The sequence below is a fragment of the Cherax quadricarinatus genome, chromosome 3 (assembly GCF_038502225.1).
Source record: "Cherax quadricarinatus isolate ZL_2023a chromosome 3, ASM3850222v1, whole genome shotgun sequence".
NCBI classification, from domain to species: domain Eukaryota; kingdom Metazoa; phylum Arthropoda; class Malacostraca; order Decapoda; family Parastacidae; genus Cherax; species Cherax quadricarinatus.
Window position 1 is genome coordinate 15798730 of NC_091294.1, and position 144179 is coordinate 15942908.

The following is a 144179-nucleotide window of genomic DNA, read 5'->3' on the forward strand; positions in this document are numbered from 1 at the left end:
ACACACACAAGCGCACACACACACACACGCACGAGGGCGCGCACACACACACACACACGAGCGCGCGCGCACACACGAGCGCTCACACACACACGAGGGCGCACACACACACGAGCGCGCGCACACACACACGAGGGCGCGCACAAACACAAGAGCGCTCACACACACACGAGCGCGCGCGCACAGACACACGAGCGCGCGCACACACACACGAAGACGCACACACACACGAGTGCGCACACACACATGAGGGCGCACACACACACGAGCGCACGCGCACACACACACACACGAGGGCGCACACACACACACACACACGAGCGCCCACACACACGAGCGCGCACACACACACGAGTGCGCACACACACACGAGGGCGCGCACACACACGAGCGCACACACACACAGACACGAGGGCGCACACACACACACACAGACACGAGCGCGCGCACACACGAGCGCGCACACACACACGAGGGCGCGCACACACACAGGAGCGCGCGCACACACGAGCGCTCACACTTGACACACACACACAGACACGCGCTTCCACGCCTTGACACACAGCAGCCTTGCACACTGCGCACACACACGAGCGCGCACACACACACTGAGGCAGCACAAACACCACTGACGTGCACACACACACACGCACGCACGCACACAGGCAGGCACACACGGCCGCTGCACACACACTGCGTCGCACACACACGACCGCACACACACGGCGCACACACTGAGGCGCGCACACCTGCAGCAGCACACACACAGCACACACATGCACACACACACAGTGCGCACACACACTACAGACCGCGCACACACACAGCGCACACACAGACAGAGAGCGCACACACACACACAGACACAGCGCAGCACACAGGCACACACACGGGACGCTCACTACAGCTGCAGGCCTGACACACACACAGCGCACACACTGACGAGCACACACACACACGCACAAAGCGCACACACACACACACACACAGCAGCGCAGACACACCTGACGCACACAGTGCGCTCATGAGGGCGCACACACACACGACCTGCAGCACACACACACGCACGAGCGCACACACACACAGCGCACAGCGGCAGGCGCACACACACACACACAGGCTGGCGCACACACACCTGAGGCCACACACACACACAGCGCACAATGCGTGGCGCACACACAGCAGCCAGCACACACACGTAGGCGCACACACGAGCAGCACACACTGTGCACACACACCACACACACACACACAGTGCGCACACACACATGCTCACACACAGCGCACACACACACACACACACACACACACACACACAGACATTGCTTTAGCTCACACACACGAGCGCACACACACCTGCAGCTTTCACACACTCACAGCAGCACACACACACAGCGTCGCACACACAGTCCACACAGCTGCAAACACACGTACACACACGAGCACACGCACACACAGAGGCACACAGAACACGCACAGCACACACACAGCCACAGTCGCACACACTGCAGCACACACATGACGCACACACACACACACACACCGACACACACACACACAGGACACGCCCGCGCGCCCCGTTTGCACACACGGCAGCGCACACTACAGCAACGCACACACACACAGAGTAGCGCACAAACACTGGACGTGCACACACACACACACGCGCTGCACACACAGCTGCACACACTGATGCGACACACACGAGCGCACGACACACACCTGCGCACACACATGTCGCTGCACACCTACAGCCAGCGCACACACGACGCCCACACACCTGGCGCACACACACACAGTGCGCACACACGAGGGCGTGCACACACGCGCACACACACACAGACACGGGCGCACACACACACACACACACGGCAGCGACACACAGCGCACACAGCACACACACCTGACGCACACACAGGCAGTGCTGGCAGCACACACACACACGCGCACACACACAGCGACACACACACACAAAGCGCACACACACACACTGCACACGCGCGCACACACGAGCGCACACACTGGACGCGCACACACTGGCAAGCGCGAACACACATGCGCACACACAGCACAGCACACACACGCAGTGCGCACACACACATGAGCGCACACACACAGCGCACACATACACACGAGCGCACGTAGAGACGCGCGAAGACGCACACACACACGAGTGCGCACACACACATGAGTGCGCACACACACACAAGCGCACACACACACACACACACGAGGGCGCACACACACACACACACACACACACACGAGCGCGCGCGCACACACGAGCGCTCACACACACACGAGCGCGCGCACACACACACGAGCGCGCGCACACACTAGCGCGCGCACACACACACGAGGGCGCACACACACGAGGGCGCACACACACGAGCGCGCGCACACACGAGCGCGCACACACACACGAGCGCGTGCACACACACATGAGGGCGCACACACACACGAGCGCGCGCACACACGAGCGCGCGCACACACACACGAGGGCGCACACACACAAGCGCGCGCACACACGAGCGCGCGCACACACGAGCGCGCACACACACACGAGCGCGCGCACACACACACGAGCGAGCGCACACACGAGCACGCACCTAACTGGAATCCTCAATATCTGGCGTCAGAGCAAGTTACAAGCCCTCGTCGACTTTCCAACAGTCTGATATTAGCTGAGTGGACTGGCCAGGGGACTCTGCCACGCTATATTCACTCCCGTGCAACCCTCAACAGACGCTATTACATTGCATTGTACAGACCTCCTCAACGTCGATGTCATAAGTGTCAACGCTGGGGCCACATTGCCAGGAAATGGCCAGCTAAGTCACACTGGTGTGCAGTGTGTGCCAATGCTCATCCTTCTGATCGGTGTTATGCTATGATCAAACAGCAACAGACTGTTGTTAAACAATGTATCAATTGTAAGACCTCAGGAGTTACAGCAGCTCATGCTGACTGCAGTGTGAGGGCTGCCCACATCACAACCACCCGCACCTCACACTATACTCCCAATTGTGACATAAGAACATAAGAATGGAGGAACACTGCAGAAGGCCTACTGGCCCATACAAGGCAGGTCCTTATCAAAACCACCCCTACCCTAAACTACCAAAGAATTTACTCCCATGCCAATCAAACCCAGTCCTATATATTTGTCCAATCTCTTTTTAAAGCTGCCCAAGGTCCTAGCTTCTATCATCCTTATCAGAAAACCGTTCCACACATCCACAACTCTGAAAACCAGTACTTACTTATGTCCTTTCTAAATCAAAATTTATCCAACTTAAATCCATTATTTCTGGTTCTTACCTGGTTCGGCACCCTTAGTACTTTATTAATATCATCTTTGTTTATCCCAGTCATCCACTTATACACCTCGATGATATCTCCCCTCAGTCTACGTCTCTCCAGAGAGTGGAGATCCAATGCTCTAAGTCTATCTTCATACGGGAGATTCCTTATACAGTAAATCATTTTAATCATTCCTCTCTGTATGTTCTCCAATTGTAGATGAATGGTTCACAGAACCGACATGTTGATAAATGTTCTCCAATTTATCATGTTCTCCAATGAGTCTATATCCATCCTGTAGTAAGGGGACCAAAACTGAGCGGCATAATCTAAATGAGGCCTCACTAGTGATGTATAGAGCTGTAAAATAACTTTTGGAAAAACGAATGGAATATTACGAAATGTATCGTATGAACACGTGGGATTATGCTCACTGACTGATAAACAATGACACACTGACTGTAAATGGTGTGTCGGGCCGCTCGGACACGTTTTGGATGAATAATTATTAATGAGCTAAATGACCATCACCGAGCCAATTTTTTGACGAAAATATGTTACTATTTCCGAATATTGCGAAATCTGACGACTATGAAATCTGGGGGTCCACTGTATGTCTTCCATTTTATCAAATGATACCAAGAAACAGCCAATAAAACTATCATAGAAAACACCTCAAAGTCACTATTTTAAATCAAACACAAGGTCAGAGTTTTACTCTTCCCATCAAGCACCGTGTGGGCATGAGTTTTTTATATACGTACTATGCACACTCGCCACATGGACCCATTCTCTCATATCTAAGCCAAAATTTACTGCTCTCAGTTTCTTTGAGTGAGCTGAGCTCAAGATGTAGATATATGCGAGGGACCTTGGCATGAATAACACTGATCTACGTGACGAACAGTGAAAGGATTAACCCTTGATTGTTTCAGCCGTATATATACGTCTTATGAGCCAGTGTTTCAGACGTATACATACTTAATAATTCTAGCGGCTTCAAATCAAGCAGGAGAAAGCTGGTAGGCCCACATGTGAGAGAATGAGTTTGTGTGGTCAATGTGCACTGTATAAAAAAATCCTGCAGCACATAGTGCATAATGAGAAAAAAAAACTGACTGTGTTTTTGGATTAAAGCACTAACTTTGAGGTGTATTTTCGTATAGTATTCATGGTTGTATTCTCGTTTTCTTTGTCTCATTTGATAGAATGGAAAACATATTATAGAAATAGAGATGATTTTGATTAGTTTCATGATGAAAACAACTTTGAAATTGAGCTCAAAGAAGCATAAATGTTCGATTTTTACCAATGTTCAAGAGTAAGCAAATTACACCACACGTTCAATACATGTCAACTGGGAGTCTAATATTCTTTCACTAGTGCACTGATATTATTTATACCATTTTTACAATAATGCAGTAGTCTGCATAACAGTAAATCTTCTATATTTTGTGTGAATAAAAAATCAAAATAGAAAGCAAGAGTAATATGAGAGGGGCCTAGAGATGTGACTAATGAATAGAGGATATGTTATTTTAGTGCCAAGAATGTCTGCACTGTTTATTCTGGACCCTATTTTGAAACTGGCATCTTTTTTAATTTGCCTGAAATTGGCCAAATTGCCAATTTCTGACCACTTTATCGGGTAGTTGGAATCGGTAAATGGGCGGTTTCTTGTACTCAATTGATAGAAAAAATGGAGTTCTAAAGAAATAGCTATGAGTCTGGTTGACTGGAACAATGGAATTGGCCGAAAATAGGGCTCAAAGTCGACGAAATTGCCGATGTGTATATATCGCCGAGATCGCTAACTTCGCGGGAGCGTAATTCCGCAAGTTTTGGATCAAATTTCGTACTTTTGGTGTCATTACCATCGGGAAAAGATTTTCTATCATTTCATAAGATTTTTTTTTTCCAAAAATTTTTCGACATACAATGACAGTTTCAGAAAGGGGCTTGCGACAGTCAAAGGGTTAATAAACATCTCATATAAACTTTTCCTTAAGGAGAAAATAGTGGACAGATTTCTTTAATTACTGTTCAAAGGTTTGAATATACATACACTATAAGCGAGATAAATTACCTGAGGTGCCTGTACGCCACTCAAGATCCAGGTCTTCTCTCCGTGGTCGCTGGGAGTATGGGTAGGACCGGTATATTGCATCAAGAGATTTTTCTTTAACCTGAGAGATTATGTCACAATCCAGGACCTTAACTGGGGTCTCTCCACTCTCCATAGGACCATCAACTGCTCCCATGTATAAGTTGCACATAGATACGTATACAGTCATTTCTTTAAAATCAACACTGGCGAATAAGTTTTTCTTCTGATAATGAATATCTAGCTTCTGAGGTAACAGCATCAACAGGCCCTTTGTCCACTTGCTGCTTGATGGCACGGAACAACATGTAGAGTGGCTCTCCAGTACACTCCTTCAAGAATTTGTACAACAGAAATGTGAACCAGGAAGACAACATCTTCTCTGCCACACTCTCCGTTCTTCTAAAAGACGCCCCAGGCGTTCCAGATACCTCGAGTCTGAATACTGGCTCATGCCTGCCCTCGAACAATGGGGTTGAGCACATCACCTGGGGAGCACGTCAACAGACCTCCATCAGTGGCAATATAAACACAAATGCAGTATAATGTGATCCTTTATTGACTACGTTTCGCCCACACAGTGGGCTTTTTCAAGTCACAAACAGAACTAGTTCTGTTTGTGACTTGAAAAAGCCCACTGTGTGGGCGAAACGTAGTCAATAAAGGATCACATTATACTGCATTTGTGTTTATATTGCCATTGTGTCGGTATTTTATACCATTTATTTCCAGACCTCCATCAGGTCGGCTGTCAATAACAGCCAGGCTGAGTCAGCTGACAGTCAGCCAACGAGCTCAGCTGACCGGGACTTCACGTCTCCAGATGTTCCAAGTCTTGCTCCTGTGGTATACAACCTGATTTCGCGCATAAGGCTACTGGAAACACAACAATTTCTCCTGAAACAACAACTTGAGCAGCACAAGGGAATATGTGTAGAGTGTACCAATAACAAGAGTGTCACAATTTCCGAAAGCGAGTGTAAGGCTGCTGAACAAGGTGGTGGTGGTAGTGGTGGTGCCCTTAATTATAGTAATGACGAATCCAATAGTTGTGTTGATAACTACAGTGAGCATCATGATGCGGGCAGTGGTGTCTATGATGTTAGTAATAGTTATGAGCGAAATATAAGTGGTGGTGCAGAGTGTGATGAGGGCAGTGGTATCTATGATGTTAGTAATAGTTATGGTTTAGAAAGACACGTAAGCAAACACTATAACATATTTATTAGAAAACGTTTCGGTCCTGGGACCTTGATCACTTCTAACATACAGAGGTAGAAAGACATTATATATATAGGCGGAGAGTGAGATGTGACGCACGTGACCTGAGGAATGTCATAAGAACATAAGAATGGAGGAACACTGTAGAAGGCCTACTGGCCCATGCGAGGCAGGTCCTTATCAAAATAACCTCTGCCTATGATGAGGACGGGTAGACGATGAAATCATGTGACTCCTGTGTTGTTGGGTTGGTGCTGCTTAAGTATCATGTATGCCAATTTGTGTACGAATGGTATATAATACCGACAAGATGAGAGTAAGACACATGTGCAACATCTGGGTATCTTTATTGTAGACATAACCTTCACGACTATGACAACTACTACTGCAACTAACCCATCTCTTTGGGAAGGACCTACTTCCACTGGGGAATCCCGCCTACCAGTGAATTTGCCCTCGTCTCCTTCACCTGACGTTACTATATAAGCGCCAGGATTCTTTCTTCTGCTTCAGAATCTCCACGACTATGGTGCTGTTTGCACCTACTCTTAGGTTGAGGGACTGATTACCTCATCTTCTGTACATAGTTCTACTGTCTTCAAGTTATGTCCTAGAATTTGTATTGATAAAGCCACTGGATGGCGAAACGTCTACAATAAAGATACCCAGATGTTGCACATGTGTCTTACTCTCATGTATGCCAATGTTTTTGAAATTTTGTAGTTTCCAGTGTTGCGTTCTATAATGTCGGTGACGGCGATAAATATGTTATAGTGTTTGCTTACGTGTCTTTCTAAACCAACTTGTCGGTGTTTATTACCAAGGTTTATACCAGTAATAGTTATGAACGTAATATAGGTGGTAGTGCAGAGTGTGATGAGGGCAGTGGTGTCTATAATGTTAGTAATAGTGATGAGTGTAATATAAGTGGTGGTGCAGAGTGTGATGAGGTTAACCACATTGACATTAATGTTTAATACAATACTGTTGATAAATGTAATGAACACAATGTTGGTAGTGGCGCTGGTGATGACAGTTATAGTGATGCGTGTAATGTTAGTGGGGGAGGGAATGTGAGTGGTGGTGCAACCTATCATACATTCACACATGAACAGCGTCGTGCTCTGTGTAAACAAAGACTCCCACGAGGCCTTACAACTGGAAGTGCACTTAAAAAGCTCATGGACCAAGGTAACACTGCTGACATTGATAAGGTCTGCTATTTATATGAACAATTTTTGTGCAAGAATGGTATGTAATACGGACAAGATGAAATTAAGACACATGTGCAACATCTGGGTATCCTTTGTAGACGTTTCGCCATCCAGTGGCTTTATCAATACAAATTCCAGGACATAACTTGAAGACAGTAGGACTATATATAGAAGATGAGGTAATCAGTCCCTCAACCTTGGAGTACGTGCGAAGGGCACCGCAGTCGTGGAGAATCTCCACGACTGCGGTGCCCTTCGCACGTACTCCAAGGTTGAGGGACTGATTACCTCATCTTCTATATATAGTCCTACTGTCTTCAAGTTATGTCCTGGAATTTGTATTGATAAAGCCACTGGATGGCGAAACGTCTACAAAGGATACCCAGATGTTGCACATGTGTCTTAATTTCAACAAACCATACCCCGGCCGGGATTGAACCCGCGGTCAGAGAGTCTCAAAACTCCAGACCGTCGCGTTAGCCACTAGACCAGCTAGCCACAATAAGATTCGTCCAACTAGGTATATTTCTACACCATAGGAAGGTTAGCACAGGCACCACTGTGACCACTGTTAGCCACTAGCTGGTCTAGTGGCTAATGCGACGGGCTGGAGTTTTGAGACTCTCTGACCGCGGGTTCAATCCCGGCTGGGGTATGGTTTGTTTGCAATCGTGTCATTACGATTTCGTGAGTTAATTTCAACAATTTTTTCATTATGCTGAGAAACTCAACAAGATCCCACTACTACTATAATGGATCAAAACTCGTATAAACTTTCTATATTAAGCTGGAATATTGCATCACTTAGAAAAAGACTTCCTGACCTTCATCATAAAGTAACCACTGAACCCATTGATGTTGTGTGTCTACAAGAGTGCAGAGTCCCTGAAAAATCCCAACCCACTAAATTGCCATCATTTGTTGCATATAACCTCAAATCTACTAACTCTTGTGTTCTATATATTAAAAAATCACTTCCCCATCAACTTCTTGCACACAAGAAAACAGAGGGGCTACAGTATCACGGTGTTAGGATTTATATTGGGAACTCTGCTCTCAACATATTTAACTTGTACGCTCCTACTGATAAGTTTAATTACTTGGAGCTCCCAACTTGTACTCATTCTGAACCTACTCTCAACTTGTACTCATTCTGAACCTACTCTCATTATTGGCGATTATAATGCAAGACACAAAAGCATTGGAAACTCTCAGTTTGGTAATCGTAATGGTAATCAACTGTTGTCACTCTTAAACAGTCATGATAATGTGCAAATTGTAGGTGACCTTGAACCCACACATATCTATGGAGGTGTCCTTGATCTGTGCCTGGGCTTCAACATTACTTCTGCCAGCTGTGAATCTTCCATTGTAACAGATATATCATCAGATCATTTCCCTAGGCTAACCTCACTAGATATTGGTAATATTATCCTTCCTGGTGGGATATTTAAACGGAAACGTTTTAATGTTCCCCCTGATCAGTATGATGACTTTGTTGCACATGTGACTGACTGGTATAATTCCTATGAGTGTTCCTCTGTTGAGACATTTAACAATGACCTTGTGAGCAGTATTCAGAACTACTTAGAAAAGCCACTGAAACCTCATGGTAATCTAAACCCATCCAACTTCCATAATAATCATACCTCCTAAACTTCGAACATTGAAACGTACTGCTCGCAGACTAGGTCTAGCCTATAGAAACCATCGTACCCCTGGAATGCTGAGCCTCTTCCAAACTGCCCTTGCTGCTGCCAGAGAGCGTATGGCAGCTGCGGCAAACAGACTGGGAACAATTTGTCAATAGTCTCAATGCTCACACCCCACTTAGCCGGGCATGGAGGGACATAAATAGAATTAAGGGTAACAGAACTGGGCAGATCGCGCACCCTCATCCCTTGCATAGGGCGAATGAGTTAGTCAGTGCTTTGGCTGCTACATCTAGCTATGACAATCTTCCCAGTACCACACAGGCAAAATTAAATGACAAATATGATGCAAGGGAGAGACTTGTTTGCTTTATGCTCAGCAAGGAAGATGACTGCAACATTCCTTTCACTAACTTGATGCAGCACTAAGGGCAACTCCACGTCGCCTGGTGAGGATGGTATTACTTACAACATACTCAGATTGCTGTGTCGAGTACCAGGTAATCCATTACTTGAATTATATAACATGAGCTATGTAACTGGGAAGCTCCCTCAATCTTGGACCAACAGCCTCATCATTCCAATTCCTAAGCCCAATCAACAAAATGCATTTCGCCCAATATCTCTTACTAGCTGCTTGTGTAAAACATTTGAGAGGATGATTCTTAATCGTCTCATGTACAGAATCAAACAACTTTTGTCTCCCCGGTTGCATGGTTTCATGCATGGAAGGAGCGTGCATCATTGCATTATCACCTTTCTCACTCTGTACACTGACAGCTCATACACTACCTTCTTTGACCTTAAATCTGCTTTTGACGTAGACAACCGACATGTAATCATTAGTGAACTTGCCAGAATGGATGTTGGAGGATGGCTTCTCCGCTGGATTAAAGGCTACCTGTCCAACAGAAAGTCGTCTGTGTTGTTCCAGGGGCATAGAAGTATAACTAAGGACTTTGAATTAGGAACCCCACAGGGAGGTGTGCTCAGTCCCACACTATTCAGTATTCTAATTAATGCCTTACTTAATGCTATGCCTAGCCAGTCCCGTCATTATATGATTAGTTTTGCTGATGATATAATGATTCACACCACCGGATTCTCCAACACCCAAAACATCCTTAACCATATACTAGACTCGTGTCAGGACCTGGGGTTGATAATATTTACTGATAAAACAAAGATACTCAATAGGCGTCCTCCTAGACAGAGAGGCACAGTTCGTCAGATCCAATTGCATGATGGGTCTCTTCTAGAATATGTAAGCAGATACAGGTATCTAGGCTTTGAGGTTCCACTGCTTGGACCTGTTGTAACAAGACTTTGTCGCCAATACAGAGAAAGACTGAGAGCACTTAGAGTTGTGGCAAGGTTCCACATAGGTTTTCACCTATGGAGAGGGAGCATGGACACGGGGGTCGTCCCACAGTTACTAAAAACAACAGACATAGCCCCACTCCACAAAGGGGGCAGTAAAGCAACAGCAAAGAACTACAGACCGATAGCACTAACATCCCATATCATAAAAATCTTTGAAAGGGTCCTAAGAAGCAAGATCACCACCCATCTAGAAACCCATCAATTACACAACCCAGGGCAACATGGGTTTAGAACAGGTCGCTCCTGTCTGTCTCAACTATTGGATCACTACGACAAGGGCCTAGATGCACTAGAAGACAAAAATAATGCAGATGTAATATATACAGACTTTGCAAAAGCCTTCGACAAGTGTGACCATGGCGTAATAGCGCACAAAATGCGTGCTAAAGGAATAACAGGAAAAGTCGGTCGATGGATCTATAATTTCCTCACTAACAGAACACAGAGAGTAGTAGTCAACAGAGTAAAGTCCGAGGCAGCTACGGTGAAAAGCTCTGTTCCACAAGGCACAGTACTTGCTCCCATCTTGTTCCTCATCCTCATATCTGACATAGACAAGGATGTCAGCCACAGCACCGTGTCTTCCTTTGCAGATGACACAAGAATCTGCATGACAGTGTCTTCCATTGCAGACACTGCAAGGCTCCAGGCGGACATCAACCAAATCTTTCAGTGGGCTGCAGAAAACAATATGAAGTTTAACGATGAGAAATTTCAATTACTCAGATATGGCATACACGAGGAAATTAAATCATCAGAGTACAAAAACAAATTCTGGCCACAAAATAGAGCGAAACACCAACGTCAAAGACCTGCGAGTGATCATGTCGGAGGATCTCACCTTCAAGGACCATAACATTGTATCAATTGCATCTGCTAGAAAAATGACAGGATGGATAATGAGAACCTTCAAAACTAGGGATGCCAAGCCCATGATGACACTCTTCAGGTCACATGTTCTATCTAGGCTGGAATATTGCTGCACACTAACAGCACCTTTCAAGGCAGGTGAAATTGCTGACCTAGAAAATGTACAGAGAACCTTCACGACGCGCATAACAGAGATAAAACACCTCAATTACTGGGAGCGCTTGAGGTTCCTGAACCTGTATTCCCTGGAACGCAGGCGAGAGAGATACATGATTATATACACCTGGAAAATCCTAGAGGGACTAGTACCGAACTTGCACACGAAAATCACTCACTACGAAAGCAAAAGACTTGGCAAACGATGCAACATCCCCCCAATGAAAAGCAGGGGTGTCACTAGCACGTTAAGAGACCATACAATAAGTGTCAGGGGCCCGAGACTGTTCAACTGCCTCCCAGCATACATAAGGGGGATTACCAACAGACCCCTGGCAGTCTTCAAGCTGGCACTGGACAAGCACCTAAAGTCGGTACCTGACCAGCCGGGCTGTGGCTCGTACGTTGGTTTGCGTGCAGCCAACAGTAACAGCCTGGTTGATCAGGCTCTGATCCACCAGGAGGCCTGGTCACAGACCGGGCCATGGGGGCGTTGACCTCCGGAACTCTCTCCAGGTAAACAGGTATGGTGCTAATGTTAAAATAGTGAAAATGATGTATCTTGCTTATATTAGATCATTGGTTGATTATGCTGCGCCACTACTTGCTCTTGTGTCTGACTGGAAGCTTGGAGGGCTGGAAAAACTGCAGAACGAAGCAATGAGGATCATTTTAGGATGCCCTCGCACTGCCAAAATTTTAAATATGCAAAAAGAACTTAATATTCCAAGCATCAGACCATTAAAACCCCTGCACAGAAGCCCTCCAAACTTTCCTCAGCAGTGGTGAACACCCCTCCAGATGGATCGAAAAAACTGGAACCGACTTCCGCATGAATCAGATACATGATCTATGTCAAGTAAGGCAGCATCAACACTTCTCCGCTCCATGGAATATTTCCCCATTCCAAGCTACCATTCCTCCATTTCCCCCAAACTACTTCTTAAATCACAACCAAAGCTTCGCCTTGAAGTAAAACAAGATGCCTTAAACTGTATTGATAACCTAGTTACACAGTACACTCACAAATTATTTACGGTGATGGCTCTGTTCACCAATCCACTGGTGCAGCTGGTATTGCTGTTGTCGTACAGAGTGATGGCTCTTTTAAAGAAATTGGAGCACGCATCAATAACTGGGCCTCTACCCTTCAGACAGAACTGTTTTCATACTCCTTGCACTGAAATGCATCCATGTATAAGATTGACACTTTAATTGTAACTGATTCTCTGTCATCCATCAATGCTCTCAATTCATTAAGTATAAATTGTGGCATGCTTGTGTCAGAAGCCAGACACAGGTATGGTAAGATTGTGGACAGTGGAGTCAGAGTGCACATGCTGTGGATTCCATCTCACATTGGTCTTCAGATGCATGATAGAACTGATAAATTGGCTAAGCTGTATGCTTTCAAAGAGGAAGTAGATTACAATCTTGGGTTGTCAGTTAGCAGTTTGAGAACAATAATACGAAAAGAACTTCAAATGAGCTTTATTGACTTAAGACACAGGGAGATTGACACCAGTGAGTCCATCTATCATCATTCCATCATGCAGGAGGAGCCACATGTCTATGGTGCATCCAACAAAATAAGCAGACTCTTGGATGTCACTACTGCCCGGCTCCGGCTGGGTTACAAGTATCTATGGCAGGTTAAATCACCACCACCAGATGTAGACCAAACGAAATGTAAACTTTGCCAGATGGACTATTGTCACACCTTGCGTCATTACGCACTGGAGTGCAATAAAATTAATGAATTTAGAGACAACTCACTCAGAAATGTTCAAGAAATGGCAAAGTATTTTATCCACAGTTGTATACTACAGACCATTCTGGAGAAATACCCTGACTTTGCTAGCTGTAAATAATGCATTACTATGTGTGTGTGTGTGTGTGTGTGTGTGTGTGTGTGTGTGTGTGTGTACTCACCTAATTGTACTCACCTAATTGTGGTTGCAGCGGTCGATACTCAGCTCCTGGTCCCGCCTCTTCACTGAGTGCTACTAGGTCCTCTCTCTCCCTGCTCCATGAGCTTTATCATACCTCATCTTAAAGCTATGTATGGTTCCTGTCTCCACTACCTCACTTGCTAGGCTATTCCACTTCCTGACTACTCTATGACAGAAGAAATACTTCTTAACATCCCTTTGACTCATCTGGGTCTTCATCATCCAATTGTGACCCCTTATTTCTGTGTCCCCTCTCTGGAACATCCTGTCTCTGTCCACCTTGTCTATTCCACGAAGTATTTTGTATGTCGTTATCATGTCTCCCCTAACCCTCCTGTCCTCCAGTGTCGTCAGGCCGATTTCCCTTTACCTTTCATCGTATGGCATTCCCCTTAGCTCTAGAACTAACCTTGTCGCAAACCTTTCCACTTTCTCTAATTTCTTGACTTGCTTGATCAAGTGTGGGTTCCAAACAGGTGCTGCATACTCCAGTATACTCCAGCTCCGAGGGGGCCTCTCATATGTGATGTCATCACTGTCTGAACTACTCAGGGTGAACACAAGGTCCAGTTTTGCTGGTTCAACCTCCCCTCTCTCTCTCTGGTAGTGTCCCTGATGTGTTGATGCATGGAATTTTCCAGTACCAAATCCATCATCTTGGCTCTCTAAGTTTTGGGACCCCCATGAGGCTCCAGGTTTTCCCAGTCGATCTCCCTGTGGTTGAAATCACCCATAACCAGTAATTTTGCTCTGCACGATTGAGGTCTTCATGCCACCTCAGCCAGTGTGTTCACCATCGCTCTGTTGTCCTCATCATATTCCTCTCTTGGCCTCCTGCAGTTCTGTGGTGGGTTATACATCACTGCAATGACTACCTTATGTTTCCCAGATTGAATTGTACCTACTATATAGTCCCTTTCTCCAATCTCGTCCATGCCTTCCATTTCCTCAAAACTCCATTGGCTTTTTATGAGCAGTGCAACCCCTCCTCCCTCTCTGCTCCTTCTAACTTTCCTCAGGAACTGATATCCCGGTGGGAAGACTGCATCTGTTGTTGTCTCAGTGAGCTTCGTTTCTGTGACTGCTATGATGTCTGGGGACTTCTCGTTGATTCCTTCATGCCATTCCTCGTATTTATTTGCTATTCCTTCTGCGTTTGTGTACCACACCTTCAGCTTCTTGTCTGTCACGGTGGACCTGGGAGAATATTGGGGTTGGGGGAGCGGGAGCCCTGGGGGGCCTATGGGGGTTTGCGGTGTGGGTGGGGTTTGTGATGGGGGTTGAGGGCAGAGTGCCCATGGGGAGCTGCTGTAGGGGTGGGGTTTGTGATGGGGGGGTGGGGGCAGAGAGAACAGTGTGCCTGTTTTGGTTGAGATTATTCAATTGTGTTGAGGTTGTCACGGCGTGGGTGGGGGTTATGGTGGGGTGTGGGGTCAGAGTGCCCATAGGAGGCTGCTGTAGGGGTGAGGTTTGTGATGGGGGGTGGGGGCAGAGGGAACAGTGTGCGGGTTTTGGTTGAGATTATTCAGTTGCTTCGGGGTTGTTGTGGTTGGAGTCCTCCTTTGGGTGTCTCTGTAGGGTGTATTTGTCCTTCCACCCGAGTCTGAGTTCTGCTCGTCTTCATTGATGCATCCCATTCCTTCTTTCGTCTTTTTACCCTCTCTCTCAGTATAGTCCTTTCCTCCTGTGTTTTGTCGTGATCTAGGTACACTCTCTGGTACTCTGGTTTGTCCCTCAGTCATGCTTTCTCCTGCAGGATCCTAGTTCGAGCTGATTCTGCCTTGAAGGTTACTTTGACAGGCCATCTCCTTCTGCTCCCAAACCACCCAATTCTCCGAAAATTTGCCACCTGGGTCATGTCTCCCTCACCTATTGCTTTCATGATACCTTCAATTGCTTTCTTCTCCCCCTGGTTTCTTTCATCATAGGTTTCCCGTTTGACTTCTTGGAGCCCATAGACAAACACTGACCTCTCCCTCTCCTCCTCCCACTGTGTCTCTCTTTGCGTCCTCTGAGGTGTTTTAGCTCCTTCCATCGAAACGTTCCTGCCTTCAACCCCTGCCCTTGCTGCAGCCCCTATGCTCAGTGGACGGTCTTCCCTGCTCAGCTGTTCCCTGCCACTGTAGTTGACTGTTAGAGTCTCTACATATGTCATGTCTCCTTTGTTGTCTTCAGGCTTCTCATTTGGTCTTCCTGTACTCATCTTTTCCTGAATTCCTACAGCCCCCTTGTCTGTGACTGGTATAGATATTCCTGATGTCAGGTCTGTACTGTCATTTGTTTCTCTAGTCTGTTTCAGTTTTTTTAGCTCCTCTTCTAAGCACTTTATCTTATCTTCTGCTGCTAAGACTTGAGGATATCTGAAGAGAGTCCTGCTCTCTTCAGCTATCCTCTCCTCCATTACCCTGCCGAGCTCTGCTAGCTTCCTTCCCCACTCTTCCTCCATTTTTTTGAGCTCTAACTCCCAATCTTCCCTCCCAGGTCCCTCCCTCCTGGGTTCGACCACCAGACCCCTGGGTCTCCTCCATGTGTGTGTACTCACCTAGTTGAGGTTGCAGGGATCGAGTCCAAGCTCCTGGCCCCGCCTCTTCACTGGTCGCTACTAGGTCACTCTCCCTGAACCGTGAGCTTTATCATACCTCTGCTTGTGTGTGTGTGATAAGATAAGATAAGATAAGATTTCGTTCGGATTTTTAACCCCGGAGGGTTAGCCACCCAGGATAACCCAAGAAAGTCAGTGCGTCATCGAGGACTGTCTAACTTATTTCCATTGGGGTCCTTAATCTTGTCCCCCAGGATGCGACCCACACCAGTCGACTAACACCCAGGTACCTATTTGCTGCTAGGTGAACAGGACAACAGGTGTAAGGAAACGTGTCAAATGTTTCCACCCGCCGGGAATCGAACCCGGGCCCTCCGTGTGTGTGTGTGTGTGTGTGTGTGTGTGTGTGTGTGTGTGTGTGTGTGTGTGTATCTGTCTGTCTGTCTGTCTGTCTGTGTGTGCTTGTGTGTGTTTTTGCATGTGTATTTGTGTACTCATACATGTGTGAGTGCTTGTACCCGTGTGTGTATGTATACTCGTGTGTGTGTACTCACCTATTTGTGTGTGTGTGTGTGTGTGTGTGTGTGTGTGTGTGTGTGTGTGTGTGTGTGTGTGTGTGTGTGTGTGTGTGTGTATGTATGTGTGTGTGTGTGTGTGTGTGTGTGTGTGTGTGTGTGTGTGTGTGTGTGTGTGTCTGTGTGCGTGTGTGTCTGTGTGTGTATGTGTGTGTGTGTGTGTGTGTGAGACCCAACAATTAATATTTGCACCAGTAACTCATTACAGTTGTGACCGGGTGTGGACGTGTGAATTGCTCATTACTCCATAATTTGTTCATGATTGTAGCCATGTATAAACGTAAGTAAGTAAATTTACTTACATGATTCATTACCTTTGTAACTTGTTCACCTATCAAAACTTTGGGGCCCAGTCCCTGGACCCATTATGTACCTCTGTAATCTTTCAACTATGGAAATATAAACACATATGCAATATAATGTGATCCTTTATTGACAACGTTTCGCCCACACAGTGGGTTTTTTCAAGTCACAAACAGATCTACCTGGGGTGGAAGGCACGCGAGTATTTATAGTCGGACTATAAATACTCGCGTGCCTTCCACCCCAGGTAGATCTGTTTGTGACTTGAAAAATCCCACCGTGTGGGCGAAACGTTGTCAATAAAGGGTCACATTATACTGCATATGTGTTTATATTTCCATTGTGTCGGTATTTTATACCATTTATTTCCAATCTTCCAACTACCGCCCATCGGATGGGTATGGGGTGCATAATAAACATATTAAACTAACAAATTTCCCGAAGCACTGTGGATATTCGCCTCTATCTACTACTACTCAGACCAACTAGAATGTATCACTAATACTTGCACAAGGGATGAACATGGGGAATATATAATAGCTATATTCAAATCCAAATACCTACAAAAACCTCTCACATTGATAAACATCTACAGAGTTCCACAGTCAAACATTAGCCAATTTAGTCAAAACCTAGGAAGTATGATAACTGATGCACGCATGAACAAAGATCACTTACTACTCTCAGGTGACTTCAATATAAATCTCCTGCAAGACCAGGACCCACACGTTACTGAATTCACAAACACAATGAGTAACTGTATGTTACTACCAACAGTAACAAAACCTACAAGAGTTACAGAGACTAGTGTTTCCCTACTTGACCACATCTGGACCAACACCATATCCTCTTTAAAATCAGGCATAATTACAGATAATACCACAGACCACTACCCTACTTTCCTCATAACAACTCTTGGTAAACTACCCCAAGACACTACTAAAGTCACCTTCAGACTTCACAATGAGGCAGCCATTAATAACTTCACAACAGCAGTAGCAAACATTGATTGGCACACTGAGCTAGAAATCTATACAGATATTGACGAATGTATTAATAATTTTCTAAAAAAGACCCAATGCCTCTATAACAAGCACTGCCCTAAAAAAACTAAACAGATGACAGCTAAGAGACTGAACAGTCCCTGGCTAACACCCAGCATTCTCAAATCCATAAATACAAAACACCAATATGAAAAACAGTACAGAATGGGTCACATAACCAGAGACCAAACAAAACGTTACTCGTCAATCCTAACCAGCCTGATAAGAAAGGCAAAAAAATTGTATTATGAGAACAGATTATCCAACTTACGAGGTGATATAAAAAAGACCTGGAAAACCCTATCAGAAATTCTGGGAACAAAAAAGATATCACGAAATAGCGAAATAAAATTAGCAAAATCAGATGAACCCCAACTCCCACCAACAGAAACAGCAAACAGACTCAATGAATTCTTCTCCACTATAGGACAAAACCTTGCCAATAAATTCCCAAGCTCAGATACCCCACCAAATGACTACCTCACCGGCAACTACCCGAACACACTGTTCCTAGCTCCGACTAACCCATACGAAGTCTCCCTTATTATCAACGCACTAAAAAACAAGGCAGGAGATTTAAATACCTTACCACCCTTTATATACAAAAAACTGTCACAAGTGCTATCACCAATCATTGCAACACTCTTTAACAAATCCATAGAATCCTCCACCTTCCCTACAGTACTCAAAATAGCAAGGGTCACCCCGATCCACAAAGGAGGAGACCAAACAGAGTTGAATAACTATAGGCCAATATCCAACTTACACCCTCTCTCAAAAATCTTCGAAAAATTAATTCATAAACGAATCTACTCCTACCTTATCTCCCAAAACATACTCAACCCCTGCCAATTTGGATTCAGGCCTAATAAAAATACTAATGATGCTATTATACACATGCTAGAACATATCTACACTGCAATAGAGAAAAAAGAAGTCCCACTGGGGATCTTCATTGACTTACGTAAAGCTTTTGATACAGTTGACCATGACTTGCTCCACGTAAAATTGTCACACTATGGTATAAGAGGGCACTCCCTCAACTACCTCAAGTCATACCTCAGGAACAGAAGCCAATATGTGTACGCAAATGGAGCAAACTCTTCTGCGCAACCAATTACAGTTGGTGTCCCACAGGGAAGTGTCCTTGGCCCTCTTCTCTTTCTCCTATACATAAATGACCTTCCAAATGCTTCGCAATTACTCAAACCCACACTATTAGCAGATGACACTTATACGTCTTATACGTCTTCTCTCACCCGAGCCCAGTCACGCTAGCCAATACTGTAAATACCGAATTACAGAAAATATCTACCTGGATGAGGACTAACAAACTTACACTAAACATTGACAAAACCTACTTCATTCAGTTTGGTAACAGAGCTACAGATGTCCCTCTTAACATAATGATAAACGGATCACCTATCACAAAGCTAACAGAGGGAAAATTCTTAGGAATCCACCTTGATAATAGACTCAAATTTCATACACATATACAACAAATTTCTAAGAAAATTTCCAAGACTGTAGGCATACTATCGAAGATACGGTACTATGTTCCACAGTCAGCCCTCCTGGCCCTATATCACTCTCTTATTTACCCCTATCTCACCTATGGAATTTGTGCATGGGGCTCAACAACAATTAACCATCTCAGACCACTAATTACCCAACAAAAGGCTGCAGTTAGAATGATAACAAATTCTCACTACAGGCAGCACACTCCACCAATATTCAATACACTAAACCTACTCACCATACAAAACATCCATACTTATTACTGCACCTATTACATACATAGAACACTTAACTCTGATATTAACCCTCCCCTCAAACATCTCCTTGCCAACCTCAACAGAACACATGACCATAACACAAGGCACAGATCACTCTTTGATGTTCCTCGTGTCCATCTCACACTATGCAAAAACTCAATGCACATAAAAGGCCCTAAAATCTGGAATTCATTACCTGTAAATATAAAAGAAACACTACCTGTTTATAAATTCAAGTCTCTTCTCAAAGATCACTTACTCACCCAAAACCAAATAAATACTGAATAACTGAACCTTATAAATTGTATATCTTAAATGTTTCTCACAATTATATCACATAAATGTTAAACCTAAAACCTAAAACTTTATTATTTTTTTAATACACTACCTAACAGAATACTCCATACGACTGAATGTACAACAATGCAAGCAACCATATGACCTGTCTTTGTAATACTCACTTGTGCTTTATAGTTATCTGTTTACAATAATGTATTATCACTGATTTCATCATTGCTTAGTTAATTTTAAGCCAGCCCGAAATGCTATGCATAGTATAAGTGGCTTTGGCATGCTGCTCTTATCTGTATTTTTTTGTACCTCTGTATGTATGCTCAAATTGTAAATAAATAAATAAATAAATAAATAAATATCCAGGCAAAACCGCAGTGAGACAAAACCTTCGGTTTTCTACCAGCATAGTTGACCAACATTTCTCGAGAATCGTAGGTTGGGGTCATCTGTGGGTATGTGTTGAAGGACACGAAGACCAAATAAGTCCATCACTGCAACAGGCATTGAGGGTGAGGAAACAGAGAACTTCACACCACCAAGTGAGTACATCCTTCACTCGTGTATACCTAGGAATTTCTTACAAGAGCAGTAGTAATCGGAAATACGTCGTAAGAGCCACTTGTGAGCCTGGGTACTATCTCAGGGTGTCTGTGTCAACAGTACTTGCCAGGGGGCAGCTTAAAAGGGGGCAGTTTACACAGAAATTTCCATAATAATAATAATAATAATAATAATAATAATAATAATAATAATAATAATAATAATAATAATAATAATAATAATAATAATAATAATAATAATATCTTTATTTCTACAAGTACATGTAGAAGGTATACAGTCCTAGCTGACATCAATGACATACTACTATATAGAAAGCCGCTTGTTATGTAGAGCATTTTGGGCAAATTAAGTCAATTTTTGTCCCAAGCTGTGACCCACATCAGTCGACTAGCACCCAGGTACCTATTTTTTACTGATGGGTGAACATAGACAACTGGTGTAAGGAAACACTCCCAATGTTTCCACCCTTGCCACCAGGCCACGGCCACATTACCTTCACCACCACCTGGGTGTGTTCTGACAGTTTTCGGTTCTGTTTGTAATAATTAACATTTATGGCTCGTCTTGGGTGGATTGAGCTGTGAAACTCCGCTTCCTAGATGACTCACAGCTGAATTATCTGATAGCGCTGCTTTGGGATGCTGTGGTGGGAAGAGTTTATCACAGGATAATTCAGAGACGTGATGTGTCCTCCTAATTTCACACAGTTTGCATCCCTGATGCATGAGGCGGGGTTTAAAGATGCTTTAGTCTGAAATTATAGATGCTGTTGCATGTGCTTCAGTACTCCTTCATGATAAAGTTGATATGTTAGCCAAGAAGAGTACCCAGAAGGAGAATGTAGAATATAACTTTGGTGTATCTGTGTCTAGCATTAGGAACAATATTATGAGAGAAGTAAATAATGAAAATGATTGTTATAGGAATGCAGTTAGAAGCCTGAGTAGATCTATAACCCACTATGATAACATGAACGTAGATAAGTATGTTTATGGAGCAACGTGCAATGTGAACAGACTGACTGATGCTGTAGTGGCCAGGCTTAGGCTTGGTTACAAGTACTTCTGACAGTTTGGGAAACACACAGATTGTGGAAAATACTGTATATATTTTCCAGAAATTCAGTATTTATATGTAAATAGATGGCCATACTGTATTTAATAATATTTATGTCATAGAAAACGGAAAGCCTGCGTCTGCGCAGATATTGGGCCATGCGGACCTGCTGCGCAGTAGCTCCTGATTGAGTTGGCTTTTGCGCAGTTTACCTGTTTTCACTTGGATTCAAAATGGCGGAATGTACAGGACGGAGAATAAATACTGTCTGCATTGAGCTGGTTCGTGGTACCTTAAGTGGCGCTACGATGAACGTCCTTCTCCCTGGCATCATCAGGGATACATATGGTATTCCCAATGAGGAATTGTATGGCGTTGCTCTTAATGGTTTGACACGAATCTTCGTGAAATTTGTACGTGCCGGCTTCTACACAAGAATTGCCGAGCATTACCAGGAACAACGTGTGAGTGTGAATTCAGCAGTGGATGTCGTTTTACATGACGTCTCTAAGTACTTCACATGGGTGAAGGTATGAAATGTACCCTTCGAGGCTACGGCGTATGGACTACAGGAGTTTTTCAGCAGTTATGGGACAGTGCATTCTGCAACCATGGGAGTGTGGAGGGATGGTCCGTATGAAGGGCTGCCGGAGGGTTCTTACACCCTCAAAATGTCTTTAACAAGGCCTATACCATCCTATGTTACGATGACCGGTTATAGAACACAGGTTTTTGTGTACTATGCTGGTCAGAGGAAAACATGTCATTTGTGTAGCTCTTATGAGCACATGGCAGCCCAGTGTCCTAGGAGGCAGGCTCCTCGAGTTCTGGGGACTCCAATTGTAATACAGCAGCCGTGTGATTTGGTGCCTGGCTCTGGTGCTTCGGGAGGACGGAGGACTGACCTCTGGAGCGAGGAGGTCGAAAGGGAGGTGGCAGCGGTGCAGACGTGTGTCACTCTTCCAGGGGCGTCGGGGGAGACGAAGGTGACATCTGAGGAGTCTTTAGTCCAGGAAGATTCGACCCAGGATGGTTTATTGGCAGATGTGATCAAGGATTTTCTGGATGGGGAGGAGCCCTGTGCAGAAGGTGTCCTCAGTTTATGTGAAGCCGGAGCGCCGGGGGGAAAACAAAACGTCGAGGAAGCCTTGAGTAAGACTGGACTGGAGCGTGTGGTGGTCGCGGAAGTACACCAGGAGGATTCGCCTGATGGTGATATGTGTGTAAGCGGAAATTCTAGGAAAAGAACTGCTGTGACAGAGATAGACGAGGTCATTACCCCGGGGCAGAGGCCGGGGAAGAAGTCATGGGCAGCGGTGGTGGAGCCGACATCTCATAGTGGTAGAGGCACGACTGAGTTGCACAGTGGGAGAGGGAGGGGGGAGGTGAATGCACAGGAAAAATCGAGTGACAAGGGTACACGTAATGTGAAAAGTGCAGTGAGTAAATCCCAGCGGCATAGGGGAAAGCCGCCCCTTCTATAAATTTCAGGTGTGTCACACTTAATGTTAATGGCCTTAAGACAGAGGTCAAGAAAGTTTGGTTAGAGTGGTTTTTACGGCGGTTTGATGTTGACATTTGTTTTTTGCAAGAGCATAATCACAGGGCTGGATGTGAGTTGAGGGTGAAAGGATATCGGATGTATGTTAGCAATGGTTTGCAATTGAAAGGTGGGGTGGCAGTGGCGGTAAAGGAGACCAGCCCCTTGCGTGTCATGGGTTGGGAAGAGGGGGGTGGGAGGATCGTGAGGGTGGATGGTGTCTGGGGTGAGAGTCAGGCTAGTTTCAAAGGTGTTTACATGCCTGCAACTAGTAATATCAAGGTAAAAGTAGATTTTGTTAGGGAGGTATTGCTGTATCACTTGAGAGGTTTGCCTGCTATAACAGTAATAGGAGGTGATTGGAATTGTGTAGTACAGAGTAGTAATGTCGAAACGAGAGGGGCGGGTTGTGTGTTGAGTGTTCTGAGGGATGTATTGCGAGATATTGGGGTGGTTGATGTGGTAGGGAGGGGGGGATACCAAGTGGAGCACACGTTCGTCCGTAGGGGATATGAGGCGCGATTGGACAGAATCTATATTAAGCAGGGTATAGATGTTGTGAGGGTGCAAACCGTCGATGTGGGGTTTTCTGATCACAGGGCGGTAATAGCAGATCTGATGTGGGATGGAGTAGTGCGTATTTATTCTGGGTACTGGAAATTAAATGTAAGGCTTCTTAGGGAGGAGGGGAGGGGCCTTTTTTCAGTGATTGGTGGTTGCATTTTTGGGAGGCTAGGGATAGGGGGATAGATCTGTTAGGTTGGTGGGAAATGCAGGCCAAACCTGAGATAGTGAATTTTTTTAAGGTTAGGGGACGAGAAGAGGCGAGGTGGCATTTTGGGTTGCAAAATTATTTGGAGGGACAGTTTCAAGACTATGATGGGCGAGGTGGTAGGAGGGATGACATGGCTAGTCTTCGGAGTAGAATAGCTGAATTACACAATGATAGGTTTGATGCAATCAGGGTTAGGGCGGGGTTAGAGGATGTATTGTGGGGTGATAAGCCGTCCGGGTTTGTTTTACGTAAATTTCGAGATCGACAGACGGTAACCACCATTCTACAATTGGAGACAAGCACTGGGGTGGGAGGGTATCCAGAGGGTCGGGTCCTATCCAACACGGAAAGTATGAGTCTCTATGCTGATAGTTGGTTTAGGGAGAAATGGAGTAGGAGGGAGGGGGGTTCCTGGGAGGGAATTTTTGGAAGGGGGCTCCATAGTGTTTTAAGTGAGCAGGATAGAGTGGGGTTGGAGGGTGGCATAAGTGAGGTTGAGGTGGAAGAGGCAGTTTTAGGGATGAGTACCGGGAAAACACCGGGGATAGACGAAATACCAAATGATTTTTATAGAGCACATTGGGGGTGTATTAGGCAATGCCTTGTTAGGGTATTGGATCATATGTTAACTAGTGAGAAGTTGGGCAAATTGCAAAGTACGAGTGTTATAGTTTTGGTGCCAAAGCAGAGGGGAAGTAGAGTTTTGAGTGCTTATCGAGCAATATCTCTGATGTGCGCAGATTACAAGGTTTTTGCGAAAATCTTAGGTAATAGACTGAAGAAGGTCATGGGGTCGGTGATACATGGGGGACAGTTTGGAATCCCGGGGAGGAGTATGCGGGTAGGTCATGGACGTATTAGGGATTTCCTTGAGGGTAGTAGTAAGGGTGGTATTCTAGGTCTGGATTGGGAGAAAGCTTATGATTATGTGAATAGGGAATTTTTGATTGAGAGTATGGTGAGAATGGGTTTTGGAGGGAGAGTGGTGGGTTGGGTGAGAACATTGTATGCTGATGTATCGATGAGAGTACAGGTAAATGGTAGGTTGGGTAGTCCTGTAAGCATGGGGAGGGGTTTAAGGCAGGGGTGTCCACTCTCCCAAATACTCTTTGCATGTATGCAGAATCCTTTCTATGTTCTGGTTGAGTGGGATGGGAAGGAAGAGAGAGTGTGGAGGTTTTTGTGGGAATATTGTGGGTTATGTAGATGATACAACTGTTTTACTTAATGAAATAGAAGATTTAAGTACAGTGGGAAGGGTACTTGAGATTTTTGGGAATGCTACTGGGATGAGAGTTAATAAGCAGAAATCACGGTTGCTGGAGGTAGGCGCTTGGGTAGGCGGGACGTTGGGGGAGGAGTTTGGCTGGATAACTGTAGACAGGCTAAAGATTTGTGGGATTTTGTACTTGGCAGATGCACAGGAGAGCAGGAGGGTTAATTCGGAAATGGTAATGGACAGAGTTTTGAGTAGGCTTAGGAGTCTCTGGGCCAGGGACGTAACCTTGCATCAAAGGCTTGTGGTGGTGAATACGCTGATTTATAGTAAGGTGTGGGGAGTGGCGGAAATTTATCCCTTACGAAGTCAGGATATTATGGAATTACAAAGGAGAGTATTAAGGTATGTGTGGGGTTTTGGGAGGGCGTGGTTGGGCAAAGATGTGGTAATGACTGTGGTAAGACAGGGAGGGTTGGGATTGATGGCATTAGAATCTTGGGTGAAGGCGCTATATGTGAAGCAGAGGTATATTCGGGCAGGGGGTGAAAGGGGTCTTCGAGTGGGGGAGGTGATGTGGGATGTCCGCAAATGGTGGGGGGGGCAGGGACTTAGTTGAGTGTGAAGATATGTTGAGGTTTATGTTAAAGGTTCGCAATGTTAAAAAACTCAAGGTAAAACGGTTGGTGGGAGTGAGTCGTCGTCAGGAATCACTGCAGGGGATGGCAGTGTATCCCACATATGATTGGCGAATGATATGGGTGGAATTTAGTAAATTAAGAATAAAGGCAAGAGTGAGGGAATTAGTATATAGATTTCTTATGGGGACTTTGGCATCGAAAGAGGTGCTAAGACAAATGGGTTTTGTGAGAGAGGCATCATGCTGTTTTTGTGGGGAAGTTGAAACTGCTTTCCATGTAGTATATTTTTGTTCTGCTTTGGAGATGGTAAGATTGTGGTTGAAGAGGGTTTTCCTTTTATTGGGGGGGGTCAGATATCACCCCTTAGGGCTTTAATGTTAGATATGGGAGGGGTGCCCAACGAGGTGGGGAGGGCTATCAGATACGTAATAGTTGATTACTTGTATGTCTCTTGGGGGATGAGGGAGGTGGAGGGAAACATTAGGATAAAAGCGTTAGCGGCGTGTTTTTATAGGACAGCGTGTAGGAATAAACAATTATATGGGGGAAGGTGGGTAACTAGTTTTCCGGAGGGATATCGTGAACTTACTGTTGAACGTCTACTCCGCTTGGTGACGGGGTGAGAGGCAAGGGGTTGGTCTCTTCAGTGGTGTGTCCTCTTGGAGTGATTGGATGCCTGATGAGGAAGATTGACTGGTTTGCAAGGTGTTTGATGTGGGTAAAGTTTATTTGCAGGGAGCCGTCGGGGGCTCCGGGGTATGTAGACCTTATGAATTTTGCAAAACCACAGAGTTAAAAGTTGTATGTTATGTTCTGTTTTTTCTTTATTGTTATAAGAACCATTTTATATAGGGGGTTATATTCATATGTATATGTGAGGATATGCTTTATATATTCGAATCTGATGATAGCTTTATCCTTGTCATACGTCTTTTTTCTTATTGTATAATTGAAGGGGTATATTATGAACTATGCATGAGACTATATAAGTATCTTATGGGGTTTATATATACCCTTCTTTTTGTGTGGAAGGTCATATTATATATTGAATGTTAATCGGTAACATTAACTTTGTGTGGGTGTAGGTGTGTTTGTGAGAACCAATGTCTTAGGTATAGTTCTATTAGTGGATGTAATATTTATCTAGCTTCTTTAGTGACAAGTTATTGGCGTATTATTTCTTGTATAATCCAGTTTGTTCTGTACGAACACATGTGCACATACACGTATGTGAGTATATGCATGAGTATATATATACATACATATATGATTATAGGACTTATTCCTATATGTTTTATAATGACTCCGACTGTTTGTTTGGAAGTCGGTCTGTTTTTTCAGTAGAATTTTGTTATATCAATGTGTTAAAATGTATTTTGTTTTGAGTGTGTACTGACATTGTCTGGCACCGTTGGTTTTTTTTTTTTTTGATTTGCTAATTGTCAGCTTGTGTTTTTTTCTTTTATGGTTTATGTATCTGTGGGTTTTAAATAAAATATATAAAAAAAGTTTTGATAGCTGAGCAAGTTACAGAGGTAATGAATTCACAATTTACAAAGGTAATGAACTCACAATTTACAAAGGTAGAAATGAAGATTGTTAATATTAGTATTACGACAATGGACATTGTACACCACCGAGATTTCAAGATTTGGCGGCAAAATAGTCATTTGAGAACGGCACATAAATCCAGGACATGTAATGGAGAATTTTGAAAATAATCTTTTCTTCCCTCGATGCCAGATAATTTAACATACCTTTAAATTACAGATTATTTAGGGTATAAAAAGAAGCTACAAAAGTACTGGTATGTAGAGTAAATATGAGAAGTTAAGTGGGAGGGTGAGGTGAGGCGGGCAGTGAGGCGCCACCACCACCACCACCAACATGTCTTCACGCGAAGGTAACTGAGTTCTTTCTTCTGCATGCATGGTGTACCTTGCCGGTTGGGTGTAATAGGGACGCTGAAGACATTACTTGTTATCTGAAGTTCTTGTTGTGTTGCAGGTGGAAAGAAGAAGCCCCTGAAGGCGCCCAAGAAGAAGAACTCCGACATGGATGAGGTGAGTGGGAACGTCACTCCCCGTCCACTTCCCTCATGTCTTGCCTTCTCTCAAAAATATATTTGAGTACACGTACTTTTTTAAATGAATATTTACATCCAAGATACGTTTCTAATATATATTTTTTGGCAAGCTTACCAAAATGTGCTGACTCAGTTTTCATCATTCATTTCCATGACTTGGTAATTTTACTTATACTGTCACTGGATCTTTTCAGTTCATTTCAGTTCTTGATTTTGATACTTTATACAATATACAGACATAATTATGATGCATGTCAGATAATTAATATTGTACCTTTCCATTTAAAAACTAGTCATTATGGGTAAGTTTATTCAGGTATACACAAATAATTACATAGATTATAATACATAGCAGCATATGTGTAGAGAACCTGGAATAATCCAAAAAAGTCAGTGACTTATTTCCATTGGTGTCCTTTTACCTTATTATAATATAAAGCTTATAATATCTTATTCTATAATGAAGATAACGTCTTATTATCATACTAAAAAGACTATCAACTACACGAGGGTCATTACTAGGAATAAGGTAAAATTACACGTGTTAGTTAAAAAATAAATCATTCCCCTCCCTTTCTGTAGCTACATTCATCAGACACCTTTTGGCACTCTTCTTGAACTGGTTCATGCTATGACTGGCTTTGACATGTGTGGGCAGTCTGTTCCATTCCTTTATTGATGTACAATAAAAGGTATTTGAAGCCTGGCCACTGACTGTGGGTACTACAAAGTTGTGCTCTCTCCCCCTAGTACTATGATTATTTTGGTTCCCAACCTTGACAAAATTGGCAGCAAGATATTCTGGAAAATGCCGTGCCCATATGACAACAGGAAAATGCAAACTCACTCCCTGTAAGCTTTTTCACCCTGAAATGTGTCCCTCTTCAGTACAGGAAAGACTGTGCTATAACTTAAATTGCCAGGCACACCATCTAAATGGGACAAAAGGATACAAAACATCCAGGCCATGGGAAAACCGGGGTAGCCACAGCCACTCAAGAGGGAGAGGTTTTTTAGTGCCAGGAAGGAAAAAAACTGGCAGGAAATGGCAGAAATCGTACACCAAATCCAGTCATTCCTGGAGTGGAACCACAGTCGATGGCCTCCACTCCAAACCAACAGATACAGATACTAATGCCGGAAAAAAAATCCCCCCCCAGTACCAACAATACCACCAGTCCGATGACATTCTTCTTTGCAAATATACAGGGTCTAAAGCTAGCAACAAACAACAAAATACCTTTCATCCGTGGACTGCTTCCAGAGGCAAATGCAATGTTAGCGGCTTTCACATAAAGGATCACTTGGACAACAAAATATGGATCCTAGGTTACAACCTATACAGATGCGACAGAGTGAACAGGCAAAAGGGGGGGGGAGGGTTGGCCTGTACATCGCAGAGTCACTTGTTTGCACAGAACTGCTTAATGCCTCAAATGATGTAGTGGACGTTTTAGCAGTAAAGATCGAGAACCAAAACCTAGTCATTGTGGTAGTCTACAAGCCTCTGGATGCAATGTCCCAGCAATTCCAGGAACAGCTGTTAAAAATTGACCACTGTCTGGAAAATCTGCCAGCTCCTGCCCCCAACATCTTGCTCCTGGGGGATTTCAACTTAAGGCACCTAAAATGGAGGAATATAGCAAATAATGTTGTTGCAGTAATAACACCAGGAGGCAGCTCTGATGAGAACTCGCACACACACGAGCTTTTAAATCTCTGCACAAAATTCAATTTAAATCAGCAAATAATAGAGCCTACTAGACTGGAGAATACACTAGAACTCATCTTCACTAACAATGATGATCTGATACGAAATGTCACCATATCAAAAACAATATACTCGGATCACAACATAATTGAGGTTCAGACATGTATGCGTGGAGCCCCAGACTGACATAATGAGATTAGTCACGAGGGAGCATTCACCAAATTCAACTTCAATAACAGAAACATAAAGTGGGACCAAGTAAACCAAGTTTTAACCGATATAAGCTGGGAAAATAGACTAAGCAACACAGATCCCAACTTATGCCTAGAACAGATTAATTCAGTGGCACTTGATGTATGCACAAGGCTTATTCCTCTAAGAAAAAGGAGTAGATATAAAATAGAAAGAGACAGGCACTCCCTTTACAGGCGATGGAAAAGAATAACAGAGCGGCTAAAAGAGGCCAATATATCTGAAATGCGTAGGGAGTCACTGGTCAGAGAAATAGCAAGCATCGAACTTAAGCTAAAGGAATCTTATAGGAGTCAGGAATCGCGGGAAGAACTAAAAGCCATAAATGAAATCGAAAGAAACCCAAAGTATTTCTTTTCGATGCCAAATCAAAGTTGAGAACAACGTCCAGTATTGGGCCCCTACTTAAACAAGATGGGTCCTACACAAATGACAGCAAGGAAATGAGTGAGCTACTCAAGTCCCAATATGACTCAGTTTTTAGCAAGCCAGACTGAGAGTTGAAGATCAAAATGAATTTTTTATAAGAGCCACAGAATTTGGTTAACAAGCCTATCTGATGTTATCCTGACACCAAATGACTTCGAACAGGCGATAAATGACATGCCCATGCACTCTGCCCCAGGGCCAGACTCATGGAACTCTGTGTTCATCAAGAACTGCAAGAAGCCCCTATCACGAGCTTTTACCATCCTATGGAGAGGGAGCATGGACACGGGGGTCGTCCCACAGTTACTAAAAACAACAGACATAGCCCCACTCCACAAAGGGGACAGTAAAGCAACAGCAAAGAACTACAGACTGATACCACTAACATCCCATATCATAAAAATCTTCGAAAGGGTCCTAAGAAGCAAGATCGCCACCCATCTAGAAACCCATCAATTACACAACCCAGGGCAATATGGGTTTAGAACAGGTCGCTCCTGTCTGTCTCAACTATTGGATCACTACGACAAGGCCCTAGATGCACTAGAAGACAAAAAGAATGCAGATGTAATATATGCAGACTTTGCAAAAGCCTTCGACAAGGGTGACCATGGCGTAATAGCGCACAAAATGCGTGCTAAAGGAATAACAGGAAAAGTTGGTCGCTGGATCTATAATTTCCTCACAAACAGAACAGAGTAGTAGTCAACAGAGTAAAGTCCGAGGCAGCTACAGTGAAAAGCTGTTCCACAAGGCACAGTACTCGCTCCCATCTTGTTCCTCATCCTCATATCTGACATAGACAAGGATGTCAGCCACAGCACCGTGTCTTCCTTTGCAGATGACACCCGAATCTGCATGACTGTGTCTTCCATTGCAGACACTGCAAGGCTCCAGGTGGACATCAACCAAATCTTTCAGTGGGCTGCAGAAAACAATATGAAGTTCAACGATGAGAAATTTCAATTACTCAGATATGGTAACACGAGGAAATTAAATCTTCATCAGAGTACAAAACAAATTCTGGCCACAAAATAGAGCGAAACACCAACGTCAAAGACCTGGGAGTGATCATGTCTGAGGATCTCGCCTTCAAGGACCATAACATTATATCAATCGCAAGGGGATAATGAGAACCTTCAAAACTAGGGATGCCAAGCCCATGATACTCTTCAGGTCACTTGTTCTATCTAGGCTGGAATATTGCTGCACACTTAACAGCACCTTTCAAGGCAGGTGAAATTGCTGACCTAGAAAATGTACAGAGAACCTTCACGGCGCGCATAACGGAGATAAAACACCTCAATTACTGGGAGCACTTGAGGTTCCTAAACCTGTATTCCCTGGAATGCAGGCGGGAGAGATACATGATTATATACACCTGGAAAATCCTAGAGGGACTAGTACCAAACTTGCACACGAAAATCACTCGCTACGAAAGCAAGAGACTTGGCAGACGATGCAACATCCCCCCAATGAAAAGCAGGGGTGTCACTAGCACATTAAGAGACCATACAGTAAGTGTCAGGGGCCCGAGACTGTTCAACTGCCTCCCAGCATACATAAGGGGGATTACCAACAGACCCCTGGCAGTCTTCAAGCTGGCACTGGACAAGCACCTAAAGTCGGTACCTGACCAGCCGGGCTGTGGCTCGTACGTTGGTTTGCGTGCAGCCAGCAGTAACAGCCTGGTTGATCAGGCTCTGATCCACCAGGAGGCCTGCTCACAGACCGGGCAACGGGGGCGTTGACCCCTGGAACTCTCTCCAATTAAACTCCAGGTAAACACTGTGAGCAGTTTTATAAACATGATTTAGCTTAACTTGTTTTACTCTGTCAACATTCAGCATGTCCAACTGCTGTAATTCATTCTGGCCTACATGCTCTCTTGGACCCAGGCCCAGGATGAATCATACTGTTTTGTTCTGGGTGATTTGCAGTCTCTCTCTCTCTCTCTCTCTCTCTCTCTCTCTCTCTCTCTCTCTCTCTCTTTCTCTCTCTTTCTCTCTTTCTCTCTTTCTCTCTCTCTTTCTCTCTCTCTTTCTCTCTCTTTCTCTCTCTCTTTCTCTCTCTTTCTCTCTCTTTCTCTTTCTCTCTTTCTCTCTTTCTCTCTCTTTCTCTCTTTCTCTCTTTCTCTCTTTCTCTCTTTCTCTCTTTCTCTCTTTCTCTCTTTCTCTCTTTCTCTCTTTCTCTCTTTCTCTCTTTCTCTCTTTCTCTCTCTTTCTCTCTCTTTCTTTCTCTCTCTTTCTTTCTCTCTCTTTCTCTCTCTCTCTCTCTCTCCCCCTTTCTCTCTTCCTCTCTCTTTCTCTCTCTCTTTCTCTTTCTTTCTTTCTCTTTCTCTCTCTCTCTCTCTTTCTTTCTCTTTCTCTCTTTCTCTCTCTCTCTCTCTCTCTCTCTCTCTCTTTCTCTCTTTCTCTCTTTCTCTCTTTCTCTCTTTCTCTCTTTCTCTCTTTCTCTCTTTTTCTCTTTTTTTCTCTTTCTCTCTTTTTCTCTTTTTTTCTCTTTCTCTTTTTTTCTCTTTCTCTTTCTCTTTCTCTTTCTCTTTCTCTTTCTCTTTCTCTCTCTTTCTCTTTCTCTTTCTCTTTCTCTTTCTCTCTCTCTCTCTCTCTCTTTCTCTCTTTTTTTTTTTTTTTTTTTTTTTTTTTTTTTTTTTTTTTTTTTACAGGGTTTGACAAGGTTAAGGATCCCTAGCTTTATTGACAGCTATTTACAGGTTGAGGATTCCCTAACTTTATTGGCAAGCTAAGAGCTATTACCTACATCAGCTCATTTGAAAGCATTTTGTTATGAGACATACAAGTAGGGAACAGGATGAAGTTGGAGCCATCTGTGGGCCAGCATTTTCATTTGATCAACTGGACGTTATCTCGTTGACATCATTATGCTGTACGAATGTGTTCCATACTCGAGTCATCCTGGGTATGTATGATCTCAGATGGAGTGATGTTCTGGAGAAGGGTACAGCCAGAGTGAATTGCTGCTTTCTGCCCACCTTGTGGCATAAAAGCTTGTTTCACGCTGTCCTCGAAGTGGATCCAAGTGTGGTATTTTGACAATATTGGCCTTGTACATAACAGTAAGGCCACCCACATCCCTCCTATGTTGAAGGCTCTGCTGAAATGACAGATCTATCCAGGATGGGTCCAGGCGAGAGATGAGACGTCTTGCTCTGTTCTCTACTCTGTCAAGCAGTGCAGATGAGAGGGGGAGGGGGCAGGCAAACCAAGAAAGTGGAGCATACTCAAGGTGTGAGCGTGCTTGTGCCTCGTGCAGGATCTTGCAACCCCTACTGTCAAGCAGATGCAGATACGCGAAGTGCTGTAAGCTTCCTGGCTGCCTTGTTTGCAAGATTTACAACATGGTTCTTCATGGTTAGTTTGGAGTCAAATTTCACCCCAAGGATATCAACTTCTTCTCCAGGTGCCAACATCGTCCCATTCATCCTTACTACTGCGCCAGCATTACCATCATGGTGCCTAGAGACGAACATCATTTTATGCTTTTTCAGGTGCAAATGTTACTTGCCATCTATTTCCCAAGCTGATATAGCTCTCAGCTGGTGATTGATGTAGCTTAGAGCAGCTGGCATTTCTTCTCTTGGATAAGTGAATGTCAGTGTACAGTCGTCTGCATATGCATGTGATTCTGGGATGAGATGAAGAAGGTCGTTGAAGTAGACATTCCATAACAGTGGACCCAGCACACTTCCTTGTGGGCAACGCTTGCCCCAATAGGATGCCTTGCTGATTCCGTTCCATTGAGGACTACACTTGAGATCTACCATGAAGGTAATCACTGAGGAGACATAGCGTAGAGCCTGCAATTCCCAGTGCTTGAAGTTTTGCTAAGAGGCCCTGGTGCCACACCCGGTCGAAAGCGCCAGCAATGTCCAGTGCTACCACACAGCTGACTTTGGATTCATCCAGTGACTGGTGCCACTTAGTGGAGAGGTTTAACAACAGATCAGCAGCAGAGTAACCTTTCCTGAAGCCATATTGACGATCACAAAGTAGTGAGTGGTAGTCAAAAAAATCTGTCATTTGTCTTGAGATTATTGTCTCAAGGATCTTACCAGTGATTGACAGGAGTGACACTGGTCTGTAGTTGCTGATTTCTGCTCTGCTCTTCTTTTTGTGAACAGGGACTACATTTGCCTCTTTCCATGGAGAGGGCCATTTACACTGTACTAGGCAGTGCTGAAAGATGTGAGTTAGAGGTGCTGCTAGCTGGTCTGCACATCTTCTCAACAATCTTGGGCTCAACTTGTCTGGGCCCACAGCCTTTTCTTGGTCAAGTGATTTAAGAAGGAAATGCACCTCCTCCTGCCTTATTGTCACCACTGACAGTTTTGACACAGTTCTTGCAGCTAGCCAAGGAGGGTCCCTTGCTGGATCAGGAACTTGCATTTTGGTAGCAAAGTGTTCAGCAAAGAGGTCCGCCTTCTCTTGACTACTAGTAGAGGTGGTCCCATCCTGTCGATTTAGAGGTGGAATAAGTTCATCAGGCAGATAACCTTGTCTGTCCTTGACCAGGGACCACCAGGTTTTGGAGCCTACCCTACCTGATGCTAACTTTCTTTTAGTGTCCACCTCCCATTTAGTAATGGCCCACTTTTGAACATCACCCATATGCCTACAGGCTTGCATGTGCAAGTTCCTGTTATAGGTGGTAGGATGTCTCTTATACCTTCGCCATGCTTTGTACTTAGCAGTAGCAGCCTCTCTACAACGAAAGCCAAACCAAGGCTGATCTGTAGGCTTTGTCACATATTGCCGGTGAGGAATGTGTTCTTGTTGCAGATTAAGGATGTGTCCAGTGAAGGCTTTCACTTGGTTGTCAACATCCCCTGGAGAAGAGCATTCCAGTCGGTGGTGGCGAGCCCTCAGAGCAAAGGGCTGGCCAATTACCTCTTTCCCATAGCCAGGTTGTGCGTGTGGACTCCTCACCTCGTTCTGTTGGGATCTTAAGTGTAGGTAAAAACAGCCTTGTGGTCAGACGATCCCAACGTAGCCGAGGGGTTGACAAGTGACTATGCCTTCTGCCAGATCACTCACTACTGGGTCAAGGGAGGAGGAGCCAGATATGAGTAGGTAAATCAACAAAGTTTCTCATGTCAAACACTGCAAGAAGGTCATCAAAGTCCCTCTGTATAAGGTGCTGGTTGAGGTCACCAACAATTATAATATGTTGACAGTTGTGTTGTAGCAGAAGGGAGTCAATATTTTCCATTAGGAAGTTGATAGGGTCTGCATGTTGCCACTGAGGTCTGTACATTGCACATGCTAGTACAGAGAATACTAGTGTTTATACAGAGCTTGAAGAACATCATTTCAAGATGTGTAGGGGTGGCAACATCTATGTGCTGGGCATGAACACTTTTAGAGAAGCACACAGCAACACCACCTCCTTGCCCTTGCCTGTCTCTTCTCATCCATGAGGTGTAGCCAGCAATTCTTGCAAAATTTTCTGGAGTCCTGTCATCCAAAAATGTTTCAACAACAGCTATCATGTCGGGGACGTCGAGTGTTCACAAAGCTATGTGTAGGCTCTCCAACATTAGTAATGAAACCTCTAATGTTGGCCGACAGGATGCTGATAGACTGGCTCCTCATGATGAAGTGGTCAGCTTGAGGTGGTGGGTGTGTAGGGAATGTAAGGTGCCTGCCCTTGAGAGAGGTAGGGTACTGAGGCAGCTGCAGGGATGTAGGTCTGTGGTCTTGTATAAGGCCCAATCCCACCTGATGGGCTGGGATAGGAGTAGCTAAGTGGGTGACGTGTGAGAGTGTTTACCAATTCAGAGATCCTGCTGGTTTGTTCTGAGAACAGGTCTCTAAACAGGTGGCCCTGTCTGTCAAGTTCCTTTTTCTTCCGACACTGGTCCTCCTTATGTCCTTTCTCTCTCTCTCTCTCTCTCTCTCTCTCTCTCTCTCTCTCTCTCTCTCTCTCTCTCTCTCTCTCTCTCTCTCTCTCTCTCTCTCTCTCTCTCTCTCTCTCTCTCTCTCTCTCTCTCTCTCTCTCTCTCTCTCTCTCTCTCTCTCTCTCTCTCTCTCTCTCTCTCTCTCTCTCTCTCTCTCTCTCTCTCTCTCTCTCTCTCTCTCTCTCTCTTCTCTCTTCTCTCTCTTCTCTCTCTCCTCTCTCTCTTTCTCTCTTTCTCTCTCTTCTCTCTCTCTCTCTCCTCTCTCTCTCTCTCTCTCTTCTCTCTCTCACTCTCTCTCTCTCTCTCTCTCTCTCTCTCTCTCTCTCTCTCTCTCTCTCTCTCTCTCTCTCTCTCTCTCTCTCTCTCTCTCTCTCTCTCTCTCTCTCTCTCTCTCTCTCTCTCTCTCTCTCTCTCTCTCTTTCTCTCTCTCTCCTCTCTCTCTCTCTCTCTCTCTCTCTCTCTCAAAACTCTCTCTCTCTCTCTCTCTCTCTCTCTCTCTCTCTTCTCTCTCTCTCTCTCTCTCTCTCTCTCTCTCTCTCTCTCTCTCTCTCTATCTCTCATGTCTCTCTCTCTCTCTCTCTCTCTCTCTCTCTCTCTCCCCTCTCTCTCTCTCTCTCTCTCTCTCTCTCTCTCTCTCTCTCTCTCTCTCTCTCTCTCTCTCTCTCTCTCTCTCTCTCTCTCTCTCTCTCTCTCTCTCTCTCTCTCTCTCTCTCTCTCTCTCTTTTCCCCAGGCAGAGTACCATGAAGAGCAAGCATAATCCATATGACACTGTATAAGGGCTGAACATAGGGTCCTGATAGCCTCAGTAGGTAGACACTCTGCTTGTCTATACAGGAACTTCAGTCTGGCATTCGCTTTCTTTACTACACTGTTCCCTATCAGTTCTCCTGACATGTATGGGTCAAAAGGGATTCCCAGATATTTTACTGAGGAAACTGAAAGTGATGGGCTCCCCATTACACTGGACATCAAAATTATTTCCCCTTCTCAGTTTTTTGTGCCAAAGAGAATGGCTTCAGTTTTCCCAAGGTGTAATGAGAGTTTGTTGTCTGCTAACCATTTGCTGCAGGACTCCAGTTCTGGTGTTAATACATTAGCTATATCTTGTGGGTCTTTACCTGACACTAACAGAGCACTGTCATCTGCATACAGTAGGAGTTTGCACTTGACGTTGATAGGCATGTCGTTAACATAGCATAGGAATAATAAGGGACCCAGAATACTACCTTGGGGAACTCCACATGCTATCGGCAGCGGTTCTGATTTCGTTTTGTTGATTTTGACAATGTCTTCTGTTGCTAAGGTAGGGCTTAAACCAGTACAGAACCTATACTGATAGCTTGAAGTTTCTTAAGTAATATATTGTGGTTGACAGTATCGAAGGCCTTTTGCAGGTCTAAGGTTACCATACCTATGAGGTTCCCCATTGACATTTCAGTTCTCAAGTAATCCATCAGATTAATTAGGGAGGTGTTGGTTGAGTAAGATATTCTAAAGCCTGATTGATAGCTATGGAGAATGTTGTCATTAAGGTACTTAACTACTTGACAGTATACTGCCCTCTCTAGAATTTTGGATATTATACTGAGTATACTAACAGGCCTATAGTTGCTTACATCAGACCTACTATTTTTCTTGAAGATAGGAGTAACTCTGGCCTCCTTGAACCCCTCTGGTACGGTATTAGTGGTGATTGACAAATTTATGTGAGCAATAGGGATTGACAGTTCAGAAGCACCATCTTATAGGTACTTTGACGGGATGTTATCCGGGCCAGTGCTCTTAGTTGGGTTTAACCTGCTTAGTTCTTTATTCAAAAAAATCATGAGATACACTTACTAGTTGACAACTGTTTGGGGTTACCCCTTTATTGGTATAGTAAGTTTGAAACAGCTACACTGAGAGTAAAAGGTAGATGGGATACAAGGAGAATAGAAGGATCAGGGAAGAGAGGTGAAGGTTTATAAACTAAAAGAGGAGGCAGTTAGGGTAAGATATAAACAGCTATTGGAGGATAGATGGGCTAATGAGAGCATAGGCAATGGGGTCGAAGAGGTACGAGGTAGGTTTAAAAAAGTAGTGTTAGTGTTCAGCAGAAGTTTGTGGTTACAGGAAAGTGGGTGTGGGAGGGAAGAGGAGCGATTGGTGGAATGATGTAAAGAGAGCAGTAAGGGAGAAAAAGTTAGCATATGAGAAGTTTTTACAAAGTAGAAGTGATGCAAGGAAGGAAGAGAAACCATACCCCGGCCGAGATTGAACCCGCGGTCAGAGAGTCTCAAAACTCCAGCCCGTCGCGTTAGCCACTAGACCAGCTAGCCACAATAAGATTCGTCCAACTAGGTATATTGTGGCTAGCTGGTCTAGTGGCTAACGCGACGGGCTGGAGTTTTGAGACTCTCTGACCGCGGGTTCAATCTCGGCCGGGGTATGGTTTGTTTGCAATCGTGTCATTACGATTTCGTGAGTCATGTTGACGCCAGTGAAGGGACTTGAGCTAGAGTTCGTCACGGCCACGCTAGCTGGAGATTCGTCTGTAAAAACTTGCTTTTGTGGTCATAGTGGTGCCTGTGCTAACCTTCCTATGGTGTAGAAATATACTTAGTTGGACGAATCTTATTGTGGCTAGCTGGTCTAGTGGCTAACGCGACGATCTGGAGTTTTGAGACTGACCGCGGGTTCAATCCCGGCCGGGGTATGGTTTGTTTGCAATTGTGTCATTACGATTTCGTGAGTCAAGGAGGGAAGAGTATATGTAGAAAAAGAGAGAGGTTAAGAGAGTGGTGAAGCAATGTAAAAAGAGAGCAAATGAGAGAGTGGGTGAGATCTTATCAACAAATTTTGTTGAAAATAAGAAAGTTTTGGAGTGAGATTAACAAGTTAAGGAAGCTTAGAGAACAAATGGATTTGTCAGTTAAAAATAGGAGAGGAGAGTTATTAAATGGAGAGTTAGAGGTATTGGGAAGATGGAGGGAATATTTTGAGGAATTGTTAAATGTTGAAGATAGGGAAGCTGTGATTTCGTGTATAGGGCAAGGAGGAATAACATCTTGTAGGAGTGAGGAAGAGCCAGTTGTGAGTGGGGGGGAAGTTCGTGAGGCAGTAGGTAAAACGAAAGTGGGTAAGGCAGCCGGGATTGATGGGATAAAGATAGAAATGTTAAAAGCAGGTGGGGATATAGTTTTGGAGTGGTTGGTGCAATTATTTAATAAATGTATGGAAGAGGGTAAGGTACCTAGGGATTGGCAGAGAGCATGCATAGTTCCTTTGTATAAAGGCAAAGGGGACAAAAGAGAGTGCAAAAATTATAGGGGGATAAGTCTGCTGAGTATACCTTGTAAAGTGTATGGTAGAGTTATTATTGAAAGAATTAAGAGTAAGACTGAGAATAGGATAGCAGATGAACAAGGAGGCTTTAGGAAAGGTAGGGGGTGTGTGGACCAGGTGTTTACAGGGAAACGTATAAGTGAACAGTATTTAGATAAGGCTAAAGAGGTCTTTGTGGCATTTATGGATTTGGAAGAGGCGTATGACAGGGTGGATAGGGGGGGCAATGTGGCAGATGTTGCAGGTGTATGGTGTAGGAGGTAGGTTACTGAAAGCAGTGAAGAGTTTTTACGATGATAGTGAGGCTCAAGTTAGAGTATGTAGGAAAGAGGGAGATTATTTCCCAGTAAAAGTAGGCCTTAGACAAGGATGTGTGATGTCACCGTGGTTGTTTAATATATTTATAGATGGGGTTGTAAGAGAAGTAAATGCGAGGGTCTTGGCAAGAGGCGTGGAGTTAAAAGATAAAGAATCACACATAAAGTGGGAGCTGTCACAGTTGCTCTTTGCTGACAACACTGCTCTTGGGAGATTCTGAAGAGAAGTTGCATAGGTTGGTGGATGAATTTGGTAGGGTATGCAAAAGAAGAAAATTAAAAGTGAATACAAGAAAGAGTAAGGTTATGAGGATAACAAAAAGATTAGGTGATGAAAGATTGGATATCAGATTGGAGGGAGAGAGTATGGAGGAGGTGAATGTATTCAGATATTTGGGAGTGGACATGTCAGTGGATGGGTCTATGAAAGATGAGGTGAATCATAGAATTTATGAGGGGAAAAGGGTGAGCGGTGCACTTAGGAGTCTGTGGAGACAAAGAACTCTGTCCTTGGAGGCAAAGAGGGTAATGTATGAGAGTATAGTTTTACCAACGCTCTTATATGGGTGTGAAGCATGGGTGATGAATGTTGCAGCGAGGAGAAGGCTGGAGGCAGTGGAGATGTCATGTCTGAGGGCAATGTGTGGTGTGAATATAATGCAGAGAATTTGTAGTTTGGAAGTTAGGAGGAGGTGCGGGATTACCAAAACTGTTGTCCAGAGGGCTGAGGAAGGGTTGTTGAGGTGGTTCAGACATGTAGAGAGAATGGAGCGAAACAGAATGACTTCAAGAGTGTATCAGTCTGTAGTGGAAGGAAGGCGGGGTAGGGGTCGGCCTAGGAAAAGGTTGGAGGGAGGGGGTAAAGGAGGTTTTGTGTGCGAGGAGCTTGGACTTCCCGCAGGCATGCGTGAGTGTGTTTGATAGGAGTGAATGGAGATGAATGGTTTTTAATACTTGACGTGCTGTTGGAGTGTGAGCAAAGTAACATTTATGAAGGGATTCAGGGAAACCGGCAGGCCGAACTTGAGTCCTGGAGATGGGAAGTACAGTGTCTGCTCTCTGAAGGAGGGGTGTTAATGTTGCAGTTTAAAAAACTGTAGTGTAAAGCACCCTTCTGGCAAGACAATGATGGAGTGAATGATGGTGAAAGATTTTCTTTTTCGGGCCATCCTTCCTTGGTGGGAATCGGCCAGTGTGTTAATAATAATAAAAAAATATTTGAAACTTATCAGAGTTTGTGTTAAAAGTAATTGATGCAGCTGGTAGTTTACTTGTGTTGATGCAACAGATGTGTAGTAGGAATTAAAACAATTTGCCACCTTAGATGTTTCGTGGCATACCTCGTTATCGATAGTACCATGTTAGACCTATCTACTGGTTTATGACTATACCCCAGCTGTGTTAGTTTTTGCCAGAGCTTTCTGGGATTATGCTTATACTCTTCAATTTTTGAGCAATAGTGCTTTGCTTTTGCTCCTTTTATAAGTGTCTGTACTGTGTTCCTCACTCTTTGGAATTCATTTAGTGGTGCAATATCCTGTCCGTTTGCTTTAAATCTTTTTAGCAGCTGGTCTCTGAATTTCATATTAATCTAATATCTCACTAGTCATCCAGGGTTCAGTTCATTTCATCCTAACCTCTTTAACTGGTGGAGTATTATCAAGGATGGTAGTGAACATTGTTTTGAATTTTTCCCAGGCATCGTTTACGTCCGTGCAACTTATCTCTGTCCAGTCACAATTGTGTAGCCTATTTACCAGTGTTTCTTTACTGTAGTTTCTAGTTGATCTCATTTTTATTGTCCTGTGTAGGCCTATCCTATCCCTAGTGATTTTCCTGGTGCAGTAAATGATGAAATGATCACTAAGGCCTGTGGTAATGACGCCTGACAGACTAATGCTCTCAGAGCAGTTACAAAGTATGTGGTCAATTAGGGTGGCTAAGAACTGTGTGATCCAGGTTGGTGTATTTATTTGTCGAGTGTAACTATTTAAACCTAGAATTTGCTTATACCTTTTGCATAGCCAGTTATTTTGCTGCTGAAAACAGATATTGAAGTTGCCCAGTATTATTGTCTCTCAATTGTTTTCAAGTCCGGACAAGACTCTGGAAAAGTCATGGGTGGGAGGGCGGTAACTAGTGCCTACTAAGATGGGTTTAGTCTTGGGAAGCAGCACTTCGAACCATAGAATCTCTAGTTTGTTATTTAAATTTGGTCTTGGGTTGTAAGCTAAGTCATTTCTTATGTAGGCACATACCCCACCACCCTTCTTGTTCCTATCTAAGCGTTTTATATTGTAACCTTCTATTTTGACCTTGTCGTCAGTCACCATATCATCCAACCAGGATTCAGAGATGGATATAACTGCTGCCCTAGTTCTGTTGGCTAGAATCCTAATCTCTGCCAATTTTGGAAAGTGATCTTGCATTGACATGAATAAAGTGAAGGCCTGTTTTCATAAAACAATTATAATCATCAATATATGGCAATGGGTCATGTGTATTAAAATTAGGTAAATCAATTATCATTGCTAAAGGGTAACTGTGCCAAAGTGCATTTGTTACACACAAAATGAATTCTGGCACCGTTACTATAATTGTACATACGTACATCCATTATGCCTCCACCCCTTACACATTTTACATAAGGTGTCTTTTCTGTTTTTCTTGCATACTTTAGTGCAGTGTATGCACCTGTTTGGCGGTGTTTGAGATAATAAGAATGGCTGTATTGTCTCACATTGACCTATGTATGCATTACATGTGGAGTTAAGGTTATCATTCCTAGCTACTAGACTGTCATTAACACCATCATTTATCTGTGTTTTGCCTCTGGACAATAGTTTGAGGTCCTGGATTAATTTGGATATCACCACTTTAGAGCTGTGTGCCACTGTTTTTGTTAGGGTATTCGGTGTTGCCATACCTTGCGGCTATAGTGACATTTACGTTTCTGGTAGGATGGCAGCTGTTGGGCTTTTACTGTCCAGGGTGCTATTACCCCATTTGCCTTTTCCCATGATTGATTTCTTTCTTCATGGAATTACAGGAGAAAGATAAAAATAATTATGGCAGCCTGTACCCCCCTAATGCCTGCCATTTTCACTCTTCACTCTTTTACTCATATACAACAATATTTATTTCTCTTTTCCAGTCACCTAGCAAACCCTAGTAGCTGCTCTAGCAATCATCACTGAATTACTAGTAAATTTCCTGGTATCTACTTGGAAACCCTCTTCACTTCTCACTTTTCCCATTACTACACAAACCCCTTTCACTTACCCTCTTATTTAACCCCCTACCCTTCACGCCTCACTTCACAGTCCATTTTCACCTATTACACTTCTAACTCGTTTCCATTCTGGCAGGACCAGAAAGTTTTAATCAATGGCTTTATCTGTCCAAATCCTCCTCGGTTCCATTTATTGGGGGTTGCGTTGTGTTGTTGACTGCCTGGCCTGATATGCTGTTTCAGCCATTTGTAAAAGCACTGAGGGAAGAAAACACCTACAACCTGACTTTTCTGGTTAATGTGTGCTTCCGGAGACGTGCTTGGTGTTATGCTCGCCCCAAGATCTTTCTCCTTGAGCGAGGTTTGCAGTCTTTGGCCACCTAGCCTATACTGTGTCTGTGGTCTCCTTTGCCCTTCCCCGATCTTCGTGACTTTGCTTTTGGTGAGGTTAAATTCGAGAAGCCAGTTGCTGGACCAGGTGTCCAACCTGTCCAGGTCTCTTTGAAGTCCTGCCTGATTCTCATCTGATTTAATTCTCTTAATTAACTTACCATCTGCGAACAGGGACACTTCTGAGTCTATCCCTTCCATCATGTGATTCACATATACCTAAAATAGCACTGGTCCTAGGACCGACCCGTGTGTGTGTGTGTATTGTGTCGAGCTTGTGTATATTGTGTGTGGAGCTTGTTTGTATTGTGTGTGGAGCTTGCTTGTGTATTGTGTGTGGAGCTTGCTTGTGTATTGTGTGTGGAGCTTGCTTGTGTATTGTGTGTGGAGCTTGCTTGTGTATTGTGTGTGGAGCTTGCTTGTGTATTGTGTGTGGAGCTTGCTTGTGTATTGTGTGGAGCTTGTGTGTGTGTGTGTGTATTGTGTGGAGCTTGTGTGTGTGTGTGTATTGTGTGTGGCGCTTGTGTGTGTATTGTGTGTGGAGCTTGAGTGTGTATTGTGTGTGGAGCTTGTGTGTGTATTGTGTGGAGCTTGTGTGTATTGTGTGTGGAGCTTGTGTGTGCGTTTGTGTGTGGAGCTTGTGTGTGTGCGTTTGTGTGTGGAGCTTGTGTGTGTATTGTGTATGGAGCTTGTGTGTGTGTGTATTGTGTATGGAGCTTGTGTGTGTGTGTATTGTGTATGGAGCTTGTGTGTGTGTGTATTGTGTATGGAGCTTGTGTGTGTGTGTATTGTGTATGGAGCTTGTGTGTGTGTGTATTGTGTATGGAGCTTGTGTGTGTGTGTATTGTGTATGGATCTTGTGTGTGTGTGTATTGTGTATGGAGCTTGTGTGTGTATTGTGTATGGAGCTTGTGTGTGTATTGTGTATGGAGCTTGTGTGTGTATTGTGTATGGAGCTTGTGTGTGTATTGTGTATGGAGCTTGTGTGTGTATTGTGTATGGAGCTTGTGTGTGTATTGTGTATGGAGCTTGTGTGTGTATTGTGTATGGAGCTTGTGTGTGTATTGTGTATGGAGCTTGTGTGTGTATTGTGTATGGAGCTTGTGTGTGTATTGTGTATGGAGCTTGTGTGTGTATTGTGTATGGAGCTTGTGTGTGTATTGTGTATGGAGCTTGTGTGTGTATTGTGTATGGAGCTTGTGTGTGTATTGTGTATGGAGCTTGTGTGTGTATTGTGTATGGAGCTTGTGTGTGTATTGTGTATGGAGCTTGTGTGTGTATTGTGTATGGAGCTTGTGTGTGTATTGTGTATGGAGCTTGTGTGTGTATTGTGTATGGAGCTTGTGTGTGTATTGTGTATGGAGCTTGTGTGTGTATTGTGTATGGAGCTTGTGTGTGTATTGTGTATGGAGCTTGTGTGTGTATTGTGTATGGAGCTTGTGTGTGTATTGTGTATGGAGCTTGTGTGTGTATTGTGTATGGAGCTTGTGTGTGTATTGTGTATGGAGCTTGTGTGTGGAGCTGTGTGTTGTGTGTGGCAGCTTGTGTGTTGTGTGTGGCAGCTTGTGTGTTGTGTGTGGCAGCTTGTGTGTTGTGTGTGGCAGCTTGTGTGTTGTGTGTGGCAGCTTGTGTGTTGTGTGTGGCAGCTTGTGTGTTGTGTGTGGCAGCTTGTGTGTGTGTGTGTGTGTGTGTGTGTGTGTGTGTGTAGCATCTCAATTTGGTCATGGACCAGGCCGCGGGGGCGTTGACCCCCCTAACACCCTCCAGGTAGACTCAAGATAGGAAGGTGAGAAAGAAAGGTACTTAACAGTTCTGTTAAACACTTTTCTTTGTATATATTCCTTCCTCAGAATTCGTAGGTCACATGAATACAGATCGATCGATCAAATTTTTTTTTATCACTTCTATTGTGTAATCCCAACGTTGAGTTTCATTCGATGAGTTGTGCTATATTATACCTTGTATTGAATTAGTTTCAGTTACGTAAGCTTCCATTCCAATGTTCTACTTATGTATGTTATAATGTTTAATTGTTGTGTACTTTGACATTGTATAGAATCAGCCCAAGCCGTATACCTGCCTTCTCTAGTTTGTATTAGTTGTATGTCGGGACGACATACGTTAGCGTCGCCGAGCTCTCAGTAGTAGTAACCAGTTACCAGTAACCAGTGTACCAGTAGATGACTCACTACCAACCGTCTCTGCCTGAGTCACTGGCTGTATTCATATTGTTGCTGACCTAGCAGGATTTCAAGCGCCCCCTCGCCCATGGGCACTCCTCAGTCAGTCTAGCCAAGGGGCAGAGAGAGGCAGGTTCGGCTGTGGCGCCCTTCCACATATTTCAGTTACAATATACGTACTTCCAGCCTACGTGAGTATTTTTTACCCAATCCACGTGTTCGAACTCCCACATATGTGTGCGTGTGTGTTGTGTGGCAGCTTGTGTGTGTGTGTGTGTGTGTGTGTGTGTGGCAGCTTGTGTGTGTGGCAGCTTGTGTGTGTGGCAGCTTGTGTGTGTGGCAGCTTGTGTGTGTGGCAGCTTGTGTGTGTGGCAGCTTGTGTGTGTGGCAGCTTGTGTGTGTGGCAGCTTGTGTGTGTGGCAGCTTGTGTGTGTGGCAGCTTGTGTGTTGTGTGTGGCAGCTTGTGTGTGTGTTGTGTGTGGCAGCTTGTGTGTGTGTTGTGTGTGGCAGCTTGTGTGTGTGTTGTGTGTGGCAGCTTGTGTGTGTGTTGTGTGTGGCAGCTTGTGTGTGTGTTGTGTGTGGCAGCTTGTGTGTGTGTTGTGTGTGGCAGCTTGTGTGTGTGTTGTGTGTGGCAGCTTGTGTGTGTGTTGTGTGTGGCAGCTTGTGTGTGTGTTGTGTGTGGCAGCTTGTGTGTGTGTGTGTGTGTGTGTTGTGTGTGGCAGCTTGTGTGTGTGTGTGGCAGCTTGTGTGTGTCAGCTTGTGTGTGTGTTGTGTGTGGCAGCTTGTGTGTGTGTGTGTGTGTGTGTGTGTGTGTGTGTGTGTGGCAGCTTGTGTGTGTGTGTGTGTGTTATGTGTGGCAGCTTGTGTGTGTGTGTGTGGGGCAGCTTGTGTGTGTGTGTGTGGGGCAGCTTGTGTGTGTGTGTGTGTGTTGTGTGTGGCAGCTTGTGTGTGTGTGTTGTGTGTGGCAGCTTGTGTGTGTGTTGTGTGTGGCAGCTTGTGTGTGTGTTGTGTGTGGCAGCTTGTGTTGTGTGTGGAGCGAGCTGTGTGTGTGTATTGTGTGTAGAGCTTGTGTGTGTATTGTGTGTAGAGCTTGTGTGTGTATTGTGTGTAGTTTGTGTGTGTGTATTGTGTGTAGAGCTTGTGTGTGTGTATTGTGTAGAGCTTGTGTGTGTGTATTGTGTGTAGAGCTTGTGTATTGTGTGTAGAGCTTGTGTGTGTGCGCATGTGTGTGGAGCTTGTGCGTGTGTATTGTGTGTGGAGCTTGTGCGTGTGTATTGTGTGTGGAGCTTGTGTGTAGAGCTTGTGCGTGTGTGTATTGTGTGTAGAGCTTGTGCGTGTGTGTATTGTGTGTAGAGCTTGTGCGTGTGTGTATTGTGTGTAGAGCTTGTGTGTGTGTATTGTGTGTAGAGCTTGTGTGTGTGTATTGTGTGTAGAGCTTGTGTGTGTGTATTGTGTGTAGAGCTTGTGTGTGTATTGTGTGTAGAGCTTGTGTGTGTGTGTATTGCGTGTAGAGTTTGTGCGTGTGTATTGTGTGTAGAGCTTGTGTGTGTGTGTATTGTGTGTAGAGCTTGTGTGTGTATTGTGTGTAGAGCTTGTGTGTGTGTATTGTGTGTAGAGCTTGTGTGTGTGTATTGTGTGTAGAGCTTGTGTGTGTGTATTGTGTGTAGAGCTTGTGTGTGTGTATTGTGTGTAGAGCTTGTGTGTGTGTATTGTGTGTAGAGCTTGTGTGTGTGTATTGTGTGTAGAGCTTGTGTGTGTGTATTGTGTGTAGAGCTTGTGTGTGTGTATTGTGTGTAGAGCTTGTGTGTGTGTATTGTGTGTAGAGCTTGTGTGTGTGTATTGTGTGTAGAGCTTGTGTGTGTGTATTGTGTGTAGAGCTTGTGTGTGTGTATTGTGTGTAGAGCTTGTGTGTGTGTATTGTGTGTAGAGCTTGTGTGTGTGTATTGTGTGTAGAGCTTGTGTGTGTGTATTGTGTGTAGAGCTTGTGTGTGTGTATTGTGTGTAGAGCTTGTGTGTGTGTGTTGTGTGTAGAGCTTGTGTGTGTGTATTGTGTGTAGAGCTTGTGTGTGTATTGTGTGTAGAGCTTGTGTGTGTGCGCGTGTGTGTGTGGAGCTTGTGTGTGTGTATTGTGTGTGGAGCTTGTGTGTGTATTGTGTGGAGCTTGTGTGTGTGTGGAGCTTGTGTGTGTATTGTGTGGAGCTTGTGTGTGTGTATTGTGTGTGGAGCTTGTGTGTGTGTATTGTGTGTGGAGCTTGTGTGTGTATTGTATGTGGAGCTTGTGTGTGTGTATTGTGTGTGGAGCTTGTGTGTGTATTGTGTGTGGAGCTTGTGTGTGTATTGTGTGTGGAGCTTGTGTGTGTATTGTGTGTGGAGCTTGTGTGTGTGTGTATTGTGTGTGGAGCTTGTGTGTGTGTGTGTGTATTGTGTGGAGCTTGTGTGTGTATTGTGTGTGGAGCTTGTGTGTATTGTGTGTGGCGCTTGTGTGTGTATTGTGTGTGTGTATTGTGTGTGGAGCTTGTGTGTGTGTGTATTGTGTGTGGAGCTTGTGTGTGTGTGTATTGTGTGTGGAGCTTGTGTGTGTGTGTATTGTGTGTGGAGCTTGTGTGTGTGTATTGTGTGTGTGTATTGTGTGTGTGTGTATTGTGTGTGGAGCTTGTGTGTGTGTGTATTGTGTGTGGAGCTTGTGTGTGTGTGTATTGTGTGTGGAGCTTGTGTGTGTATTGTGTGTGGAGCTTGTGTGTGTGTATTGTGTGTGGAGCTTGTGTGTGTGTATTGTGTGTGGAGCTTGTGTGTGTGTATTGTGTGTGGAGCTTGTGTGTGTATTGTGTGTGGAGCTTGTGTGTGTGTGTATTGTGTGTGGAGCTTGTGTGTGTGTATTGTGTGTGGAGCTTGTGTGTGTGTGTATTGTGTGTGGAGCTTGTGTGTATTGTGTGTGGAGCTTGTGTGTGTGTGTATTGTGTGTGGAGCTTGTGTGTGTGTGTATTGTGTGTGGAGCGTGTGTGTGTATTGTGTGTGGAACTTGTGCATGAGTATTGTGTGTGGAGCTTGTGTGTGTGTGTGTGTGTGTGTGTGGAGCTTGTGTGTGTGTGGTGCTTGTGTGTGTGGAAGGAGACCTGTATACACTTGGAAAATCCTAGAGATCAGTACCAAACATGCACATGAGAATTACTCCCTGTGAAAGCAAAAGACTCTGCAAAAGATGCAGCATTCCCCCAATGAAAAGCAGGGGCACCACAAGTACACTGAGAGACAACACAATATATTACAATTGATTTGAGTCCTGTGCAAGCTGGGATCAATATTAAGTGTTTGGAGGCAACCTTACTTTATTTGGGCTCTTGGTACAGAGGCAGTGTTTGAGTGCCAGGGCCCTGAGGACCATGCCTGGGAGAGAGTGGCCAAGTAAACCTTGTTGACTGAGTGAAGTCAGCTGCCAGAATGAGACAGGGTAAGCATGGTGTCGACTGAGCTTGGTAGGCATTTGCCACTAGTGTGAGCATCATAGTGGCATGAAATATGAACCCAGCTGGGCATACATCGCTCGGCCACCTACCCATGGTTGTCCTCGACCATGATTGACTGGAAAAACTCACTCTCTCTCTCGGGAACAGGGCACAGAACACAGAATAAAAACATATGTGCATGTGGACATCGATAAAAAAAACTTCCTACAGGGAGAGAAGAAAAGAGGGGTGTGCTAAATATTATCGTCCAAGTTGGTAAACCTTGGTGGGCATCACTGCATGCCTTCCTGTGTTTGGACAGATATTAGAACACAAGACATCGCTGCAACTGAGCTATGACGTAACAGGGTACGGTCTTTTCTGGAACGGTGGAGTAGTCATTGTAGAGTAGACGCTGCAGGGGTTTGCTTAACCTGGGCCACAACCTGCTGGTGCCCTCAAGTGAAGCATTGTCAGTACTCGGCAACTGGGCAGGACTACTACTGGCAAGGGACTCAGGAGGACATTTCTTGACTGGTACTGCCCCTGGGGCTGTCACTGCTGGCGAGTGGAGCGAGTCTTAGCGGAGACAACTCAGGCGAAACACCCGGGAGTCGTAGCAGTATACACCGTAACTAAAGTGAGCGGGCTACAGGTCAGCCATCACTAATCCGGCATCATTGGGACCTGTAGTGTGCCGGATTACAGAGTAGTTAGGTTAGGATACACTTAATTAACCTATCAGTAGACACTTTTTTATTGCATCTTCATTTTCATCACTGCTTTCTCCTCCCCTGGCTTTCTGCTGTGGATTTACAACCATCTGCACAATTTCCGAGTCAGTATAATGATGAAATTTGAAATTACGCTAGCCAAAATTAGTGCCGGATTACTGATGGAACCGGATAATTGATTGCCGGATTAGTGATGGCTGACCTGTAGCAATCATAGTGACATATTTTGTACAGGCTGCTCATTGAAGCTGTGACACGAGTCAGTCACCTGACGACGGTTACTGTGGCTTGTCGATGTCATCCTCTCAACAGTTGAAGTCATGGCAGAGTTAGTCTAAGCGTCCTCAGACTGGTTTTCTATACTTGACCACTCTGACAGTCAGGTGGTGGAGTGCAACGAGTCTCAGTGGGGAATCGTAGTGGCATGTCTTGGGCATGGTGTCTATGAATGGCGAGCATAAGAGCTTTCTGTACATGGGGGCTCAGACACTCGTAATCTGATGCCTGGACTGACTAGCATCAGTTGTCAAACGTTCGCAATGCGGTGACATTTAACATGAGGGTGTTACCAATGGTCTGGGCTCAGACCACACTGTGGTCTACACACACACATCTGGGCTCAGACCACTTAATTGGGGGGACACGTAAAGCTTGCACGCACCTGCACTGCACATACGGTTACAACATTGCTTGCACTAAAAAGATACTTTTCTGTGCAAAAATAGACAAGTATTCACGAACATGTGAGAACACTAGTAAGGAGCACTGACTGAGGAATTAACACGTGACATATATCTTCTCTCAATCCTTCTCGACAGTACTAAATATAAATTGCTCACTGTGATACTATAACACTGTTGATGTGACATGTAGTGATGTCAGGTGTGACATCCTGGGTGATGTCAGGCAGCAGAAACAGTTTGTGGCTTGCTCCATGTGGCTTGTAGATCTATGTGGCCTTATCCACGTGTGGCTTCATGATTGTTTGAGTCCTGTGCAAGCCGGGGATCAATAATTAGGCTTCAGAGGAAACGTTACTTTATTTAGGTTCTTGGTACACAGGCAGTGTGTTAAAGTGCCCAGGCCCTGAGGGGCATGCCCAGAAGAGTGTTACAGAATAAACCGTGTTGACTGAGTGAAGTCTGCTGCCAGAGTGAGACAGGGTAAGCGTGGTGTGGGCCGAGCTTGGTAGGCCTATGCCACTAGGTGTCAGCACCGTAGTGCCGTGAAATATGAGCCTAGCTGGGCATACAAATAAGTGTCAAGGGCCCAAAACTATTTAACTGCCTCCCAGCATACACAAGGGGGATTACCAAGAGACCCCTGACTGTCTTCAAAAAGGTGCTGGACAGGCACCTAAAGTCGGTACCTGACCAGCCGGGCTGTGGTTCGTATGTCAGTCTGCGTGCGGTCAGCAATAACAGCCTGGTTGATCAGACCCTGATCCACCACGAGGCCTGGTCTCGGACTGAGCCGCAGGGGTGTTGATCCCCGAAACCCTCTCCAGGTATACCCTCCCAAAAGCAGTGTCATCAGCAAAAAGCATCTGTGACAATTCCATATTATTTTCCAATCCCACGCCTCTTCCCAATACCCCAGGATGGACTTCTCTTACAACCACATGTGTAATGTCACCAAGGTTGGTGACATTACACATTCCTGTCTAAGGCCTACTTTTACTGGATAATAATCTCCCTCTTGCCTACATACCCTAATCAGTCTTACTCTCCTTGTAAAAACTCTTAACTGCTTTCAGTAACCTACCACTTGTTCCATACACTTGCAACATCTGCCACATTGCTTTCCTATCACCCTATCATGCATTTTCCTAATCCATAAATGCAACAAAAGTTGTTAACCCTTGTCTACATACTGTTCACTTGTATGCTTCAATGTAAACACTTGGTCTCCATATCCCCTGCTCTTCCTAGAGCCTCTGTTCATCTGCAATCCTGTTTTCCATCTTGCCCTTAATTCTTTCAATAATAACTCGACCACATACCTTTCCAGGTATAATCAACAGGCTTTTTTTTTTTTTTTTATAAACAAGTCGGCTGTCTCCCACCGAGGCAGGGTGACCCAAAAAAAAAGAAAATCCCAAAAAAGAAAATACTTTCATCGTTCAACACTTTCACCTCACTCTCACATAATCACTGTTTTTGCAGAGGTGCTCAGAACACAACAGTTTAGAAGCATATACATATAAAGATACACAACATATCCCTCCAAACTGCTAATATACCAAACCCCTCCTTTAGAGTACAGGCATTTTACTTCCCATTTCCAGGACTCGAGTCCGGCTATATAAAAATACTGTAACTGGTTTCCCTGAATCCCTTCACTAAATACAGTGGACCCCCGGTATACGATATTAATCCGTTCCTGAGTGCTCATCGTATGCCAAAATTATCGGAAGGCGAATTAATTTTCCCCGTAAGAAATAATGGAAATCAAATTAATCCGTGCAAGACACCCAAAAGTACTATGAAAAAAAAAGTTTTACCACATGAAATATTAAGTTTAATGCACACAAACTGAAGAAGACATGCACAGTTAGTAGTACTCTGCTAACAATAGAATACATGACACTTACCTTTAACCCTTTGAGGGTCGACAGGCCCTCTCTGAGACTCATTCTCAGGGTCGGCCAAATTAAAAAAAAAAAATAATTTTTTCTTATGAAAAGATAGAGAATCTTTTCCCGATCATAATGACACCAAAAGTATGAAATTTGATGGAAAACTTACGGAATTATGCTCTTGCGAAGTTAGCGGTCTCGGCAATGTTTACGCATCGGCGATTTTGCCCACTTTGAGTCCCATTTTCGGCCAATTCCACTGTACTAGTCAACAGAAAACATGAATATTTCGCTAGAACTCCATTTTTTTCTATCGAATGAGTGCAAGAAACCACCCATTTACCAATTTCAACTATCCAGTACTGTGGTCAGAATTTAGCAATTTTGCCAATTTCACACAAATTTCAAAAGATGCCAATTTCCGAATAGGGTCCAGAATAAACAAGAAAGACATTCCTGGCACTAAAATGACATTTCCTCTGTTCATTAGTCATGTCTCAAGGCCCCTCTTGCATTCTTTTGCTTTCCACTTTGAATTTTTCTCACAAAAAATAGAAGATTTACTGTTATGCAGATTACTGCATTAGTATAAAAAATGGTATAAATAATATTGGCGCACTTGTGAAAGAATATTAGACTCGCCAGTTGACGTGTATGGAACGCTTGAAATGATTTGTTTACTTTTGAACTTTGGTAAAAATTGAACATTTCTGCTACTTTGAGCTCAATTTCAAGGTACTTTTCATTGTAAAACCAGTCAAAATCATCTCAATTTCTGTAATATGTCTTCCATTCTATAAAATGAGACCAAGAAAACTAAAATACAACAATAAATACCATACGAAAATACAATGCAAAGTCGCTGTTTTATTCCAAAAAAAAGGTCAAAGTTTTTTTTCTCATTATGCACTGTGTGCTGCAGGATTTTTTTTAGACTCTGCACACTGACCACATAGACCCATTCTTTCATATGTAGGCCTACCAGCTTTCTCCCACTAGATTTGAGGGCACTAGAATTTAGGCGTACTATTTTTTTTTTTTTTTTTTTATTATCACACCGGCCGATTCCCACCAAGGCAGGGTGGCCCGAAAAAGAAAAACTTTCACCATCATTCACTCCATCACTGTCTTGCCAGAAGGGTGCTTTACACTACAGTTTTTAAACTGCAACATTAACACCCCTCCTTCAGAGTGCAGGCACTGTACTTCCCATCTCCAGGACTCAAGTCCGGCCTGCCGGTTTCCCTGAATCCCTTCATAAATGTTACTTTGCTCACACTCCAACAGCACGTCAAGTATTAAAAACCATTTGTCTCCATTCACTCCTATCAAACACGCTCAAGCATGCCTGCTGGAAGTCCAAGCCCCTCGCACACAAAACCTCCTTTACCCCCTCCCTCCAACCCTTCCTAGGCCGACCCCTACCCCGCCTTCCTTCCACTACAGACTGATACACTCTTGAAGTCATTCTGTTTCGCTCCATTCTCTCTACATGTCCGAACCACCTCAACAACCCTTCCTCAGCCCTCTGGACAACAGTTTTGGTAATCCCGCACCTCCTCCTAACTTCCAAACTACGAATTCTCTGCATTATATTCACACCACACATTGCCCTCAGACATGACATCTCCACTGCCTCCAGCCTTCTCCTCGCTGCAACATTCATCACCCACGCTTCACACCCATATAAGAGCGTTGGTAAAACTATACTCTCATACATTCCCCTCTTTGCCTCCAAGGACAAAGTTCTTTGTCTCCACAGACTCCTAAGTGCACCACTCACTCTTTTTCCCTCATCAATTCTATGATTCACCTCATCTTTCATAGACCCATCCGCTGACACGTCCACTCCCAAATATCTGAATACGTTCACCTCCTCCATACTCTCTCCCTCCAATCTGATATTCAATCTTTCATCACCTAATCTTTTTGTTATCCTCATAACCTTACTCTTTCCTGTATTCACCTTTAATTTTCTTCTTTTGCACACCCTACCAAATTCATCCACCAATCTCTGCAACTTCTCTTCAGAATCTCCCAAGAGCACAGTGTCATCAGCAAAGAGCAGCTGTGACAACTCCCACTTTGTGTGTGATTCTTTATCTTTTAACTCCACGCCTCTTGCCAAGACCCTCGCATTTACTTCTCTTACAACCCCATCTATAAATATATTAAACAACCACGGTGACATCACACATCCTTGTCTAAGGCCTACTTTTACTGGGAAAAAATTTCCCTCTTTCCTACATACTCTAACTTGAGCCTCACTATCCTCGTAAAAACTCTTCACTGCTTTCAGTAACCTACCTCCTACACCATACACTTGCAACATCTGCCACATTGCCCCCCTATCCACCCTGTCATACGCCTTTTCCAAATCCATAAATGCCACAAAGACCTCTTTAGCCTTATCTAAATACTGTTCACTTATATGTTTCACTGTAAACACCTGGTCCACACACCTCCTACCTTTCCTAAAGCCTCCTTGTTCATCTGCTATCCTATTCTCCGTCTTACTCTTAATTCTTTCAATTATAACTCTACCATACACTTTACCAGGTACACTCACTGGCGTACTAGTACGTCAAAAATCCTGGGTCGTAAGCCGTACTAGTACGGCCAAAACCCTCAAAGGGTTAATGAAGATCTGGTGATGATTGATGGGATGGGAGGAGGGGAGTGTCGAACTTATTGTTTAGAAGGGGAATCCGCTTCCATTAGGACTTGAGGTAGCAAGTCCTTTTCCGGGGTTACTTCCCTTCTTCTTTTAATGCCACTAGGACCAGCTTGTCACTGGACCTCTGTCACACAACAAATCTGTCCATAGAGCTCTGTACCTCCTGTTCCTTTACGATTTGTCTAAAATGGGCCACAACATTGCCATTGTAATAGTTACCAACACGGCTTTCAATAGCTGTGTTATGGTGATTTTCATCCATAAAGGTTTGCAGTTCAACCCACTTTGCACACATTTCTTTAATTTTTGAAGTAGGCACAATGGATTCCACAACTGGCATAGGCTTCTCAGGGTTAGCCCCAAACCCTTCAAAATCTTTCTTAATTTCCATACTAATTCTCACCCTTTTTACCACAGGGTTGGCACTAGAAGCTTTCTTGGGGCCCATGGTGACTTATTTTGCAGAAACAAGCACCAAAAACAGTGTGATAATATGGAATGTACGGAGTGTATGCTTAGATGCGAGCACACTGGCTGGCTTGTGAACACTGGCACTCACATGGACGTGTCCTGGACGAATCGTGTGTGGAGGGTTTTTTAACGAGTGGCGAGGCAAAATTTTGGCGTTAAAACTTATCGAATACCGAATTTAACGTATACCGATGCTATCGAATACCAGGGGTCCACTGTATTACCCTACTCACACTCCAACAGATCGTCAGGTCCCAATACCATTCGTCTCCATTCACTCCTATCGAACACGCTCATGCACACCTGCTGGAAGTCCAGGCCCAAAAGGGTTGTTTCCCTATAATTCTTACTCTTTTTGTTCCCTTAGCCTTTATACATAGGAACAATACATGCTCTATGTTGGTCTCCAACCATTCCAAAACTATATATCCATCTTCTTTTAACATTAGTCTTGATGGCTTCAATCCCAGCCTGATCTCTTCTATCCCTTCTTATATCACTTCTGCTTTGTAAAAACCTCTTGAATGCTAACTTTTTCTCTTATTTCACACTCGTCATTTCATCAATCGCTCCTGTAATTTCATAGTTAATTTTTTTCTCTCTTCCAACGTTACTTCTGTATTTTTTATTGGATCACTAAATATGTGATTTCCTTAGCTTCGTGTTTGAAAACCTATGCTTGCCTTCACTTCTATCAGCTTTAGCCCAAGATTGATTTTTGGGGGCTTTAGACATTTTAAAATTTCATGCATATTTCCTGAAGCTTTAGGTTGTTGCTCTTTTTTTTTTAGTATTTAGGGTTTTTCTTACCTAGTACTATTGGCCTGCATGTCTGCTCTCACATTAGTTCATCTGTCCTTGTAAATTTGTCTTCAGAATTCCCTAGAAGTGCTATCATTAGCAAAGAGCAAGTAGGATATATCCCATTTTATATCAGATCCATCATCTTTCAGACCCACATCTTCAAAAGCGCCCTAGCATTTACAACTTTTGCTACCGCATTATTCTTTTTCTTCATTTCTTTGAAATTATAATGTACATGCGTGACTGTATTAAAGTCTCTACTGAAATTTTCTTTTAGGATGACAAGGCTTTCCTGGAAAAGAAGAAAGAGGAGGAGAAAAAGATGAAGGAGCTTCAAGCACGTGCGGCAAAGGGTGGTCCACTTGGTAAGTCGAGGCCTGACACTCGATGCTGGTGGAACAAGGTTCCTTAGTTTGAATTATATTTTACAGTGCTGTACAGTGGAACCTCAGTTGTCGGTCTTGGCTCGTTCCAAATGTCTGTTCGACAACCAAAGCAATTTTTCCCATAAAGAATAATGTGAATTGAATTAATCTGTTGCCAGATTAGTGATTTTGCTGGATTATCAACATGCAATATTTACACATGGCAGTTTTGCTCACTTAACCCCCCTATTTTTGGCCCATTTCATTGTTCCAGTTGACCTACAAGAAGCTGCCCATTTACCCTTTTCAACTACCCAATAGAGTGCTTAGAAATTGGTAATTTGGCCAATTACAAACAAATTTCAAGAGATGCCAATTTCAAAATAGGGTCCAGAATAAACAGACATTCCTGGCACTAAAATAAAATTTTCTGTTCATTAGTCACATCTCCAGGCCCCTCTTATATTATGTTTGCTTTCCATTTTGATTTTTTTTCACACAAAAATATAAGATTTACTGTTATGCAGACTACATTATTGTAATAATTGTATAATTGTCAACCCATTCATGACTGTGTTTTAGAAGGGCCAATTGGACACACATTGGACAGTGACATCATTTGTTTACTCTTGAACATCGGCAAAAATTGAACATTTCTGCCACGTAGTGTGGAAATTAGGTGTGGAGTTACTAAAAGAATGTCAGAGGGCTGAAGATGGGTTGTTGAGGTGGTTTGGTTATTTAGACAGAATGGAAATCTGTAGGGGAATGAAGGTGGGGTAGGGGTTGTCCTTGAAAAGGTTGGAGGGAGGGAGGTAGGTAGGTAAAGGTTTTGTGGGCCAGGGGCTTGGACTTCCAGCAAGTGTGCGTGAACGTGTTAGAGAGGAGTGAATGGAAACGAATGGTTTTTGGGACCTGACAAGCTGTTGGAGTGTGAGCAGGGTAATATTTTGTGAAGGGATTCGGGGAAACCGGTTAGCCAGACTTGAGTCCTGGAAATGAGAAGTACAATGCCTGCACTTAAAATGAGAGGTTTAGGATATTGGCAGTTTGGAGGGACTTCTAAACTGTTGTCTGAGTGCCTCTGCGAAGACAGTGATTGTGTATGAGCGATGGTGAAAGTGGAAATACCCCACTCGGTAGATCATCAGATGCAGCATTCTGAACCTGACTATAAATACTTGCGTATCTTCCACCCCAGGTAGATCTGTTTGTGACTTGAAAAAGCCCACTGTGTGGGTGAAACGTTGTCAATAAAGGATCACGTTATACTGCATGTGTGTTTATATTTCCATGGTGAAAGTGTTGAATGGTAATGAAAGTTATTTTCTTTTTGGGTCTTTTTTGGGTCACCCTGCCTCAGTGGGAAACGGCTGATGTGTTTACCTGGAGAAGGTTCGGGGGTCAATGCCCTTGCAGCCCAGTCTGATACCAGGCCTCGTTGTGGATCAGGGTCTGATCAACCAGGCTGTTACTGTTGGCTGGGCATAAACTGACGTACAAACCACAGCCCTACTGATCAGGTACTGACTTTAGGTTCCTGTCCAGTGCCTTCTTGAAGACAGGCAGGGGTCTATTTGTAATCCCCCTTATGTATGCTGGGACGCAGTTGAACAGTCTTGGGCCATGACACTTATTGTGTTGTCTTATCGTACTCGTGGAGCCCCTGCTTTTTATTGGAGGAATGCTGCATCTCCTGCCGAGTCTTTTGCTTTCATAGGGAGTGATTTTTGTGTGCAAGTTTGGTATTAATCCCTCTAGGATTTTCAAAGTGTATATTATCATGTATCTTTCTTGCCTGTGTTCCAGGGAATACAAATCGAGGAACTTCAACCATTCTCACTATTTAGGTGCTTCGTCATACTTGTGCATGTCGTGAAAGTTCTCTGTACAGTGGATCCTCCCTTATCGTCGCTCAGTTATCGCCAATTTCCGTTTTTGTTGATTTCCAATGTTTTCGTCGATGTATTGGAACCTGTCCAATGCCCAGCGCACAGACAAAGCCACCTCCCACATGCATTCTCAGGCAGTGTCGTGTCGTTTCTCAGTGAGTGAACATATCCTACCAGGTCATATGAAACATTTCGTAATAGTCCATTGTTTTTGCCACTTGTTTATTGTGCGTGACTGCTAACCAAGCCACCATGGCCCCAAAGAAAGCTCCAAGTGCCAGTCTTTTGGTAAAGAAACTGAAGAATACCGTAGAAATGAAAAAAGAAATTGTTCAAAAATGTGATGGTGGCATACACATTGTCGAACTCGGCAGGACATAAGGAAAGGCACCATCAACGATCAGCGCCATTGTGGCAAAGAGAAAAGAAATCATGGAAGCTGATGTTGCGAAAGGCGTGAATGCAATAACCAAACAGAGATCCCAAACAATTGAAGTGGAGAAATTGTTGTTGATGTGGATCAGAGAGTTAGCAGGAGATAGTGTCGTGCAGTCGATAATTTGTGAAAAGGCAAAGCAGCTGCATGACAATCTCGTAAAGAAACTGCCTGAAATGAGTGCTGCTGATGGTGAATTTAAGGCCAGCAAAGGCTGGTTTGAAAAATTCAAGAAGTGAAGTGGCATACACATTGTTGTAAGGCAGGGTGAGGGTGCCAGTTCAGACAGACAAGCGGCTGAAAAATTCATGTGGGAATTCGAAGGTTATGTAGAGGCTGAAAAATTCCAACCCCAACAAGTGTTCAATTGTGACAAAACAGGCCTCTTGGAAGAAAATGCCAAAGAGGACCTACATCATGCAGGAGGAAAAGGCACTCCCAGGACACAAACCTATGAAAGACAGGCTAACTCTCTTGTGTGGTAATGCTAGTGCGGATTTCAAAGTGAAGCAATTACTGGTGTATCACTGAAAATTCCAGTATGTTCAAGAATAAGTGTTCTCATGGGTAAATTGTGTGTGATGTGGAAGGCTAACAGTAGGGCATGGGTTATGAGGAAAATTTTCCTGGAATGGTTCAGTGAAATGCTTGGCCTGAGTGTGAAGAAATACCTCCCGGATAATAAACTACCACGCCAGTGCCTCCTGTTAATGGACAAGGCTCCTGCTCATCCTCCAGGCTTGGAAGACCAATTGTCTAAGGAATTCAGTTTTGTAACAGTAAAGTTCTTGCCTCCTAACACCACTCCTCTCATCCAGCCCATGGACCAGCAGATCATTGCAAACTTAAAAAAAATGTACACTAAAGCAGTGTTTCAAAGGTGCTTTGACATAACCTCAGACTCTGAATTGACCCTAAGAGAGTTCTGGAGGAATCCCTTCAATATCTTCCATTGCATAAGCCATAGATAAGGCTTGGCAGGGAGTGACTTCCAGGACAATGAACTCTGCTTGGGGAAAATTGTGGCCAGATTGTGTCCAAACGAAGGGTTTGAGGCTGACCCTGTCGACCCTATATCTGTTGTGCAATCCATTGTGGCATTGGGGAATTCCATGGGGTTGGATGTGAGTGGCAAGGATGTATCTTCAGAGGAGGAGGAAGAGAGATGGAAGAAGGTGCCTTCTTCAAAGATTAAGGATATTTGTGCAATGTGGACTAAGGTGCATTCATTTGTGGAGGAACATCACCCTGAGAAAGTTGTTGCAATCCGTGCTAGTGACTTTTACAATGACAATGCCATGTCCCATTTTAGGCAAATCTTAGAGATTCCAGAAACAGACCTATCTGGACAGATATTTTGTGCAACAGGGGTCCAATGACTCAAGCTGGTCCTTGTGTCATTAACCCTTTCAGGGTTGGTGCCATACTAGTACGGCTTGCACGCCAGGGTTGGTGCCGTACTAGTACAGTGGACCCCCGCCTTACGATGGCATCGCGTTACGTTAAATTCGCCATAAGATACATTTTAACGCAAAAATTTTGCCTCACCTCGCGCGATTCATCCAGGATGCGTCCCACGTGTGGCCTCAGCTGGCCCGTGGGTGCCAGTGTTTACAAGCCAGCCAGTGCGGTTGCATCCACGCATACATTCGGTACATTTCACCTTATCCCAGTGTTTTTTTGTGCTTGTAACTGCAAAATAAGTCACCATGGGCCCCAAGAAAGCTTCTAGTGCCAACCCTGTGGTAAAAAGGGTGAAAATTACTATGGAAATGAAGAAAGAGATAATTGCTAAGTACGAAAGTGGAGTGCGTGTCTCGGAGCTGGCCAGGTTGTATACCAAACCCCAATCAGCCACTATCGTGGCCAACAAAATGGCAATCAAGGAAGCTGTTTTTGCAAAAGATGCAAGTTTGTTTTCGAAACAGATTGCAAGTACTTGAAGATGTTGAGAGACTGTTATTGATGTGGATAAACAAAAAACAGATAGCAGGAGATACCATCTCTCAAGCGATCATGTGTGAAAAGGCTGGGAAGTTGCATGACGATTTAATTAAAAAAATGCCTGCAACTAGTGATGATGTGGGTGGATTTAAGGCCAGCAAAGGTTGATTTGAGAGATTTAAGAAACAGTGGCATATATAGTGTGATAAGGCATGGTGAGGCTGCCAGTTCAGACCAAAAAGCGGCTGAAAAAATATGTGCACGAATTCAAGGAGTACATAGAGGCTGAAGGATTGAAACCTGAACAAGTGTTTAATTGTGACGAAACAGGCCTGTTTTGGAAGAAAATGCCAAACAGGACGTACATTACTCGGGAGGAAAAGGCACTCCCAGGACATAAGCCTATGAAAGACAGGCTTACTCTGTTGATGTGTGCTAATGCTAGTGGTGATTACAAAGTGAAGCCTTTATTGGTGTATCACTCTGAAACTCCGAGAGCGTTCAGGCAAAAGAGTGTCCTCAAGGCTAATTTGTGTGTGCTGTGGAGGGCAAACAGTAAGGCATGGGTCACTAGGGACTTTTTCTATGACTGCTTACACCATGCATTTGCTCCCAATGTGAAAAATTACCTCCTGGAAAATAAATTGGACCTTAAGTGCCTCCTGGTATTAGACAATGCTCCTGGTCATCCTTCAGACTTGGCAGAGCGACTTTCTGGGCACATGAGCTTCATTAAAGTCAAGTTTTTTGCCTTCTAATACCACTCCTCTCCTGCAGCCCATGGACCAGCAGGTCATTTCAAACTTCAAAAAACTCTGCACAAAAGCTATGTTTCAAAAGTGCTTTGAAGTGACCTCAGACACTGGATTGACTCTGAGAGTTTTGGAAAGATCACTTTAGTATCCTCAGTTGTGTAAACCTTATAGGTAAGGCTTGGGAAGGAGTGACTAAGAGGACCTTGAACTCTGCTTTGAAGAAACTGTGGCCAGAAGGTGTAGAAAAAAAGGAATTTTGAAGGGTTTGAGGCTAACCCTGAGAAACGTATGCCAGTTGTGGAATCAGTTGTGGCACTGATGAGCTGCAAGATCATCTTCAACAGCAAGAGCCCAGACCTGAGGAAACTGCTTCGGAGGAGGGAAGAGAGAAATTGAAGAAGTTGTCTACTTCAAAGATTAAGGAAATTTGTGCAAAGTGGCTTGAAGTGCAAACCTTTATAGAGAAAATCACCCTCAGACAGCTATTGCAAGCCATGCTGGTGACTATTACAATGACAGTGTTGTGAACCACTTTAGACAAATCATAAAGGAACGACAGGTACAGAGCTCTATGGACAGATATGTTGTGCGACAGAGGTCCAGTGACTCAAGCTGGTCCTAGTGGCATTAGACGGAGGAGGGAAGTAACCCCGGAAAAGGACTTGCTACCTCAAGTCCTAATGGAGGGGGATTCCCCTTCTAAACATTAAAAACTGACACTCTCCCCTCCTCCCATCCCATCAATCATCACCAGATCTTCATTAAAGGTAAGTGTCAATTATTCTATTGTTATTGTAATTATTATATTGCATTAAACTTAATATATCATGTGGTAAAAGTTTTTTCTTTTCATACTTTTGGGTGTCTTGCACGGATTAATTTGATTTCCATTATTTCTTGTGGGGAAAATTGATTTGCTTTCCGATAATTTTGGTTTACGATGAGCTCTCAGGAACGGATTAATATCATGAACCGGGGGTCCACTGTACAATTATTGCAATAAGGAATAACAGTAAATCGTATATTTTTTGTGTGAATAAAAATTACAAATTATTTATATAATAATAATATGTATAATACGTTTAATAATAATAATAGTATAATAAAATAAAATAATATGTTTAATAATATATAATAATACTGTACTACATATAACAGTTATAATAGAGGGCTTCAAAAGGCCAACACTAGATGGCAGTGTTTACCACAACAAAGAGGGAGAGGTTGTGACTGCCTCCACCTGTTACATAATGACATATTTTATTCATTCTAGAGTATATATCATGTTTCTATGTTATTCATATTTTTTGTTATGTCATATTAGATGAACTGTGATAGATAAATAAGCCGTATAGATGATATTAGCTAAATTATTCATGAAGTATTTTGCCCGGTCTCCAGAAAAACTCTCGTCCACCGCTCACACTGCCCATGCCACCACATGAATGACATATTTTATTCATTTTAGAGTATGTATCAGGTTTGTATGTTATTTACAGTGGACCCTCGAGTTTCGGCAGCCTCGACTTTCGTGAAATTCGACCTTCGGCAAGGTTTTTTTGGCAAAATTTGGACTCGAGATTCGTGGTTAGATTCGGAGATTCGTGGTTAGACTCGGAGATTCGTGGTTAGACTCGGAGATTCGTGGTTAGACTCGGAGATTCGTGGTTAGACTCGGAGATTCGTGGTTAGACTCGGAGATTCGTGGTTAGACTCGGGGATTCGTGGTTAGACTCGGGGATTCGTGGTTAGACTCGGAGATTCGTGGTTAGACTCGGAGATTCGTGGTTAGACTCGGAGATTCGTGGTTAGACTCGGAGATTCGTGGTTAGACTCGGAGATTCGTGGTTAGACTCGGAGATTCGTGGTTAGACTCGGAGATTCGTGGTTAGACTCGGAGATTCGTGGTTAGACTCGGAGATTCGTGGTTAGACTCGGAGATTCGTGGTTAGACTCGGAGATTCGTGGTTAGACTCGGAGATTCGTGGTTAGACTCGGAGATTCGTGGTTAGACTCGGAGATTCGTGGTTAGACTCGGAGATTCGTGGTTAGACTCGGAGATTCGTGGTTAGACTCGGAGATTCGTGGTTAGACTCGGAGATTCGGCGACCGTCCGGTACCCGTCCGCCCGTCACCGCACACACCAAGCCAATCTCCCACGCCATTCACACTCGGTGTGCCATTGTTTACCAACATATGACCATCACCCAGCGGGTTCATACAATAAATACATTTCATAATCCATTGTTTTTTGTGCTTGCAACTGCTAAATAAGTCATCATGGACCCAAGGAAAGCTAGTGCAAGCCCTTTGGTAAACAAAGTGAGGAACATGATCCAGAGGGATTTTCAAGGGTTTGAGGCAGACCCTGTCCCTGCTGACCCTCTGCCTGTTGTGGAAGGTGTTGTGGCATTGGGCAAGTCCATGGGGTTGGAGGTGAGTGACGGGGATGTGGAAGAGTTGGTGGAGGACCACAGGGAAGAGCTAACCACTGACGAACTGCAAGAGCTTCAACTGGAACAGCATCAAACCACAGCCGAGGAACTTGCTTCAGAGGAGGAGGAAGAGGGAGTGGATGAGGTGCCTTCTTCAAAGATTAAGGAGATTTGTGCCAAGTGGAATGAGTTGCAAAGTTTTGTTGAAAAGTATCACCCTGACCAAGCTGAAATGAGCCATATCTGCAACATGTACAATGACAGTGTTGTGTCCCACTTCAGGAAAATCTTAAAGAAACGCCAGAAAAAGACCTCTCTGGACAGATATTTTGTGCGACAGGGGTCCAGTGACTCAAGTTGTTCCCAGTGGCATTAAAAGAAGAAAGGAAGTAACCCCAGATAAGGACTTGCCACCTAAAGTCCTAATGGAAGGAGATTCTCTTTCCAAACAATAGTGTACACCTTCCTCCTATCCCCTCCTCCCGTCTTCCATCCACCCAGAAGTCTTCAGTAAAGGTAAGTGTAATGTTATTTTTTATATGCATGTACAGTAGGGCCCTACTTATATGGCGGGTTAGGTTCCAGGCTGTCGCCGGAAAGCAGACATCACCGGAAGGCAGAACACCATTTTTTTCCATTTATAAATGCATATAAATGCCAGACAATAAGTTTACACTAAATTATATTAGGTTAATAATAGAACTAGGCATTAAAAACACACAAAGTAAAATACATTCACAGTAAATTCATTACTTATCTTCAAGTATTTGTAATCTTAATGTAGGGAGAGAGGTGAGTACTTATTTTTAGGAAGTCAGGTGCAGGTAGCCCTGGCTCCCCGTCTCATACTTAATATACGATATTTAAAACATCCCAGAGAGGTAAAATACACATACAGTACACTCATTATTTACCTTAAAATATGTGTAGTCTTAATATAGGAAGAGGTGAGTAGTATTTATTTGTAGGAAGTCAGTGTAGGTAGCCGGTAGGTGTAGCCCGCCTGGGCTACACCTACCAGCTACCTACGCTGTGGCCCAGAGCCATATTATTAACATCGACATACTGTGTTCACTGAATTTAATAATTTCTAACAACTACCTTTAGATGCCATCATAAACGAAGGTAGAATTAATGAATAATTCATACCGAAAATTGTAAACAAAAGCGGAGTGGGGGAGTGGCTGGGCCAAACGCAGATTCATACAAGTTTTCTCTGATGGCTGAGCAGAGAAAACGTAATGTTGTCCCTCCACCCGGCTACCACACAGGTCCACAACTATTATTACCAGAGCACACACAAAATATGCAATAAATTACAGACAAGTTTACACTAACTTATATTAAGTTAGCAATATAAATAGGCATTTAAAAACACAACAAAAGGTAAGATGCACACAGAGTACGCTTATTACAGTGGACCCCCGCATAACGGACGCCTTGCATAACGGACGCCTTGCATAACGGACAATCCGCATAGCGGACGCTTTGATCGCTAAAATTTTGCCCCGCATACCGCCCAAAAACCCGCTCAGCGGCCTTCGTCCGAGACGCGTCCAATGTGCGGCCTGAGCCAGCCTCATATGTTCCGCCGGTGGCATTGTTTACCAGCCAGCCTCCGCGGTAACATTCAAGCATACAATCGGAATATTTCGTATTATTACAGTGTTTTCGGTGCTGTTTCTGGAAAATAAATGACCATGGGCCCCAAGAAAGCTTCTAGTTCCAACCCTACAGCAATAAGGGTTAGAATTCCTATAGAAATGAAGAAAGAGATCATTGATAAGTATGAAAGTGGAGTGCGTATCACCGACCTGGTCAGGTTGTACAAGAAACCCAAATCAACCATCTCTTCTATTGTGGCCAAGAAAACGGCAATCAAGGAAGCTGTTCTTGCCAAAGGTTTAACTGTGTTTTCGAAACAAAGATCGCAAGTGATGGAAGATGTTGAGAGACTCTTATTGGTGTGGATAAATGAAAAACAGCTAGCAGGAGATAGCGTCTCTCAAGCGATCATATGTGAAAAGGCTAGGAAGTTGCATGAGGATTAAATTAAAAAAAGGCCTGCAACTAGTGATGATGTGAGTGAATTTAAGGCCAGCAAAGGTTGGTTTGAGAGATTTAAGAAGCGTAGTGGCATACATAGTGTGATACGGCATGGTGAGGCTGCCAGTTCGGACCACAAAGCGGCTGAAAAATATGTGCAGGAATTCAAGGAGTACATAGAAACTGAAGGACTGAAACCTGAACAAGTGTTTAATTGTGATGAAACAGGCCTGTTCTGGAAGAAAATGCCAAGCAGGACCTACATTACTCAGGAGGAAAAGGCACTCCCAGGACATAAGCCTATGAAAGACAGGCTTACTTTGTTGATGTGTGCCAATGCTAGTGGTGATTGCAAAGTTAAGCCTTTATTAGTGTATCACTCTGAAACTCCCAGAGCTTTCAGGCAAAAGAATGTCCTCAAGGATAATTTGTGTGTGCTGTGGAGATCAAACAGTAAGGCATGGGTCACTAGGGACTTTTTCTATAACTGGTTACACCATGCATTTGCCCCCAATGTCAAAGATTACCTAACTGAAAAGAAATTAGAACTTAAGTGCCTCCTGGTGTTAGACAATGCCCCTGGTCATCCTACAGACGTGGCAGAGCGACTTTATGGGGACATGAGCTTCATTAAGGTGAAGTTTTTGCCTCCTAATACCACTCCTCTCCTGCAGCCCATGGACCAGCAGGTCATTTCCAACTTCAAGAAACTGTACACAAAAGCTCTGTTTCAAAAGTGCTTTAAAGTGACCACAGACACTCGATTGACTCTAAAAGAGTTTTGGAAGGATCACTTTAATATCCTCAATTGTGTAAACCTTATAGGTAAGGCTTGGGAGGGAGTGACTAAGAGAACCTTGAACTCTGCTTGGAAGAAACTGTGGCCAGAATGTGTAGACAAAAGGGATTTTGAAGGGTTTGAGGCTAACCCTGAGAGGAGTATACCAGTTGAGGAATCAATTGTGGCATTGGGGAAGTCCTTGGGGTTGGAGGTTAGTGGGGATGATGTGGAAGAGTTGGTGGAGGAGGACAATGAAGAACTAACCACTGATGAGCTGATAGATCAACTTCAAGAGCAAGAGGCCAGACCTGGGGAAACTGGTTCAAAGGAGGGGAGAGAGAAATTGAAGGAATTGCCTACTTCAAAGATTAAGGAAATGTGTGCAAAATGGCTTGAAGTGCAAACCTTTTTTGATGAAAATCACCCTCACACAGCTATTGCAAGCCGTGCTGGTGACTGTTACAATGACAATGTTGTGAACCACTTTAGACAAATCATAAAGGAACGAGAGGTACAGGCCACTATGGACAGATATGTTGTGCGAAAGAAGTCCAGTGACTCTGAAGCTGGTCCTAGTGGCATTAAAAGAAGAAGGGAAGTAACCCCAGAAAAGGACTTGCCTCCTCAAGTCTTAATGGAAGGGGATTCCCCTTCTAAACACTAACACTCTCTCTCCCCTCCTCCCATCCCATCAATCATCACCAGATCTTCAATAAAAGTAAGTGTCATGTAATTGTGCATGCCTTTTTCAGTTTGTGTGTACTAAAATTAACATTTTTTTGTGGTAAAAAATTTTTTTTTTCATACTTTTGGGTGTCTTGCACGGATTAATTTTATTTCCATTATTTCTTATGGGGAAAATTCATTCACATACCGAACATTTCGCATAACAGCCAGCCCTCTTGCACGGATTAAGGTCGCTATGCGGGGGTCCACTGTACTTACCTTAAAATATTAATATTAATATGTGAGAGGTGAGTGGCAGTGTGTTTATTGAATAAAATCAGAATGGCACACCATCATCCTCTAACTTGGCACTTAAAATAAGAGGCTTACGACTACTCTTTTTATCACAGCTAACCTTAGACGCCATCGTCAATGAGAGCCAACTAGTTAACAAAAGAGTAAACGAGAGAGAGAACGAGATACAGAGTTGAGACAATGTAAGAACACAAACTGAACAGGTAGTGGACGATCACTTGGTCAGGCGAAATAAATGCGTATTAATATGTCTACTTTTATTTCATTCACGTACGTTTGTAAGAGTTTGTAAAACATTTACCTCAATATTTTTTTATTATAATAATTACCGTGCAACACAAATACTCTTACATTGTGTACAAGTTAGTTCAGAATAAACAAACAGCAACACACCATTTTTAGAGTGAATGAAGATAATAATATTAATAATATTATTAATAATAATAATATATTATAAAGCACTAAACCCACAAGGGTCGTGAATTGCTATATATAGAGTAAAGGTATACGAAAAGAATATTTTTCTACAGTTACCCCCCAGTGTTTGACTAGAGAAAACGTAATTCTTCTGACACTACCTACACAGCTGCTTTGTAAACAAATCTCATATTTACATCCAATTTTTATTCTGTGAGTGTATATATCATGTTTATATGCTATGTAATGGGTTTCATATATAATTTTGAGGAAAATATCATAGATGGATTAATGAAAATGCCTATATTGATGTAAAATAAGACATTTAGTGTGCCCAAGAGTTATTATTACGTAGTATTGGGGCATCATGAGTAGAGACTCTTAGCGATTTTAATGTGTACCTGCACACCAGCACAGTGTGTAAGTATATTTAGGTACAGGTACACATAAGTATAATTATCAGAGTATGTATAAAATGTGCAGAAACTTTAAAACTTGAAATTTTGGAAAGTTTCCTGACATAATAGATGTCACGGAAAATGTAAACAAACCGGGTCGGGGGTGCCGTATTTGAAAGACCGCTTGCCGTATGGCAAATTTTGGTCGTAATTTGACATCGCTGTATTAGCGGAACGCCGTAAGGCGAAACGCAGTGAAGCGGGGCCTTTCTCATTGATTTCAGTATATAAATCTTTATTTAATTTGGAAAAAAATGTTTTATTTTAATATTTTGGGGCGTCTGGAACAGATTAATTTTATTTCCATTATTTCTTATGGGGAAAGTGGTTTCGAGTTTCGTGAATTTCGACTTTTGGCAGGCTCTCTGGAACGGATTAACCACGAAACTCGGGGGTCCACTGTATATTGTTTATTATGTCATATTAGATGAAGTGAGATAGATAAATAAGCCAAAGAGTTGATATTAGCGAAATTATTGAAGTACAGAATTCCACTGGAACAGATTAATTGCATTTCAATTAACCCTTAAACGGTCCAAACAGATAGACATTCAAATTCGTAGTGCTACAAAAGTAGATCTACTTTTTTTTACATGTTTTCAAATATAACAAAAAAAATGTAAATAAAAGTTTTTTTACACGTTTTCAAATGTAAAACAAAAAAGATCTACATTGTTTTACATACTTTCGGATGTTGAAAAAACGTATATACGTTTGGACCATTTAAGGGTTAATTTAAATGAGGAAAGTTGACTCTGCAACTGATTAAACTCGCAAGTAGAGGTTCCACTGTATTGAAGTATCTTGTCGTACCTCCTAAGAGCCGGGAATGGATTAACCCTTAAATGGTCCAAATGTATATATACGTTCTCTCGCGTAGTGCCCCAAATGTATATATGCATTTCATTTGTCATTTGGTGAACATTGGTACAATAGGCCTGAATTGCTTAGACATGAGAGAATGGGTGTGCACACTCAGTGTGCACCATATGAAAAAAATTGGGGATGCCTGGGTACCACATGCTCTTTTTTTCCTATAAAAAACCGATTGTTTTTTTTTTTTTTTTCTCTCAAAATATTCGGGCACTGCACAGGTGAATGTATGTATACGTTGGACCGTTTAAGGGTTAATTGCATTTCAATTAGTTTAAGTGAGGAAAATTGACTGCAAATGAGCCAATCCAGCTGCGAGCAAGGTCACAGAATGGATTAAACTTGTAAGTAGAGGTTCCACTGTATTTGTTGACACAGTTCAGGATCAGGGGTCTCGACAGTGAAAGGGTTAAATGACTTTTCCAGAATAACTGAATTGTTAAAGGTATTTGTAATATGTAATTATTCAGTTTAGGCTATATTTGAAATGAACAGGTGAAAAGGCTGGTAACTAATGTCTACATTTACTACCTGTAGTATTTAAAGTACAAATAATTTTTTTCAGCATCTGGCGGTATCAAGAAGAGCGGAAAAAAGTAACCACAGCCAGTTAATACTGGTTTACGCACTCAGCCTCACCATTATTTCATTTTAACATTTCATGTGGTATTTGTTTCATAAAATAAAAATGATAAAATAGTATGCCTGTAACTTACCCTAATGTTCTGTAGTGTATGGGAACACATTTTATTTTATTGGATGCATATTAAGTGTGTATATGGGGTCACTGCTGGTGTTGAATATATTAATAATTGAAAATATTTTTATATATGCTGTTGTATTTGTTTGGACGTGTGCATATTTTTAAGGGATTAAGCAAAGATGCTAAAATGGAGAGGAGATGTATCTGGAAAGGCTATTGCAAGTCTGTATCATGTACTAGTTATGGAATAGTAAAATTGTTGAATATTGAAGAAAGACATCTGGGAAGGTTTGTGGAAGCTTTTCACCGGCCAGTGGCTTCTTCAGTCTAATACAGAGAATGGTAGAAAATGAGTTTGGGGTAATCAGTCCTTCAGCCAGGAGTCAGTGTTCAGTCCATCAATCTTGAGATGTATAGCATATGTGCAGAGAAGTGGCTTACTGCAGTCAGGCGAGTTGAAGCAGTAGGAGGTAGTAACCACTGGAAAAATCCTCTAGTGTAGGTAAGTCATGCCTAAAGGTTAGGCATGCATAGAATTCCCTGCATCATTCTTCAACTTGTTCAACATATCTGTTAGACACAGCAACATTGTTTAATTATTCGAAGAAGACCCTTTAGAGGCTCTTTTGCATGGTGAAAGGGCTCTTGATCTTAGGAATCATACCTCGTGTCTCCTTCCTTGGATTGAATCTAGCCCCCCTCACCTCTCCCCTTCCTTCCATTTGGCCTTAGTTGGAGCTATATTTTCCTTGCGAATTTCTGCTCCAAGACAGGGGAGGGGGATTGCTATCCATCATACTCCATCAAGGACCTCACGGGTGGTGCTGTTTACCGTGGTAGTTGGATTATCTGGAGACATAATGGGCCACTCTTCAGAGCCATAGTGAGAGACTCCTTGGATGACAGGAATATTCCTGGACGTGGCAACCCGAAGAGGTAAGACTGGCATTTCCAGTCTAGTTTTGTGTGTAAATTTGCTTGTGTCACTCCCTTTGTCAAGTTCACTAATCTGAATTATTAACTTGTAAATGATTAACCGAGACCTCGTTCACTGAGCCTGGCTTGGTTGATTCTGGTGCCACCTTGATATACTGGGGTTCCTGGTTTACCAGGTAGGGTGTGGGCTGGTTTCTAAGCAACATCAGTACTACTGGCTGCAGAAGGAAATATACAGCATTTTTCTCCTCAAAGCTGCCCCTCTTCCCTTACCTTTTAATAAGGAAAAATAAACTGATAGTCATTCATGCTTTGGCTCCCTGGCCCATTACCCCTTCAGCACCCTTATCTCACCCTGGCATGCCCACAGACCTTTCTTCGAACTTGGTACCACTTTTGGGCAAAACCTCGTTGCCTGACTTGCCAGCGTTTTGGCTGACTCTCGATACCTTTAACTTTCATTGTGCTATCTGTTCAAGGCTCCTCTCGTGACAGCATGTAGATTTTCGGATCACTAGCGTGTCACAGGACCAGTTGGTTTGAAGTCATTGTCCAAAACATATCCTTCATGCCCTCAAGAGTGGGATTTGAATGGTCAGTGAAGGATGCTGAGCAAGCTGACAATCTTTCCATTCTCTGGTCTATTGATGACCTCTGTAACATTACACAGTCCATTCTCAAGTCTAGCTGCAATACTGTCATCCTGCATACTATAGTAGGCAACAGGAATTTACACAATGTGGCCTGGACATCCAGGGCAGCTTTATCTCCAGAATCTGGAAACTTAATCTGCTTAGCCCGAGGTCTGAGATTCTAGCAACATTGCCAAACTCTGCCAAGATTTTCCAGCTTCAATTTATATAGGACAACACCTAGAAATGCAGGATTTTCTCCCGACACATCAACCATGCAGATATGGCCAGGTAGCAAAAGAGCCAGCAGAAATATTGTAGATCACCTGCAGAATGTAAAATCTATGATGCAGCAAATCATAATACGTCCTGTAGCCAATCCCAACTTGTAACGGTGGAGAAGCTTGCCCAGCAGTTGCCCAGTTTTGTTAAGAGCTAAATCTGTTGTCTTGAGTAAAAGGATGGTCTCTCACTATTTAGGTGCAAGAATTTTTATCAATTTGACATTTATTAAAAAAAATCCTCAAGTTGGTATAAAATGTCTATTTTAGAATGAAATTGATCACTGCAGATTATGCACCTCAACACTGACCTGCAGGATTAGTGAAGTACACACCCATACATTTCTCATTTTACATATCCACAATCTCGTTTATTCATCCCCTCAAGGAAGGCACCTTGATGCCAATGAAATGAACCTGTCATGTTCCTTGGATCAAACCTGATTGCCTTCCAACACCCATGCACCTGTGTGACCATTATGGATTCAGCATTTCTAAATAAGAACACCCTTTGTACTACCTACATGATTTTAGTCTCTCATCAATAACCGAAACATACCATGTCCAGAACTAGATACTAGAATCAGTGACATTCAAATAGCATGGAAAGAAAGAGGGAAAATTCCTAAGTCTAATAGACAACAAACTGAAATTTTAATCCTTGGAGGGTCGAGAGCCTTGATCCTAAACTCGTTCTCAGGGTTGAGAAATATTTGAAAAAATAAATCTGAAGAATAATTTTCTAAGTGTTAGACCCCCCAAAAAAAAAATTAAGATCAATGCTTAGAGGCGCGAGTTGACAGTAAACCGCTTACGGCAACCTCGCTATTCAATGGTTTTATACAATGCAATAACCTCAAATATTTATTACGACCCAGGTAATCAAGGCCTGCTATCCTGGGTGTAAAGGTGGGCTTGGAGTAAAATACACAGCAGAAAACTTTGAATTATATTATCCTTCAGGTATAACAAGTATGTACACTATATACACTATGTACAGCAAATAGGTATTAGTGCACACCAGAGTAGTCAGGGCAGAGCAGCAGCCAAGAGACAAGATAGACAACTGTGTTTCCAAAAAGCAGAAGAATGGAAATGACAGGTGTGAAAATGTGAATGGTAGCCATGTCACCTTCACAATTGCCAGATCCACATTATGATTGGCTGAACCTAGGTACTGATCTGACAATGGGGCCCTGATCGTCAGACCCTCAGTGACCTGGTTTGCTGGTTGGTGAGGCAGCCTAAGTGTGTTAACATGCTCCAAATAAAGGCTACATACTCTTTGTATGCAACACCCCCACTCCAAGATGGCTCAGGACTAGCCTTCCACCTCAGTGGGTAAAAAGTGCTGTCATGGCACAGTATAATGGAACTGCCCTTCCTCCCAACCATCCAACTCGTTAGAGCTCAGCTTTCATCGATACATAAAGCCAAACTCTAAACTTAGAGTGAGACAGCAGACAGTAGGGCTAACATAGATACACAAATAATCCGCCTAACATAGGTCCAAGATACCTGTGGATGGTAGCAGAATATCCCCTCGTTAAAAAAAAAAAAATTAAATATTCATTATATACAAGAGGGGAAAAAAATTTTTGTACCCAAAGTATCTAACATCCTAACCACCTAAGAAGTTAGATGCGAGATAACGCATCAGCCAGCATATCTTTGCTGGCCATATGACAAATTTTTGTTGTAAGGTTGTAGCTGGAGACTCCAACTCATGAGTCTTGTGTTGTGGTTTTTTCATATGTTGAATGTAGAGCAGAGGATTGTGGTCATTAGACTGTGACCACCTGAGAGATCTGGCCAACATACTTCAGAATTCCCCAAGGCCAGTATCAGAGCGAGGGCTTCTTTTCAATTGTGGAGTAGGCCCTCTGGTGCGGCTGATACTTGGCAGAGAAATAAGCCACTGGCTGCAACCCATTGTCCTCAGATTGCAGAAGTACTACCCCCACCCCAGACTCCCAAGCATCAACCTGTAACGTGAAAGGTTTGGAGAAATCAGGAGACAGGAGAATGGGTGCAGTACGAAGATGTGATTTAGTTTTCTTGAACGAGTCTTGACACTGAGGTCCACAAAAGGGGATTTTGTGACTGGTGAGGGAGGTTAGAGGGGCTACAATATCTGCAAATTTTTTACAGAATCTTCTATAAAATTCTACCATACCTAGGAAACGGAGGGATTTCCTATCCTGAGGTACTGGATAATTTTTAATAGCAAGTATTTTAGCAAATTTAGGGGCCACTTTGCCACTACTTCATGGTCCAACAAATTAGCAGTAGCCTGGTCAAAGGAAGACGTGGATAAGTTAACAGTTAAGTGGAAACTGAAAGGTTTCAAAGAGAGCCTTAAGCCTAAACATATGTTGGTCCCAAGTATCCGACACCACTACAATGTCATCTAGGTAAGTGGCTGTGTCTTAAGTCCTTTAAAAGCCTGACATTGCAGCTTTGGAATGATGCCAGAGATTTTCATTCCGAAGGGGATAATTGTATATTGATAATGATCTGGAATTACGAAGAGAGATTTCATTCACCTCGTCTGTCAAAGGTACCTGATAGTAACCTTTAAGATCTAACTTTGACACAAAAGTAGCCTTACCCACAAAGTCGATTGTCATCCAGATGTAGCAGAGGGTAAGCATCTGCAATTGTGACCTCGTTCACCTTATGGTATTCTGTACACATTCAAAAACCTCCATCAGCTTTCTTTACAAGGATGCATGGTGAAGCCCATGGACTAGACTCCTCTAATCCATGCTCTAACAGAAATTCTACCACCTCTTGATGTAGCCTCTGTTTTTCAGGATTAGCTCTGTAGGGGGAGAGTTTAATAGGTTTAGAGTTTCCAACATCTACGTCGTGATATCCTAGTGTACATTTTTTCAGAACATCCGAAAAGATATCAGGGTAAGATTGTAGGAGCACAGTTAAACTTGTTACTTGATTCTTAGCTGTATAGTCCTTGTGGCTTAGCGCTTCTTTTTGATTATAATAATACTTGATTCTTAGATAGCCCCCATCATTAAAGGGCTAGGGTCCTTGAGGAGGACAGAATTGAGAAGCTTTACATTAATCTCAGCTGTATAGCCCTTGTGGCTTAGCGCTTCTATTTGATTATAATAATAATAATACATTAATCTCAGAAATAGATTGCAAAGAGTCAGGGTCATCTACAGAGGCAGGACAGTTATTATTGGGGCTTTATCTGCTATATTAAATGCTTTAATTTTATTAATGTGGTAGGTTTTAGTTTTTGAGGTCTTGTCAAGGTGAGATACCACATGATTTACATCAGATAATTTACTTAAAATTTGCATAGGTCCCATAAATCTAGCTTTTAAGGTGTGGCCAGGTATAGGGTCCTGTACCAACACCTTGTCTCCTGGGTGGAAGGAACTAAACTGAATTGGTGTCATACCTCTGTTTCATCGTGTTTTGAGCTGCCTTTAAGTTAGCCTTAGTCAGCTGACATGCCACCTGCAACCTTGAAGGGTTGTAGTGTTGAGTAGGCGTCTTCTATCCTTGAGCACCCGAAGTGGACCTCGTACATTGTGCCCAAAGATCAGCTCAAACGGACTATGATGATGGAGGATGGCTTCTCCTGTGGATTAAAGGTTACCTGTCCAACAGAAAGTCGTCTGTGTTGTTCCAGTGTAACTAAAAATTTAGAATTAGGAACCCCACAGGGAGGTGTACTTAGTCCCACCCTTTTCAATATTCTGATTAATGCCTTAATGCTATGCCTAGCCAGCCCCATCATTATATGATTAGTTTTGCTGATATAATGATTCACACCACCGGATTCTCCAATACCCAAAACATTCTTAATCATGTACTAGCCTCGTGTCAGGACCTGGGGTTAATAATCTCAGGGGATAAAACAGATACTCAACAGGCGTCCTCCTCGACAGAGAAGCACAGTTCGTCAGATCCCGTTGCATGATGGGTCTCTTCTAGAATATGTAAGCAGATACAGGTATCTAGGCTTTGAGGTTCCACTACTTGGACCTGTCGTAACGAGACTTTGTCACCAATACAAAGAAAGGCTGAGAGCACTTAGTTGTGGCAGGTTTTCATCCCAGGTATGGTGCTAATGTTAAAATTGTGGAAATGATGTATCTTGCTTATATTAGATCATTGGTTGATTATGCGGCGCCACTACTTGCACTCGTGTCTGACTGGAAGCTTGGAGGGCTGGAAAAACTGCAAAACGAAGCAATGAGGATCATCCTAGGATGCCCTCGTACTACCAAAATTTTAAATATGTTGAAAGAACTTAATATTCCAAGCATTAGAAATCGTGTTACTGAAAGAAATATCCTTATTCGGGTCAATATGCTTAGGTTAGCCCATTCAAACCCCTGCACAGAAGCCCTCCAAACTTTCCTCAGCACTGGTGAACATCCTTCCAGATGGATCGAAAAAAATGGAACCGACCTCCGCATGAACCAGCTACATGATCTATGTCAAGTTAGGCAACAGAGGCACTTCCCTGCTCCATGGGATATTACCCCATTCCTCCATTTCCCCCAAAACTCTTCTTAAATCACAACCAAAGCTTCGTCTTGAAGCCAAACATGAGGCCTTAAGCTGTATAGATAACTTAGTCACACACAACACTTTCACAAATTATTTACGTTGATGGTTCTGTTCAGTCCACTGGTGAGCTGGTAGTGCTGCTGTTGTCATGCAGTGATGGCTTTCATAAAGAAATTGGAGCACACATCAATAACTGGGCCTCTACCCTTCAAACAACTGTTTGCCATACTCCTTGCACTGAAATGCATCCATGTATCTAAGGTTGACACTTTAATTGTAACATTCTCTGTCATCCATAAATGCTCTCAACTCATTAAGTATAAAATGTGGCATGCTTGTCAGAAGCCCCTCTTCAAGGGGGGCTCCTTGGCGTGGTGAAGAGGCTCTTGGTCTGAGGAATTAGACCTATCGGTCTTCTTCCTCAGACCGAACCTAATTACCCCCCAATCTCCCCTCCCCTATCCCATCCTCCCCATCCTCCCCTTTTTCCTTTCCTCCTCCTCCTCCCCACTCCTCCCTTTTGCCCTTCCTCTTTTTGTCCTTTGGGATTTCTCCCACAGGCGCGCTAGTTCCTGGGTAGGAGAAAGGATACCGGGGTCCATCCCATTCCGTTGAGGTTCTTAGCGGTGGCGTAGTTTGCCGTGGAATCTGGATCGCCTGGGGATGTCCCGATCCCTCTCCGGTATCCCGGAGTAGCTTTGGGTGTCTTTCGGGCGACGAGTGTATCTCTGGAAGCCACCTTTCGGATTCCGGGGGTGGTGGCCGAAGGAGGTATGCTTTGTGGCGGATATCCGGCCGCCCTCTCTTTTGTCCACCGAGGTAGCTCGGCAGATGTGAGGTTGCTATCCCGGATTGTTAGTTTACTAGCATGATGGGTAGGGTATGGCACGGGTTCCATGCTGCATCTGCGCTACTTGCGGTGCTGAGGTCCTCTTGGGCGCGGAGGGAGATTTCTGGCCCTTTCATTCCTCCTAGGAACTATCCCTCCCCGGTCCCCCCTTTTTTTTTCTTTTTTTTATTTTTATTTTCTTCTTTCTTTTTTTTTCTAAAAAACAAAAAGAAAGAAGTAACCTAACCATGGCAGCCCTAGTCCATGAACCTGGTACCCCCGGGCCCCTTCTTGATACCGCACCCCGTTCTGACCCCGCCTCGTCTTTGGACCACTCTTCAGACATTCCTCATGCCTCTGTACCTATTGCCGGTGCTGTTTCCTCACCCGCTTCAGGTACTGAGGCCTCGACTGACTCCTTCGATTTATCAGACCTTCACTCTCCTCTGACTATGCTTCCGGCCTCTCCCTCTACGGTGCGGCAATTTTCGAATCGCCGACCCGTTCCACGTCGGACCAACTCTGGTCCCACGCCTAAACGTCAACGACAATTACCTGCTGATGATACTTCTCCACCTTCACCTTCTCGTTCTTCTCAGAAACGATCGACACGTCCTTCACTACCTTTCCACGCTCAGTTTCAGACTGAACAGTGGACTAAATTCTTCACTTTACGACCAACTTCCTCTACTGCCTATCTTTCTGACCATAGTATTGGCAAGGCACTTCTACGCCATGTTGGTAAAGATATTTCTTTTCATGCTCTTAAGAGCGGTACGCGCATCATTACCGTACAGAATGCTACCCAGGCTCGTGAGCTCTCTCGTCTTTCCCATATAGATACTGTTCCTGTCACCCTTGAAAAACATCATTCCCTCAATTCTTGTAGTGGTACCGTCATTCTGCCCCATACCATAGTTCAACAAAATTTCCAGACATGTGGCACCGACATTCTAGAACAGCTGGAACTCCAAGATCTCCCAATCCTCAAGGTAGACACTTACGCTCTTCCTGCCCGTGGGCGGAGACGATACCCTAGCAATGTGGCTCGTTTAACTTTTGACAGCCGAGAACTCCCATCCTCAGTTTATATAGCAGGACATCGGTTACAAGTTCGAAAGGTGATCCCTACACCACAACAGTGTAGAAATTGCTGGCGATTTGGCCATCCAGCGAAATATTGCAGATCTATCGCCAAATGCCCAGTCTGTGGTGCCGATCCTGTATAATCCTATGGGTTTAGCGCTCCTGTCATTATAATAATAATAATAATAATAATGTGGTGCCGATGACCATTCTAATACGTCTTGCAATCAATCTCCCTCTTGCCTTAACTGTCATGAGGCTCACCCTTCGTACTCTCGCCGTTGTCAGGTCTATTTAAACGAGCGGGAAATCCGTTACCTCAAAGAGACAGAAGGTCTCCCTTATGCCATGGCAGTTTCTCATCTCCGCCTCCAAGGGAGACTCCCACGTGTTTCTTATTCCCGTGTTTCAAAACGTCCCCCCACTTCTGGTATCCCATCTTCTACACCCACCTCTGTGGTTACCTCTCCCATAATCACTCCTGTATCTAATCCTTTTGCTGTCCTCGGCTCAGACGTCCCTACTTCAACGCCTCAGTCTAATCTCGCTTCTTCGAGTTCTCTCTTACAAGCCTCAGTATCGACGAGACCTCGTACGACACCTCTTCCCAATCGTCCCTCTACTTCTCAAAAGTCAAAAAAAGGTCCGGTAACACCTCCTACCCATCTTCCACCTCCTCATTTTACCCTCCCTGTCTCTGTCCCTAGTTCTTCCCCTCTCACTGGCTCAGTTACAAGTGCAGAGGTTCACCCTCCTCCTCGTAATGTACCTTCCTCCCCTGTTCCCTCCCAAGTTTCTTCCTCTTCTGCCACCTCCCAGGTTCCTGTCTCTTCTGTCCCCTGCCACGCTTCTCCAGTTCCCTCCACCCTTTCGCCCCCCCCTACCTTGGTACAGTCCAATACAGTTCCAATCTTTACTCATCCTCCCCCTACCATTCCCAATATTGTCTCCCATACGACATCTCTGAATTCCGAAACACTTGAAGCAATCTCTGAATATATTGCAGAGACCAAACCATCAATGGACACTGATCCACCTTCCGCTCTTCCTCTCTCCTCTGCTCCATCTGCGCAACTCCTTTCTTCACAGCGCACCGTTCCTTCGCTGCTTGAACATTTTCCACTGCCTCCGCATGTGGACTTTTCTAACCCTTCTAGTCCGTAGGAACCCTTACCTGCGGATTTCAAGTATCTTTATCATTGCCAATCATGGCCTTTTTACAGTGGAATATACGCGGCCTCAGGGGTAATCGGGGTGAGCTTCAGATGTTACTCTCCCAGTTTGCCCCTGTTGGTGTTTGCTTACAGGAACCAAAATTACACTCTGCTGTTATTTCTCACATCTCAGGCTATAATTTATTGTATTCTTCAGATCCTTTTCCTGATGGGACCTTTAATGAAAGTGCCCTTCTTCTCCGCACTGATATTCCGTACCATCAGCTATTTGTTCATACTTCGCTGCATTACACAGCAGCCCGTATCCACTTACATAGGTGGTATACGCTCTGTTCTTTATATCTCTCTCCTTCTCGGGCATTATCTATTCCGGATTTTGCCTTCCTTGTTTCGTCATTACCGCCACCGATTCTGTTACTTGGTGATTTTAATGCCCACCATTTCCTCTGGGGAGGGTCTCACTGTGATTCCCGTGGAATTCAGTTAGAGGCTTTTCTTGCCACCCACCCCCTCCATGTTTTAAATACAGGTACTCACACCCATTTTGATCCTCGGACTCATACTCTCTCTTGCATCGATCTCTCAGTTTGCTCTTCCTCCGCCGCATTAGACTTTACTTGGTCTGTTCTCCCGGACTTACATGACAGTGATCATTTCCCAATCATTCTTACTTCCCCTTCATATTCGCCACCTCTTCGCACCCCACGCTGGCAATTTAATCGGGCAAATTGGAACCTTTACTCACACCTGACTGTTTTTAAAGAGGTTCCTTCTTCGTCCTCCATCGATGAGCTTTTACACCTCTTCTCGTCCTCCGTTTTCACCGCAGCTTCTCATTCTATACCCCAAACTTCGGGCAGGCATTCTCAGAAATGCGTGCCTTGGTGGTCTCCTGCTTGTGCTCGTGCAGTACGTTTGAAACGCGCTGCATGGGGCAGGTACCGGTACAATAGAACCACAGAGCGACTCCTTGATTTTAAACAGAAGCGTGCGATCGCTCGCCGTGTCATCCGTGACGCTAAACGCACTTGCTGGCGAGATTATGTCTCCACCATCACCTCTGCTTCCTCTATGAGTGCAGTCTGGAAAAAAGTACGAAAACTGAGTGGTAAATATTCTCCTGACCCGGCTCCTGTTCTGCGGGTTGCCGGTGTTGATATAGCAAACCCACTAGATGTTGCCAATGAAATTGGCAATCATCTGGTCCGTATTTCTCAAGGACTCCATCTATGCCCCTCATTTCTTTCCTCAAAGTCTGCCAGAGAGTTAGCACCCTTGGACTTTTCTTCTCTCAGAGAAGAACAGTATAATGTGCCTTTTACACTTCAAGAACTGGAGGCAACACTCTCAGCTTGTCGATCATCGGCAGCTGGGCCCGACGACATTCATATTCGTATGCTACAACATTTACATCAGTCAGCCCTTGCAGTCCTATTACACCTTTACAATCTTATTTGGTCACAAGGAGTTCTTCCACAGCTGTGGAAATCCGCCATTGTTCTCCCTTTCCGCAAACCAGGCACTACGGGACATGAAACCTCCCACTATCGTCCCATTGCTCTTACCAGTGCAGTTTGCAAAGTAATGGAACGTCTAGTAAATAGACGTTTAGTGTGGTATTTAGAGACACACAACAGTCTCTCCACTCGTCAATATGGCTTTCGTAAGGGACGTTCTACCATAGACCCCTTACTGCGCTTGGATACGTATGTTCGTAATGCCTTTGCGAATAACCACTCAGTTATTGCCATATTTTTTGACCTTGAGAAGGCATATGACACAACTTGGAGGTATAATATTTTAGCCCAAGCCCACTCCTTAGGCCTTCGAGGCAATCTACCATCCTTCCTTAAGAACTTTTTAACTGACAGGCATTTCCGTGTTCGGGTTAATAATGTGCTCTCCCCGGACTTTGTCCAAGCTGAAGGTGTCCCCCAGGGATGTGTTCTGAGCACAACACTTTTTCTCCTTGCTATTAATGATTTGGCCTCTAGTCTTCCATCAAATATTTGGTCATCACTCTATGTTGATGACTTTGCTATTGCCTGTGCAGGCGCTGACTGTCACCTCCTTACAGTTTCTCTCCAGCATGCAGTCGACCGTGTTTCCAATTGGGCCACCACACATGGGTTTAAATTTTCCAGCACTAAAACCCACCAAATCACTTTCACTAGACGCTCTGTCATCTCTGATCATCCTTTGTACCTCTATGGCTCACGTATCCCTGAACGTGATACAGTCAAGTTTCTGGGCCTCCTCTTTGATCGTAGGTTATCCTGGAAACCTCACATTACCTCTCTGAAGGCAACTTGTCACAGCCGGCTGAACCTTCTTAAAACCCTTGCTCATCTTTCGTGGGGAGCTGATCGTCGAACCCTCCTTCACCTACATTCCACCCTTATTTTATCGAAACTTGATTATGGTGACCAGATCTATTCAGCGGCATCTCCTGCTACTCTCTCTAGCCTTAACCCCATTCATCACCAAGGATTACGTTTATGCCTTGGTGCTTTTCGCTCTTCCCCTGTCGAAAGCCTCTATGCAGAAGCGAACGTTCCATCCTTATCCGATCGCCGTGATGCCCATTGCCTGCGCTACTATGTACGCTCTCATGATCTCCGCAATCCTTCCATTTATAGAATGGTCACTGATATTAGTAGACATTCTTTATTTGTTCGCCGCCCCTGCTTACTCCGTCCCTTCTCTCTTCGCCTTCATTCGCTCTTGTCTTCTCTTCAACTACCACCTTTCTATGTACATGTAGCATCTCACTTTTCCCTACCCCCCTGGGAGGTCCCAGCTGTTCGAGTCTGTTCTTTCTCCCTCCCTTGCTCGAAAGCCCAACTGTCTACGGTCGCTTCCCGCTCTCTTTTTCTTGACCACTTTCACTCTCATTCTCATGCCATTGCTGTGTACACAGATGGCTCTAAGTCTTCTGACGGCGTAGGATTCGCAGCAGTGTTTCCGGACAGCGTCGTACAAGGGCATTTACTATCTTCAGCTAGTATTTTTACTGCTGAATTATATGCCATCCTTACAGCACTTATCCGTATTGCATCTATGCCTGTGTCATCATTTGTGGTTGTCTCAGACTCCCTTAGTGCTTTACAGGCTATACAAAAATTTGATACACCTCACCCCTTAGTCCTCCGTATCCAACTTTGGCTACGCCGCATCTTTACTAAGCATAAAGATATTGTTTTTTGTTGGGTCCCTGGTCATGTTGACGTACAGGGCAATGAACAGGCAGACACTGCTGCGCGGTCAGCAGTACATGACCTACCAGTTTCTTACAGAGGTATTCCATGTACGGACTATTTTGCTGTAATATCTTCCCACCTTCACACCCGTTGGCAACAACGTTGGTCTACTATGCTCGGCAACAAACTTCAGTCTATTAAACCGAGTATAGGTTACTGGCCGTCTTCTTATCACCAGTGTCGAGGTTGGGAGACTACTCTCTCCCGTCTTCGCATTGGCCATACTTGTCTTACTCATGGATATCTCATGGAGAGGCGTCTTGCTCCTCTCTGTGAGAATTGCCAAGCTCCATTATCAGTCAGCCACATTCTGTTGGACTGCCCACTTTATCAACGAGCACGCAGAATTTACCTCTGTCGTCGTCTTCGCCCCGCTGCTCTCTCTTTACCTTCCCTTCTCGCTGATGGACCCACCTTTCATCCGGACTCTCTTATTGACTTTTTGACAACGACTGACTTACTTCACAAATTCTGATACTTTCAGCCCTTTCTACTTGTATCTCTTGCTACCCTCTACCCCCGTACTATCCCCTGCCCCGCTGTTTTCTGTAACCTGCTGATCATCCCCCCTCCCTCCTGCCATCCAATTCCCTTGCTTCCTTCCCTACCCTGCAGCGCTGTATAGCCCTTGTGGCTTAGCGCTTCTTTTTGATTATAATAATAATAATATGTCAAGTTAGGCAACAGAGGCACTTCCCTGCTCCATGGGATATTACCCCATTCCTCCATTTCCCCCAAAACTCTTCTTAAATCACAACCAAAGCTTCGTCTTGAAGCCAAACATGAGGCCTTAAGCTGTATAGATAACTTAGTCACACACAACACTTTCACAAATTATTTACGTTGATGGTTCTGTTCAGTCCACTGGTGAGCTGGTAGTGCTGCTGTTGTCATGCAGTGATGGCTTTCATAAAGAAATTGGAGCACACATCAATAACTGGGCCTCTACCCTTCAAACAACTGTTTGCCATACTCCTTGCACTGAAATGCATCCATGTATCTAAGGTTGACACTTTAATTGTAACATTCTCTGTCATCCATAAATGCTCTCAACTCATTAAGTATAAAATGTGGCATGCTTGTCAGAAGCCCCTCTTCAAGGGGGGCTCCTTGGCGTGGTGAAGAGGCTCTTGGTCTGAGGAATTAGACCTATCGGTCTTCTTCCTCAGACCGAACCTAATTACCCCCCAATCTCCCCTCCCCTATCCCATCCTCCCCATCCTCCCCTTTTTCCTTTCCTCCTCCTCCTCCCCACTCCTCCCTTTTGCCCTTCCTCTTTTTGTCCTTTGGGATTTCTCCCACAGGCGCGCTAGTTCCTGGGTAGGAGAAAGGATACCGGGGTCCATCCCATTCCGTTGAGGTTCTTAGCGGTGGCGTAGTTTGCCGTGGAATCTGGATCGCCTGGGGATGTCCCGATCCCTCTCCGGTATCCCGGAGTAGCTTTGGGTGTCTTTCGGGCGACGAGTGTATCTCTGGAAGCCACCTTTCGGATTCCGGGGGTGGTGGCCGAAGGAGGTATGCTTTGTGGCGGATATCCGGCCGCCCTCTCTTTTGTCCACCGAGGTAGCTCGGCAGATGTGAGGTTGCTATCCCGGATTGTTAGTTTACTAGCATGATGGGTAGGGTATGGCACGGGTTCCATGCTGCATCTGCGCTACTTGCGGTGCTGAGGTCCTCTTGGGCGCGGAGGGAGATTTCTGGCCCTTTCATTCCTCCTAGGAACTATCCCTCCCCGGTCCCCCCTTTTTTTTTCTTTTTTTTATTTTTATTTTCTTCTTTCTTTTTTTTTCTAAAAAACAAAAAGAAAGAAGTAACCTAACCATGGCAGCCCTAGTCCATGAACCTGGTACCCCCGGGCCCCTTCTTGATACCGCACCCCGTTCTGACCCCGCCTCGTCTTTGGACCACTCTTCAGACATTCCTCATGCCTCTGTACCTATTGCCGGTGCTGTTTCCTCACCCGCTTCAGGTACTGAGGCCTCGACTGACTCCTTCGATTTATCAGACCTTCACTCTCCTCTGACTATGCTTCCGGCCTCTCCCTCTACGGTGCGGCAATTTTCGAATCGCCGACCCGTTCCACGTCGGACCAACTCTGGTCCCACGCCTAAACGTCAACGACAATTACCTGCTGATGATACTTCTCCACCTTCACCTTCTCGTTCTTCTCAGAAACGATCGACACGTCCTTCACTACCTTTCCACGCTCAGTTTCAGACTGAACAGTGGACTAAATTCTTCACTTTACGACCAACTTCCTCTACTGCCTATCTTTCTGACCATAGTATTGGCAAGGCACTTCTACGCCATGTTGGTAAAGATATTTCTTTTCATGCTCTTAAGAGCGGTACGCGCATCATTACCGTACAGAATGCTACCCAGGCTCGTGAGCTCTCTCGTCTTTCCCATATAGATACTGTTCCTGTCACCCTTGAAAAACATCATTCCCTCAATTCTTGTAGTGGTACCGTCATTCTGCCCCATACCATAGTTCAACAAAATTTCCAGACATGTGGCACCGACATTCTAGAACAGCTGGAACTCCAAGATCTCCCAATCCTCAAGGTAGACACTTACGCTCTTCCTGCCCGTGGGCGGAGACGATACCCTAGCAATGTGGCTCGTTTAACTTTTGACAGCCGAGAACTCCCATCCTCAGTTTATATAGCAGGACATCGGTTACAAGTTCGAAAGGTGATCCCTACACCACAACAGTGTAGAAATTGCTGGCGATTTGGCCATCCAGCGAAATATTGCAGATCTATCGCCAAATGCCCAGTCTGTGGTGCCGATCCTGTATAATCCTATGGGTTTAGCGCTCCTGTCATTATAATAATAATAATAATAATAATGTGGTGCCGATGACCATTCTAATACGTCTTGCAATCAATCTCCCTCTTGCCTTAACTGTCATGAGGCTCACCCTTCGTACTCTCGCCGTTGTCAGGTCTATTTAAACGAGCGGGAAATCCGTTACCTCAAAGAGACAGAAGGTCTCCCTTATGCCATGGCAGTTTCTCATCTCCGCCTCCAAGGGAGACTCCCACGTGTTTCTTATTCCCGTGTTTCAAAACGTCCCCCCACTTCTGGTATCCCATCTTCTACACCCACCTCTGTGGTTACCTCTCCCATAATCACTCCTGTATCTAATCCTTTTGCTGTCCTCGGCTCAGACGTCCCTACTTCAACGCCTCAGTCTAATCTCGCTTCTTCGAGTTCTCTCTTACAAGCCTCAGTGTCGACGAGACCTCGTACGACACCTCTTCCCAATCGTCCCTCTACTTCTCAAAAGTCAAAAAAAGGTCCGGTAACACCTCCTACCCATCTTCCACCTCCTCATTTTACCCTCCCTGTCTCTGTCCCTAGTTCTTCCCCTCTCACTGGCTCGGTTACAAGTGCAGAGGTTCACCCTCCTCCTCGTAATGTACCTTCCTCCCCTGTTCCCTCCCAAGTTTCTTCCTCTTCTGCCACCTCCCAGGTTCCTGTCTCTTCTGTCCCCTGCCACGCTTCTCCAGTTCCCTCCACCCTTTCGCCCCCCCCTACCTTGGTACAGTCCAATACAGTTCCAATCTTTACTCATCCTCCCCCTACCATTCCCAATATTGTCTCCCATACGACATCTCTGAATTCCGAAACACTTGAAGCAATCTCTGAATATATTGCAGAGACCAAACCATCAATGGACACTGATCCACCTTCCGCTCTTTCTCTCTCCTCTGCTCCATCTGCGCAACTCCTTTCTTCACAGCGCACCGTTCCTTCGCTGCTTGAACATTTTCCACTGCCTCCGCATGTGGACTTTTCTAACCCTTCTAGTCCGTAGGAACCCTTACCTGCGGATTTCAAGTATCTTTATCATTGCCAATCATGGCCTTTTTACAGTGGAATATACGCGGCCTCAGGGGTAATCGGGGTGAGCTTCAGATGTTACTCTCCCAGTTTGCCCCTGTTGGTGTTTGCTTACAGGAACCAAAATTACACTCTGCTGTTATTTCTCACATCTCAGGCTATAATTTATTGTATTCTTCAGATCCTTTTCCTGATGGGACCTTTAATGAAAGTGCCCTTCTTCTCCGCACTGATATTCCGTACCATCAGCTATTTGTTCATACTTCGCTGCATTACACAGCAGCCCGTATCCACTTACATAGGTGGTATACGCTCTGTTCTTTATATCTCTCTCCTTCTCGGGCATTATCTATTCCGGATTTTGCCTTCCTTGTTTCGTCATTACCGCCACCGATTCTGTTACTTGGTGATTTTAATGCCCACCATTTCCTCTGGGGGGGGGTCTCACTGTGATTCCCGTGGAATTCAGTTAGAGGCTTTTCTTGCCACCCACCCCCTCCATGTTTTAAATACAGGTACTCACACCCATTTTGATCCTCGGACTCATACTCTCTCTTGCATCGATCTCTCAGTTTGCTCTTCCTCCGCCGCATTAGACTTCACTTGGTCTGTTCTCCCGGACTTACATGACAGTGATCATTTCCCAATCATTCTTACTTCCCCTTCATATTCGCCACCTCTTCGCACCCCACGCTGGCAATTTAATCGGGCAAATTGGAACCTTTACTCACACCTGACTGTTTTTAAAGAGGTTCCTTCTTCGTCCTCCATCGATGAGCTTTTACACCTCTTCTCGTCCTCCGTTTTCACCGCAGCTTCTCATTCTATACCCCAAACTTCGGGCAGGCATTCTCAGAAATGCGTGCCTTGGTGGTCTCCTGCTTGTGCTCGTGCAGTACGTTTGAAACGCGCTGCATGGGGCAGGTACCGGTACAATAGAACCACAGAGCGACTCCTTGATTTTAAACAGAAGCGTGCGATCGCTCGCCGTGTCATCCGTGACGCTAAACGCACTTGCTGGCGAGATTATGTCTCCACCATCACCTCTGCTTCCTCTATGAGTGCAGTCTGGAAAAAAGTACGAAAACTGAGTGGTAAATATTCTCCTGACCCGGCTCCTGTTCTGCGGGTTGCCGGTGTTGATATAACAAACCCACTAGATGTTGCCAATGAAATTGGCAATCATCTGGTCCGTATTTCTCAGGGACTCCATCTATGCCCCTCATTTCTTTCCTCAAAGTCTGCCAGAGAGTTAGCACCCTTGGACTTTTCTTCTCTCAGAGAAGAACAGTATAATGTGCCTTTTACACTTCAAGAACTGGAGGCAACACTCTCAGCTTGTCGATCATCGGCAGCTGGGCCCGACGACATTCATATTCGTATGCTACAACATTTACATCAGTCAGCCCTTGCAGTCCTATTACGCCTTTACAATCTTATTTGGTCACAAGGAGTTCTTCCACAGCTGTGGAAATCCGCCATTGTTCTCCCTTTCCGCAAACCAGGCACTACGGGACATGAAACCTCCCACTATCGTCCCATTGCTCTTACCAGTGCAGTTTGCAAAGTAATGGAACGTCTAGTAAATAGACGTTTAGTGTGGTATTTAGAGACACACAACAGTCTCTCCACTCGTCAATATGGCTTTCGTAAGGGACGTTCTACCATAGACCCCTTACTGCGCTTGGATACGTATGTTCGTAATGCCTTTGCAAATAACCACTCAGTTATTGCCATATTTTTTGACCTTGAGAAGGCATATGACACAACTTGGAGGTATAATATTTTAGCCCAAGCCCACTCCTTAGGCCTTCGAGGCAATCTACCATCCTTCCTTAAGAACTTTTTAACTGACAGGCATTTCCGTGTTCGGGTTAATAATGTGCTCTCCCCGGACTTTATCCAAGCTGAAGGTGTCCCCCAGGGATGTGTTCTGAGCACAACACTTTTTCTCCTTGCTATTAATGATTTGGCCTCTAGTCTTCCATCAAATATTTGGTCATCACTCTATGTTGATGACTTCGCTATTGCCTGTGCAGGCGCTGACTGTCACCTCCTTACAGTTTCTCTCCAGCATGCAGTCGACCGTGTTTCCAATTGGGCCACCACACATGGGTTTAAATTTTCCAGCACTAAAACCCACCAAATCACTTTCACTAGACGCTCTGTCATCTCCGATCATCCTTTGTACCTCTATGGCTCCCGTATCCCTGAACGTGATACAGTCAAGTTTCTGGGCCTCCTCTTTGATCGTAGGTTATCCTGGAAACCTCACATTACCTCTCTGAAGGCAACTTGTCACAGCCGGCTGAACCTTCTTAAAACCCTTGCTCATCTTTCGTGGGGAGCTGATCGTCGAACCCTCCTTCACCTACATTCCACCCTTATTTTATCGAAACTTGATTATGGTGACCAGATCTATTCAGCGGCATCTCCTGCTACTCTCTCTAGCCTTAACCCCATTCATCACCAAGGATTACGTTTATGCCTTGGTGCTTTTCGCTCTTCCCCTGTCGAAAGCCTCTATGCAGAAGCGAACGTTCCATCCTTATCCGATCGCCGTGATGCCCATTGCCTGCGCTACTATGTACGCTCTCATGATCTCCGCAATCCTTCCATTTATAGAATGGTCACTGATATTAGTAGACATTCTTTATTTGTTCGCCGCCCCTGCTTACTCCGTCCCTTCTCTCTTCGCCTTCATTCGCTCTTGTCTTCTCTTCAACTACCACCTTTCTATGTACATGTAGCATCTCACTTTTCCCTGCCCCCCTGGGAAGTTCCAGCTGTTCGAGTCTGTTCTTTCTCCCTCCCTTGCTCGAAAGCCCAACTGTCTACGGTCGCTTCCCGCTCTCTTTTTCTTGACCACTTTCACTCTCATTCTCATGCCATTGCTGTGTACACAGATGGCTCTAAGTCTTCTGACGGCGTAGGATTCGCAGCAGTGTTTCCGGACAGCGTCGTACAAGGGCATTTACTATCTTCAGCTAGTATTTTTACTGCTGAATTATATGCCATCCTTACAGCACTTATCCGTATTGCATCTATGCCTGTGTCATCATTTGTGGTTGTCTCAGACTCCCTTAGTGCTTTACAGGCTATACAAAAATTTGATACACCTCACCCCTTAGTCCTCCGTATCCAACTTTGGCTACGCCGCATCTTTACTAAGCATAAAGATATTGTTTTTTGTTGGGTCCCTGGTCATGTTGACGTACAGGGCAATGAACAGGCAGACACTGCTGCGCGGTCAGCAGTACATGACCTACCAGTTTCTTATAGAGGTATTCCATGTACGGACTATTTTGCTGTAATATCTTCCCACCTTCACACCCGTTGGCAACAACGTTGGTCTACTATGCTTGGCAACAAACTTCAGTCTATTAAACCGAGTATAGGTTACTGGCCGTCTTCTTATCACCAGTGTCGAGGTTGGGAGACTACTCTCTCCCGTCTTCGCATTGGCCATACTCGTCTTACTCATGGATATCTCATGGAGAGGCGTCTTGCTCCTCTCTGTGAGAATTGCCAAGCTCCATTATCAGTCAGCCACATTCTGTTGGACTGCCCACTTTATCAACGAGCACGCAGAATTTACCTCTGTCGTCGTCTTCGCCCCGCTGCTCTCTCTTTACCTTCCCTTCTCGCTGATGGACCCACCTTTCATCCGGACTCTCTCATTGACTTTTTGACAACGACTGACTTACTTCACAAATTCTGATACTTTCAGCCCTTTCTACTTGAATCTCTTGCTACCCTCTACCCCCGTACTATCCCCTGCCCCGCTGTTTTCTGTAACCTGCTGATCATCCCCCCTCCCTTCTGCCATCCAATTCCCTTGCTTCCTTCCCTACCCTGCAGCGCTGTATAGCCCTTGTGGCTTAGCGCTTCTTTTTGATTATAATAATAATAATTGTCAGAAGCCAGACATAGGTATGGTAAGATTGTGGACAGTGGAGTCAGTGCACATGCTACGGATTCCATCTCACATTGGTCTTCAGATGCATGATAGAACTGATAAATTGGCTAAGCTGTATGCTTTCAAAGAGGAAGTAGATTACAATCTTGGGTTGTCAGTTAGTAGTTTGAGAACAATAATACGAAAAGAACTTCAATTGAACTTTATTGACTTAAGACTTAGGGAGATTGACACAAGTCAGTCCATCTATCATCATTCCATCATGCAGGAGGAGCCACATGTCTATGGTGCATCCAACAAGATAACAAACGGCTTGGTTGCCCATGGCTAACCAGAACCATTCTGAAATCCATTGATAAGAAACACCAATATGAAAAGCAATATAGACAGGGCTTAATACACAAAGATATTCTTACACTATTCATCAGTCCTCACCAAAGTAATAAAGAAAGCCAAACAACTATACTACTCCAGTAGATTCACTGACACAAGAGGAGATATAAAAAAGACCTGGAAAACACTCTCTCAGATTCTAGGGACCCACAAACTGAAAAAAAACAAGAATATTGTCCTAACTAAACCTAATGAAACACCACTGCAACCCACCGACACAGCTAACAAAATAAACGACTTCTTCTCAACCATAGGTTCTTATCTCGCCAATAAAATCCCACGTACCAATGCCCATGCCGGGGACTACCTAGATGGGAATTTCCCAAATTCTTTCTATCTTGCTCCAACTGAGCCCACGAAAGTCACCGAGATTATAAAGTCCTCACGCATACTATCTCATTGCTTTTTAACAAGTCGCTAGAAGCTAGCACCTTCCCGAAACTACTCAAGACGGCAAGGGTTACACCAATACATAAAGGTGCTGACCCTACAGATTTAAACAACTATAGGCCAATATCAAACTTACCATTGCTATCCAAAATCTTCGAGAAACTCGTGCACAGGAGACTATATTCATTTATAACGTCACAAAACATACTCAACCCCTGCCAATTTGGATTCAGGAAAAATAAAAGCACTAACGATGCAATTATAAAAATGCTTCCAGGCGCTGTATAATCCTCCGGGTTTAGCGCTTCCCCCTTGATTATAATAATATAAAAATGCTAGATCTGCTTTACACAGCATTGGAAAATAAGGAATATCCACTAGGAATTTTTATTGACCTAAGAAAAGCTTTTGACACAGTAGACCACGGCATCCTACTCCATAAACTTGACCATTATGGTATAAGAGGCCATGCGCTTGCATATTTCAAATCTTACCTTACTAATAGGTATCAGTATGTCATCATTAAAGACACAGCATCAACAACACAGCCACTTGATACTGGAGTTCCACAGGGAAGTGTCCTTGGTCCCCTGCTCTTCCTCATATACATCAATGATCTTCCAAACGTATCTCGACAGCTGAACCCCATTCTCTTTGCTGACGACACGACTTATGTCATCTCTTACCCTAATCTTGCAACCCTCAACACCATTGTTAATGAGGAGCTGATCAAAATATCGACTTGGATGACAGCCAATAAACTTACGCTTAACGTTGACAAAACCTACTACATTATGTTTGGTAGCAGAGCAGGAGATGCGCAAATTAACATTGAGATCGACAACACTCTAATTACCAGGCATAATGAGGGCAAATTCCTAGGCCTATACCTCGACAACAACCTGAACTTCAGCACCCATATCCAACACATAACCAAAAAAGTATCCAAAACGGTTGGGATCCTCTCCAAGATACGATACTACATGCCGCAAACTGCCCTTTTCACACTATACCATTCACATATATATCCATACCTCACCTATGCTATCTGTGCTTGGGGTTCAACTGCAGCAACACACCTAAAGCCAATAATAACCCAACAAAAAGCCGCAGTAAGAATAATCACTAAATCCCATCCCTGGCAACACACACCCCCACTCTTCATAGATCTAAACTTACTCCCTGTTCAGTACATCCACACTTACTACTGTGCAATCTACATCTACAGGACCTTAAATTCCAATATTAACCTTGACCTAAAACGCTTTCTTGATAGTTGTGATAGAACCCACAGGCACAACACCAGACACAAACATCTCTATGACATTCCCCGTGTCCGACTAAACCTTTACAAAAATTCAATGTATGTCAAAGGCCCTAAAATCTGGAACACCCTACCTGAAAATTCCAAAACTGCAGACACATTCATCACCTTCAAAACTACCATCAGAAAACATCTGATCTCCCTGATACACCCTGTCAACTAATAATACGAATACCACCTGGTGGTTCACACTTACACTCACTCACCCATTTGACCATAAACAGAAATATCAATCTCAATCTCAAAATAATGAATCTTAACTAATCATAAGTTGGTCTGTGATACTCCAATACTGAAACTATGTATAGTGCCAAAACAAAAGCATTCACATTGCTAAACTCACAACTAGTATTTAGTCATTTAGCCATAATACCAACTTATCTCATAATTTTGTAACATTTTAAACCTAAGATTTAATATAAGTCTGCCCGAAATGCCTAGCCATGCTAGGCGTTCTAGTGGTACACTGTAATTATTATTTTTATTATTTTATTATTTTTTATTATTATTTTACCAAATTCTGTAAACTCAGCATTGTAATACTTATAGAGAATAAAGTTTGAATTTGAATTTGAATAAGCAGACTCTTGGATGTCACTACCACCCAGCTCCGGCTGGGTTACAAATATCTATGGCAGGTTAAATCACCACCACCAGATGTAGACCAAACGAAATGTAAACTTTGCCAGATGGAACACCCTACCTGAGAACTGTAGAACTGCAGACACATTCATCACCTTCAAAACTACCATTAGAAAACATCTTATCTCCCTGATAAACCCCGTCAACTAACTACACGAATACCACCTGGTGTTTCACACTTACACTCACTCACCCATTTGACCGTAAACAGAAATATTAATCTCAATCTTAAAATAATGAATCCTGTGATACTCCAATACTGAAACTATGTACTGTGCCAAAACAAAAGCATTCACATTGCTAAACTTACAAACTAGTATTTAGTCACTTAGCCATAATACCAACTTACCTCATAATTTGTAATATTTTAAAATAAAGAATTAAACTAAGTCTGCCTGAAATGCCTAGCCATGCTAGGTGTTCTAGTGGTACACTCTGTAATCATTATTTAACTACATGTAAACCACACAACAACCAAATTCTGTAAATTCAACATTGTAATCTTTATAGAGAATAAACTTTGAATTTTAATTTGAATTGTCACACCTTGCGTCATTATGTACTGGTGTGCGATAAAACTCACTCAGAAATGTTCAAGAAATGGTAAAGTATTTTATCCACAGTTGTATACTACAGACCATTCTGGAGAAATACCCTGACTTTGCTAGCTGTAAATAATGCATTACCATGTGTGTGTGTGTGTGTGTGTGTGTGTGTGTGTGTGCGCGCGTGTGCGTGCGTGCGTGCTTGTGTGTATACATATATTTGTATGCTCTTGTGCATGTGTGTGCGCGCGTGCGCCCTCGTGTGTGTATGTGTGTGTGCGCGCGCGCGCTCGTGTGGGTGTATGACCCACTTAATATTTGTATTTATAACTCATTACAGTTGTGACCAGGTGTTTACGTATCAGTGGCTCATTACTTTGTAATTTGTTCATGACTGTAACCATTTATAGGAGTGAAGCTGATTCATTACCTTTGTAACTTGCCATGATTGGTGCTGTCCTGGGAGACAGTAATGGTGAAGCTGGAGATTTTGTCCAGGTAGTCGGGAATTGTACGCAGGATGGAATGCATATAAATGACCTCATGGGAGACAGGAGCCGTAGTGGGGAAAAGTGTAGTCAAAGATAAGATAAAACCAATATTGCAAACTAGAAATACCACAGGAAATAGCAAACAAGAGGACTCCACTAGCAATAGTGAGGATATATTACCAAAAACAACTGGTGGGAGCTCCATTGTTGGTGCTAGGGAGGATAGGAATAAGACAGGTAAACATGCACTAACAGGGAATACAGTCACAGAAACCCAAGGCAAACGGAAACCAAGCCTGTGCACATACTATGCACTTGGTATCTGCAGGCATGGGAAATCTGGAAAAACAGATGGGACGTGCAACTATGACCACCCTAGAAAATGCCGTGCCCATATGACAACAGGAAAATGCAAACTCCCTTCCTGTAAGCTTTTTCACCCTGAAATGTGCCCCTCTTCAGTACAGGAAAGACTGTGCTATAACTTAAATTGCCAGGCACACCATCTAAAGGGGACAAAAAGATACAAAACATCCAGGCCATGAGAAAACCTGGGTAGCCACAGCCACTCAAGAGGGAGAGGTTTTTTAGTGCCAGGAAGAAAAAAAAACTGGCAGGAAATGGCAGAAATCGTACACCAAATCCAGTTATTTCTGGAGTGGAACCACAGTCGATGGCCTCCACTCCAAACCAACAGATACAGATACTAATGCCGGAAAAAAAAACCTCCCCCAGTACCAACAATACCACCAGTCCGATGACATTCTTCTTTGCAAATATACAGGGTCTAAAGCCAGCAACAAACAACAAAATACCTTTCATCCGTGGACTGCTTGCAGAGGCAAAGGCAATGTTCGTGGCTTTCACTGAGACCCACATAAAGGATCACTTGGACAACGAAATATGGATCCCAGGTTACAACCTATACAGATGCGACAGAGTGAATAGGCAAAAGGGGGGGGGGTTGGCCTGTACATTGCAGAGTCACTTGTTTGCACAGAACTGCTGAATGCCTCAAGTGATGTAGTGGAAGTTTTAGCAGTAAAGATCGAGAACCAAAACCTAGTCATTGTGGTAGTCTACAAGCCTCCGGATGCAACATCCCAGCAATTCCAGGAACAGCTGTTAAAAATTGACCACTGTCTGGAAAATCTTCCAGCTCCTGCACCCAACATCTTGCTCCTGGGAGATTTCGACTTAAGGCACCTAAAATGGAGGAATATAGCAAAAGACTTGGCAGACGATGCAACATCCCCCCAATGAAAAGCAGGGATGTCACTAGCACGTTAAGAGACCATACAATAAGCGTCAGGGGCCCGAGACTGTTCAACTGCCTCCCAGCATACATAAGGGGGATTACCAACAGACCCATAAGAACATAAGAAAGGAGGAACACTGCAGGAGGCCTGTTGGCCCATACTAGGCAGGTCCTGTACAATTCATCCCACTAACAAAACATTTGCCCATCCCAATTTTCAATGCTACCCAAGAAATAAGCTCTGATGTGAAAGTCCCACTCAAATCCAACCCCTCCCACTCATGTACTTATCCAACCTAAATTTGAAACTACCCAAAGTCCTAGCCTCAATAACCCAACTAGGTAGACTGTTCCACTCATCAACTACCCTATTTCCAAACCAATACTTTCCTATGTCCTTTCTAAATCTAAACTTATCTAATTTAAATCCATTACTGCGGGTTCTCTCTTAGAGAGACATCCTCAAGACCTTATTAATATCCCCTTTATTAATACCTATCTTCCACTTATACACTTCGATCAGGTCTCCCCTCATTCTTCGTCTAACAAGTGAATGTAACTTAAGAGTCTTCAATCTTTCTTCATAAGGAAGATTTCTAATGCTAAGTATTAATTTAGTCATCCTACGCTGAATGTTTTCTAACGAATTTATGTCCATTCTGTAATATGGAGACCAGAACTGAGCTGCATAATCTAGGTGAGGCCTTACTAATGATGTATAAAGCTGCAGTATGACCTCTGGACTTCTGTTGCTTACACTTCTTGATATAAATCCCAGTAATCTATTTGCCTTATTACGTATGCTTAGGCACTGCTGTCTTGGTTTAAGGTTGCTGCTCACCATAACCCCCAAGTCCTTTTCGCAATCTGTATGGCTAAGTTCTACATCATTTAACTTATAAGTACTAGGGTTATGGGCACTCCCGAGCTTCAGAACCTTGCATTTATCTACATTGAACTGCATCTGCCACTTTTCTGACCAAGAATAGAGTTTGTTAAATCCTCCTGAAGTTCCCTAACATCTACGTTTGAATCAATTATCCTACCTATCTTTGTGTCATCGGCGAATTTGCTCATATCACTAGTAATTCCCTCATCAAAATCATTGATATATATTATAAACAACAACGGGCCCAAGACTGATCCCTGTGGAACGCCACTTGTTACAGATCCCCACTCGGATTTAACCCCATTTATGGACACTCTGCTTCCTGTCTGTTAGACATGACTCGATCCACGAGAGCACTTTTCCCCCAATGCCATGAGCTGCCACTTTCTTTAACAGTCTATGGTGCGGAACTCTATCAAAAGCCTTACTAAAATCTTTATCGTGGTCAACAGCCTCAAAAGCTTTACTGAAGAAAGTTAATAAATTAGTTAGACAAGACCGGCCTCTTGTGAATCCATGCTGAGTATCATTAATCAAGCTATGCTTATCGAGATGGCTTCTTATAATCTCAGCTATAATTGACTCGAGTAATTTGCCTACAATTGAAGTCAGGCTTATTGGGCGGTAATTTGACGGTAACGACTTGTCCCCTGTTTTAAAAATAGGAATTACATTAGCCATCTTCCACATATCAGACACTACACCTGTTTGAAGAGATAAATTAAAAATATTAGTTAATGGTTCACAGAGTTCCATTTTGCATTCCTTAAGAACCCTTGAAAAAACCTCATCAGGTCCCGGCGACTTATTTAGCTTCAGTCGGTCTATCTGCTTCACAGCCATCTCACTAGTGACTGTGATGTTACATAATTTATCTTCTTCAAGCCCACTATAAAAATTAATTACTGGAATATTGTTAGTGCCTTCCTGTGTAAAAACTGAGAGAAAATAAATATTTAAAATCGAGCACATTTCATTCTCTTTGTCAGTAAGATGCCCATAGTTATTTTTATGGGGACCTATCTTATCTATAACTTTTGTCCTATAGACCTGGAAAAAAACTCTTGGAGTTAGTTTTAGAATCCCTAGCAACTTTAATTTCATAGTCCCTTTTAGCTTTTCTTATCCCCCTTTTAATGTCCCTCTTAATGTCAATATACTGATTCATAAGATGACCCTCACCTCTTTTGATATGCCTATAAATTCCTTTCTTATGCCCTAGTAGATATTTGAGCCTATTATTCATCCATTTTGGGTCATTTCTAATTGATCTAATTCCCTGGCAGTCTTCAAGCTGGCACTGGACAAGCACCTAAAGTCGGTTCCTGACCAGCCGGGCTGTGGCTCGTACGTTGGTTTGCGTGCAGCCAACAGTAACAGCCTGGTTGATCAGGCTCTGATCCACCAGGAGGCCTGGTCACAGACCGGGCCGCGGGGGCGTTGACCCCCGGAACTCTCTCCAGGTAAACTCCAGGCAAACCAGGAGGCAGCTCTAATGAAAACTCACACTCACACGAGCTTTTAAATCTCTGCACAAAATTCAATTTAAACCAGCAAATAATAGAGCCTACTAGACTGGAGAATACACTAGACCTCATCTTCACTAACAATGATGATCTGATACGAAATGTCACCATATCAAAAACAATATATTCAGATCACAACATAATTGAGGTTCAGACATGTATGCGCGGAGCCCCAGACCGACATAATGAGATTAGTCACGAGGGAGCATTCACCAAATTCAACTTCAATAACAAAAACATAAAGTGGGACCAAGTAAACCAAATCCTAACTGATATAAGCTGGGAAGATATACTAAGCAACACAGACCCCAACTTATGCCTAGAACAGATTAACTCAGTGGCACTCGATGTATGCACAAGGCTTATTCCTCTAAGAAAAAGGAGGAGTAGATGTAAAATAGAAAGGGACAGGCGCTCCCTTTACAGGCGACGGAAAAGAATAACAGAGCGGCTAAAAGAGGTCAATATATCTGAAAGGCGTAGGGAGACACTGGTCAGAGAAATAGCAAGAATGGAACTTAAGCTAAAAGAATCCTTTAGGAGTCAGGAATCGCGGGAAGAACTAAAAGCCATAAATGAAATCGAAAGAAACCCAAAGTATTTCTTCTCCTATGCCAAATCAAAGTCGAGAACAACGTCCAGTATTGGGCCCCTACTTAAACAAGATGGGTCCTACACAGATGACAGCAAGGAAAAAAGAATGAGCTACTCAAGTCCCAATATGACTCAGTTTTTAGCAAGCCGCTAACCAGACTGAGAGTCGAAGATCAAAATGAATTTTTTATGAGAGAGCCACAGAATTTGGTTAACACAAGCCTGATGTTATCCTGACGCCAAATGACTTCGAACAGGCGATAAATGACATGCCCATGCACTCTGCCCCAGGGCCAGACTCATGGAACTCCGTGTTCATCAAGAACTGCAAGAAGCCCCTATCACGAGCTTTTACCATCCTATGGAGAGGGAGCATGGACACGGGGGTCGTCCCACAGTTACTAAAAACAACAGACATAGCCCCACTCCACAAAGGGGGCAGTAAAGCAACAACAAAGAACTACAGACCGATAGCACTAACATCCCATATCATAAAAATCTTTGAAAGGGTCCTAAGAAGCAAGATCACCACCCATCTAGAAACCCATCAGTTACACAACCCAGGGCAACATGGGTTTAGAACAGGTCGCTCCTGTCTGTCTCAACTATTGGATCACTACGACAAGGTCCTAAATGCACTAGAAGACAAAAAGAATGCAGATGTAATATATACAGACTTTGCAAAAGCCTTCGATAAGTGTGACCATGGCGTAATAGCGCACAAAATGCGTGCTAAAGGAATAACAGGAAAAGTCGGTCGATGGATCTATAATTTCCTCACTAACAGAACACAGAGAGTAGTCGTCAACAGAGTAAAGTCCGAGGCAGCTACGGTGAAAAGCTCTGTTCCACAAGGCACAGTACTAGCTCCCATCTTGTTCCTCATCCTCATATCCGACATAGACAAGGATGTCAGCCACAGCACCGTGTCTTCCTTTGCAGATGACACCCGAATCTGCATGACAGTGTCTTCCATTGCAGACACTGCAAGGCTCCAGGCGGACATCAACCAAATCTTTCAGTGGGCTGCGGAAAACAATATGAAGTTCAACGATGAGAAATTTCAATTACTCAGATATGGTAAACATGAGGAAATTAAATCTTCATCAGAGTACAAAACAAATTCTGGCCACAAAATAGAGCGAAACACCAACGTCAAAGACCTGGGAGTGATTATGTCGGAGGATCTCACCTTCAAGGACCATAACATTGTATCAATCGCATCTGCTAGAAAAATGACAGGATGGATAATGAGAACCTTCAAAACTAGGGAGGCCAAGCCCATGATGACACTCTTTAGGTCACTTGTTCTATCTAGGCTGGAATATTGCTGCACTCTAACAGCACCTTTCAAGGCAGGTGAAATTGCCGACCTAGAAAATGTACAGAGAACTTTCACGGCGCGCATAACGGAGATAAAACACCTCAATTACTGGGAGCGCTTGAGGTTTCTAAACCTGTATTCCCTGGAACGCAAGAGGGAGAGATACATGATTATATACACCTGGAAAATCCTAGAGGGACTAGTACCGAACTTGCACACGAAAATCACTCACTACGAAAGCAAAAGACTTGGCAGACGATGCACCATCCCCCCAATGAAAAGCAGGGGTGTCACTAGCACGTTAAGAGACCATACAATAAGTGTCAGGGGCCCGAGACTGTTCAACTGCCTCCCAGCACACATAAGGGGGATTACCAACAGACCCCTGGCAGTCTTCAAGCTGGCACTGGACAAGCACCTAAAGTCAGTTCCTGATCAGCCGGGCTGTGGCTCGTACGTTGGTTTGCGTGCAGCCAGCAGCAACAGCCTGGTTGATCAGGGGCTGATCCACCCGGAGGCCTGGTCACAGACCGGGCCGCGGGGGCGTTGATCCCCGAAACTCTCTCCAGGTAAACTCCAGGTAGCAAGATTGACCATAGCAAAGCAGATGCAAAGTTGACACGCAAACTAGCAAGTTATCTATGATCATACTATAGCAAGGCTGACCATAGTGAAGCTAATACAAGTTGACACACAAAATTCATGAAGCGCTGGCAAAGCTGACGCAATGCCAGATAGCAAGCTATCTACGATATTACTTCCTGCTCCAGCTTCAACTCTAGGCTCAGCGCCTACTCTAAGTCCAGCTCCAGCTCTTGGACAGGCTACCCATATTATGACCCAGGTAATCAAGGCCTGTTATCCTGGGTGTAAAGGGAAGCTTGGAGCAAAATAAACACAGCAGAAAACTTTGAATTACATTATCCTTCACCAAGTATAACAGAAGTATGTACACTATATACACTCTGTATAACAAATAGGTATTAGTGCATACCACGGTAGTGAAGGCAGAGCAGCAGCCAAGAAACAAGATATACAATCGTGCTTCAACCAGCAGCAGAATGGAAATGACAAAGGTGAAAATGTGAGTGGTAGCTATATCACCTTCACAATCGCCAGATCCACATAATGACTGACTGAACCTAGGTACTGATCTGACAAAGGGGCCTCGATCGTCAGACCCTTAGTGGCCTGGTTCGCTGGTTGGTGAGGCAGCCTAAGTGTGTTAACATGCTCTGAATAAAGGCTACATACTCTTTGAATGCAACAACATTATCAATGTATTGTTTACAAAACATGTACACACAAATCAACAATAAAAAAGTAGTTTATTACTATTGTTCTATAATATATATACACATACAGCATCACTGGACATGTTCCTAGAACTGCTAGAGCTTCTGGAAGCTTCTTCTTGTGTGTGGGTGGACTTGTAAAATGTGCTGAGTCAGGGTGTGACTGATGTCACAATGACTCGTACCATCACTCGCTACCCTCACTGCCTTCGCCAATGCCCATGGGGACCCATGCCTTCTCCACCCCACTACCCACATGGAAATAAGTCACTCTGACTTTTTTGGGTTATCCTAGGTTGATGGTCAACTGGGCGTCTGGATCTTCCTTCCTACTTTCCTTCCTACTTACCTACCTACTTTCCTTCCTACTTACCTACCTTCCTTTCCCTCATCTCTTCCTTCTGGTTTCCTGGGCATTGCTTTTAGTCACAAACACCTCAGAACCATGAAATTCATCTTCACTGACACTGCCATCTGTCTTAGAACTGTCACTTTGGAAAATAAGAGTCCCCATTCACCGGGGAGTGAGGTATTTCTTACTGCGAGGCCATGGTAAACAAGGCATACTGAAATGGCATTCCCACAGTGCACCACTGGCTCCATGTTTTTTTTTTTATATATACTGCGCACACTGACCGTGCAGACCCATTCTCTCACATGTAGGCCTACCAGCTTTCTCCCGCTCGATTTGAAAGTGCTAGAATTTATGTGTATAAGTGACCGACCCTAGGTGTTAAGACATAATACATGTACGTGACCAACGCTCAAAGGGTTACTGCCCCTATAAAGTCTTCAAGATGGTATGAATACTCTCCAAAATTTTCTATTATATTCTTCAACCTGCTGTATGACCCTTGTGGGTTTAGTGCTTAGTTATGATTATAATATTCCTCAACCTGCACTTTAACACTTTTCTCTCATCTACCCATACTTCACCTAAGGGACCTGTTCCTGGGAATCGATTTCCGCTACACACCTCAAACCAATTATAATTAAAGGCAGCTTTCAGAATTTTCACAAACTTCACCAATAGGCAACACATATGCCCTTATTAAAATCCCTAAACCTACTAAATGCACTGTAATACTGACACTGAACTTGGGCAGTTCCTAGAAAATTGTAACAGTACGTAGGCCTCACACAAGAAACAAATACACACTATTTCATATCCTCCATTCTGTATGACCCTTATGGGTTTAGTACTTAGTTACGATTATAATAATACAAAATTACATGAAACAATCCTGCTCAACTTAAAACTACTGTGAGGTAAAACAGGCAGTGTGTGCTTAAATACCGAAGTCAAATCACTTACACTGTTTTGTAAGTACCCTCAACTGTTTTGTATAGAGTTCCCCCATTTAATCACTACTATAATCTGTACTGAGCATTGTTACTTAATTGTCTTTCATTATTAACCCTTAAACTGTCCAAACGTAGATCTACGTTTTTTCAACAATTGAAAGTATGTAAAAAAAGCAGATTTTTTTTTTTTTACATTTGAAAACGTAAAAAAAACTTTGATCTACTTTTTTTGTTGTTATATTTGAAAATATGTAAAAAAAAAAAAAACGTAGATCTACTTTTGGAGCACTACGCATGTGAACGTAGATCTGCTTGGACAGTTTAAGGGTTAAATTATTGTATTAAATGTCACCTAATTATTATAATCAAGAAGTGCTGAACCTACAAGGGTCAAATGTCACCTATGTAAATATTATACCTGAGAACATACCAGATTTGGCTGGACTTAATTCCTTTATTTTTTCTTGTCATGTATCATACTACACTATTAATCTATTCTCATTGCTTATACTATCTTCATTAATGTTTTGTATACACACATGCAATGTTTATATGTTACATTAGTCTTAAATTTTATCTTGGCCAAAATGCTATGCATCATCAGGGACATTCCGTGGGTACTATTAAATGCTAACCAACCTTGTAAAACTAGGTACTGTATCTCGTGGAATTAAGTTTGTGTACACTATAATAGAAATAAAATACGTATACGTAACTCTTAATTCTGTTTCTTAAACCTTAATTCTTTCTTTTGCATTGCCCTCAAGGGAGGTTCCTTGATGCCAATGAAGGGCCCTTGATTCAAGTGCATTCCACACACGTGCATCAATATACATCAAAACTGTCATGTCTCCCCCTCCCCCAGTCATTCTAGTATTTTATATTTGGATTTTCATTTCAAACTTGTGGGCTTGTGATTTCTTCTGGCTACAGTATTAACTTTGCCTGAAATGCTCTGCATACTAAGGGCTTTCTGCATGCACACCTAAATGTCACCCATCTCTGTACCAGTACATTGTATCATGCTGAAATAATCTTTAATTTGCTCTTCGTTTTATGTGCATGGTTTAATTTTAAACACATTTATACTTAACCATATTTCTTTTTATTGAAACTATGACTGGGTGCCCAATTTTATAATGCAATAAAAAGTACATTTATCAGTCTGAACTGTCCCATTTGAAGGCCTGAGACTGAACCATTGGGATGAACTGTTAGCCTCATCTCTTTGAGTTGCATTGTGACTAGCGGCTACCTGCTTCCATGATTTGGTGTCTAATTCCATGGCCTTGATCCACCCAATTCAAATACAAAACCTGTTCACCTGGTGAGAAGATTTTCTTTGGATTTTTAACCCCGGAGGGTTAGCCACCCAGGATAACCCAAGAAAGTCAGTGCGGCATCAAGGACTGTCTAACTTATTTCCATTGGGGTCCTTAATCTTGTCCCCCAGGATGCAACCCACACCAGTCGGCTAACACCCAGGTACCTATTTACTGCTAGGTGAACAGGACAACAGGTGTAAGGAAACGAGCTGAAATGTTTCCACCCGCCGGGAATCGAACCCCGGCCCTCTGTGTGTGAAGCAGCTTTAGCCACCAGGCCACTTAAAGAAGTATGCCAACAGCATTTGGTGTTCCCAGGCATTACCTTTGTAAATTGTGAGTTCATTACCTTTGTAAATTGTGAGTTCATTACCTTTGTAAATTGTGAGTTCATTACCTTTGTAAATTGTGAGTTCATTACCTCTGTAACTTGCTCAGCTATCAAAACTTTGGAGTCCAGTCCCTGGACCAATTATGTACCTCTGTAATCTTTTGACTACCGCCCACAGGATGGGTATGGGGTGCATAATAAACATATTAAACTAAGTTCCCAGGCAGTCACCCATCCAAGTACTAACCAAACCCAACAGACGAAAAGCGGTGCGTTCAACGTGGTATGGCCGTTGACAGAGAAGGCTGAAGAATACACAATTCATCCCCTGAAAATTATTTAGATAATCTTAAAAATTTAGGAACTTATGAAACTAGAGAATTTATATCTACAGTATATTGCATATCTGATAACATTAACCCTCATTAACTTAAAACATGACTGAACACATGGGCATGTGGATGACAATAGATCTGAAGTGTGGCACAGAAGAAAATACTATTTTCAGATTCAGATGGCAATGAGGAAAAAAATGCAAACTAAATAAAGGCTTCACAGTGATTTTACACAACAGAATGTTTGTAAAACACGATACCAAATGCATCAGTATTTAACTATTTTAATGGTATTATCTGAGATACTTTAAAGCTGTCACTATTTTACAGCCGAATGTGGGTTTCTGATTGCATTGTCAATAGTGAAACACAGCAGTTCTGTTATTCTAACACAGTATCTCCCAATCCATCTATTCTACATCCATCAATTTAAATGCTGCTAAAGTGCTGAAGTTTCCCTGAATTGAGCCTGAATACCTTTCATAACCCCCCACGTGTGTTGTATAATCCTATGGGTTTAGCACTCCCCCATGATTATAGAGTGGACCCTTGGTTTTTGTGAATTTTGGTTATCGGCAAATTTTTCGTCAAAATATAGCCATGGGTTTCATGATTTCCCTTGGATTTTGGCAGTCGTACAGAACTTGTCCCAGTGGCCTCCGCACATACAAAGCCTCCCACAGACGCATTCAGTCAGTGTGGCATTGTTTCTCAGTGAGTATCACCTCCCCGTGTTTATACAAAACATTTCGTAAGAGTCCATTGTTTTTTGTGCTTGCAACTGCTAAATAAGCCACCATGGGCTCAAAGAATGTTTCAAAGATGCTTTGACGTGACCTCAGACACTGAATTGACCCTAAGAGAGTTCTGGAAGGATCACTTCAATATCCTCAATTGCATAACCCTTATAGATGAGGCTTGGCAGGGAGTGACTTCCAGGATGATGAACTCTGCTTGGAGAAAATTGTGGCCAGAATGTGTCCAAGAGAAGGATTTTGAAGGGTTGGGGGCTGACCCTGTCGACCCTATGACTTATGGAATGTATTGTGGCATTGGGGAATTCCATGGGGTTGGATGTGAGTGGCCAGGATGTGGAAGAGTTGGTGGAGTGACTCTCAAGCTGGTTCTAGTGCCATTAAAAAAAAAAAAAGGGAAGTAATCCCAGATAAAGACTCTGCACATGAAGTCTTTTTGGAAGGGGATTTCCCATTCCAGACAATAGTAACTTCTCCCTCTCCCCTCCTCCCGTCTTCCATACACCAACAAGTCTTCAATAAAGGTTATTTTTTTTTTTAACAAGTTGGCCGTTTCACCGAGTCAGGGTGACCCAAAAAGAAAGAAAATCCCCAAAAAGAAAATACTTTCATCATCATTCAACACTTTCACCTCATACATAATCACTGTTTTTGCAGAGGTGCCCAGTGAACACAGCAGTTTAGAAGTATATACGTATAACGATACACAACATATCCCTCCAAACTGCCAATATCCTAAACCCCTCCTCTAAAGTGCAGGCATTGTACTTCCCATTTCCAGGACTCAAGTCCGACTATATAAAAATAACCGGTTTCCCTGAATCCCTTCACTAAATATTACCCTGCTCACACTCCAACAGCTCATCAGGTCCCAAATACCATGTCTCCAATCAATCCTATCTAACATGCTCACGCATGCTTGCTAGAAGTCCAAGCCCCTTGCCCACAAAACCTCTTTTACCCCCTCCCTCCAACCTTTTCGAGGATGACCCCTACCCCGCCTTCCTTCTCCTGCAGATTTATACGCTATGTCATTCTACTTTGATCCATTCTCTAAATGACCAAACCACCTCAACAACCCCTCTTCAGCCCTCTAACTAATACTTTTATTAACTCCACACCTTCTCCTAATTTCCACTCTGAATACCCTGCATAATATTTACACCACACATTGCCCTTAGACAGGACATCTCCATCGCCTCCTCGCTGCAGCATTTACAACTCAAGCTTCACACCCATATAAGAGTGTTGGTACCACAATACTTTCATACATTCCCTTCTTTGCCTCTATAGATAATTTGTTTTGTCTCCATATATACCTCAATGCACCACTTGCCTTTTTTCCTTCATCAGTTCTATGGTTAACCTCATCCTTCACACATCCATCCGCTGACACGTCAACTCCCAAATATCTGAAAACATTCACTTCTTCCATACTCTCTCCCCAATTTGATATCCAATTTTTCTTTATCTAAATAATTTGATACCCTCATCACCTTACTCTTTTCTATGTTCACTTTCAACTTTCTACCTTTACACACACTCCCAAACTCATCCACTAACCTTTGCAACTTTTCTTTAGAATCTCCCATAAGCACGGTATTATCAACAAAAAGTAACTGTGTCAATTCCCATTTTGTATTTGATTCCCCATAATTTAATTCCACCCCTCTCCCCAACACCCTAGCATTTACTTCTTTTACAGCCCCATCTATAAATATATTAAAGACCATGGTGACATTACACATCCCTGTCTAAGACCCACCTTTACCAGGAAGTAGTCTCCCTCTCTTCTACACACCCTAACCTGAGCCTCACTATCCTCATAAAAACTCTTTACAGCATTTAGTAATTTACCACCTATTCCATATACTTGCAACATCTGCCACATTGCTCCCCTATCCACTCTATCATATGCCTTTTCTAAATCCATAAATGCAATAAAAACTTCCTTACCTTTATCCAAATACTGTTCACATATATGCTTTAATGTAAACACTTAATCAACACATCCCCTACCCACTCTAAAATCTTCTTGCTCATCCGCAATCCTACATTCTGTCTTGACTCTAATTCTTTCAATAATAATCCTACCATACACTTTTCCTGGTATACTCAGTAAACTTATTCCTCTTTAATTTTTACAACCTCTTTTGTCCCCCTTTCCCTTATATAAAGGAATTATACATGCTCTCTGCCAATCCCTAGGTACCTTCCCCTCTTTCATACATTTTTTAAAAAAAAAATACCAACCTCTCCAACAGTATATCTCCCCCTGCTTTTAACATTTCTGTCATGATCCTGCCAGTTCCAGCTGCTCTACCCCCTTTCATTCTATGTAATGCTTCACGCACCTCCCCCACACTCACATCCTGTTCTTCTTCACTCCTAAAAGATGGTATACCTCCCTGGCTAGTGCATGAAATTACCGCTTCCCTTTTTTTTTGACATTTAAAAGTTCCTCAAAATATTCCCGCCATCTACCCAATACCTCCATTTCCCCATCTACTAACTCCCCTACTGTGTTATTAACTGACAAATCCAGTTGTTCCCTAGGCTTTCTTAACCTGTTTCTCTCACTCGAATTTTTTTTTTATTTTCATTAAAATTTCTTGACAGTGCCTCTCCCACTCTATCATCTGCTCTTCTTTTGCACTCTCTTCACCTCTTCTTATAACACTTCTGCTTTGTAAAAACATCTCATAAGTTACCTTTTTCGCTCTTATCACACCCTTGACTTCATCATTCCACCAATCACTCTTCTTTCCTCCTGCACCCACCCTCCCATAGCCACAAACTTCTGCCCCACATTCTAATACTGCATTTTTAAAACTATTCCAACCCTCTTCAACCCCCCACTACTCATCCTTGCACTAGCCCACCTTTCTGCCAATAGTTGCTATTATAATACATGTATTATAGTTGATGTTATTATTTCTTTATATTGATTTGTAATTTTTTTCCGTATGTAAATCTATATTTAATCTCTAAAAAAATGACTTTTTGTTAATACCTATGGGTGTCTGGAACGGATTAATTGGATTTACATTATTTATGGGGAAAATAGATTTGGTTTTCGTGAAAAATTTGTTTGGTACTCGAACAGCCTTCTGGAACGAATTAAGTTCAAGTACTGATGTTCCATTGTAAAACGTTCTTGATACAAAGAATTGGAACTATCCTTCCTGTCCCTAGATTGAACAGATTATCTTACATTTCCTTGGTGTTGTATGACCCCTATGGGTTTGGCTCTAACTCCCCTCATCCCCAGTGAAAGTAATAACACTAATAGTGAAGACAGCATAAATCATATTACTACATTTATGGGATTATTATTATTATAATAAAAAAAGAAGCGCTAAGCCACAAGGGCTATACAGCGCTGCTACATTTATAGGAAATGCTAAACCTATAGGGGTCATTAATGGGAGGTAATCAGGTTAGAACTATTAGGAAGTGTAGCTCCAATTCCTCTGATAAGAGCCCTTCACTAGCATCATGACACCTTAAAAGATCACAAATCACAGCAGAGATGGAAGACTTGGATCTCTGGGACTTTGCAAGATAAGAGGGAAGTGTAATTAGCAGGTACAGTGGAACCCCGAGTTTCGGCCACCCTGAGTATTGACCACTTTGAGTTTCAACCACTTTTTTCAGCTAAATTTTGTCCCGAGTTTCGGCCGGCGTGCCAGACCTGTCCACCTGCCTGCGCCTGCATGCCTCCCCATGCAGGCATCGTGAGCCAGTCTAGCTTTGTTTATCCTTGAGTGAACATTATCCTGTGTGCTAATCCGAACATTTCACAATAAATTCATTGTGTTTAGTGCTTGTGTATTGATTGTGACTGAAATAAGCCACCATGGGCCCAAAGAAACTTCATAGTGGCAGTGAGGCAGTGGTTGAAGCAATAAGAAGTCCTTCCTCTCTCCTCCTCCCTATCTTCCAGATGACAAAAAGTCTTCAATAAAGGTACGTAAATGTGATTTTAAATGTTTACGTATTGCATTACTCATTTAATACTATATGTATGTTTTCAGTACTATATGTATGTTAAAGGAATAACATCTTGTAGGGGTGAGGAAGAGCCAGTTGTGAGTGTGGGAGAAGTTTGTGAGGCAGTGGGTAGAATGAAAGGGGGTAAGACAGCTGGGATTGATGGGATAAAGACAGAAATGTTAAAAGCAGGTGGGGATATAGTTTTGGAGTGGTTGGTGCTATTATTTAATAAATGTATGGAAGAGGGTAAGGTACCTAGGGATTGGCAGAGAGCATGCATAGTTCCTTTGTATAAAGGCAACGGGGATAAAAGAGAGTGCAAAAATTATAGGGGAATAAGTCTGTTGAGAATACCTGGTAAAATGTATGGTAGAGTTATTATTGAAAGAATTAAGAGTAAGATAGAGAGTAGGATAGCAGATGAACAAATAGGCTTTAGGAAAGGTAGAGGGATGGGATTAACCCTTTCACTGTCGAAACCCCTGCTCACAAACTTGCTCTCAGTGTCGAAGAATTTAAAAAAAAAGTTTTTTTTCTTATGAAATGATAATCTTTTCCCAATGGTAATGACACCAAAAATACGAAATTTCATGGAAAACTTAGGGAATTATGCTCTCGTGAAGTTAGCAGTCTCGGCGATATATATGCATCGGCAATTTTGCCCACTTTGAGCCCTATTTTTGGCCAATTCCATTGTTCCAGTCGACCAAAATCATATGTATTTCGCTAGAACTCTATTAGTTCTATCGACTGAGTACAAGAAACCACCCATTTATTGATTTCAACTACCCAATAAAGTGATCAAAAATTGGCAATTTGGCTAATTTCACACATTTCAAAAGATGCCAATTTCAAAATGTTATTTTAGTGCCAGCAGACATTGCTGGCACTAAAATAACATTTTCTCTGTTCATTAGTCACGTCTCCAGGCCCCTCTTGTATTACATTACTCTTGCTCTCAATTTTGAATTTTTATTCACACAAAAGCTGTATGACCCTTGGCGGTTCAGCGCTTTCTTTGATTATAGTAATAATATTCACACAAAAAAATAGAAGATTTACTGTTATGCAGACTACTGCATTATTGTAATACACTGTAACTGTATAAATAATGTCAACGTATTCATGACTGTGTATTAGACTGGCCAGTTGGACATGTATTGGATAGTGATGTTATTTGTTTACTCTTGAACATCAGCAAAAATTGAACATTTCCGCTACTTTGAGCTCAATTTCAAGGTATTGCGGACCCTTGGTTTTCGTGAATTTTGGTTATTGGCAATATTTTTCATCAAAATACAGCCATGGTTTTCGTGATTTCCCTTGGATTTCGATGGTCGTACGGAACACGTCCCAGTGGCCCCGTGCACACAAAGCCTCCCACAGACGCATTCAGAGTCAGTCTGGCATTGTTTCTCGGGGAGTAAACATTACCCTACGAGGATATACAAAACATTTCATAATAATGCATTGTTTTTTGCACTTGTTTATTGTGTGTGACTGCTAAATAAGCCACCATGGGCCCAAAGAAAGCTGCTAGTGCCAGCCCTTTGATAAAGTAGGCGAGAAACACAATAGAATTCAAGAAAGAGCACACCAGCCAGGGTAGTTCCCACGCACACCAGCCAGGGTACTTTCCCACACACCAGCCAGGGTACATCCTCCACACCAGTCAGGGTACTTCCCCACACACCAGCCAGGGTACTTCCCTACACACCAGCCAGGGTACTTCCCCACACACACCTGACAACCCTATGCCTGTTGTGGAACTTATTGTAGCTTTGGGGAAGTCCATGGGGTTGGATGCGAGTGGCCAGGATGTGGAAGAGTTGGTGGACGACCACAGTGAAGAGCTGCAAGATTTTCATCTGGAACAACAACAGACCACAGCTGAGGAAATTGCTTCAGAGGAAGAGGGAGAGAGAGGGAAGAAGGTGCCTTCTTCAGTGATTAAGGACATTTGTGCAAAGTGGAATGAGTTGCAAAGTTTTGTGCAGAAATGTCCCCCTAATAAAGCTGTTGTATACAGGCCATGTCTGCAACATGTTCAATGACAATGCTTTGTCCCATTTTAGGCAAATCTTAGAGTCTCCAGAAACACAGCTCTCTGGAAAATTATTTTGTGCGACAGGGGTCCAATGACTCTCAAACTGGTCCTAGTGCCAGTAAAAAAACAAAGAAGGGAAGTAACCCCCGATAAAGACTTGGTACCTGAAGTCTTTATGGGAGGGGATTCCCCTTCCAAGCAATAATCAGTCCTCCCTCTCCCCACCTCCTCGTCTTCCATACACCAACATGAGTCTTCAATAAAGGTAAGTGTGATGTTATTATTGCTTTATAATGATTTGTCATTCTTTTCTGTATGTAAATCTATATTTAATCTCTCAAAAAAATATTTTTTGTTAATACTTTTGGGTGTGTTGCAAGAGGCGACTAAAATGCCGGGAGCAAGGGGCTAGTAACCCCTTCCCCTATATATATTACTAAACGTAAAAGGAGTAACTTTCGTTTTTCCTTTTGGGCCAACCCGCCTTGGTGGGATACGGCCGGTGTGTTGAAAGAAGAAAGAAGACTTTTGGGTGTCTAGAATGGATTAACTGGATTTACGTTAGTTCTTAGGGGGAAAATGGTTTCAGTTTTCGTGAATTTTGATTTTCAGCAGACTCTGTGGAACGAATTACTCACAAAAACCAAGGGTCCACTGTACACTTTTCATCGTAAAACCAATCAAAATCATCTCTATTTCTGTAGTATATCATCCATTGTCAAATAAGACCAAGAAAATGTGAATACAACCATAAATACCATACGAAAATACACCTCAAAGTCGGCGTTTTCAACCAAAAACACGGTGGGAGTTTTTTTTTCTCATGCACTGCGTGCTGCAGGATTTTTTTTATTCTGCACACACTGATCATGCAGACCCATTCTTTCACATGTAGGTCTACTAGCTTTCTCCTGCTAGATCTGAAGCTGCTAGAATTTTGGCATATTAATACATCACAGGCACTGGTTTGTAAGCCATACCCATATGTCACTGACAGTGAAAGGGTTAAGGATGTTTTGAATGCTATGGGCTTAACATACAAAAAGATTGTATGAGAAGTGTAGATTGGAGTAAGTGGGGAAAAGTAGTTCTTATGGCTTGATGTGCTGTTGGAGTGTTAAACAGGTAACATTTAAGAAGGGATTTGGGTAAACCACTAAATTATACTTGAATCCTAGAGGTGGGAAGTATAATATCTGCAGCCTTAAGATAGGATAAGGATGTTGTGTTTGGAGTGCCAGTGCACTTTTGGCAAAACAGCTATTCAGTGAATGAATAGTGAATGCATTTACCCTTTTTTTGGGGTCTCCATACTTTGGTGGGAGAATTAATACTATTTGTGACAAGCATTGAAGTAAAAACCATGTTTGAGGGCCACATTTACATCATGAAAAAGAAACAGAACCCAGTGGGCAAGAAGGGCTACTTAGGATTGTAGTGAGGAGGAGGTCAAGGAAGGTCAGAAAGATACATGAAATAATTTAAATACTTGTTGGGGCAGAGCAAGATATTTTTCACAAAGTATTGGAAGACAAAGCAATTGTAATATACAAGGTGCTGTGAAAAAATTCCCAGACTCAGCTCAAATTTTTGTTCTTATGGGTGAAAAATGGTGGCGGTGTAGACCATATTGTGCAGTACAATCCTTTGTAGCGTGGTGAGTTTCAGTGCTGTCAGTCAGTCTGTTGAGGTAAGGTATGTTGTCAGCAGATTTTTGTGTAACAGACAGAACAGTGTGTGCATGAGAGAAATCCTGTTTCGGGTTCAGTAAAATGGCTAGTGAAACTCACATATTGCTTCAGCAAGCAATTGACGATAGGCTGAATACAGTGTTTTGAATGGTTATGTTGATTCAAAGCAGGACGAATGTCAGCTGAAGATGAATGCTCCGGTTGATCAATATCAAAAACAGACACCAACACTGAAAAGTGAAGAAAGTTATTTACGAAGATCGTTGTCGGAGTCTCCGGGACACTACAAGTGCTGTGGGAATTTCTTGTGGGTTATATCAAAGTATTTTGACTTAAAATTTTAACACGAGATGAGTGGTTGACTCAAGACCAGAAAGACCATCGGTTTTTGGCCAAAAACAACACGGCAGTCATTCCCTACTCCCCAGCTCTAGCCCCCCCTTGACATTTCTTTTTCAAAAAATAAAAATGGCACTCAAGGGGCGGCAGTTTAATGATGTGGAGCATTATTATTATTATAATCATAAAAAGTGCTAAACCAACAAGGGTCATACAGTGCTGCAGGGCAGAAAATAGTGCTGGGGCTATGAACAGCCAGGTGGAGAGGGGATCAGAGGTGAGGAGAGAGAAGGACTGGAAGGGACGTGAAGGGCTATATATCAAAGTTTGTACAGTAAAGCAGTTGCTGGCAAAGTCGAAAAGTGATTGTAGGTCAAAGGTAGGGCCATCTGCAAGAAGGGAAGATAAGGTAAGTGGTAGGGCGATGGCGACGTTGAAGGTAAATCCTGCGAGCTCGCTGGTAAACTGGGCAATCTACAAGAAAGTGAAGAACCGAAATAGGGACCCGACAAACCTCAAAGAGAGGAATAGGGTGATGTTCCACGAGATACCCATGGGTAAGGCGAGTATGGTCAATGCGGAGACGAGAGAGCGCAGTCTTGAGTACGGCAACAGTGGTAAGAAGATGGCCACAAACCTAAAAGTGGTTTAACAGAGTGCAATTTGTTATGGTGCATGCCCGGCCACCGTTGTTGCCAATGGCCTTGAAGACGGGCCGAGATGACCGGAAAATAATCTCTGAACAGAATACCCCTATAGGAAACCAGAAAATCATGGACTGCTGACCATGCAGCAGCATCTGCTTGTTCACTGCCCTGCACATCAATGTGTCCAGGGACCCAACAGAAAATGACGTCCTTGTTTTTGCTAGCCACACAGCACAACCATAGTCGAATGTGAAGGACTAATGGATGAAGGGAATCAAATTATTTAATGGCTTGTAAAGCAATGAGAGAATCTGAAATGATCACAAACTTTGAAGGAGACATATATGTAATATGGAGAAGAGCTACGAGAATGGCATACAACTCGGCAGTAAAAATACTAGCTGAGTCTAACAAATGACCTCAGACAACAACGTCATGGAACACTAATGCGAATCCAACACTGTCAAGATTTAGAACCATGTGTATAAACAGTAATGGCATGAGCATGCAACCAGAGGTGATCAAAAAATAGAGAGCGAGAAGCAGTCATAGATAGGAGAGCTTTGGTGCACCGCAGTAGGGGAGAACAGACACGAACCGTTGGAATCTCCCAAGGGAGAAGGGAAAACTCAGATGCTAAATGAACATACAAGGGAGGCAACTGGAGAGAAGACCAGGGTGAAGACTAAGAGAAAACGGCCAGAGTAAGCAGGGGCGTCAAACAAATAATGGGCTTCTACTAACGTCTGAGACCAACCTATATGTAGACGGAACACGAAGGTCATGAGAACGGACAAAGTAACGAAGGTAACGAGCATCCCGATGATCAGCTAAGGAAGGAACATTTGCCTCAGCATAGAGGCTTTCAACAGGAGATGAACAAAAGGCACCAAGGCATAAATGTAGACCCTGATGGTGAAGGGGATCTAACCTAGAAAGAGTGGCAGGAGAAGCCATAATCCAGCTTCGGCAAGACTACGGCAGAATACAAATGGAGAAGAGTCCGACGATCTGCTCCCCATGAATGATGCCCAAGAATTTTAAGGAGATTAAGCCGACCATAGCAAGCTGCCTTCAAAGAGGAAATGTGAGGTTTCCATGTCAACTGGCAATTGAAGACAAGGCCAAGAAACTTGACCGAATCACACTCTGAACTATGTAAGCCATATAAATGGAGTACCTGGTACAAGAGGATGTCGAGTCAAGGTAATGACATGGGTTTTCGAACTAGAAAATTTAAATCCATGAGAAGTGGTCCAATGGGAAACTCGATGAATCGCATCCTGAAGGGAGGCTGGTACCAGGCGACAGTCAGCCCCTGTGTAAGCTATACCGAAGTCATCCACATAAAGTGACGACCAAATATGCATTGGAAGAACAGAAGGTAGGTTATTTATAGCCAAGAGTAAAAGGGTAGTACTAAGGACACAACCTTGTGGGACACCATTGGCCTGAACAAAGCCTGAGGAAAGTGAGGCGCCAACACGTACACGAAAATGTCTGTCAGATAAGAAAGCAGTAAGGAAAGTTGGTAGATTACCATGGAGGCCTAAAAAGTGGGCTTGGTTTAAAATGTCATACCTCCAAGTGGTATCATATGCCTTCTCAAGATCAAAAAAGACTGCTAGGATGGAGTGTTTGTTAGCAAAGGCATTTCGCACATACTTATCTAAGTGAAGCAAGGGGTCCAACAGTAGAGCAGCCCTTGCAAAAGCCATATTGGCGAGGGGAAAGACTATTGTGAATCTCCAAGAACCATATCAAACGTCTATTTACCGATCATTCCATCACCTTGCAGACTACACTGGTCAAGGCAATGGGACAATAGTGAGAGGTATCAAGCCCCAAGGTGCCTGGTTTGTGAAACGGTAGTACAATGGCAGATTTCTACTGAGGGAGAACCCCCTGCACCCAAATAAGATTGAAAAGACGCAAAAGGACTGTAAGGACCGTAGATGCAGATGTTGTAGCATAATGATATGAATATCATCAGGCCCAGCTGCCAATGACTGGCAAGCGGAAAGCGTGGACTCTAGCTCTAGGGGAGTGAAAGGTGCGTTATACGGCTTCATTCCATTAGAGGAGAAATCAAAGGGCAATTGCTCCTTGGTAGACTTAGAAGCATGAAATGAGGAAAAAAGGTGAAGCCCTTGGGAAACACAGACAAAATAGTTCCTGATTTCCATGGCAATGATGTGGAGGAAATTCAAGCAGAATTGCAGGCTGTGCTAGATGTTGTTAGGAAAGAAGAGTTCCAGAAATGTTTTGGGAAGCAGCAGAGGTGCTGGGACCAGTGTATAGCCTCCCAAGGAGAGTACTTGGAGGGAATCAACTGCAACTATGCGATTAGGTAAGCCTAAATATTTTTTTTCGTGGCAGTCCAGTAACTTTTGGGAAATGCCTCATACCCTCCCCCTACCCCTAACCCACCACTGAGCCCAACAAGGGGAGGCACTAAGCACACTAACCACCCAAAGCTAAAAAGAAGTGCATGTGAGTAACCAGCTACAGGATGAAGAGAGTGCCCATCCTCGCTTTAACCCTTTCAGGGTTTCCGACATACTAGTACGGCTTACGCAGCAGGGTTTTTGACGTACTAGTACGCCTAAATTCTAGTGCTCTCAAATCTAGTGAGAGAAAGCTGGTAGGCCTATATATGAAAGAATGGGTCTATGTGGTCAGTGTGCACAGTGTAAAAAAATCCTGGAGCACAGTGCGTAATGAGAAAAAAAACTTTGACAGTGTTTTTGGTTTAAAACAGTGACTTTGCACTGTATTTTTGTATAGTATTTATGATGGTATTCTAGTTTTCCTGGTCTCATTTTATAGAATGGAAGACATATTACTGAAATTGAGACGATTTTGATTGGTTTTACAAAGAAAAGTACCTTGAAATTGAGCTCAAAGTAGCAGAAATCTTAAATTTTTGCCAAAGTTCAAAAGTAAACAAATCATGCTACGCATCCAATACACGTCAACTGTTGCGTCTAATATTCTTTCACAAGTGCGCTGATATTATTTATACCATTTCTACACTAATGCAGTAGTCTGCATAACAGTAAATCTTCTATTTTTTGTGAGAATAAAAATTCAAAGTGGAAAGCAAAAGAATGTAAGAGGGGCGTGGGGACATGACTAATGAACAGAGGAAATGTTATTTTAGTGCCAGGAATGTCTTTCTTGTTTATTCTGGACCCTATTTGGAAACTGGCATCTTTTGAAATTTGTGTGAAATTGGCAAAATTGCTAAATTCTGACCACTGTATTGGATAGTTGAAATCTGTAAATGGGTGGTTTCTTGTACTCATTTGATAGAAAAAACGGAATTCTAGCGAAATAGTTATGATTTTTGTCGACTAGTACACTGGAATTGGCCGAAAATAGGGCTCAAAGTGGGCAAAATCGCCGATGCGTAATCATCGTCGAGACCGCTAACTTCGCGAGAGCATAATTCCGTAAGTTTTCCATCAAATTTCATACTTTTGGTGTCATTATTAACGGGGAAAAATTCTCTATCTTTTCATAAGAAAAAATAATTTTTTTTTTTTGGAAATTTGGGTGACCCTGAGAACAAGTCTGGGAGAGGGCCCGGGGACCCTGAAAGGGTTAATTTAGTCAAAAACTGCCCCCAGTAGACTGTCATTAGACTAAGTGACAAACCCTCTAGCTTCATACCTGAACTCACCATTTGTGGAAGCCATCCAAAAGGTAAACCACCAACTAAAACCCAAGAACCGTAAGTCTGGACAGCGAGAACACAAATGGATTGGCACTTAGACCACTACAAGACAGTGATGCAGGATAATCCAATTATAAGATCAACACAAAGTTGCCTACCTGACCCCTTTTCACTCACCAAAGGGTCGCAGCTCTAGATGGAAGCTTAACTTTCAGGAACTGTATTACACTTAGAGGTTTAGCACTTTTTTATAACAACAACAACAACAATAATAATAATAATAATAAACTTCCAGGCAACCAGAAACAAGGCGTATACAGGTCTCTATGTGTGGGTGAGCAAGGGACACATGGAAATATGGTAGTCTGGCTAATCAAGCAGCCAAATTGGAAGTCTGACCATGGACTTCCCATTTTTATTTGCAGTTTGGTTCTTTCTACCTAGTTCTGTACAACTTCAAATACAATAATAATGAATCACACAAGGCACATTCACAAGATAGTAACAGGAAGCAGAGCCAAAAAATCTGTTAAATTACTTTCAAAATCATATTGCAAATAAGACTTCTCAGGAGAGAGGATTTAATACTGTGAAGGGGGCTTTTGATCTAAGGAACTGACCTTGTCCTTCTCTTTCTTGGATCAAACTTGAGTGCTTTCTATTTCTCCAGGCACTGTATGAATCCCCTACAGGTCCGGAGCTCTCTCCATGAATATAATAATAATAATGGAAATAAGTGAGAATGTAAAATAATTTTTAACACCTTTTTCCAGGTACAACAGTATTCATGAAGCAATTTACATTTATTTGTGAACCTTTCCTAGGTCAATTATTTCTGTGTAAAGTATGGTAAAGGAAAATTAAACATGAATAATGAATTATAAAATTAAGGAAAGCTTGAAATTCATACCCTGTACATATGTACAGATTAGTGTACTTTTTTTTTTATTCTGGGTTACTATTAGCCAAATAGTTAGTATCTGATAATATAATATTGTACAATGGTTAAGAGACTTTTCAATGCTGAAATAATTCATGAGGCCAAAATAAAGAATAATTCCAAACCTTGTACTAAGTTCTTATACTGACCTAATTCAAAACCAATTACACTTAAATTACAGTAAATTTAAATACTCTCATATTTATTATATTAAAAATCACCTGCTAAACCTGAATGGTTCATATAGAAATGCCCTCCTTAAATAATCCATAACAGTTTTATCAAAACACTTAAAAGAGCACAAGCAGCATTTTCTAGAAACGTGTACAAGCAGATGTACACACGGTGTCACGTAAGCACAAACAGGTCGGTCGACCTGGAAACATTCTTGCATCTTTGCTCATCGTGTGTGAAGGAATGCAAGAAATGAAATGAAATTTTTTTTTTACTTTATTCATCAGTTATGATAGACTTCACTCTTGCCATAAGTCATTTTAGTAGCCAGTGGCATAGCCTCACAATAAGTCTTCTAATTAAGTTATTCTTTTTTATACTACTCTGTAATTATGCAGTTATTTTGCTGCATTCTAACATAATTGAGGCTTAAATCATCTACAACACCTGTATCAAAACAATTTAAAGAAAACATACAAAGCATTTATATAATATTTTAGATATACAGTACTCAGTCTGACAGAAAGCTTCTGACATGACCAGAATAATAGTGTTTAAGCATAGTACAGAATAGAAGAAAAAATTAATGCTACAAAAGTTGATAACATCGTTCAGAGCTTGAGCAAACGAAATATACTAAGAAATAATAGCGTGAGTCTTCTAAATACATTTTAAATAATAAAATAACCCATTTATACCAAAAGGATTTCAAACTTTCTGTATATACTTATTGTTACCTTTTAATAATCTTAAAATAAAACTAATTATAATGACGATTTTTCAACTGCACTAACCAAAATCAAAATGGGATATTTTGTACATTTAGTGTTTATACACCATGAAAACAGTATTTTTTTTTATCACATATTCAAATGTGGTAATCACAGAATAGAATTTCTAGATGCTGTGGTCTTAAAAGTCTTCAAGAGGCATCAGTTAGAGGAGGTCAGCTGCAGCTTTGTTCTGCGATGCTTGTACAGTACTACATATCCATCTACCAAGCCACGCATCTTCTCACTTTCAATTATGTCACCGCATTCTGCTGTTACAACCTATGGCAAAAATAGGAACATGAAGACTTATTAGGGAAAAAACTTTTATACTCAACAGAAAAAAAAAATTGACTTAGCACTAAAAAAAAATGTTTGTAAACCATTGCACATTCAGCTCATCCTCCTAATCAAAATCAGTATTTCACTGTGTCAAAGACACTGAACATTTCCTGCATGTACGGTGTGAACTGGTCTACCCTTGCCATGATTATCAAGGACAAAGTACATTACTTGGAACATGTTATAGGATCTGCACCCATACATTCAACTATCACTATGAAAAATCTTTTGATGTTAACAACCAGTCTTAGAGAATGCCTCTTAGCCTTATACTAATTCAGGAGTCTATTGTGACTTAAAGAATCAATTAGGAAATAGTGCTTGTGAAGTGGAGCCATTTACTGCAACACATGGGTGGCTCACTAGGTTGAAGGCCAGAGCATATTTGCATGATTTTACAACTAGTGGGGAAGTTTAAGTGTTGGTGTAAAATCAGTTGACAAGTTTGCAAAAAATTTTGTTAATTTTAATGTTACCAAGATAAAAATTACAGTTTAATGTAGAGAAGACTGGCCTTCTCTGGCATAAAATCGTTGATAAGACGTATACGTATTTCAAAATAGGAAAAAAATGTATGCCTTATTTTAAAGCAGCGAGAGATCGTGAAAAGAAGACAATGCAGAACCAGGTTTAGTGGGACCTGATAAAGGTTGGGAGACAACACTCTCATCTTCGTATCAGACACACTCGTCTAACTCGTGGAGAGGCATCCTGTTCCACTTTGTGAGAACTGTTTAGTTCCTGTTTCAATTTCCCATATTCTATTGGACTGTCATGTCTATCAATGAGCACGCAGAATTTTCCTCTGACATTGTCACTGCTCTCACGCCCTTACTTTATTTTCCCTCCTTGCTGATGAACCTACTTTTGACAAAGACTCCCTCTTCGACTTTTGACAGCAAATGATTTATTACACAAATTTTGATAATTCTTCTTTTAGCACTCCTCACACCTCTTCCTAACTTTACCCTCACTGTCATCTCCACCCTTATTTATCCTTAGAACATGCATCAATTCCTACCCTGCAGTGCTGTATGACCCTGGTAGGTTTAGCATCTCCTTTGGATAATAATAATAATCTATGAAGGGATTCAGGGAAAACACCATGCTGGGCTTGATTCCTGGAGATGGGAAGTATGGTACCGGCACTCTGAAGGAGGGGTGTTAATGTTGCAGTTTTATAACTGTAGTGTAAGCATGCCTCTTGCAAAACAGTAATGGAGTGAATGATGATGAGAGTTTTCCTTTTTTGGGCCACCCTGCCTTGGTGGGAAACAGCTGTGTTAATAAATAAAAAAAAATAATGTTGTACCTACAAAAGTTATTTTGCAATTTGCATTTTTCATTATCTTTGGCAGTATGTCATCTGAATCAGGCAAAAGATCATTTAGCATTTTTTTTTGAAGGTGTAGCTATCTAAGAAAAAACAAAGAAACCCAATGAGAGATCATGGGGTTTACAGACACACATGGCAATGGGATGCAGTTAATCAGTTCTACACATACCAGGCCAAATGTACAACAGACCAGATTACAGACAGTGCTGGGAAGACCAAAAATATGTACACCAAGAGCCATATCACAAGATAGTACAATACCTGTGGTAATAACAATACCGATAATAAATGAAAACACCTCATATGTAAATTCTCCTTGCTATTTGCCATCATTCAGGGATTAAAAATAAATAAAAATGACAAACTAGCTATATAAGTGGCTTTAGAGTGGGTAGGGGATGTGCAGATCAAGTGTTTACATTGAAGTACAGTGGAACCTTGACTTACGAGTCTAATCTGTTTCGTGACCTAGCACGTAACTCAATTTACTCGTATATCAAATCAATTTTCCTCATTTAAATTAATTGAAAAGTCATTAATCTGTTCCTGCACTCTGAAGACAAGACAAAATACTTGAATATGACACTAATATTAACTGTATGGCTTATTTATCTATCACAATTCATCTAATATGACATAATAAACAATATAATTAACACATAAACATGATATATACTCTAGAATGAATAAAACAAGCCATAATATGGTGGCAAAAGCAGTGGCGGAAGTGTCCGCCATTTCCTTCACATGCTCTTATTGTAAGAGAAAACACAGTTTGTGAGGCTAACTGCAGAAATATCGTATATAAAAACATAAATCATAATACAGTACAGAATGTAAAGAAATGTTAAACTGTTTATATAAAGTGTATATGTACTTACACATTTGGAGCAGAGATGGTGGGGGATGTTGAGGGTGGGGAGGTTGAGGGTGGGGGATGCTTAGGGTGGTGGGATGTTGAGAGTGGGGGAGGGTGGGGGAGGTTGAGGGTGGGGGATGCTGAAGGTGGTAGGATGTTGAGGGTGGGGGAGGTTGAGGGTAGGGGATGTTGAAGGTGGGGGATGTTGAGGATGGGGGAAGCTGAGGCTGCGGCGTATGATGTCAGTGGCCATGTAAACCCCCAACAACAACATTGTTTTATTTGATTGCTGAACTTAACTGATAAAATTTGTTTTGTTTAATTACTGAACTTAACTGATAAAATTTGTTTTGTTTAATCACTGAACTTAACTGATACAATTTGTTTTGTTTAATCACTGAACATAACTGATACAGCTTTAGTATCTACATATCGTAGATGTACTAAGCTGGTACTGCCTGGCTAAGTCCATGGAAATCATCATTTTTTTCTTCTCAGCACTGTCCTTTGCACTTATTTTCTTAGGACTCATGGTTAGAAGAAAGAAATTTGGCAAAATGACCGTAAAAAAAAAAAAATGCAAGCAAGCACGAGAGAACTGCTCCCACAGCGATGTAAACATATGTACAGGTCTCCCTCAACATTCGCGAGGGTTAGGGGATCAAGATCCTCGTGAATGTTGAAAAATTGCGAATGTTTGGTGCCCCAATATATTGTAGGGAAATATAATACAATACTGCTTCCGTAACTTGTTGAACCACGAACATCATAAAATACATGAAAACTTCGTAAATTGTACTAAATACATACATGTTATGGTTTAATAACATGTATGTTATTAAATACCACTGCCTCCACTACCTCAACCACTGCGAGTCCCTACTACCCTCCCTCTGACCCCCGCAACTGGCAGCCAGCCCTCCCACCAGTGTGGTGAGTGTTTTGTTTGTTCATTATTTGCTATTAATCTACAGTATAAATAGTGTAAACCCATTCATGACTGCATATTGGAATGGCTATTCGGACAGGTATTGGACGGTGACATCATGTGTTTACTCTTGAACACAGCAAAGAATCAAACATTTCTGCTACTGCTAATAATAACAATAGTAATAATAATAATAATAATAATAATAATAATAATAATAATAATAATAATAATAATAAATACGATAGAATTGAAGAAGGAAATTGTACAAAAATACAAGGGAGTGATTGACACAGCGTCAGTGTGGCTTTGTTTATGCTGGAGTGAGCATTAGTCTCCGTGCTCTTCCAAACATTTCACAATAATTCATTGTGTTTGGTGCTTGTAGATTGAGTGCAACTGGAGTGGTAGAAGCAGTGGTTGAGGAAGCAGTTGAGGCAGTGGGTGAGGCAGTGGTTGAGGTAGTGGTTGAGGCAGTGGTTGAGGCAGTGGTTGAGGCAGTGGGTGAGGCAGTGGGTGAGGCAGTGGTTGAGGCAGCGGTTGAGGCAGCGGTTGAGGCACTGGTAGAGGCAGCGGTTTAGGCAGCAGTTTAGGCAGCGGTTGAAGCAATGGTAGAGGCAGCAGTTGAGGCAATGGTAGAGGCAGCAGTTGAGGCAATAGTAGAGGCAGCAGTTGAGGCAATGGTATTTAATAACATGTTATAAATAATAATAATACATATTATTAATAACATGTATTATTATTATTATTATTATTAATAACATGTATGTTGTTAAATACCACTGCCTCAACTGCTGCCTCACCCACTGCCTCAACCGCTTCCTCAACCACTGCCTCCACCACTCCAGTCCCACTCAATCTACAAGCACCAAACACAATGAATTATTGTGAAATGTTTGGAAGAGCATGGAGACTAATGGTCACTCCAGCATAAACAAAGCCACACTGACGATGTGTCAATCACTCCCTCGTAATTTTGTACAATTTCCTTCTTCAATTCTATCGTATTTATTATTATTATTATTATTACTATTGTTATTATTAGCAGTAGCAGAAATGTTTGATTCTTTGCTGTTCTCAAGAGTAAACACATGATGTCACCGTCCAATACCTGTCCGAATAGCCATTCCAAAATGCAGTCATGAATGGGTTTACATTATTTATACTACTGTAGTTTAATAGCAAATGAACAAACAAAACACTCACCACACTGGTGGGAGGGCTGGCTGCCAGTTGCGGGGGTCGGAGGGAGGGTAGTAGGGACTCGCAGGTGGCGGGAAACTTAAATATGATTTGGCGGCTGGGAATTTGGAGGCTGGGAATTTGGCAGTTGGGAATTCGCGAATCTGTGAAGCCCGCGAAAGTTGAAAACGCGAATGTTGAGGGAGACCCGTACGATGTTTTGGCATCAACTGTGCCATCTAGCGGCAGCATTCTGAATTATTAATATGTATGTATTATTATTATTATTAATTTAGGGAACTGAAGCTCTATTATAATAATAATAATAATAATATTATTATTATTAATTTAGGTAACTGGAGCACAGATCCAATTCCCTAGATCAAGAGCCCCTCACCAGCATCAAGGAACCTTGATGCTGGTGAGGGGCTCCTGATCTAGGTAATTGGATCTGTGCTCTAGTTACCTAAATTGAGGAGGAGGAGTGTTAATGTTGCAGTTTTATAACTGTAGTGTAAAGTACCCCTCTGGCAAGACAGTGATGGAGTGAATGATGATGATGAAAGTTTTTCTTTTTCGGGCGACCCTGCCTTGGTGGGAATAGGCCGATGTGTTAATAAAAAAAAAACATAAAAAAATAAAAACTAATGATAATGTATTATTATTATTATAATAACGAACGCCGCCAACTCAGTGCACTGTTTACCTCGCTGTGGGAGCAGTTTTCTTGTGCTTTGCTTACATTTTTGACAGTCATTTGGCGAAATTTTGTTTTTTTAAGCATGAGTTCTAAGAAAGTAAGTGTAAAGAAAAATGCTGGGAAGAAAAAGAGGATGATCTCCGTGGAATTAAAGCATGAAATCATGGATAAGCTAGTGAGGTGTCCAGGTTTTGCTTTGATGGGGAAGCAGGGGGAGCTGGCTCATTATGAAGAAATTTCTTGCCAAGAAACTTCTTCATCACTATCCCACATAAGAACATAAGAATGGAGGAACACTTCAGAAGGTCTACTCATATACTTATCCAATTTCTCTTCCAAGCTACCCAAGGTATTAGACTATAACCGTACTCGGTAGATTGTCACATGCAGCATTCTCCACCTGACCCAGCATTCTCAACCTGACTTCATCCTATACTCACGTACCTTCCACCCAGGTAGATCTGTTTGTGATTTGATAAAGCCCACTGTGTGGGCAAAACATTGTCAATAAAGGATCACATTATACTGCATGTGTGTTCATATTTCCAGACTGACTCCCTCTGACTTTTTGTCAGCAACTGCCTTATAACACCAACTATGATTATATTTTTCCTTTAGCACTCCCCACTACCCTTGCACACACCTACCCCTCACTGGTCTCTGATCTTCACATTTTTTTTTTTTTAACAAGTCGGCCGTCTCCCACCGAGGAGGGCAACCCCCCCCAAAAAAAATACTTTCATCATCATTCAACACTTTCACCTCACTCATACATTATCACTGTTTTTGCAGAGGTGCCCAGAATACAACAGTTTAGAAGCATATACTGTACGAATAAAGATAAAGATAACACATCCCTCCAAACTGCCAATATCCCAAAACCTCTCCTTTAAAGTGCAGGCATTGTACTTCCCATTTCCAGTGCTCAAGTCCGGTTATATAAAAATAACCGGTTTCCCTGAATCCCTTCACTAAATATTAACCTGCTCACACTCCAACAGCTCATCAGATCCCAAATACTATTCATCCCCATTCACTCCTATCTAACACGCTCACACACGCTTGCTGGAAGTCCAAGCCCCTCTCCCACAAAACCTCCTTTACCCCCTCCCTCCAACCTTTTCAAAGATGACCCCTACCCTGCCTTCCTTCCTCTACGGATTTATATACTCCAAATGTCATTCTACTTTGATACATTCTCTCTAAATGACCAAACCACCTCAACAACCCCTCTTCAGCCCTCTGACTAATACTTTTATTAACTCCACACCTTCTCCTAATTTCCACACTTCAAATTCTCTGCATAATATTTACACCACACACTGCTCTTAGACAGGACATATCCACTGCCTCCAAACGCCTCCTCACTGCAGCATTTACAACCCAAGCTTCACACCCATATAAGAGTGTTGGTACCACTATACTTTCATACATTCTCTTCTTTGCCTCCATAGATAACGTTTTTTGTCTCCACATATACCTCAACGCACCACTCACCTTTTTTCCTTCATCAATTCTATTGTTAACCTCATCCTTCATCAATCCATCCGCTGACATGTCAACTCCCAAATATCTGAAAACATTCATTTCTTCTATACTCCTCTCCAATTTGATATCCAATTTTTCTTTATCTAAATCATTTGATACCCTCATCACCTTACTTTTTTCTATGTTCACTTTCAATAAGCACAGTATCATCAGCAAAAAGGAACTGTGTCAATTCCCATTTTGTATTTGATTCCCCATATTTTAATCCCACCCCTCTCCCCAACATCCTAGCATTTATTTCTTTTACAACCCCATCTATAAATATATTAACCCTTTCAGGGTCCGTCCCGTAGATCTATGGCTTTACGTTCAGGGTCCAAACCGTAGATCTACGCCAAAATTCTAGCGGTGTCAAATTTAGCGCAAAAATGCTGGTAGGCCTACATGTGAGAGAACGGGTCTGCGTGATGTGTGTGTGCCGTAAACAAAAATTCTAGGCGCCCACATAGCATTGTGGGAACGGCGGCTCAGTTACCTTTGTTCAACATGCCTCGTCGCAAGGCAGGTATCACTCCAAGGAAAATTGGGACTCTCCTCTTCCTATCTGATAGTTCTGACTCTGATGGAAGTGGAAATGAAGGCGAATTCTTTGATTTTGATCAGTTAGTGACCGAAAGGAATGACCAGGATATCAATAACAGTGCAGAAAACCCTGATGATCCTCAACCTTCTACCTTTGGTGTGGGCACTCCTCAGTCACGGTCAGTTGTACCTCATCGCAAGAGAAAACTATTGTTTTCGCGTGGCCAGGCCTCTGACTTCAGTAATGATGATGATAGTGACGTGGATTGTGATTTTATTGCTCTTGACGATCATTCGAGTAGTGATAGTGAGGAAACATATTCACCAGTGAAGCGTCGGTATATACGCCGCCGCATGCGCTCAGGTAGTATTCCCTATGCAGTGCCCAGGGGACGGAGTACATCCCGGAGTACATCCCGGAGTACATCTCGGAGTACATCTCGGAGTACATCCCGTGGCCCTACACCAGGAATAGACAATAAAAGTGAGGATGATGTGGCTACACTTGGTATGGATAGACCACAGGCATCAGAAGGTGGTGGTAGTGGTGATGGTAGTGCCACGGCCATGCGTGACTCACCAGCCCAGGTTGGGACCCACGCTGATAAGATAAGATAAGATTTCGTTCGGATTTTTAACCCCGGAGGGTTAGCCACCCAGGATAACCCAAGAAAGTCAGTGCGTCATCGAGGACTGTCTAACTTATTTCCATTGGGGTCCTTAATCTTGTCCCCCAGGATGCGACCCACACCAGTCGACTAACACCCAGGTACCTATTTGCTGCTAGGTGAACAGGACAATAGGTGTAAGGAAACGTGTCGAAATGTTTCCTCCCGCCGGGAATCGAACCCGGGCCCTCCGTGTGTGAAGCGGAGCGTCAGCCACCAGCCCACCACAACCACAACTACCAGCACAACCAGCCTATGATGTCCAGTATCCACCAGCAAACCGTATCTGGGATTGGCAGCAAAATCCCAATTTTGTTTCCAAGCCCCACCACTTTGATGACTCTCAAAGTGGAATTCTACCTTGGAACCAATGTCAATGAACTGGATTTTTTTTTAATTATTCTTTGACCAGCCCTTGATGGAAACTATTGTCAGGGAAAGTAACAAGTATTTTGGGTACACCATGGCAAATACGATCATATCACCACAGTCAAGACTACACCGGTGGAAAGAGACGACTGATGCAGAAATGTATTTGCTTTTTGCAACAATAATGTTTATGCCTCATGTCTATAAGCATAATATAAAAGCATACTGATCCACAGATCGGCTAATTTCTACCCCGGTCTTCAGTGAAATCATCCCAGTGAACAGGTTTATCTTACTGTTATGTATGTTGCACTTCTCTGGCAAAACCAGACCTGACAGAAGTGACAGGTTATACAAGATTAGAAATGTTTTTATGTATCTGAAAGAAAAGTTCAACATGTACTTTTATCCATTTAAGAATCTTGTAATTGACAAATCTTTGATTTTGTTCAAAGGTAGACTGCCATTCAAACAGTATATACCGAGCAAGAGGAAACGCTTTGGTATAAAACTGTTTGTACTCTGTGACTGTGACAGTGGCCTGGTATTGGATATTGTTGTATACACGGGAAGTAAAACATTGAAAGATAACAGGATGTTATTGGGTATCTCAGGTGACGTAGTGAGAAGCATGATGGCACCTTATCTTGGTAAGGGGCATACATTATATACCGATAACTGGTACACAAGCCCTGTACTCAGTGATTTCTTGCAAGTGAACGAGACAGATGTGTGTGGCACAGTGAGTTCTAATCGTAAATATATGCCCAGGTTCAACGCAGGTGCTCGTGGTGATGAGGTGCAGGTGTTTACTGCCAATGACATCATGGCATTACGGTGGCATGACAAACGAGATGTCACATTGTTGACAACCATTCACCGTAATGAAATGCAAGACAGTGGCAAAGTTGATAGAATGACTAATGAACATATTCGAAAACCAGTGACAGTGATTGATTATACACAAAACATGCACTTGGTTGACAAATGTGACATGCAGATTGGCTTTGTTGATTGTGTTTGTAAGAGTTACAAGTGGTACATGAAACTTTTCTTCCATCTCATGGACATTTCAATGCTCAATGCATATAATATGTACTAAATGAAGACTGGCAACAGACCACCGTATGGTGAATTTTGTTTGTTGTCAGACAACTCATAATGAAGTACCAGGTAACAACACCTGCTATACAACAAGGTCTTCGAATTCCTCAGGATATACCCAAGCGTTTGAGGAGGGAAGGTAATCATTTCATAATACAGCTTCCTTCCTTTTGTGCACAAACAAAACGATGGCAACAAAGACGCAAAGACACTCGGTTTATGTGTGAGGAATGTAAGGTACCTCTGTGCATGGTGCCTTGTTTCAAGGAGTTCCACAAGCTCCAGCAGTTCTAAAACCATGTCCAATGATTGTAAATATGTAAATATATGATAGAACATAAGTATTATACAAGATTTGTGCATGTTTATTGTAATAAACAACAGTGGTAAACAATAATATGATAATAACTTTAGTGTGGTTATTGTGTTCAATACAGTGAGTTTATATATATACTTTATATACAGTATTGGTCTCTCAGGCCCCAAATGTTAGTAGGAAAAGAAAAAAATTGGAAAAGAAAAGAAAAACTACAAAAACTGCTAAATAAATTTAGTAATGCGCGTATGTGGAAATCATCGATGTTGCCGCCACCAGGTCATTTTGGACAAACTTCTCGGCACTGTATCTTGGTAAGTACTGATCGGATTTTTTTTTTGTTTTATTACCTTCACAAAAGAAAAAAAAAATTTTTTTTTTTTCAAAATTTCTTGGACACTGGAGCACCACTTCAGATTTTGGCCTTGGATCCTGAAGGGGTTAATGCATTATGTTTAATGCATTAACATTATGTTTAATGCATTGCTTAACCTGTAAATGGTCCAAACGTAGATCTACGTTCTTACCACTAGTGCTCCAAATGTAGATCTACATTTTATTTTTCCTTCCTCCAAATTTGGCACGATTGACATGAGATGCCTGGTCAGCACAGAATGGGTCTTAATTAACACTTGGTGTGTGCAGTATTAAAAAATCTGGGACCACTAAGTACCTTGTGGGAGCACCAGTTCAACTGAGCGCTAGCTAGAGGAAACAGCACGGCAAACACCTGGGAATCATTGATGTCATGTAGTATTAACACTCCCACTTTAAGAGGAAAGTGATGCTGATCCCAAGTTTAGTGGTTTTGAGGTGGATGTGGCCATAAGTGGTCGAGGAAATATAAAAAACTCAATAATAATCCATGTGCAACATTCGTGCAACACCCTTTCAGAATGTCTTATAACCTATGCCCTAAGTAAAGAGAAACAATTCTGGAATGCGTAATACGTGTTTGGCAGGCTGGCTGGCTCTATCTCTGTCTGTCTGTCTGTATCTATTCAAAGTTTATTCTCTATGAGGATTACAATGCTGAGTTTACAGAATTTGGTTATTGTGTGGTTTACATGTAGTAAAATACTAATTAGAGGTTGCCACTAGAACACCTAGCATGGCTAGGCATTTCGGGCAGCTTAGAATAATTCTTAACTTTAAAATATTACAAATTATGAGGTAAGTTGGTATTATGGCTAAGTGACTAAATACTAGTTTGTGAGTTTAGCAATATGAATGCTTTTGTTTTGACACAATACATAGTTTCAGTATTGGAGTATCACAGGCCAACTTATGACTAGTTAGGATTCATTATTTTAAGACTGAGATTGATATTTCTGTTTATGGTCAAATGGGTGAGTGAGTGTAAGTGTGAACCACCAGGTGGTATTCGTGTAATTAGTTGACAGGGTGTATCAGGGAGATAAGATGTTTTCTAATGGTAGTTTTGAAGGTGATGAATGTGTCTGCAGTTCTAGAGTTTTCAGGTAGGGTGTTCCAGATTTTAGGGCCATTGACATACATTGAATTTTTGTAAAGGTTTAGTCGGACACGGGGAATGTCATAGAGATGTCTGGTGTTATGCCTGTGGGTTCTGTCACAACTATCAAGAAAGCGTTTTAGGTAAAGGTTAATATTGGAATTTAAGGTCCTGTAGAAGTATATTGCACAGTAGTAAGTGTGGATGTACTGAACAGGGAGTAAGTTTAGATCTATGAAGAGTGGGGGGGGGGGAGGGGGTGTTGCCAGGGATGGGATTTAGTGATTATTCTTACTGCGTCTTTTTGTTGGGTTATTATTGGCTTTAGGTGTGTTGCTGCAGTTGATCCCCAAGCACAAATAGCATAGGTGAGGTATGAATAAATAAGTGAGTGGTATAGTGTGAGAAGGGCATTTTGCGGCACGTAGTATCGTATCTTGGAGAGGATCCCAACCGTTTTGGATACTTTTTTGGTTATGTGTTGGATATGGGTGCTGAAATTCAGGTTGTTGTCGAGGTATAGGGCTAGGGATTTGCCCTCATTATGTCTGGCAATTAGAGTGTTGTCGATCTTAATGTTAATTTGCGCAACTCCTGCTCTGCTACCAAACATAATATAGTAGGTTTTGTCAGTGTTAAGCCTAAGTTTATTGGCTGTCATCCAAGTCGATATTTTAATCAGCTCCTCGTTAACAATGGTGTTGAGGGTGGCAAGATTAGGGTGAGAGATGACATAAGTCGTGTCATCAGCAAAGAGAATGGGGTTCAGGTGTTGGGATACGTTTGGAAGATCGTTGATGTATGTGAGGAAGAGCAGGGGACCAAGGACATTTCCCTGCAGAACTCCAGTATCAAGTGGCCATGTTGTTGATGCTGTGTCTTTAATGGTGACATACTAATACCTATTAGTAAGGTAAGATTTGAAATATGCAAGAGCATGGCCTCTTATACCATAATGGTCAAGTTTGTGGAGTAGGATGCCGTGGTCTACTGTGTCAAAAGCTTTTCTTAGGTCAATAAAAATTCCTAGTGGATATTCCTTATTTTCCAATGCTGTGTAAAGCAGATCTAGCATTTTTATAATTGCATCATTAGTGCTTTTATTTTTTCTGAATCCAAATTGGCAGGGGTTGAGTATGTTTTGTGCCGTTATAAATGAATATAGTCTCCTGTGCACGAGTTTCTCAAAGATTTTGGATAGCAATGGTAAGTTTGATATTGGCCTATAGTTGTTTAAATCTGTAGGATCACCACCTTTATGTATTGGTGTAACCCTTGCCGTCTTGAGTAGTTTCGGGAAGGTGCTAGTTTCTAGTGACTTGTTAAAAAGTAATGAAATAGCATGCGAAAGGACATGGGCCACTCGCTTGTACAATAATGGTGGGACATAAGACAGATTCCCTGAGTTATTTTTAAGTGACTTTATAATCTCGGTGACTTCCATGGGCTCAGTTGGTACAAGATAGAAGGAATTTGGGAAATTCCCATCTAGGTAGTCCCAGGCATGGGCATTGGTACGTGGGATTTTATTGGCGAGATTAGATCCTATGGTTGAGAAGAAGTCGTTTATCTTCTTAGCTGTGTCAGTGGGATGTAGTGGTGTTTCATTAGGTTTAGTTAGGACAATGTTCTTGTTTTTTTTCAGTTTGTGGGTCCCTAGAATCTGAGAGAGTGTTTTCCAGGTCTTTTTTATATCTCCTCTTGTGTCAGTGAATCTGCTGGAGTAGTACAGCTGTTTGACTTTCTTCATTACTTTGGTGAGAACTGATGAATAGTGTTTAAGAATATCTTTGTGTATTAAGCCTTGTCTATATTGCTTTTCATATTGGTGTTTCTTATCAATGGATTTCAGAATGGTGCTGGATAGCCATAGGCAACCAAGCCGTTTGTTTGTGATGTTTCGTTTTTATAGGACAATGTTTGTTGTATAGTCTAAGTAATTTGTTAAGAAAAATGTCTGTCCAGTCATCAATACCATTGGCCTTGGAGAATTCTGTAGGCCAGTCAACAGTCTCTAGGTCAGCTGTGAAATTCCTTATTGAGGCCTCGTCATGGAGTCTAAATGAAACTTTGTTGTATTCAAGTGGTGGTTTACTAATGTTTGTCAAGAGGAAGGCTGGGTAGTGGTCTAAAGTGCTATCTGTGATTATCCCTGATTTAAGGGGGGCTAGTATATAGGTAGTAGGTTGGTAGACAGCAACCACCCAGGGAAGTACTACCGTCCTGCCAGATGACTGTGAAACAAAAATCTGTAACTGTTTTGCATGATGGTAGGATTGCTGGTTTTCTTTTTCTGTCTCATAAACACGCTAGATAACAGGGATATCTTGCTACTCCTACTTACACTTTGGTCACACTTCACAGACACGCACATGCATATATATATATACATACATCTAGGTTTTTCTCCTTATTCTAAATAGCTCTTGTTCTTTTTTATTTCTTCTATTGTCCATGGGGAAGTGGAAAAGAATCTTTCCTCCGTAAGCCATGCGTGTCGTATGAGGCGACTAAAATGCCGGGAGCAATGGGCTAGTAACCCCTTCTCCTGTATACATTTACTAAAAAAGAGAAGAAGAAAAACTTTATAAAACTGGGTTGTTTAAATGTGCGTGGATGTAGTGCGGATGACAAGAAACAGATGATTGCTGATGTTATGAATGAAAAGAAGTTGGATGTCCTGGCTCTAAGCGAAACAAAGCTGAAGGGGGTAGGAGAGTTTCAGTGGGGGGAAATAAATGGGATTAAATCTGGAGTATCTGAGAGAGTTAGAGCAAAGGAAGGGGTAGCAGTAATGTTAAATGATCAGTTATGGAAGGAGAAAAGAGAATATGAATGTGTAAATTCGAGAATTATGTGGATTAAAGTAAAGGTTGGATGCGAGAAGTGGGTCATAATAAGCGTGTATGCACCTGGAGAAGAGAGGAATGCAGAGGAGAGAGAGAGATTTTGGGAGATGTTAAGTGAATGTATAGGAGCCTTTGAACCAAGTGAGAGAGTAATTGTGGTAGGGGACCTGAATGCTAAAGTAGGAGAAACTTTTAGAGAGGGTGTGGTAGGTAAGTTTGGGGTGCCAGGTGTAAATGATAATGGGAGCCCTTTGATTGAACTTTGTATAGAAAGGGGTTTAGTTATAGGTAATACATATTTTAAGAAAAAGAGGATAAATAAGTATACACGATATGATGTAGGGCGAAATGACAGTAGTTTGTTGGATTATGTATTGGTAGATAAAAGACTGTTGAGTAGACTTCAGGATGTACATGTTTATCGAGGGGCCACAGATATATCAGATCACTTTCTAGTTGTAGCTACACTGAGAGTAAAAGGTAGATGGGATACAAGGAGAATAGAAGCATCAGGGAAGAGAGAGGTGAAGGTTTATAAACTAAAAGAGGAGGCAGTTAGGGTAAGATATAAACAGCTATTGGAGGATAGATGGGCTAATGAGAGCATAGGCAATGGGGTCGAAGAGGAATGGGGTAGGTTTAAAAATGTAGTGTTAGAGTGTTCAGCAGAAGTTTGTGGTTACAGGAAAGTGGGTGCAGGAGGGAAGAGGAGCGATTGGTGGAATGATGATGTAAAGAGAGTAGTAAGGGAGAAAAAGTTAGCATATGAGAAGTTTTTACAAAGTAGAAGTGATGCAAGGAGGGAAGAGTATATGGAGAAAAAGAGAGAGGTTAAGAGAGTGGTGAAGCAATGTAAAAAGAGAGCAAATGAGAGAGTGGGTGAGCTGTTATCAACAAATTTTGTTGAAAATAAGAAAAAGTTTTGGAGTGAGATTAACAAGTTAAGGAAGCCTAGAGAACAAATGGATTTGTCAGTTAAAAATAGGAGAGGAGAGTTATTAAATGGAGAGTTAGAGGTATTGGGAAGATGGAGGGAATATTTTGAGGAATTGTTAAATGTTGATGAAGATAGGGAAGCTGTGATTTCGTGTATAGGGCAAGGAGGAATAACATCTTGTAGGAGTGAGGAAGAGCCAGTTGTGAGTGTGGGGGAAGTTCGTGAGGCAGTAGGTAAAATGAAAGGGGGTAAGGCAGCCGAGATTGATGGGATAAAGATAGAAATGTTAAAAGCAGGTGGGGATATAGTTTTGGAGTGGTTGGTGCAATTATTTAATAAATGTATGGAAGAGGGTAAGGTACCTAGGGATTGGCAGAGAGCATGCATAGTTCCTTTGTATAAAGGCAAAGGGGATAAAAGAGAGTGCAAAAATTATAGGGGGATAAGTCTGTTGAGTGTACCTGGTAAAGTGTATGGTAGAGTTATAATTGAAAGAATTAAGAGTAAGACGGAGAATAGGATAGCAGATGAACAAGGAGGCTTTAGGAAAGGTAGGGGGTGTGTGGACCAGGTGTTTACAGTGAAACATATAAGTGAACAGTATTTAGATAAGGCTAAAGAGGTCTTTGTGGCATTTATGGATTTGGAAAAGGCGTATGACAGGGTGGATAGGGGGGCAATGTGGCAGATGTTGCAAGTGTATGGTGTAGGAGGTAGGTTACTGAAAGCAGTGAAGAGTTTTTACGAGGATAGTGAGGCTCAAGTTAGAGTATGTAGAAAAGAGGGAAATTTTTTCCCAGTAAAAGTAGGCCTTAGACAAGGATGTGTGATGTCACCGTGGTTGTTTAATATATTTATAGATGGGGTTGTAAGAGAAGTAAATGCGAGGGTCTTGGCAAGAGGCGTGGAGTTAAAAGATAAAGAATCACACACAGGGTGGGAGTTGTCACAGCTGCTCTTTGCTGATGACACTGTGCTCTTGGGAGATTCTGAAGAGAAGCTGCAGAGATTGGTGGATGAATTTGGTAGGGTGTGCAAAAGAAGAAAATTAAAGGTGAATACAGGAAAGAGTAAGGTTATGAGGATAACAAAAAGATTAGGTGATGAAAGATTGAATATCAGATTGGAGGGAGAGAGTAAAGAGGAGGTGAACGTATTCAGATATTTGGGAGTGGACGTGTCAGCGGATGGGTCTATGAAAGATGAGGTGAATCATAGAATTGATGAGGGAAAAAGAGTGAGTGGTGCACTTAGGAGTCTGTGGAGACAGAGAACTTTGTCCTTGGAGGCAAAGAGGGGAATGTATGAGAGTATAGTTTTACCAACGCTCTTATATGGGTGTGAAGCATGGGTGATGAATGTTGCAGCGAGGAGAAGGCTGGAGGCAGTGGAGATGTCATGTCTGAGGGCAATGTGTGGTGTGAATATAATGCAGAGAATTCGTAGTTTGGAAGTTAGGAGGAGGTGCGGGATTACCAAAACTGTTGTCCAGAGGGCTGAGGAAGGGTTGTTGAGGTGGTTCGGACATGTAGAGAGAATGGAGCGAAACAGAATAACTTCAAGAGTGTATCAGTCTGTAGTGGAAGGAAGGCGGGGTAGGGGTCGGCCTAGGAAGGGTTGGAGGGAGGGGGTAAAGGAGGTTTTGTGTGCGAGGGGCTTGGACTTCCAGCAGGCATGCGTGAGCGTGTTTGATAGGAGTGAATGGAGACAAATGGTTTTTAATACTTGACGTGCTGTTGGAGTGTGAGCAAAGTAACATTTATGAAGGGATTCAGGGAAACCGGCAGGCCGGACTTGAGTCCTGGAGATGGGAAGTACAGTGCCTGCACTCTGAAGGAGGGGTGTTAATGTTGCAGTTTAAAAACTGTAGTGTAAAGCACCCTTCTGGCAAGACAGTGATGGAGTGAATGATGGTGAAAGTTTTTCTTTTTCGGGCCACCCTGCCTTGGTGGGAATCGGCCAGTGTGATAATAAAAAAATAAAAATAGTATATTGGTCTATATGTGGTCTATTATGGTTGCACTTGTCTCAGTGAGCCTGGTTGGTTTAGTTATTGTTGGAATGAGAAGTGTGTTGTTCATATTGTTGATGAAATCAGTTACAGGCTGATCATCTAGTAGGCCAAGGTTGATGTTGAAGTCTCCAGCTAAGAGAAGGTGGTGCTTATTCATTTGTCTGTTTGTTATTAGTGCCTTTAATTTCTCACTGAAATTTGGGATGTTTATGTGGGGTATCCGGTAAATGGGACCGATTGTTATAGGCGTCTTAAGGTTTTTTACAGTAAAATTAGCAAAAATGTATTCCCCATATTCATCACTAAAGCAAGTGGTGCTAATACAAGATAATTGGTTAGAGTAATAGAATGCAATACCACCCCAACTTGGTATGGTCTGCAGTTGTGGATTGCTGTGTATGCTGGTAGAGGGTAGATATCTACTGTGTCCTGCTTAAGCCAGGTCTTAGTAAGAATAATGCAGGAGAAGGGTGTCTATATCTCTCTGTTTGTCTCTGTCTATCTCTGTTTCACAGGTACACATAAATACAATTATACACAGTGTAAATTACCTAGGATAAACCAAAAAAATCCAGACAAAGTGCTATACTGTGCTTGTAGATATAATGCGTATGCATGACTAGCAAATACGTATTTACACTTGCTCAGGAACCAGATGTGACAACACATTTGTGTGTAATACCTGTTGATTCACGAGTGGCTCTCTCTGAGACGGAGAGAGACAAAAAGAGACAAGCAGACAGAGAGACAGATAAGCAGAGATAAACAGAGAGCTAGACAGACAGACATACAGAGATCTAGATGGACAGATAGAGAGCTAAACAGGCAGACAGACAGACAAAGAGCTTGACAGAAAGACAGATAGACAAACAGACATGTTTATGTGAAACAGTGAAAACAAATAAAGCCAGGGCTGCAGACGCTCATCAAATGACACCATTGCACTGTCAGCAGTGGACTGACACTTGTCTTACATCATGCTTCAAGGGAACTTATTGTTATCATTATTATATACTCCTGCATATCCAAAACATTGCTAGGGCCTATAAATACTTTATATATATTCTTAGACAACAATAAATGACCAAAGCAGGTGTAAATGTTCACCTGTCAGTGTGTTTGTAGCAATTTGAATACAATTTCAGTACCTAATATTAGTGTCAGAACAAAGACTGGCTGTGAAATCACAAGAACTACTATAAATTGTAAATATCAGAACATAAAAATTATATAAAATATAAAAAAGAGAAAAAAAGGTATATCGGCAACACTTCTGCAAGCTGCAGGACTCGATGTTGCTGTCAGGAGAGCATCCAGTGCGAACTTTGTGGTCTCATATCTCGGTAAGTACTGATGCTAATTTTGTTTTATCCTATAATGCTTATTTTTATATAGCTGGACTTAAGTACTGGAAATGGGAAGTACAATGCCTGCACTTTAAAGGAGGGGTTTGGGATATTGGCAGTTTGGAGAGATATGTTATATATCTTTATATATGCTTCTAAACTGTTGTATCTGGACACCTCTGCAAAAACAGTGATTATATATGAGTGAGGCAAAAGTGTTGAATGATGATGATAGTATTTTCTTTTTGGGGATTTTCTTTCTTTTTGAGTCACCCTGCCTCAGTGGGACACAGGCAACTTGTTTAAAAAAAAAAAATTAGAAAAGTACGCTCTTTATTTCTATATACACATGTATGCGTTTGGACTGCTTACGGGTTAAGGCTGCAAATGTTACAGAAATAATATTTCTTACCTTATATTGTGGCTGGTGGTATATGTCAACGATCCTGAACAGAGTGAAGAGGGATACTGTGGCCCTACTGGGCTGAGGTGGAAGGTTGTGGATTGTTTGCTGAGGTGGATGGTTGCTTTGCACTAAAGACGATGGCTGTACTGGAGTAGTCAGAAATTTTGTACAATACGTGTGCAAAAATATCATCTGCTATCACTTATCACTTGTATATATCAGTAAAAAAATACCATATTTTACCTGCTAAGATACGATTTCTTTACTAAATAAACATGCTCAGCGTAATACCAATCATGATATAAATGCAAGTGCAAGAAAACATGAAAAAAAGAAAATATCACAAGAAATGCTTTTCAAGGCTATCGGCATGTGTTACTCTTGTTGGGTTGATGGTTGTGATGGTCCCAGGACCATTGTATCTCTTACTGCTGTGAAATTAACTATCAGAACGATTTTTTTTTTTCAAATCAAATTTTATTTCTTTGCATACATTACAAAATGTGAATGTATATAAAGTGAGTTGAAAGGTACAAAGGAAGTCACTAGTATGCCAGGGCATTTCGGGCAGACTAAACCCAATGCTTACAGACTACTTAATACTAGACATATAAAGAGCGCTACAATTTAATTATACATTATTTTCCTTATTACAACAGTAAGGTAGCTAGTGGTTTGCAGTAATTAAATTTATAGTTGAGATGAAGTAAATAAAAAATTACAGTATTACAATTTAGCACAATTTACAGTAATGAGATTGAAATAATTTTAAGTTTGAAATACAGTGGACCCTCGAGTAACGATGACATCGGATAGCGATGAGTTTTAGCATAAAAATATTGGCTCGGCCAGTGATGAAAAACTTGGTTAAGGACATTCGTCCCGAATGTGTCCGCCTGTCTGTCCAGCCTGAGCGCGCCTCAGCTGCCCTGCCTTCAGCTAGTGTGCCATTGTTTACAAGCCAGTGCAGACAGTTCCATGCATACATTCGATACATTTTGTATTATTCCAATGTTTTTAGTGCTTGTAACTGCTAAATAAGCCACCAAGGCCAAAAGAAAGCTTCTAGTGCCAACCCTGTGGTGAAAAGGGTGAGAAATACTATCAAACTGAAGAAAGAAATAATCGCTAAGTATGAAAGTGGAGTGCGTGCCTCCGAGCTGGCCAGGTTGTATAACAAACCCCAATCAACCATCGCTACTATCTTGGCCAACAGAAAGGCAATCAAGGAAGCTGTTGTTGCAAAAGGTGCAAGTATGCTTACAAAACAGAGATCGCAAATACTTGAAGATGTGGAGAGACTGTTACTGGCGTGGATCAACGACAATTATCAGGAGATAATGTTTCACAGTCAATCATATGTGAAAAGGTAAGGCAGTTGCATGATGATTTAATAAAGAAAATGCCTGGAACTAATGGTGATGTTAGTGAATTTAAGGCCAGCAAAGGTTGGTTTGAGAGATTTAAGAATCGTAGTGGCATACACAGTGTGATAAGGCATGGTGAGGCTGCCAGTTGTGACCAAAGAGCGGCAGAAAAATATGTGCAGGAATTCAAGGAGTACATAGACACTGAAAAATTAAAACCCCAACAAGTGTTTAATTGTGACGAAACAGGCCTGTTTTGGAAGAAAATGCCAAACAGGACCTACATTACACAGGAGGAAAAAGCACTGCCAGGACACAAGCCTATGAAAGACAGGCTATCTCTAATGTTTTTTAGTAATGCTAGTGGGGAAAAACAGTATCGTCAAGGCTAATTTGTGTGTGATGTGGAAGGCAAACAGTATGGCATGGGTCACTAGGGACATTTTCCATGACTGGGTTCTATCATGTGTTTGGCCCCACTGTGAAAAAATACCTCCTGGAAAATAAATTGGACCTCAAGTGCCTCCTGGTATTAGACAATGCTCCTGCTCATCCTCCAGACTTGCAAGAGTGAACTATGGGGGAGTTGAGCAACATCAAAGTGAAATTTTTGCCTCCTAACACCACTCCTCTTCTCCAGCCCATGGACCAGCAGGTCATTTCAAATTTCAAAAAACTGTATACCAAAGCAGTGTTTCAAAAGTGCTTTGAAGTGACTGCAGACACTGAATTGACCCTATGAGAGTTTTGGAAAGATCACTTTAGTATCCTCAGTTGCATAAACCTTATAGGTAAGGCTTGGGAGGGAGTGATTTGCAGGACTTTGAACTCTGCTTGGAGGAAACTGTGGCCACAATGTGCACAAGAAAGGGATTTTGAAGGGTTTGGGGTTAACCCTGAGGAGCCTATACCAGATGTGGAATTTATTGTGTCATTGGGGAAGTCCATGGGGTTGGAGGTCAGTGAGGAGGATATGGAAGAGTTGGTGGATGACGACGATGAAGAACTAACCACTGATGAGCTGCAAGAGCATCTGCAACAGCAAGGAAATTGCTTCAGAGGAGGGGAGAGAGAGAGAGATGGAGGAAGTTGCCTTCTTCAACGATTAAGGACATTTGTACAATGTGGATAATGGTGCAAGCCTTTATGGATGAACATCACCCTGATACAGCTACTGCAAGCCGTGCTGGTGACTTTTACAATGACAATGTTGTGGCCCATTTTAGGAACATCTTAAAGGAATGTCAGAAACAGAGCTCTATGGACAGATTTTTGGTGCGACAGAGGTCCAGTGACTGTCAAGTTGTTCCCAGTGGCATTAAAAAAAGAAGGAAAGTAACCCCAGAAAAGGACTTGCTACCTAAAGTCCTCATGGAAGGGGATTCCCCTTCCAAACAATAATACACCTCCATCATCTCCCCTCCTTCCATCTCATCCCTTATCAGTACATCTTCAATAAAGGTAAGTGTCATTCATTCTTCATGTAGTATTTGTTCTTCATGTATCATTGTTTTCTGTGTAGGAAATTGTATAGGTCATGTGAATTTTTTTTTTAATACTTTTGGAAGTCTGGAACAGATTAATTGGATTTCCAATATTTTTTATGGAGAAAATTAATTCCGATAACGATAAAATTGGTTACGGACAAGCTCTCTGGAATGGAATAAAATAGTTACCCGAGGGTCCACTGTAATGCTTAATTAATTGAGCAGTCATAAATTATTTGGGATTTTTTGAGTTACTCGTAGGTGATAAAGTACAGTGTATGTTTGGTTAATTTTGGGAGATGAGGTGATTTCTAAGTAGAGCCTTAAATTGATTTGCAGGTAGGGGCCCTTGTGTAAGCTCTGGCAATGAATTCCAGATCTTCGGGCCCTTTACGTGCATAGCATTTTTGCATAGGGCGAGATTGACATGAGGGATGTCAAAGTGTGTTTTGTGCCTTGTGTTATGCCTGTGTGTTCTGTTCTAGTTATTAAACCTTTCAGGGTCACCAGGCCCTCTCCCAGACTTGTTCTCAGGGTCGCCCAAATTTAAAAAAAAAAAAAAACATATGAAAAGATAGAGAATCTTTTCCCGATCATAATGACACCAAAAGTATAAAATTTGATGGAAAACTTACAGAATTATGCTCTCACAAAGTTAGCGGTCTCGACGATGTTTACACATCGGCAATTTTGCCCACTTTGAGCCCTATTTTCAGCCAATTCCAGTGTACTAGTCGACAAAAATCATAACTACTTCATTAGAACTCCATTTTTTCTGTTAGGTAAGACACATATGCAACAGTTAGACAACTTTATTCCGAAACGTTTCGCCTACACAGTAGGCTTCTTCAGTCGAATACAGAAAGTAGGCAGGAACAGTAGAGATGTGAAGACGATGTAATCAGTCCATCACCCTTAAAGTCGTAGAATTTGAGGTTGTCAGTCCCTCGACCTCAAATTCTACGACTTTAAGGGTGATGGACTGATTACATCGTCTTCACATCTCTACTGTTCCTGCCTACTTTCTGTATTCGACTGAAGAAGCCTACTGTGTAGGCGAAACGTTTCGGAATAAAGTTGTCTAACTGTTGCATATGTGTCTTACCTAACAACCTGTCGGTATTGTATACCATTTTGATGTTCATCCATTTTTTTTATTGAATGAGTACAAGAAACCACCCATTTACCGATTTCAACTATCCAGCCGGGCTGTGGCTCATACGTTGGTTTGCGTGCAGCCAGCAGGAACAGCCTGGTTGATCAGGCTCTGATCCACCAGGAGGCCTGGTCACAGACCGGGCCGCGGGGGCGTTGACCCCCGGAACTCTCTCCAGGTAAACTCCAGGTAATCCAATACGGTGGTCAGAATTTAGCAATTTTGCCAATTTCACACAAATTTCAAAAGATGCCAATTTCCAAATAGGGTCCAGAATAAACAAGAAAGACATTCCTGGAACTAAAATAACATTTCCTCTGTTCATTAGTCATGTCCCCACGCCCCTCTTACATTCTTTTGCTTTCCACTTTGAATTTTTATTCTCACAAAAAATAGAAGATTTACTGTTATGCAGACTACTGCATTAGTGTAGAAATGGTATAAATAATATCAGCGCACTTGTGAAAGAATATTAGACTCACCAGTTGACGTGTATTGGATACATAGCATGATTTGTTTACTTTTGAACTTTGGCAAAAATCCAAGATTTCTGCTGCTCTGAGCTCAATTTCAAGGTACTTTTCATTGTAAAACCAATCAAAATTGTCTCAATTTCTGTAATATGTCTTCCATTCTATAAAATGAGACCAGGAAAACTAGAATACCATCATAAATACCATACAAAAATACAGTGCAAAGTTGCTGTTTTAACCCTTTCAGGGTCCAAGGAAAAAATCTGAAGGGGTGACCCAGTGTCCAAGATATTTAACCCTTTCAGGGTCCAAGGCCCAAATCTGGAGTCACGCACCAGTGTCCAAGAATTTTCAAAAAAAAAATTTGTTATTTTTTCTTATGAAATCGTAGAGAATCTTTTTGTGAAGGTAATAAAACAAAAAATACGAAATTTGGTGGAAAATTGACGAAATTATGCTCTCGCG

The 144179-nt window shown here is 42.7% G+C and overlaps 1 protein-coding gene and 2 long non-coding RNA genes across 7 annotated transcripts in view; 1 reads left to right on the top strand and 2 right to left on the bottom strand.

Annotated features, from left to right (window-relative positions):
* The first annotated feature begins 27979 nt into the window (after positions 1–27979).
* On the top strand, positions 27980–70804 carry LOC128706575 (uncharacterized). The gene is made up of 4 exons (XR_011392665.1): positions 27980–28079; positions 28184–28239; positions 57000–57087; positions 70671–70804. It is a non-coding gene; the product is annotated as an uncharacterized lncRNA (long non-coding RNA).
* A 3649-nt stretch (positions 70805–74453) lies between these two features.
* LOC138853479 (uncharacterized) lies at positions 74454–76217 on the bottom strand. Its single transcript, XR_011392666.1, has 3 exons — positions 76088–76217; positions 75269–75481; positions 74454–74642 (listed from the first exon to the last, which is right to left on the bottom strand). It is a non-coding gene; the product is annotated as an uncharacterized lncRNA (long non-coding RNA).
* Positions 76218–119318: 43101 nt separating this feature from the next.
* Positions 119319–144179, bottom strand: part of LOC128706570 (uncharacterized) — a 273076-nt gene continuing 248215 nt past the window's right edge. For all 5 annotated transcript variants that reach the window (XM_053801503.2, XM_070090311.1, XM_070090316.1 and 2 more), the window contains one exon: positions 119319–120613. In XM_053801503.2, the coding sequence (XP_053657478.1) occupies positions 120494–120613 (120 nt within the window). In that variant the 3' untranslated portion in view covers positions 119319–120493. The remainder of the gene's footprint in view (positions 120614–144179) is intronic.